The sequence below is a fragment of the Cervus canadensis genome, chromosome 18 (assembly GCF_019320065.1).
Source record: "Cervus canadensis isolate Bull #8, Minnesota chromosome 18, ASM1932006v1, whole genome shotgun sequence".
In the NCBI taxonomy this organism is placed as follows: domain Eukaryota; kingdom Metazoa; phylum Chordata; class Mammalia; order Artiodactyla; family Cervidae; genus Cervus; species Cervus canadensis.
Genome location: NC_057403.1, coordinates 52102888 through 52217296, shown reverse-complemented (window position 1 = coordinate 52217296; position 114409 = coordinate 52102888). Strand labels below are relative to the sequence as shown.

At 47.2% G+C, this 114409-nt stretch overlaps 2 protein-coding genes across 2 annotated transcripts; one reads left to right on the top strand and one right to left on the bottom strand.

Annotated features, from left to right (window-relative positions):
• The first annotated feature begins 9064 nt into the window (after nucleotides 1–9064).
• On the top strand, nucleotides 9065–22308 carry MAP1LC3B (microtubule associated protein 1 light chain 3 beta). The gene is made up of 4 exons (XM_043434886.1): nucleotides 9065–9245; nucleotides 18918–18973; nucleotides 21340–21446; nucleotides 22057–22308. Exons 1-4 carry the CDS (start codon nucleotides 9206–9208, stop codon nucleotides 22229–22231), a joined length of 378 nt encoding a protein of 125 aa, XP_043290821.1. The 5' UTR covers nucleotides 9065–9205; the 3' UTR covers nucleotides 22232–22308.
• A 653-nt stretch (nucleotides 22309–22961) lies between these two features.
• On the bottom strand, nucleotides 22962–73029 carry ZCCHC14 (zinc finger CCHC-type containing 14). Its single transcript, XM_043434885.1, has 13 exons — nucleotides 72338–73029; nucleotides 55526–55649; nucleotides 48556–48629; nucleotides 39662–39733; nucleotides 37190–37299; nucleotides 36353–36447; nucleotides 36217–36271; nucleotides 34698–34977; nucleotides 33145–33236; nucleotides 32567–32694; nucleotides 31592–31732; nucleotides 30042–31502; nucleotides 22962–29025 (listed from the first exon to the last, which is right to left on the bottom strand). The coding sequence occupies exons 1-13, from the start codon at nucleotides 72890–72892 to the stop codon at nucleotides 28970–28972; spliced, it is 3243 nt and encodes a 1080-aa protein (XP_043290820.1). The 5' UTR covers nucleotides 72893–73029; the 3' UTR covers nucleotides 22962–28969.
• Nucleotides 73030–114409: the final 41380 nt, after the last annotated feature.

The following is a 114409-nucleotide window of genomic DNA, read 5'->3' as shown; positions in this document are numbered from 1 at the left end:
CCAGGGTAGCCCAGAGGACACTCTTCTGAGAACCTCCCAGGAAGGCCTGGAAGAACTCCCCAGAGGACCCCAAGAACCCCACCAAAAGGTTCAAAACACCCCCAGTGTACACCTCAAGGAACCCCCCTCAGAGAACAATCCAGGATGTGCACAGGGACACCCCCACCACACTTCCCCATGACCCAGAAGGGTCATGTAAGATGTGATTAGGGGAACAGCACAAACTTATGGCACCTGGAACTACTTAAGCCAAGTCGGACCCTAAATTGGCTATCTTTTATCTAAAAACTGACATTCACTTATTTCTACCCTGATTGCAACAAAAAGGGGAAATCACTCTAGGTGTGTAGTCTATATGATCTTCAGTTCAGTTGCTCAGTCGTGTCCAACTCTTTGCTACCTCATGGACTGCAGCACACCAGGCCTCCCTGTCCATCACCAAATCCTGGAGTTTACTCAAACTCATGTCCATCCAGTCGGTGATGCCATCCAACCATCTCATCCTGTCACCCCCTTCTCCTCCCGCCTTCGATCTTTCCCAGCATTAGGGTCTTTTCCAATGAGTCAGTTCTTCACATCACGTAGCCGAAGAATTGGAGTTTCATCTTCAGCATCAGTCCCTCCAATGAATATTCAGGACTGATTTCCTTTAGGATGGACTGGTTGGATATCCTTGCAGTCCAAGGGACTCTAGAGAGTCTTTTCTGACACCGCAGTTCAAAAGTGTCAATTCTACAGTGCTTAGCTTTCTTTATAGTCCAACTCTCACATCCATACATGACTACTGGAAAAACCATAGCTTTGACTAGATGGACCTTTGTTGGCAAACTAATGTCTCTGCTTTTTAATATGCTGTCTAGGTTGGTCATAGCCTTTCTTCCAAAGAGCAAGTGTCTTTTAATTTCATGGTTGCAGTCACCATCTGCAGTGATTTTGGAGCCCCAAAAATGAGGTCTGTCACTGTTTCCACTGTTTCCCCATCTACTTGCCATGAAGTGATGGGACTGGATGCCATGATCTTAGTTTTCTGAATGTTGAGTTTTAAGCTAACTTTTGCACTCTCCTCTTTCACTTCCATCAAGAGGCTCTTTAGTTCTTCACTTTCTGCCATAAGGGTGGTGTTATCTGCATATCTGAGGTTATTGATATTTCTCCCGGCAATCTTGATTCCAGGTTGTGCTTCATTAAGCCCAGCGTTTCTCATGATGTACTCTGCGTATAAGTTAAATAAGCAGGGTGACAATATACAGCCTTGAAGTACTCCTTTTTCTATTTGGAACCAGTCTGTTCCATGTCCAGTTCTAAGTGTTGCTTCCTGACCTGCATACAGATTTCTCAAGAGGCAGGTCAGGTGGTCTGGTATTCACATCTCTTGAAGAATTTCCCACAGTTTATTGTGATCCACACAGTCAAAAGCTTTGGCATAGTCAATAAAGCAGAAATAGCTGTTTTTCTGGAACTCTCGCTTTTTCGATGATCCAATGGATGTTGGCAATTTGATCTGTGGTTCCTCTGCCTTTTTTAAATCCAGCTTGAACATCTGAAAGTTCACAGTTCACATACTGCTGAAGCCTGGCTTGGAGAATTTTAAGCATTACTTTGCTAGCGTGTGAGATGAATGCAATTGTGCGGTAGTTTGAGCATTCTTTGGCATTGCCTTTCTTTGGGATTGGAATGAAGACTGACCTTTTCCAGTCCTGTGGCCACTGCTGAGTTTTCCAAATTTGTTGGCATATTGAGTGCAGCACTTTCACAGCATAAGCTTTTAGGCTTTTAAATAGCTCACCTGGAATTCCATCACCTCCACTAGCTTTGTTTGTAGTGATGCTTCCTAAGGCCCACTTGACTTTGCATCCCAGGATGTCTGGCTCTAGGTGAATGATCACACCATCATGGTTATCTGGGTTGTGAAGGTCTTTTTTGTATAGTTCTTCTGTGTATTCTTGTCACCTCTTCTTAATATCTTCTGCTTCTGTTAGGTCCATACCATTTCTGTCCTTTATTGTGCCCATCTTTGCATGAAAATTTCCCTTGGTATCTCTAATTTTCTTGAAGAGATCTCTAGTCTTTCCCATTCTATTGTTTTCCTCTATTTCTTTGCATTGATTGCTGAGGAAGGCTTTCTTATCTCTCCTTGATATTCTTTGAAACTCTGCATTCAAATGGGTATTTCTTTCCTTTCCTCCTTTGCTTTTCGCTTCTCTTCTATTCACAGCTATTTGTAAGGCCTCCTCAGACAACCATTTTGCCTTTTTACATTTCTTTTTCTTGATCACTGCCTCCTGTACAATGTCATGAACCTCTGTCCATAGTTCTTCAGGCACTCTGTCTATCAGATCTATATGATCTTGCCGTGCCCTAATTACCTTGTTTACTGTGCTCGAGGGTAATGTGGGTTCTAGAGGGCAAGCCAGCTGGGGACTGGGGCAGGGGTGAAAGACACAAAGCCTTCCTGTGACAGTGGCTTCCCCTTAAGCAGCACTAATAACAAGAAACTGTCATTTCCAGAGAGGAGGATGCTATTATGAGATTATGGGAGCAGACCTCTGCCTGGGTGGGCCCAACTCCTTTCTGGTCCAGACTGACCACTGGTCCTGAAGTGCTGGAGCAACTGCCCAGAGCCCATATGGAAGCTAAGAATCCACAGACCACCCCAGTGTTTCTGGTCAGTGTTGCTATTTCTACTCAGATTAAAAAATAATGACCCTACCAGTTCCCTGGGCCCAGCCTCCACAAGGTCCTGGCTCTTCACTACCTCCCTAAGGCGGTCTCCAAGCGGAAAAGACGGCTGCCTACCTCAGTCCACAGAATCCCATAAACAGGGAAGTGCATCTTTTGACAAAAGGAACAATGCTGGACTTCAAACCTTGACCATCTCAGCTGGGGGCAATTGAAAAACAACTTGTGACTGCCTTCCCTGTATCTGGGTGTTTTTTAGAACTGTCCTCCAGCCTGTTACCAGAACTCTCTTCCTGCAAATGGTAACACAGAAACAAAAGAAGAGTCATGCTTCACTCACCTATTTAATATTAGTATCTAATGGTCACGTCACACAGAGTACTTCACAATCCAGGCCTAACCTCCAGGTCTGGCAGCATCTCCTGTCTCCAAACATCTCTCAGTGGGAGCCACCCAGTTCCTTAGTGGAAACGCACCATGCCTTGTCACATCCCTGCCCCTTGTTCAAGCTGTCTCCTCTGCCAGGAAAACCCTCTTCCCAGTCTGTGCCAGTACACATTCACCCCTTCCACCTTGTCCTCAAATGGTACCGCTTCCTGGAATGTCCCTTTATAACTGCACCATCGTTTGTTTTATTACAAACATTTGCTTCCTTTGGTAGCTAGCTGTATCCTCTGTTACATGACAGACATGCTAGCGTACATCATGTAATAGGCAAACGTATACTGACTAAATGCTGGTTGAGTGAAGAACAAACAACTGGCTAGATGGCTACAAAGGGAGGAATGTGAACCAAACAGATTTAAAGAAGCCTTGTGGATCATCACCATCCCCATCCAAGCTAGGAAGTCTCTCAACAAACAGAAATGCGTCAACTCATGTGATAAGTATTTACAGAATGCCTGACTAACCTACATGCTATGTTCTGCGTGGATCCACAGATTATAAAGCATGCACTTTGCTGCTGTATATTTCAATGTTTTTTTTTAATCTGTCTACTCACTACTAGGTCCTATTAATAAAATATTCTAGAAGAGTTTTAGGGTATATTAAAATGTACAAAATAATTTGGTTAAGTTTCCATCTTTCAAAGAATGGTTAAACAATGTTCATGATTTGAATTATGTATAATTCAGTTAAAAGATACACCTAAATCTACGTTTTTGACAGCAGGAACAATAAAAGACTGTGTACAATAATGCACAAAGATGTTAAAGGTTTGAATTCGTGCTGACCATTAGAACAGAAAGAAATGGATGACCATGAGAACTGTGGTAATCCATAATGGAGGAGGAGAACCAGAGGGGAAGACTTATAGCAGAAAACAATTACACATTGAACCCTGAAAGTTTTGTGTCCTTGAAGCTTTTACAGCCCATTATGTAGAACCGGATCCTTTACAAAAAAGGCCAAAGAGGATACATTCATGCTAAAGTGAGGGAAGATTAGATAGATCTTTTTTAATGGAAATTTTAAAAAATTGTATACAATTTTAAAGGTTACTTTTTCTTACAGTTATTACAAAATATTGGCTATTCCCTGTGTTGTACAGTACACCTTTGAGCCTATCTCACACCCAAAAGTTTGTGCCTCTCTCTCCCACTCCTGTGTTGCCACCTTCCATGGTAACCACTAGTTCGTTCTCTGTATCTTTGAGTCTTCTTCTTTTTGTTATATTCACTAGTTTGTTGTAGTTTTATTTTTTTTCCAAGAAAGCAAAGTGAGGATTTATTAAGTGAAAGTATGCTCACGGTGGGAGAGCAGGCAGACTCAGGTGAGTAGCTGCCTCACTTGCTGTATTTTTTAGATTCCACATATAAGTTTGTGCCTCCCACTCCCCACCCCTCTTGTGCCCCTCCCTCACTTTCTCCACTGATAACCACTAGTGTTTATTCTCCGTGTTTGTAAAGTCTGCTTCTTTTTTTGTATTTTGTTTATATTTTTTTGTATTTGTTCTATTTTTTTGGATTCCACATATTAGTGATATCATACAGTATTTGTCTTTCTCTCTCTGGTTTATTCCACTAAGCATAATGTCCTCCAAGTCCATCCATGTTGCTGCAAATGGCAAAAATTTTGTTCATTTTTATGGCTGACTGTATGTGCGTATGTACATCACATTTTTACCCATTCATCTGTTGATGAATGTTGTTGACACTTAAGTTGCTTTTATATCTCAGCGATGGTAAATAATGCTGATATGAGCATTGGGGTATGTGTATCAATATCTTTTTTAATTAGTGGTGTTTTTTCAGATATATATCCAGGAGAGGAATTTCTGGGTCATATGGTAGTTCTGAATATTCACTGGAAGGACTGATGCTGAAGCTGAAGCTCCAATAGTTTGGCCACCTGATTCAAAGAACTGACTCATTGGAAAAGACCCTGATGCTGGGAAAGATTGAAGTTAGGAAGAAAAGGGGATGACAGAGGATGAGATGGTTGGATGGCATTACCAGCTTGATGGATATGAGTTTGAGCAGGCTCTAGGAGTTGGTGATGAGCAGGGAAGCCTGGCATGCTTCAGTCCGTGGACTGGCAAAGAGTCAGATACGACTGAGCAACTGAACTGATGGTAGTTCTGTTTTTAATCTTTTGAGAAACTTCCATACCATTTTCCACAGCAGTTGCACCAGGAGATCATTTGTTTTACCAAATGACTACATGCTCCCAACACAGTCCCTCATGGGACTACAAGAGCGAACTCTTTGTTAGTGAGAACTGTTACCTAAGGAAATTAGTAGTGTACAGGGCAAGGCATTTTTCAACTGATTGCTTCAAAAGTCATGGAAAATAGTAGTTCTTGGACTTAAGAAAGCCTTGTTAACTTCCTCTTGCTGGTTCTCAGAATCCAGATTTGAAAATGGCATCTGCTCAGAAGAAATAATCAAGGTGAATGGAGAGAAGAGAAAATAGTCAAAGGCTAAACAAGAGATTTGGTGTGTAAAATAAGAGTCTCAACAGCAGCATTTATGGGCAAAAGCTGGAAAAAGAGCAGTCCTTCAGAATTTGTTTACAATTAAAGGAACAAACGACTATAACAAAGAAAAAGGCCTGTGAAAGGCCAGCCGGTTCCATGAACTGTTACACGCTCACTTAAGAGATAGCATTAGGTTGTAGGAGTGATTTGAGATCGCTTTCCTGCAGTCACCAGGGTGCTGATTTCAGAAGTTGTACAGGAGAGCCAGGGCATCATGGGAGAGGAAGTTCTCCTCGGCCATGCCTCTTTTGCTCTGGACAATCCCTCCTGGACCTGGTGAAGACATTCCGAAAGACTGCCAGCTATGGAGCGTCATCTGCAACACCCTCCTGGCTGAATCCTTTCTGAGAATAGCCAGGACACTGCTCTTGAGCAATACTTGTTTGTTTACTTGTGCTAAAGAGCAGGGATGACACAAGACTGATTGGGTCAACAGCCAATAGTAGCCCAGACAACAAGGAGGGTGGACTATCTCTCCCAATCAGAAAGAGAAGAGGCGGGACAGGCCAGGCAGGCCTGAAGAGCTGAGCTTAAAGCTCAGTGTGACTTGCCCTCCATACTGAGTGTGGCAAAATAACCCTAACCTGTTCTGTACTGCCGGTTAACGTTTTATGCCTTATTTACAGATTCGCAGAAATAGCAGTAGCATGATTTACAGCATTACTTCACTAATGCTGGGACATCATATTCTAGCAGATACCTTATATCCCCCACAACTATGGTCATTTCATGTTAAGAAAAAAGGAACAGGGTGAGAGCTATTTAAAACTGACCCTGCTTGGCTTTCTAGAATAATTATGTGATAGTTTAAAAGTACCATGAGGTTTCTGGAGAAAGTACTGAATAAATTCACATGACAGATTTGTTCTTCTGTATATTATGTAGATTATTTAAAAGATGAGTCATATTTGCTATTTGTTTAAAAATAAATCTTGCTATGCTTATATTAACTAACTTAAAATAATTCATGAGTGATATTAACTGACCACTCAGAATATCATTTACTACACTGAATGTCTATTGAACTGCAATCAGAGGGCACAGGAAATTTTTCACATTCAAGCACATTTGTTTTCAAAATTTATGTGAAGTTACAGTACTTCTTAGTTGATATTTGTTTGCATATAACATATTAGTCAACTTTAAATATAATTTATTTCAATATGCTTTTCTTTCAGGCTCATGAGGTAACTTTACACACCAACTGCTTTAAATGATTTTCTGAGATACCTATGGGGTTGTGTGCTTTTAAATTCAAGTAGGAATTTAAGATAAGACCATACCAATCATTGTTAATATGGACTTCAGTACTTGAAAAATCATAGAGTAATCCTGTCCCATCACTGTAATAGCCCTTGTGGTAATCCCTGGGGCAGTGAACCCAAGGCTTCAGGTAATTTGGTAAAGCTTTATGGATGCCTAAGGGACTAGAAAATATGAAACCCTTCTTACCCTCCCCCCAGTTCCATATGCCTGATATCGATTTTTTTTTTTTTCACTCTTCTTGCACTGGGAGCAGTTGTCCAGCAAGGGAACAAAAAGTCCATTTCTTACAAGGTAGCAATTAAGCCAAAAAAGTACTCACCAGTCAATACTCAATATCATAAAAACCCAGAAAAGAAAGCAATACACTGTCCACACTCTCATGGAGACTTCGAAACTGATCATTTTGTGTTTGGCAGAAGGTGGGTACTCTTACTGAATTCCCCCCATCCCAATCTTTGCAGAATAAATACAAAAATACTAAGAATGCTCATGGAACTTAAAACCTCCCTTTGGAAACCAGATAGAATGTTTAAGTCCTCTTTATTTTTTAACGGGATTCTATATAGTCTTGTTTTTTAAAACTTTATTTGCTAATTTTATTTGGCTATGCCAGTTCTTAGTTGTAGCGGGCAGGATCTTTGAGTCATGATCTTGCAACATTTGAACCCTTAGTTGCAGCATGTGGGATCTTGCTCCCCAGCCAGGAATAGAACCCAGGCCTCCTGTATTGAGAGCATGGAGTCTTAGCCACTGGACCACCAAGGAAGTCCCTAAGTCCTCTTTATTAACTGTACCTTATCAGAGATTTTTCAAGGTAAAGAATTCGGACAGAAAGGGGCGGGGGGAACCTGGGAAAGTAACGTATGCACAATACAGTGTTCTTTTGTGAAGTGACACAGTACAGAGCCACAACTAACATAGTTGTTCTGGCAGTGGGGGGTAATTATACAACAGACTTGGCTTCTCTGTAAAGGAAGAAATTCCAGCTGCACTGGAACCTTTTTGAGAGCTATGTTTTAGTAGGTTCTGTAAGTTTGTATAATAAATGTTCATTAGTACAATCCAATTACTTTATCCAACAGATATTATAAGAAAGGCTTTTTCCAAACTCAAAAAAGGGGAGAAGTCCAAGATATTAAAAAGATATTAAAAAATATTAAAAAGCAAAAACAGTCAAAGAATCAAGTACTGTTCATTCACATACCTGTTTATTAGATGTTTGAACTGGGCAATAACTGACTTGCTCACTAAACGCTTCATAGAGATCTATATTCTACCAGGTCACTTCCATCTGCTCCTCAGAAAACACCTGGAGTTCTAAAATATAGTACAAATGAGTCTGAGACTGAGAAAAATGGTTAGGTATTCAAGGTAGTTGCGCTAGTTAGTTATTGAAAGACTGTGAGGACTGAATATGGGTAAGGCTCGCTATTTGAGAGAAGAGCGGAGATCAGTGAAAGGTAGTGAACTCTGCCAGGTGCGGACAGGCCGGCGCCCTGCCATCGCAGGTGATGCCCAGGGCCCCCTCCACTCCAGAAGTCACCTAAGGCCGGATGTCAAGCCCAGGGCACGGACTTTCTCCAAAGCCAGACTCGACTGACCATAACCTGAAATAATGCAGTTTTGGCTCTTTTCCCAGTTGGGACAATGTGTGCTGGAAGTTACCAGTTGACAGTTTCCTTAGAAAAGAAAACTGAGATGTCCTTGACGTGGAAAGCCAACGGAAACAAAGACACAAAAACCCGCCGACGGAAAAGAACCAGCAGCTTCCAGCTGTGAGCTCTCAGGAGGCAGGGGCACAACAGGCCTTTATTTTCCTGTGGAAACATCGCTGGCCACCGTAACTGGCACGGGGAACAGGAGCGAGGCCGCGCCCCTGCAGCTCAGCCAGGGAAACAGCACCGCGCGCGTCCGCCGGGCACAAGCCCGCGAGGGACGGCCAAGTTCCGGGCTCGCTCTCCCCCGGCCCGAGGCCGGTAGCCGCGCGCCCATTCGCTCCCGCGAGCCCTGGCGTTGCGCATGCGCGCGACGCGCTCCTCGCCACCCACGCGCTTCGAGCCCGCCCCGGCCGCTGCGCGCGGCCCGCTTCCGCCACGCCCGCCATGGCGGCCACTGAGGCCCGCCCCTAGCCCCGCCTCCCAGGACGCCGCGCAGGTCACCTGACGCGTCTGCGGGCTGAGGAGACACAAGAGAAGTCGCTGTCGCCACCGTCGGAGCTGTCGCCGTCTCCGCCGCCGCCTGGACCCTCCAACTCGCTGCCCCCACCCAGCCTGCAGCGCTATGCCGTCCGAGAAAACCTTCAAACAGCGCCGAACCTTCGGTGGGTGCCGCGGGCCGGACGCTGTCTGAGGGCCGGCGGGGGCTCAGGGGCCGAGGCAGCGGGGCCGAGCCGGGCTGAGGGGCTCCGGAGAGGGCGGGTGGGCGGAGGGCTACGGGGCTGAGGGGCCGAGGCTAGCTGAGGTGGGGGCTGCGGGAAGGCCGGGCCCGGGCGGCTGAGGGAGTCGAGGCAGGGAACCTGTCGGGCCGAGGGCCGCCGGGCCCGGGGGCCTGAGGGGCCGAGGGCGCGCTGGCTGGGAGCTGCTGAATCACCTTTCGGCCCGGGCGGCCGCCGGGTTGTGAGCCTGGGGCCGTCAGCGCCCAGCCCCGGGGTGTTCGGGCCCTCCGACGAGACGAGCGCGAGCGTGCTGTCCTTGTGGGGGAGTCTGACCCGGGGCCAGGCCGGGTTCTCAGAGGTGGTGGCACCGTGGGTGCACGTCTAGGTCACACATGGTCCCTTCAGATGTCAGGACCTCCACGGAGAGGGGTCCTCACGCCCGCCCCTTCCCCTGCAGCCCTGCGTGGCTGCGACGTCTTGGTCCTATTTGTGGTACAAGCGCGAGGGTGGGTGGCTCTTCTCACTGGCTAGCGACAGCATTCTTTGACACCAGCGGCAAATCCGTTCTCTCCCAGTTCGGGCTGGAGTCCCTACTTAGCATGCTAGTGTTTGGTGGAAACCGAAAGTAACACCATCACAATACTTACTCCTGCACAAAACCGATGGGAAGGAGGTGATTGGTGCTCCTTTTAAAGCAAAACTGCTGCAATACCAGCGTGGCCTCCTTGTAGATCCTTGTGTAAGGCTTGTTTGTTTATCTCAGGCCAGGTGGAGTAGGGCGGGACCAGCGTTCCTTCCTGTCCTAATCTTTACGATCTTCAGCAGTATCTCTGCTGTCTACTTTGGTCTAGTTTCCCGGAGTCTGGAAAAGAGGCAAGCATTCATTTGAACCTGGATATGGTTTTGTAGATCTCATTATCGATAATTATTTCCTGTGCCTGAGAAACTACAAAAAATGAAATTCATGTTGATCTGAAGAGGATATCTTTTTCAGCCTCTTGAAGCAGTTGGCTGGTTTGCAAGACTTAGAGGTGTCTTTATTCTTTTCTTTTTTTTTAAAGAAATTTTGTATATAATGACCTTTGTGAACTAAGATATTCGTGAATATTAGTTTTTGTGCAGCCCTGGGAGCTGTATTTGGAGCAGATTGGCCATTGTACCTGGCTACTCTCCTTACTGACTGGCATTAAAAGTTAACTGGGGACGTTTGTATGGGAAAGATGCCCATTTTCTCAGGACCCAATACCATAGTTAACTTTCCTTTTGCTTAGAGTACTTTTAGGTTTTCTAGAAAAATCCCTGAATGTAAAGTAATTAGCCTCCAACTAATAAAAATAAATGGAAAAAATATATATATCTTCTTCAGATCTCTGACACTGCCCTTGTGATTTCTCTTCGTGGATTAATGCTATGGTCCTCAATCTCATTCTCTCTAATCCATCTAATTATGAAATTATTTGGGATCAGACTCAAGTATTTCTCACTGTCTTTACAAATAATTTCAAAGCACTTAGGGCTGCATACATAGACACTTATTTTCTATCATAAAAAAAAAAAGAAAAATCCCTGAAGAAGAGTAGGTAGTAAGAGTAGGAAAAGTGAGGAATAATGAGATAAAGTGAAAATAAATGACAATAAAATAATGAATTAGAAGGAATTCACCTGGTGCCTGTGGCCCTGAGGGCAAACTAGTAGGAATGCCTTAGTTTTTCTCCATTTGTGTATGTTGCATATACTATATTTGTGGGCTTTCCTCTTTCTTCAGCTTTGTTTACTACCACTCCTTTTTTTTCTCCCTTGTCTCCTGACTTGATTCTTTTTTTTTTTTTGTACTTTTATTGAGAAATGACATTCATTACTATGTAAATTTAAGGTATTCAGCGTGATGACTTGGTTTACATATCTTGTGCAATGACAACTACAGTAGGTTCAGCTAACATCAATAAAAAAGGTAAATTTTCTCCTTGTTATAAGAATTAGTATTGCCCTCTCCTCATTTTTTTTAAAAAAGGGCTTAATAGTCATTTTGCAGAAGAATGTTTCATTTAATGGCTATTGCCTTTCCTTGCTATTGATCGTGATAATCTGCACTGATAATCTTTTTGTAGCACAGTAAATGAGGCAAATCTGTTCTTTGGAGATACCATTTTTGTGGAACCTAAGACCAGCCCCAGGTAGCTTGAGCAATAAATACTCTTCCCAAGTGAGTGAGTTTGGGTTAATTAAAAATTGAGTATAGCTCTGATACGATATAGTCTACCAGGGTTGATAGAATCTTAGAGCTCACCCAAAACAACCACTTCCTTTTGTAGCCAAAACTGGGTGGGGCCCTGAGAGGTGGAGATCATGGTCCACCTAGTGGCAAAGTCTGGACTTGCCCTTCAACCCTTCTGGTAAGAATTCTTCCCATCCTCCAGGAGGTAGCCAGTACATGAAGTGGACTAGCACTGAGTCAAGAGGCAGTGGTGTGTCCTTAAAAATATTTTGAATAATTTTGTGAACTTTAAATTTATACTTGAGCAAATATTTTTGGATTCAGTATTCTCAAATGTCATAATTTCACTCCATTTTCTTCTAGGGTTGCCCTAGTTTAATAACAGATCTGTCTCCTAGACATAATCTGCTGAGATTCAATGTTAAACCTAGATCTTAAGCTTCACCATCAATAATCAAATGGGTCTTCGTTGTCTCAGAAGTTGATGTGGTAATCTAGAATAAATAACTCCAATTACTCTAACAGGTAGACTGAAGAGTGAGGTTTATACCAACACCTAGATAACACTCCCTGAGCTTAAGCTATGTCACTCCTTGATGGGTGGGGTTTTACATTGTTTATTTATAGGCATATTGAGGGAAATATTTATTATGCTTCTATTTCATCTTTGTACAAGCCTGAGCCCTGGGGGAATACAGAAGTGACTGAAGCCAGGGGCAGTCTGTTGAGAAAGGCAAATGATAAACAGATCATAACAGCACTAAGAAAGTAACTGAGTGAAAGACTTTTATGCTGTTGAACAGTGGTGTTGGTAATAATGCTTTTGTTAAATATACTGCTGGCCTCTGAAAACAGCCTTCTACTCAAAGAGGCTTCGGCATATACCATCTTTATATTTAGTTATTCCAGGCTTACCACTGGATTTTCATTGCAGCTGGCTGGGACGCTAAAGATACTCCTCTAGGACTCTGGTACTACTCTTGTCATCTTAAGGAAGTCACTTGTCTTCCTCAGTTGTCCCACCTTTAATGAAAATGATCATTTTTGCCTTCCTTTCTGGACCATATTTTGGGGATGAATCAAAATAAAGCTTTTGACACTATAGTTTGAAGCCCCACATTTAGAGCCTATTTTGCTTTTCCGTTCTCCACTTAACCATAGTAAACCTTTTCTCCTTACATAAAAAATCTCTCATCCTTAAGCCTGAGTGATTCCTTTTTAGTTCAGTTCAGTCGTGACTGACTGTTTGCAAACCCATGAACTGTAGCACACCAGGCTTCCCTGTCCATCACTAACTCTCGAAGCTTGTTGAAACTCATGTCCGAGTTGGTGATGCCATGTGATTCCTTTTACCTTAAATTTATTTGGATAAGCTTTTAAATGTGAGATATTTCAGGGTATGTTAAACTTATTACATATTGGCTGCAGTGATTTAAATAAATTATGGTTTCCCTTTGCTTGTGAAATCTGCTCTGACAAGATGGAGATTTTTGTTATGAAGAGGGCTGGTAGTGGAGTATAGGTGGTTCAGCATCTTTTCTGGGATAGGACAGATATAAGGACAGAGCTGAGAGAAGTAATAACAGTATCAGTGACACCCCAGAAATAGAGAGGAGTTCAAAGGATGATGTAAAGAAAAACTCCACCTTTGTGTCTCTTCTACTTGACAGTGCTGTCCTGAACACTGTGGCTCACTTTTTATTTTTTTTGTGACTCACTTCTGACACCAGACATAAGTATTTTTCCACACACATCAAGCAGTTCAGCTCATTGTCCTGTGTTTAACTAATTCTGACACTATCTGGTGATAGCCTTAGATCCAAGAAGTTAAGGGCTCCATCCTGCCTGACCCCTCCCCCCACCAAAGGCTAATTGCAAGTGCTCTGATTAGTTATATAAATCAGTTTTCCAAGACCACTTTGTGTTTGACTAAATTACCAGAGTGGCTCACAGTGCTTTTAATTACTAGATTATCAGATTATGGTTAGGTTGGTACAAAAGTAATTGCAGGTTTGGACCCTGAATTTTAAATCATTATAGCTTGGCTTAAACACATCCTTATTAATCAAAATAGGAGGCATTACAATCAATGCATTTTTGCCAACGAGAAATAAGTTTATTCCTGTAGCATAAAAATCCATGCTTCAGGATTCTGGGAACTCTTGGAAAGCATTTTCTGCCTCCTGCTGGTTGTGGAAATGTTTTCCCTCCAAAAAGTTGTCAAGATGCTTGAAGAAGTGGTAGCTGGTTGGCGAGAGGTCAGGTGAATATGGCGGATGAGGCAAAACTTTGTAGCCCAATTCATTCAACTTTTGAAGCGTGGGTTGTGCAACTTGTGGTCGAGTGTTGTCATAGAGAATTGGGCCCATTCTGTTTACCAATACCTGCAGCAGGCATTGCAGTTTCCAGTGCATTTCATCAATTTGCTGAGCATACTTTTCAGATGTAGTGATTTCACTGGGATTCAGAACACTAGTGGATCAGACGGGCAGCAGGCCATCAAAGTGACTATGACCTTTTTGGGGTAGAAGTTTGGCTTTGGGAAGTGCTTTGGAACTTCTTCCCCCTGGAGAAGGAAATGGCAACCCACTCCAGTGGAAAATCTCATGGACAGAGGAACCTGGTGGGCTGCAGTCCATGGGGTCGCAAAGAGTCGGGCACAACTGAGCGACTAACACTTAGACTTGGAGCTTCTTCTCGGTCCAACCACTGAGCTGGTAGTCAGTCACTGGTTGTCATATAAAATCCACTTTTTGTCACACGTCACAATGCAATCGAGAAATGCTTCTTTGTTTTTGCATAGAATAAGAGAAGACAACACTTCAGAATGATGATTTTCAGTCTGCTAAGTCAACATTCAAAAAACTAAGATCATAGCATCCAGTTCCATCACTTCATAGCAGATAGATGGGGGAAAAGTGGAAACAGTGACAGATTTTCTTTTCCTGGACTCCAAAATCACTGTGGATGCTCACTGCAGCCATGAAATTAAAAGACACTTGCTCCTTGGAAGAAAAATCTGTGATCAACCTAGACAGCATATTAAAAATCAGATATCACTTTGCTGGTAAAGGTCCATATAGTCAAAGCTATGGTTTTCCAGTAGTCATGTGTGGATGTGAGAGTTGGACCATAAAAAAAGGCTGAGCATGGAAGAATTAATGCTTTTGAACTGTGGTGCTGGAGAAGACTCTTGAGAGTCCCTTGGACAGCAAGGAGATCAAACCAGTCAGTCCTAAAGGAAATCAATCCTGAATATTATTCACTGGAAGGACTGATGCTGAAGTTTCAATACTTTGGCCATGATGCGAAGAGCTGACTCATTGGAAAAGACCCTGATGCTGGGAAGGATTGTGAGGGCAGCAGGAGAAGGGAATGACAGGATGAGATGGTTGGATGGCATCACCAACTCAATGGACATGAGTTTGAGCAAACTCCCGCAGAAGGGAAGGACAGGAAAGCCTGGTATGCTAAAGTCCATGGGGTCAGAAAGAGTCAGACATGACTTAGTGACTAAACAACAACATGAGGCACCCACTTATTGAGCTTTTCACCTTTACAATTTGCTTCAAATGCTGAAGGACCGTAGAATGATCGACGTTGAGTTCTTTGGCAACTTCTCTTGCAACTTCAATGATCCTCTCAATTGGTCATCGTCAACTTCTGATGCCTGGCCACTACAATCCTCATCTTCAAGGCTTTTGTCTCCTTTGCAGAACTTCTTTGAACCACCAAAGCACTGTACATTTGTTAGCAATTGGGCCAAATGTGTTGTTGATGCTGCAAGTTGTCTCTGATGTTTTATGATGCATTTTGAACTCGTAAGTTGCTCAGATTTGCTTTTTGTACATCATTTCTGTAGTCTAAAATAGATATAAACAGCAAGTAATGTTATTAGCAAAAAAAAACATAAAGTGAAAAACACACATTAAAATGATGTATAGCATAACCACATTTATTTCAGAATGTATTCTAATATCAAATGGTGAAGTTTAACAGTGCAAAACCGCAATTACTTTTGCACCAACCTAATATGGCGGAGAAGGAAATGGCAACCCACTGCAGTATTCTTGCCTGGAGAATCCCATGGACGGAGCAGCCTGGTGGGCTACAGTCCACAGGGTCACAAAGAGTCGGACACGACTGAGCGACTTAACTAACTAAATATGACAGCTATGAAAGCCTTCCAGGGAACAGCTAAAGGAAGAGATGCATGGAGTGAGGAAGAATGCTGAATACAGGAGCTTCTGTCTCCTTGGAGCTTGGTAATTGCACTCTCCTGCCACCCAGAAGCTCTCCAAACCCTTATTAATAAATAAGTTCATTTGTATCACTTTTTAGATTGTACATGTAAGTGATATCATATGATATTTGTTTTTCTCTGACTTAATATGATAATCTCTAGGTCCATCCATGTTGTTGCAAATGACATTATTTCATGTTGAATAACAGGGAGCATTTATTAACCATCTACTATGTGCAGATATTTGCAAGGGGTGTACCAATGATCTCATTGAATCTTTTTTTAATTTTTCATTGACTTCTTATAGGATATTGAATATAGTTCCCTTATTATAAAATAATGCTCGGCTGGAAGAAGCACAAGCTGGAATCAAGATTGCCGGGAGAAATATCAATAACCTCAGATATGCACAGATATGCAGATGACACCACCCTTATGGCAGAAAGTGAAGAGGAACAAGCCTCTTGATGAAAGTGAAAGAGGAGAGTGAAAAAGTTGGCTTAAAGCTGAACATTCAGAAAACTAAGATCATGGCATCTGGTCCCATCACCTCATGGGAAATAGATGGGGAGACAGTGGAAACAGTGTCAGACTTTATTTTTTGGGGCTCCAAAATCACTGCAGATGGTGACTGCAGCCCATGAAATTAAAAGACGCTTACTCCTTGGAAGGAAAATTATGACCAACCTAGATAGCATATTAAAAAGCAGAGACATTACTTTGCCAACAAAGATCCGTCTAGTCAAGGCTATGGTTTTTCCAGTGGTCATGTATGGATGTGAGAGTTGGACTGTGAAGAAAGCTGAGCTCCGAAGAATTGATGCTTTTGAACTGTGGTGTTGGAGAAGACTCTTGAGAGTCCCTTGGACTGCAAGGAGATCCAACCAGTCCATCCTAAAGGAGTTAAGTCCTGAGTGTTCATTGGAAGGACTGACACTGAAGCTGAAACTCTAATACTTTGGCCACCTCATGCGAGGAGTTGACTCATTGGAAAAGACCCTGATGCTGGGAGGGATTGGGGGCAGGAGGAGAAGGGGACGACAGAGGATGAGATGGCTGGATGGCATCACTGACTCAATGGGCATGAGTTTGAGTAAACTCCGGGAGTTTGTGATGGATAGGGAGGCCTGGTGTGCTGCGATTCTCAGGGTCGCAAAGAGTCGGACCCGACTGAGCAACTGAACTGAACTGAACTGAATTGTAAAATAGGACCTTATTTATGCATTCTGTATATAATAGTTTGCATCTGCTGATACCAACCTCCCAATCTAACCCTCCCCCTCTCCCTCTCCTTTGGCAACCACAAGTCCATTCTATATGTATTTGAGTCTATTTCTGTTTCATAGATAAGTTCATTTGTGTCATATTTTAGGTTCCACATATTAGTGATATCATATATTTGTCCTTCTCTTACTTTGCTTAGTATGATAATCTCTAGGTCTATCCATGTAGCTGTAGATGGCATTATTTCATTCTTCTTTTTGGCTGAATAATACTCCATTGTATGTATGTACCACATCTTTATCCATTCCTCTGTTGATAGACACTGAGGTTGCTTTTCTGTCTGGTCTGTCATGAATAGTGTTGCTGTGAACATTGGGGTGCATATATCTTTTCATATTAGTTTTCTTTAGATCCATATATGCCCAGGAGTGGGATTGCAGGGTCATATGGTAGTTCTGTTTTTTGTTTTTTGAGGCACTCATTATTGTTCTCCATAGTGGCTTCACCAGCTTACATTCCTACCAACAGTAGCAGGGTTCCCTTTTCTCCACACCATCTCCAGCATTTATTTGTAGGCTTTTTAATGATGGCCATTCTGATCAGTGTATACGATAAACAACTCATTGTAGTTTTGATATATTGTAATCAGTTATTAGTTATGTTGAGCATCTTTTTATGTGCCTGTTGGATGTCTTTGTAGAAATGTCTATTTAGGTCTTCTCCTTATTTTTTAATTGGATTGTTTGTTTTGTTGTTGAGTTGTATTAACTGTTTATATGTTTTGGAAATTAAGCTCTTGTCAGCTGCATCATTTGCAAATATTCTTCTCCCCCTCTGTAGGTTATCTTTTTGTTCCTTTGAATGTTTCCTTTGCTGTGCAAAAGCTTGTAAGTTTGATTAGGTCCTGTTTGTTTATTTTTGCTTTTATTTCTATTGCCTTGGGAGACTAAGAAAACACTGTGAAGATTTATGTCAGGGAATGTTTTACCTATACTGTTTTCTAGGAGTTTTATGGTGTCCTCTCTTACATTTAGGTCTTTAAACCATTTTGAGTTTATTTTTGTGAATAGTAAGCATGTGTTCTAACTTCACTGATACACATGTAGCTGTCCAAATTTTCCAGTACAACTTGCTGAAGAGACATTTTTCCATTGTATGTTCTTACCTTTTTTGTCAAACATTAATTGACTATAGGTGTGTGGATTTATTTCTGGGCGCTCTGTTCTGTTCCACTGATCCATGTGTCTGTTTCTGTGCGACTAACACAGTTTTGATTACCATAGGTTTGTAATATTGTCTGAAGTCTGGAAGGTTATTCCTCTTTCTTTGTTCTTTTTCTTCAGGATTGCTTTGGCAATTCTGGGTCTTCTATGGTTCTATATAGATTTTAGGATTATTTGGTCTAGTTCTGTGCAAGGGTAATTTGATAGGGATTACATTAAATCTGTAGATTGCTTTGTGTAGTTTGGCCACTTTAACAGTATTCTTCCACTCCAAGAGCATGGGATATATTTCCATTTCTTTGAATGAACATTAATTTTATTAATGTTTTATAGCTGTCAGTGTTCAAGTGATTCACCTCTTTGGTCAGGTTTATTCCCAAGTTTCATTTTGTTTTTGATGCAACTTTGAAAGATATACATATATATATATATATATATATATATTTTTTTTTTTTTTTTACATTACCTTTCTGATATTTCATTGTTAATATAGAGAAATGCAACCAATCTCTGTATGTTAATCTTGCATATTAACCTTTGTGAGGTATGAGGTGTTAGTGTTTGGTTTCTCTCAGTTCTAGGGAAGATGTTTTTACTGCTTTGCTCTACCACAGCTAAGGATAGGTGGGGTCAGATAGGGAAGTCTACCAGTGCAGAAAATAAGTTGGATTTTTGGCCCTTAATAATGCCAGTGTTTCTTCCTTTCTTTGCAGAACAAAGAGTAGAAGATGTCCGACTTATCCGAGAGCAGCATCCTACCAAAATCCCGGTAGGTCATCTCTGTTTCAGTTATTGTTAATGTACACAGAAGAGAGCACTGCTTCAGTAGTGTTTCTTCATGTGACTGCCTGACGGGCTTCTGCAGGAATCTACAACCATGCAACCAGTGTGTTCATTTAGTGACCTGGAATGGAGGCATCTTCATCTGCAGTGTAATCTGATCACTGTTTCCTCCCAAGTCTGAGTCTGCTGCCTTAATGTTACACATTTCACAAGCCATGTAAATTTTACTTGGTAAAGAATTGATAAGGGGGCTAGATCTGTTGATAAAGGGGGCTAAATCTGTTTATCAAAGAAGAGTGAAGTCCACCCTCTTCTGAAGGAAGCAGAGACTACAACTGTGGGAGAATCAATAGCTCTCAAGACGTAACTGTGACTGTACAGCCCAGGCTGCCCGACTGGGCCCCAGAGAAAGACGACGTCTTATGATCGGTTTCTTTGCAGAAGGTGGGGGGAAAGATGCTGCTCCTGTAGAATAAGGGCCTACATGTGCCGTGCCCTGGGTCCTTTGGTGGTGGACCTTAATTAGGTTTCTGTTGTGAAACTAGGTGAAACTAGGTCTAGAGAGAAATGGTCAAGGAGCTTTTGGCTTCAGACAGAGACTGAATTGTGGCCCTAGGTTCAGGGTTACTAAGTGATCTTGGGCTAATTACTAAAATTCTGAGAGGAGCTGCTGTATCTTCATCTATAAAATAGGAAGAGAATCCCATTCCATGTGGCTGGGAGGTGATTGTCACCTCTTAAAGATTGCACCCACTGCTAACTTCTGCAGAAGCTTCCATGGTTGACTTTCTGATTGATCATTTCATACCAAAGTGAGGGAAGAGAAGAAGGGAAGATCTGGGATTAGGGTTGTGAAGTAGACAGAAGAGACAATAGGAAGGGTCTGCTCAGCAGGGTCAGGACTGTAGGGTTCTGTACTTAAGGTATGTTTGCTGTGTTTCTTAGACTGGTTGGAAATTTCAGTTTGTCTTCACGCTTAGGCCTACATATGACCTGGGCATGAGGTTTCTGGGTAATTTCGCTAATTTTAAGGTTTTTCTTCACTTTTGAGTACCTGCTGTGTGTATTTGCTAGCAGGTACTTGTCAGTCATTGGAATCAAAATAACCAGCCCAACAGTCCACCAGTATTCCATAACCTCCTTTTGAAATATGAATGTTTACATACATTTTCGGTCATCTTTTTGCTAGTAGTTTCAGGTTTTTTGCAGAAGTCATATTCATACTTGCAGATACCATGTTTTGAACTTCCCTGGTGGCTCAGACAGTAAAGCGTCTACCTACAATGTGGGAGACCCGGGTTCAGTCCCTGGGTTGGGAAGATCTCTTGGAGGAGGACATGGCAACCCACTCCAGTGTTCTTGCCTGGAAAATCCCATGGACGGAGGAGCCTGGTAGGCTATAGTCCATGGGGTCCCAGAATCGGACATGACTGAGAGATTTCGCTTTCACTTTCAAGCTATTGATCTTGCCAGGGAAGGTGACGACAGCTTGGCTTGCCTTACAGAACCTCATGTAGGCCCCATACGGTGGAACAGCATATATATAAGCATTTAAACTCTCAAGATTTTCCATTCCTGCCTTACAACTTCTTCTTTAGCCTGTTAACAGCAGGCTAAAGAATTGCTCTACATGGGGAAGGATATCCATGGTACTCAGTAAATAGGTAATACTAAGGCTCAAGGGCAGTCACTAGTCTGCAGTCATAGCTTATATAATGTGGCTTACCACTAAAACACAATTTTTTTTCCTTTATAGGAAGGAAGTATGGCAAGAAGCTAATGGATTTAAGTCATAATGTGGAACTATTTTTGATCACTGCATAGTTCAAGATTGTTTTAAAACTCATTTTTTAAAAAAGCAAAGCTATCTTATAAAATGACAGAATCTCTGAGAAGTCTGCAAAAAAAAAAAAAAAAATTGTCTCCAGATCAGCTAATCATGGTCTCTACTTGTCAGATAGTTACTTAGCATTTGAGTCTATTACCATAGTTAAGATCTTAAAGTTTTATTAAAACTCTCGTCATGTCACAGGTAGTGGAATTGGTGTAGATTGAGATTAAAGCTGGTACTCAGCATCTCTGTTCTTTTAAGGCTTGGGGTCTTTTTCTGACTAGGTAGTATATTTTCATGGTTCCAAATAACAGAAGTCATAGCAGACTTTGCCCACCTGGTGGCTACCTTGCCCTTCTCTGAAGGCAGCCATGTTGTCTTGTGCACCTTATTTCACAAGGAACAAGTGTGCTGTTGTAAACCCTGTTTTGGCATGTGCCAGTTACAACAAAGGAAGTAGTTTTACTATTTTTCACTGTTAATGGCTATGTTAAAAACCACTTTTGTGGCTTCTTTTCTAGGTAATAATAGAACGATACAAAGGTGAGAAACAGCTTCCTGTCCTGGATAAAACAAAGTTCCTGGTGCCTGATCATGTCAACATGAGTGAGCTCATCAAGATAATAAGGTATTTAATCATCTTTTAAACTTACTTCTTTGGGTAACTTCTCATTCTTTAACAGGCTTACAGATAAATCTACCATCTAGTTCTGATAAAAATCTATGCAACTTAATAAAACTATAAGGTGTTTCGTTTCTGAGTTTTTAGGTTTCTTAACCTGCTGAATCTCAAGTCCCTTCTGATTCTTTCATCCTGACATCTATGTAGATACCACGAGGGCTCAGTAGTTTGGTGCATGGGCTTAATTAGTTGCTACCACAAAGCATGTGGAATCTTCCCGGAGCAAGGATTGAACCTGTGTCCCCTGCATTAACAGATTCTTATCCACTGCGCCACCAGGAAAGTCCAGCATACTTAGGCCAGTTTAAAACTGGCCTAAGGAATGTAGTAAAAATGATCTATCAAGGATTATCGTTAATACTTATCTTGCATATAGTCATAGAAAACATTCTGTGCTTTGTGAGAAATTCAAATCATCAGTTAAGTCATATTTCATTTTGCCAGAAGCAACATTAGCAAAATCTTTATACTTTAATACTATCCAATATGGGTGATATTTTGTACATTCTCCCTGTGTATTGATGTATCTATTTCTTCACGTGTTTTCTTTCAACAGAAGGCGCTTACAGCTCAATGCTAATCAAGCCTTCTTCCTGTTAGTGAATGGACATAGCATGGTGAGTGTGTCCACTCCGATTTGTGAAGTGTATGAAAGCGAGAAGGATGAAGATGGATTCCTGTATATGGTATACGCCTCTCAGGAGACTTTTGGAATGAAATTATCTGTGTAAGACTAAAAGAAAAATGCGTCTGTTACAGAATTTTTTAAACCCTTACCAAGGAATAAAAAAGGGATGTTACCAACTGAGGTTGATCAGTTCATCTAATCACCGATCATCAAAACAGTAGTTTGCTGCCTAGGAGTTTTAGGAAGTTTTTTTTTGTACTTCAAGCAGAAAAACTGAGCTCCAAATGAGCACATTCAGCTTGGGGAAACTTTATTATTTAACCTAGGCTATCTTGTTTTTAAATTTAATGTTTAAAAATAAAATACTTTGCATTATAAGTTGCCAATAATATAGACCTTCAAGTTAATGTTTTTTCCCCCCAAAAGAAAACTTGCAGTTTTGAGCATTCAGAGAGACATTGTCTTCTCTAGGTTCACAGAAGCTGCCAGCTTTTTATAGAAGGGTTTGCAGTCAACTGGAGGAATCTCCTTGAGAGGATCTTTTAAGTGTATGTTGTCAGGTATAGCCACCCACCCCCAATGCATTTGCCATAATAGTGGGCAAAAAGCAGGGTGAATGGGGGTGTATAGGAAATAAGGAAACCATGCTGCTGTCCAGGGTCACCACTTGCTAATAAGTGTGTTTCAAGTTAGCACTCTCATTCCGGAGTTCTCATTTGGTTTGTTCTCTAGACAGTAACAACACCACTGCTCAACAGGAACCTTGAATAATTTATAATTTTGGTCAAGTTTTTCAGAAGGCCTAGAGAAAGAGAATGACATTTTTTGTTTTGAATATTCTCTTAAGAGCTCAAAATGGTGCCTGCTTTGGTAAATAAACAAGCAGTTACATGGGTTTCATTCTTTGGGACAAAGGTAGAAAACTGCAGGATACTGAAACTAAAAGCAAACAAAATTCAGATACACTTCTGCCTTTTGGCTTGTAGCTGTAGATGATCCATGTTTTATGTTGTGTTGTGACTAAAATACGTTATTAAAACATTTTTAAGAGTATTTCAGTTATCACTGTTAGGTCAGGCAGTCATCAAAGTACTCCCGCTCCATGTGCATGTCAATTTTGAAAATGGCAAAAGCAAACGTTCTTCACAGATATTGTCAAACGTTAAACATTTTTGAAGTCCAACTAGAATAAATAACGAGTGCTTCCTACTACCTGCATGGAGTTCACTATGTACTATTTTTTGTGAGAGCTACCACAGAAGGATCACAGACCCACTTGAGACTGTACACGTAGCAGGTCACCATTCATCCTTGTGTATCTAGATGTGTGTGGAAAACCTGTATCTGTTAGTGGCAGTTATTTACTGTAATTGAGGAAGAAAAAGCAATATTACTGCATACGGGCACTCAGCCCCAATCTGCTCTTCCTGCTGCATGCACCTGTCCACATGTAACTTTTAATATGTATATTTTTACATTATGTACATTCTTAATTAGCCTGTCTTGTTTAGATTGTATACATGATTATATCTGACATTATTGTAACTACTGTGTGATCAATAAGATTCCTACAAGAAACTCTGCTTTTTAAAGACAAAAATACCGTGCTGAGAGGGCTGACTTAACTTATATCCCACATTAATGGGTGGTCACTCTATTTATAGGATCTTTAAAACATTTTTAATGAACTAAGGTGAATAAAGGCACAACTAAAAACTCATCAAAGTTCAAGTTAATGGCTTAGTATTTGAGACTTGCATCTGTACTATCCAAAGCCAAGTGTATAATACCCTTCCCAGTGAGGAATGTTGAGGCTGGCCTCACTGTGGGTGTAGGGACACCCACCTCTGAAGGTCTCTGCCTTAGGAACAAGAGACCTTGCTCCACCTTGCTCACGTTGGTCAAAGTGTCCTGCCTTCAAAAAACTCAATTCTCTTAAAATTACAGATGTGCCACAAAGTGTGGGGGGGGGACGGGTCGGGGGGTAGGTGTTTTGTGGGAATAAGCACTTGAAAACCTGCTCTAGATGAACTAAAGTACAACACACAAAGTACTGACTGTGTGTGGGGTGTGGTCTGGAAGGCATTACGTGGTGGTAGTACATGGTACCTAACGTGGCCGGGTTGGGAGCTGTATACAGTAAACAGCAGGTGTGCACGTGATCTCCATCCTCGGAGGCCCTGGGTGTGACCAGAGGAAGGCCTTCCCTGAGGGGCTGCAACCTAGCAGGTCCCAGGAGTGGCCAGCTGTGTCTCCTGATGCTATTTACCTGACAGGAACCCTGACCAGTCCCGGAACCATGCATATGCACGTGTTTTTCTCCGGGTATCCACAAGTCGGAGAAGACCAAGCCAAACTGGAGATTTCCTGCTAGGGAGAAAGTCCCTGAATTCTCTCTCTGTGGCCTGCACTGCTCAGGGTAGCACCACGGACCAGGGCAAACACATGCTTGTTAGCCTGCCACCATCCCGAGTCCAGAGAGGACATGGCCACAGATGCCAGGGCACACTCACCATGAGTTTGGAAACATCCGAAGGACAGTTGATCTAGTAATGCTGACCCTGATTATAGAACTGGGAGTTGGAACACCTTAAAACCAATCCCAAATCAATTCACATTTCTATTCATAGAACATTTTTTAAAAACCCAGGAAACTAGACAGTGGATTTAAGACCAGGTATCCCTTTTTTAACACTGAGAAGGCGGCGGAAAGAACAGACTCCCTAGCTTGGAAATCAAGAATCGCGATTGGAAAGGATATGTGCCTCGTATTCTATGAGACAAAGACCTAATAAAAAGAACCTTTTTTTTTTTTTAATTTTTATTTTCAGTACATTAAATTTACTCATAAAAACATTCTAAAAATGTACAATTTTTCCTTTTTAACAAAGTATAATAAAACATAAAAACCCCAAAAACAGAATACTTGACATTTACAATTCAAAATCAAATTAGCAGAATATTAAATATTTACAAAACTATATCTTTTAAAAATATTTATAAAGTTACATGCAATTTTGTAGAATTGACATAAAAGAATGGCTCAAAAATGGGAGAATTTTCCTTCATTCCTAAAAAGAAATATGTCCAATAGAAGCTGTGAAGATTCTTGAGTACACGAGGTCTTCAGTTTCAGTACCAAAGCCTGTCTTTGTGCATCTAAGAACTTTACGCATGAGGGGCTCCTCACAGCACCGGGATGGACTGGCCGGCGCTCCCCTCCCTCCAATAACAGTGTAGTAACATTGACCTTTGGCCTCAACCAGCACAGTACGTAGTTTGCGAGTGTTGATTAAAGATACTCACTTTGATTCAGAACCTCCGGACTTTTCAGTAATTGAGCCTCTTCAGAACCCATGGATGTAAATGTCACCTGCCTCATTCTTTGGGAGTCATCTGCACTTTGGAAAGGACGGCCACCTCGCTCAGGATCCACAGGCCCATCCACTGGATGGGTGGTCGATCTGAGCAGGGTCACGGTTTCCCTTACAACCTTTAAGACTCTTGGACATGTAACACCATCAGTTACCAGTGTGTGAAACTAGCAAGGCATCTAGTAAGCCATCACGGAAGCAGGAAGAGTGACAATGACAAGGAGCGAGGAGGGTGCAACCCAGTTCCCGCTCAGAAAAGTGCTCACTAGCAACACTGGAGTGAGTGGACAGATGCAAGCCTCGGTCAGCCTGTGCTCAGACGGGAACGCGTTACAGCCATGTAACGTTAGGCAAAGTTACTACCCACTCTGCACCTCCATACAGCGTGCAGTATAAACTATGTGGGACTTCTTGCGATAAAGGACCTAGAATTCTAAATTGGTAAATTAAAATACTGAACCTACTGACTACTATATTAACAAGCGGAACTCGTGTAATTTTTTGGAGATTATAAATGATGCTGGTTTTTTAAAACATCCAATCACATACCTGCTTTCAAGAAAATAGTTTTGTCTTTATTATTCTAAGTGCTAGCTCCCATTTTCTCAGTGCTCTTTAGCAATTAGAAGGTTTTAACATTTATACACTTTCCAATTTTCAATATCATAAAATAAAAATTAGAAAATAAGGTAGAAAATCGAGTGTTCTGTTTTAAAAAACAAAACAAAGATTAGTGTTTTATCCCAACGTTGTATCTACTTCAATCTGTACATTCCACTTTCCCCATTCCTGGGGATAGAAACTTTAAAATATGACAGACTACACAGAGCAAAGTGGCTGGGGCCACACCTACCTGGGGCCACAGTGTTTGGAAACTGAGCCCACAACTTCAATGACTAGTTGAAAGGGTCAGTCTGATCTGTGTTTCTAGCTGATGAGGAAATGCCAAATGCTCTTTAGGCTCACTGACTGTGGTTGCTTCTGGAGAGAAATTTCATCAGAGAGAATACTGCTCGCAAATATTCCCAAGTTCGGGTATGGGACTCACTCACTCGAGAAGAGGTCTCACGGTTCGGCAGCTGAATGCTCTGTGCCTGTGTGTCCCGTGTTTACATTTTACCGTTAGCAACTCTGAGTGGCCACACATGCATTTTCAAAGACAGCTAGAAGTTTCTCTGAGACTTCTGATGACTGGAACACAGCCACACAATGTCTGAACCTATTTCTCTCAATTTGAATGTCATACTTCAAACTGAAGTTTGTTCTGATTTTTTGTTGTATTTAACGCTAACCTCTAATATTTATCAAAACAGTTAGAAGGGTAACAACAGACACTTTCATTCCCCAATACTGACGACTAAAACAAAAAAAAAACCTAAATATGATTTTTCTCTTTTGTTATGAGACGGTTTTCAACAATTTCACTGTGTTGAAATAGGATTTATTTAAAATAGTTCTTTGTTTAAAAAAAAAACCAAAAAATTTTAAAAGTTTGGCTTTCAGCACATATCCAGGCCACTGTAACGGCCTTCAGAAATATTAAAATCGTAAACATCAATGAACACTCCAAGTCTTCCTTAAACATAATATGACAAGTTCCAGTCTAGTACTCTTTAAGGCAAAGTTGTGTCAGTTCTCACAATTTTGACATTTTGTAGTGTTTATAATTTAAAGAGATCAATGTAACATTCCCCCAAAAAGCTGTTGTAAGCATCATCATTACTTCAAAACTGTAGGTAATACTGTGTGCCAAGAAGAGAGAGAATACAGAGGTCTGTCAATTCTGCATTGCATAGAAATAAAACTCTACTAAAATAAAACTCTAAAAAACTCTACTAAAAGCCTTTCATTAAAAAAAGTAACAACTTTCTGCTTTAGTTTCCAAGAAGTCAGGAAACTGATCTCAAAAATTTGAAGCCTTACAACACAATGCCTCAAATTCTAGGGTACTCTTGATTTACACCAATTTTGCATGAGGCTGATTGTCCCATTTTAAGAATGGTCTGAGTAGTATTATTTTCTTCTCTTTTAAATATTCAACTGGAAAATCCCTGGGCAAGGCCTTACCAATCAGTATTTTAACATTGAAGGCTGTAGCATTTAAAACAGTATTATTGAAGCACAAAATTCCCTTTAGCCATGAAGCTTTAAGTCCCTAACTTTCACAACAAAAGCTCTCATTGCAGTGGGGTAAAATTGAGAGCTGCGTGGTGGACTTTATTTCCCACCTTGATAAAACTAGACTTCTGCAGATCTTGTAGCTCTGTCCTGTCGGTGTAGTCTCTTTCAGAGTCTTAACCACTTTCTATCGTAGTTTTCCGGTAATTTTTTAATGGAATTAACTATTGATACAGAGCCTAATACAAAAGAAGTTGACAGGAGAAAATTTCAGTCGTTTGCTCAGAGATTGTAGGACTGTATTATTGTTGAAAGGTCTGTCTCAAGTGTGAATCCGTTAGCAGTGAGCCTTGGGGTCCTTGGGAAGTCCATGGGAGATAAAATAACTTGCAAACTTGGCTAAGGATACGCAGCCTCCCGTCAATGCCGCTCACGAGGCCATGCTGCTATCGCGTCTGCCAGGGTTCCTTCACGGGGAAGACGACAGGACTCAAAGCTCTGAAGGGCTGGGAAGGAAGGTGTCCTCAAAGCTTTGACAGCTAGGGATTCTCTGGGACTTGGACCCTTTTAGAAATTAAGTTGTTGCAAGTAACTATTTCTATTTAATAATGTAGTTTAAATGTATTTGCAGGAAGAAATAAAAATAAAAACCTGAAACTGCTACAAGTGCTTTTAAGGAGGGAAGGAATACTAAAATCTCTGTTGTGTACTAAGTCATGTAGCCTGCTGGTGCCGACTCTATAAAGACGGATTCTCTGAGTGTCTTGCACTGACTGGTCTCAGGGAGTCTGTCTCCCAGAACTGCAGAGATTGACATCAGTTTACATTCTTCTGTAGTGCAATCCTTAAAAAGCCCAGAGATTAGTGCCTAACCACTGTTAAGAACGAAACAGAACAAACAGAACAAAACAAAGGCGACCTTTTCCCTCACCAGGGGTGTCAAGAGTCCGACTGGTAGAACTCCACTTGGAGAACTCCGACCTTCAGTTCTCGATTCCAACCTCACGTAGCTGCCCTGGAATTACGTGTGAGCCTAGAAGGACCAATTATGGCAATGCTCTTCAGGAGACGGCAGGTCTCTGCATTGCGACCAAGGGTGGAGGTGGCCAGTTTTCACCCATAGTGGAGATACCCACTAGGCCAGTCCTGACATCAAGCTCCCGTCTAGGATTTTGGCAATAAAACTGAGTTTGATGCATTCCTACGCTAGGTTTTCTATCCAGTCTAGTAAAGTAAAGCACCTTTGGATTAAAAATATTAAGCTCAACAGCAACTAGACTTCTCAGTTTTGTATTTAATTTTCCTTAGGTCTCCATGGCTTAATAGTGTTCTGTTGCCAGAGAAAAATATCAATCTGTGGAGTCCAGACTTTCTGCTGGAGGGGCATATTTCAACCTAAAAGTACCTAGAGAAGGGGGAAAAAAAAAAAAAGAGATCAAATTTGAATCACCATAGAATTACTGCCATGATCTGTCCAAAGTTATTTCCGGAGTCACTGGTCAAGATTTGGGTGCTGGAAATCTAAACCACCTCTTCTAACCACTCCCAATTCCCCTGCTGCACCCCCAAACTCTTTGTAAAGTTTATCAAATCAGACAAAGGGTGCAGAGACTACCGAGTTCCCAGTCCTTTCCCTCAAACTTTGGGAGCTCAGACAGCAAGAATTGGCCCCTTCCCTGGGGCAGGGCCAGGGAGGCCCGACCCCACAGCGGGCTCTGGGCTCGCTGCCTCAGGAGACGCAGCACCATCTGTCAACGGGGGTGGCCACAGCCCACAGGCACCCCACCTGCCACCAGACCCGACTCCAGGCTGTCTGTGCAGTTCCCCTCAAAAGTCTCCAGAAAGCAAGTGGCTGACTGTCCAGCTTTCCCCATGCCCAGAAAAACAGCAAGAACAAACCTGGTGTGGTAACGACAGCAACACACACCTGACTAAAGGAGACAAAAAAATAGCGAGTGGAAGTAGGAAAGGGGGAGGAGGAAGATACAGCACAGGGAGCGAGGACACCACGGAGCCACACGGCGGCCACGGCCACGCCACTCGGGACCGGGGACACAAGCGGGGACAGAGTCCCATCGGCAGCGCCTGCGCTCACACGCCACGCCCTCGGTTCTCAGTTAACACTGGGGTGGCTCTCAATCACCCACGCTTGCTCCCCAGTCACGTGGCACAAAAGAACAGACCGCGGAGCCGTCGGGCCACGGCCAGCGAGCCACACTGGAGTGAGGAGCAGGCGGAAATCATAAAGACAGTCTCAGAACCAAAGCTGCCCTCGGGGCTGCACAGCCCATCAAGAGTTTGGTGCCTTTTCAGAGAGCACTTGAAAATCACTTCTTGCTTGCTTTAGAAAAAAGGAAGTTGATTATTATTTTCATAAAAAGGACACTCCTGTCTGGATCTCTCCACCTCGAGAGGCTTTACCTTGCCGATTGAAGTCCATGGACGGCTGCTTGCAGTCCTGAGCGCGGTGACCGGTGGCCCCACAGTTGTAACACGAGAGGTTCCCGCTCTTTTTGTGACTGGAACCATTGCTACTGCCCACCAAGCCCTGGGCCTGGTAGACGCCCGCCGCCCCCATGAAGTTCTGCACAGGCGGGACGGTGAAGGCGGACTGGCCGCCCAGCACGGGCTCTGGGCCCACGCCGCCGCCGTAGGGCGAGTGCACGACCGGGAAGGCGCCGCCGCCATACTGCTGGGCACCCACGTAGCCGCTGCCGCACACGGGGCTGAAGGGCAGGAACGGGAAGGGGAAGACTGAGGGCCCCGAGAACGGGTGCTGGAAGTAGCTGGCGTAGCTGACGGTCAGGCCGCTCGAGCCGCAGCTCCCGCTGCAGCCGCACGACGTGCACACCACACAGCCGGGCGGCGGGGCGGGCGCCGGCTGCGGGGGCGCCGGCTGCTGCTGATGGTGGTGGTGGTGGTGGTGGTTCTGGGCCGAGGCGGGGAGGTTCCCGGGGGAGCTGCCGCCGCCGCCGCTGCTGCTGTAGAAGCTGCTTTCGGGGACCGAGGAGAGCGCGGGGCTGGAGCTGGGGGCCGGGCAGCTGGGCACAGTGGCCATGTTTGCAAAGGACGGGGAAGGGTGGCTACTGGAGGCGGCAGTGTTGCTGTTCGCACAGAAGCTGCCCTGCAGGGGGCCCACGGGCACACTGCTCATCGCAGAGAAGGCAGCTTTGGTGTTGGCTGTGTACAGAGCAGTCCGGGGGTTTATTATTGCAGGGGGCACGCTTATTTGCACGTTGTTAGAACAGGAGGTTTGACCAGAGATGGCAGAATCCGCAGGGACAGACGAAGACACCAGGAGTTTGATGGGCGGCCGAGCCACGTGGAAGACGGTGCTGGGCGTCCCCGCGGCAGCAGTGCTGGCTTCCACCACCAGGGCCGGCTGCTGCGCCGGCTTCATCACCCTGTCCAGCGCGGACGCGTGGACGACTTTGGTGCGGGGACCAAAGGAGACAGTGGGCGACACGGAGCTGCTCTCGGCGAGTCCGGAGAGGACCTGCATGGGCTGATGGGGGGTGGACGAGGGGAGCGCGTCCATCATGGCATTGCCAAAGCTCTTGTCCACTTTGATGCTGCTTCTTGGTCCAGAGACTTTACTGCGCTCCTCGAGGGACAGCAGCGAGTGCACAGAGGACGAGAGGAGCTTCATGTCCGTGCCCCCCCTTTCCGCCTTGTGCACGGAGTTCAGCATCCGGATGGGTGCGATGTGCGAGGCCGCCGTCATCATCTGGGGGGGAAGTGAGTGGTGGCCCGACGGGGTGGAGCCCGCCTCGTTCTGCACGGGGAGGACCTGCGCCGTGGGCCGGGCGGAACTTGACGTGAAGTGGTTCAGCAGCATCACGGGCTTCTCCTTGTCAGGGCCCTCCAAGTGGATCTCCACACCTAGAGGTGGAAACAGCGTCAGCACAGCCTGCTTGGGCCGGGCGGGGGCCGTGCCTCGCGAACCACGCAGGAAGGAAGGGCATCCTTACGTCTGTCGTTCTCTTCCGCGCTGTCTGAGCTCTCTTCCCGGGCCTGCACGCCCATTGGGCTGGGCGAGGAGCTGGAGCACTCGGAGGAGCTGCCTTCCCGGGCCGTCTGGTGAGGGGGCTGCTCCACCTCCACCCGCAGCGCTGTGGAGAAGGCACAGGTGACAGTCCAAAGGTGGCACTGAGGTCCTCGAGCCACAGGACACGGCGCTGGCTGTGCCCGCCTCTCCCGCCCGCAGGCATGCCTGTCGCGCTTGTCTTTACATCAGCCCAGGGAGGCAGGTCCTACCCTGTCCCTACGCACACAGGGTTGAGGCTCCCATGCCCAGCAGGTGCACACGTGGCCGTGGCCTCGGCTCCCCAAGCACATGCCAGACCAGGCAAAGCACCAACCACCAGGTGCTCCCAGAGCAGCCCTCCAACAGAGACCTCTGTGTGCTGAGGCCCAGGGACACAAGACCTTTTCGGTCAAACAAGTATCAAAAAGATGCACTGGCAGTTTTTTCTTCCTGGTTCCTGTCACTCTTGATGTTTCTAGTGCATAAGGCAAACAGCAGAAGGGCTGTTACCGTGGTCCTCCACCGCCCCCTGAGGAGAGGAAGGCAGGGGGAAGGGGAGAAGGCTGGTGGTCTGGCATCAAGGACTGCAGGGTGGACCTGCAGGGCAGCAGCCTAGGGCCACCTCTCTGCACCCATGTGAAGGGGAGAGACTGGCATCTATTTTCACACTTCCTGTTCTTTCCCTCTCACCAGAGCAGTTTCTGGGTCTAAACCTTTTGCCCAAACAACTTCAGGCGAGTCACCCGTCTCCAGCTGTGAACCTAAGGTCCCTTCTATTTGTCTACTGCAGAAACTACAAGAGCTAAAATGATGAAAAGTAACTCTCTAAGTACTAAGAGAGGGAAATGGAAAAGCGGTGTGACCTAAGGTCTGATCCTCCCCAGAAGGGCCCTGGGTTGGGGCACACCCAGCCACCCACCTGCAGCATGGCTGCCTCGCACCGTCTGTACGGGCCCCACGTGGCTGGTGGGGGGCACGCGGGCCACCCCGCTGCTGCTGACCGGGGCAGGGGCCGAGGGGTTCAGGCACCGTTTCTCTGACTTCTCCCTGTGCGACAGGAAAGCACACCAACAGCCGAGTGTTAGTTCTGCTGAACAAACTTTCAGTGCTTCACGTGAGAGGTCGTGAAGTCGCTCAGTCGTGTCCGACTCTGCGAGCCCATGGACTGTAGCCTACAAGGCTTCTCCGTCCATGGGGTTTTCTAGGCAAGAATACTGGAGCGGGTTGCCATTTCCTTCTCCAATGCTTCACAGACGCTACTTAAGTACACATATTCCGCACAAGGGTGACTTCCATCAAAATAATCCCCAGGGTAGAAGATAACTGACTTGTCAGATTCACTCTAAAGGGTTGTTGCTAGCAAAAAAAAGCCACATTTGTAGAGTTTTAAGAGTATTAATTAAGGTTTGATAAGCCACCAGCAGTAACAAGTCCTAGTATCTGTTACTCATGTTAGAAACTAAAATGAACACATTTCATGAACAATCTCACACTCACTTCTCCAGCTCCAGTTGAGTCTTCAGTTTTTTCTTTGCTCCCATGGTGAGGGATTCAAATTTATTTAGATCTTCTTCCGTAAGGCTCAGAAACTTCCACAGAAGAAACAAATTACAAAGTTACTGAGAATTAACTAGGATTCTGAAAACAAAGAACTTGCAGTTTAACTTAATAAACATATTCGACCCCTCAGATACATAAACCCATAAACTTAAGCAGATAATAAAAGACAGGAAGACATTACAACATTTACTTGCTAAGTGACTTGGTGTCCAGAGTCCAAAACACAAGACACCCATTTTGCATCTGAGGGTCACAGGCTGTGTGTCCCGAGCCTTCGGCACAGGTGTCTGAACCACAGCCGGGAAGGCACGTGCTGTGCGGGCAGGTGACAAGGACAGTGTCCTGCAGTCTCAGCTGCTACTGGGATGCAGTTCACGGAAGTGTCTCCTGCTCCAGGGACCCGACTCCCACAGACAGGAGCATCGTCCTCTTTAGCAGCTCTTGTTTCTTAGAATCATGGGACACCAGCAACTCTGTTGAGTAGCAAGTGATCCAGAAAAGCAGATGCCATCCAAACTGAGTGGAAACCTAACCCACTGCCCTTACACTAAGAAAAATATCCTACTTGGTTCTTGTGACGGTCCATAATATGATCTGTGATTTTAGCCTTTTCAACTACATACGTAACACTACAACTTTTTAAACTGATCATGAACAAGGATAGTAAAGTCTGTTGTTTTTAAGACTTATGAATCATAAACTGAGAGTACTGAAAAGACACTTAAAATGTGTTTTTTATTAGCAGTAAAAGCTTGATTTCTAGTTCTTCAATTGCAGATTTTTGGACGCAAGAAATGTTTACAGAGATCAAAGCTACCACAGCACTTTATCCAGCAGGGGGCGCTCAGAGTTCAAACATTCCCTATAGGTCTAATTTATCTGAGACATTGAAACTTGAAATTTCAGAATTTAACAATGGGAAAAAAAATGCTTCTTGTCAAAATTCTATTATAAAAATACTTTCTATGTAGGACTGCTTGAAAAATACAAAATTCATCTATTCCTTTAGCTATATGCCCTTAAGGAAGCCAGGTCATCAGCCAGCGTTTACCTGGGTCAAAGTATGTGGGATCCTTTAAAAAGGCCTTCACTGAGGGGCATCTAAGAAAGGGGATGTGAGCACCAGAATCCACTACTTCTACCCACTGCAGGGTGGCTGGAGGCACAACACCCTTCACATCACACACAGCAAGTATCTACTTGGGAAGACCCCAAACTACCTTTAAAAAGCTGTTTGTTCACAAGCAATTTACGTTCCAGTTTTTGTTTCCAACTGCAGGCAGCTTCAAATTCAAATCCACGGCCCCTTCCAGTGAGCTCCCGGGAGCTGGGGGGCATGCATCTGGCAGTGTTAAGGACCAAGTGGCATGACCTCCACGACACATACACTGCCGAAACCCAGCTTGGTTCCTCTGGGAACAAGGTCCGAAGAAAGAAAGATCACCCGAGACAACAAGCGCGTTCCACCTGCCTGCCAGTAACCAACATACCTTCTCCATCGTGAGCTGTTTAAAGACAGGGTAATACTTGTGCAAACGCAGTTTCCGAAGCCAGTCTAAAATCCCGTTTTGCTCCTGGGTCTGAGGGGCCTGCAGGCTGGACGGCATCAGGATGGTGGGCGAGCTGTCCATCGGGGTCCGGTAGGCCAGAGCCGAGCCTGCGCCCCCTGAGTGCGAGCAGTGGGGCAAGGCGGCCGCGCTGGCCGAGTGCTGCACGTGGTGCTGGGCGCTGCCCTGAGAGGACGGGATGCCGGCCACTCCACACACAGGCCTGCGAGGACAGCAGACAGGTGGTTTTCAAACATTCACGGCCTCCACTCAAGACCAGGCTCCTCAGTCTGGCCTGAACCTGTGGCCGAGTCCACCACCAGCCTTCAAGCTGCTGCCTCTGCCGCTACACCACTGCCCCGGGTGGACCATGTGTGGACATGGACGTGTGCGTGCACCTGTCTAGACACGGTGCCTGAGCATGTGTACGCACACGTGTGTGTCACCGCCAGATTTCTGGTTGAGCTGCCTAGTTTCTGTCTGTTGTTTCTATCATAGGATGATACTGACAATCATACTAAAATCGACTCCAAACATTTTTTTTTAAAGTAAATTCCAGAAAGCTGGAAGGAGCAAAAGCATCTCTCTCTGTCCCAGCCCCTTCCACACTAAACTGCAGACCCACAGATTTATCATGTGCTCACATACTCCAGGTGAGGGGGTGAACAAGAAAGGCGGGACATCAAAGACCTCCTTGCCTGACTAGCATCCGTAGGACGGAGATAGAGAGAGAGAGAGAGAGAGTGTGTGTGTGTCTGTCTGTCTGTCTGTCTGTCTCCAGGTGAGGGGGTGAACAAGAAAGGCGGGATATCAAAGACCTCCTTGCCTGACTAGACGGAGTGTGTGTGTGTGTGTGTGTGTGTGTGTGTGTCTAGACGGAGTGTGTGTGTGTGTGTGTGTGTGTGTCTAGACGGAGTGTGTGTGTGTGTGTGTGTGTGTGTGTGTGTGTGTGACTAGACGGAGTGTGTGTGTGTGTGTGTGTGTGTGTGTACACACACCCACCACATGTGAGGTCAGCCCATTTTAGTGAAGGCTGTCAGTCCACACAGGTGACAGTCCACTTGTCACCTGGGCACCACCACAACCACTGTCGGGCCCCAGCTGGCAGAGAACCCCTAGAGCAGCAACTCTGGCCCTTCATGGGCTTAATCACTCCCTGAGAGCTTGTAAAAATGAAGATTCTCAGAAATTCTAGTTTCCTAGAATGTACAGGGCCCAGAAACTGGCATTTGCAATAAGGGTCTTTGGGAATTCTAACTCCAGTGGCTCAGAGAACCCCTTTTTTCCTATTTTTTGAGAAATCAAAAAGTGGATTATCTCTATCCAATTCTTATCCAATATTACTAGTTAAGACTAAGATCAAGAATGCCTCAACTCCAGAAACAACTACTGACACACAGTGAGAAGCAAGCTCTATAGCAAGCCTGACGGAAATGTGCTGGCTGCATGGTAGAAGTCTCACCTTCCAGACACGCCCATCATGGTGCCGACTTTAGAAAGGGAAGGGTTGCCAGGACCTACAAGTTAAAATGAAAATAATTCATTCACAGACCATAAAAATATTTCTACTTTTACTGAATTACATTTTACAAACTCACTTGGACTTTGAAGCTGTTGGGTGGGAGAAGAAGTGCTGAAAAATTTCTTAACATGGTCATTTTTTAACACATGAGAAGGTAATGAAGCCAAATACCTAAAAAAGAAACAGAGTCATCTTATCAGCATAAGAATGTATTATTACCAAAAAGTAACTGGGAGAGAGATTTTAATTTTCAATTAAGAGACATTTGTATCAGAGAAAAAGTAAACAGAAGTGTCTTAACCTCTAATCTTCCTGTTTTATTCAGTTTAGTTCTTGGCAGGATTCGTGCGTTTCCCGGAGCCCCTTCCCTCATTTACACTGTACTACACTGTATGAACAGAGCCTCTCAGGGCCCACAACATGGGGCCTGTGGTCTCCGCTGCCGGGGGGGCACTCCGATGGCGGGCCCAGTCCCCGGGCCCGGGCAGCAGGGCTCCCTCCACAAGCGTGTACAGGACAGCGTGCAGGACACCCTCAGTGTCCAGAGACACTGGGCCCAGGAGACGTTTTATTAGGTCTTCCTTTCATCCTTTCTACTACAGGACAGAAAAAATAACCAGATTTTATTTCGTAAGACTGTCAAAATTATAGCACATGGTGGCATATACTTTGGAATTCCTTCACTTGTATATCCTCAAAAGCATGCCCGGGTTGTTAAGATCCTTCAAATTCTCTGTAACTGAAAAGGAGACTGGAACCATCCAGACCATGTGTCACCTGAGCAGTCCCTCCGTGACCAGGTGGCCCAGCCCCACCCACACCACAGAGGGCTGTCGGTCCACCAGTCACACGGTGCTGCTGCAGGGGGCTCCTCTCCATGGCCTTGGAGGGGCGGACGGGAGAGGAGCATTACCTCAGGTCCGCTTCCAGATCCATGTGGTTTCGCTCTACATAAAAGGAATCTGGGCCAGCTAAGCAAGGAATGAATTTCTCCAAATTTTCTTCAGGATACAGCTGAGACAACTGAAAAGAGACAAAAAGGCCCAAGAAGTATTGCACGATCCACTTTACAGAACCAGGACTCAGTGTGAGAGACACCTGGGCAGGTCAAGGAGGTGGCGTCTGCTGGTGTGAGTCTGGGCTTCTGCATCCACTGGGACGTAGGAAGCCACAACCCACCACAACACAGGGAGCTGGGCGGCAAAGCCACCACATCGACCCAACTCCGAGAGGGACCTGCCCTCCAAGGAGACAGTGCACATGAGCCATCCAGTCGCAGCAGAACACGAGAAGGGGCGGCTGCCATACGAGCAGGCGGAGGAAATGGGCAGGGATAAACACGCCCCACAGGCTGAATGCGGGTCAGGCAGCAGCCGGCCAGGAGCCCAGGCACAGGGCAGGGAGACTGTGCCCTCACTTCTGAGCTCTCTTCTGTGGGCGGCAGGCCGCAGGGAGCCTCTGCAGGTGGCACAGGGTGCAACAGCTATCCTGGGGGCCAGGCGGGAAACCCCACACTCCCCCCTGGAGCCTGCTTCCCCATCCAAAGCAGAAAGCCCACAGGCCACTGGGGGAGGGATGAGATGGCGCCTGCTCCCAGAGCTCAAGCACAACCCCCAAGTTTCTGGGGATGAGGCAGAACACATTCCTGCCTCTGGGAGAAGAGGAAGAAGAGGAAGTCCTCCTTACACTGGTCATTTCTCAGGGAAGGTAAAAAGAAAACCCCTCCAGCCCCAGGGAAGGGCAGGAAGCCCTCCTGAGAGGAAGGGCCTGCAGGAGCACAGAGTGGACCAGGCCCGCTGCTGGGGAGGGAAGGGCAATGACGCTGAGAAACGGCCCCAACCCTGTGCCTGGAGCCCGGGCTGCACCAGGACGGGCAGCCCCCATGCCCACCACAAACCTATCACCAGCAACAAGTAGCAGCACCCTCCCTGGGAGTGGAATCAGCAGGGCAGGCAGACCCCCCCTGTCCCACAGGTGAGGCAAGACCACGCCACACTCCTCTCAAGGCTCCAGGGACCAGCAGGTCTCGCTGGGGGAGCCCAAACCCAGTTCTGCTCCTGACAAGACTAACCTGAAGCCGCACTAATGGTTTGATGGATTCCATTTCCCGGCTAGTTCTAGACATGATGTCTAACATTCAGTCAAAAATTATAAGATAAAAAAGAGGTGGGAATCGATTGTCAAGATACTCATCAGAACCAGACTCAGAAATAACCCAGATATCAGAGCTATTAGATTACTTGAAAATGAACAAAAAACCCCTAAAATTATGGTACCTGAGATGAAGAATTCAGCTCCTCAGCAACCTGGACAGAGCTGAGGAGAAACATCCCTCAACCTGAAGACAGGGCCAAGTGCACGTAACTCAAGGCCCAGGAGGAGAGAGTGGAGAAGAAATACTGAAGGAGGCAATGGACACGACAGTGAGGCAGAGGCCCAGAAGGGCAGAGGACCCGAAGCCAGGCGAGTGTCAGCTGCTGCAGATAGCCAGACAAGAGCAGCAGGGTCTGCCAGCATGAGCGGAGTCCAGAGAAGCGCCTTACCACAGAACGAGTGGGGAGGCCCAGAGGAGAGGAAACTCAGCGGTCTACATGCTGCAGAGGGACGGGAGAGCCCGGGGCAGGACCCACAGCCCTAGAAAGAAGGCCTGTGGCGCCCTTCAGGGCAGGGCAGGCCAAAACGAGAGATGTGATCGAGCAACTTCTGTCCAAGCTTTTCAGTTCGATTTTCTCCCATGGGATGTTTTCCCTCATCTTATAATCAAACTGCCAGCTGCACTTTGGAGACACCGCAGCCGTGCTGGCTCCACTCGACGAAGGTGACCACCTCAGATGCGCGACTGAGGCTGACGGTGGTTCACCGCCTGGCACAGGCCAGGCCGGGCAACTTTAAACATGCAGGCGTGTGTGGACGCACATGTGTGTATGTGCGTAAAGAGGTATTTACCAGTGCAGCTTGTTGTTGAGACGGTTTTCGTTGAATCAATTTGAAAACAAGCAGGATGTACAACATCTGCCTTTCAATTTTTTTAAATATTTGAAAAAATAAAAACAAACAGGAAGATTCAATATGTAAACACATGAAGGTGGAAGCAGGTGAAGTCTCTGCCCACTGCCGCCCTTGTGAGCCTCTCCCTCAGCCGCGGCTGGAAAGCAACAAACCTCCACCAGCCAAACAGCCCTCGGCACCCGCGGACTCACATCTTTCTGCTCCAGCTAGTTCTCAGCAATGGGAAGGAGTGTGGACCACATGCCCCGCCAGAGCGGGAATGCCCACCCTGCACTCACTGCCCTGGCTCAAGGTAGCATCCATGGACGTCAGGCTGCCTTTTGACCATGATGAATGGGACCCTGTAATTTTTATAAGAACCCTTAAATCACCTTACCTTTGAAATAAATTCAGTCACTTCAGAGGAAGATTTGGTTACTGATGTGATTGAAGAATCAGACCACAAGACCTTAAAAACAAACAAACAAACCTTAAAAACAGACACCACATACTCAATTCACAGCACAACCTTTCAGGGAGTCAGAGCCAGGACATGGCAGCAGTGGGACGAGACTTTTATATATATAAAAACCTCGTGCATTTATATACCCCTTTGCATGTTATAGAAAAGATGTTCACGTAACTCCAGTCCATTAAAGCTTAACTTCCTGTTTTGTGCAATTATTCAAACATCACTAAGTCACTCATGCATGGAGTCTAAGGTTGCCCCTTAAAGCGTCATAAAGTCCCTGATGACCCTGACTGCTTGTGTGCACAGCCCCCCATGCGGGAACCCCCTGCTCAGGTCAGTCTACATGGAGTCAAGACACGATGTGAGGTGAGCCTGTCCAACGGTGAGTGCTCCCGTTTAGGGCTGTGGCCATGCTGGCGGCCCTCAGGAGTCTGACACAAGCCAGGGCAGTCAGGACCAGGAGAGCAGGAACAGCTCCCACTGCAGGGGGCGGGGGAAGAACTCAGCAGAAAACACCAGAAAGGCCTTTCCGGAAGCTCTACAAAGCCTGGTGTGTGTGCTTTTACTCCATGTACCTGTGACAGTGGGCAGTTATAGTTCACAACCACAATGTCCATCCTCCCAAATGGACTGTGAGCTCCTGAGGGCAGGGGGCTGGCTTCCCAGCACTGTCTGCGGTATTTTCCACCTATGTCAGCACACATGCCTGTCAGAGGCTCTCCTGCACTGAGAAAGGCGTGAGCTGAACTCAGAAGGAGCGAGACAGGACAGAGGGAAGAAGGTGGGACCGGAGGGAAGCAGGGCCCAGAACAAGAAAGGTTAAACCGTGAAACCATGACATTCACCCTAAAGTCCAGAAGCACTGGAGGATTTCAAGTCAGGAAATAAAATGACTGAGAGTCTTCTGTCACCCAAAGGGAAGCGTTACATGCACACTGATGTAGAGAAACCAGGGCTTGGAGATAATCAAGCAACTCTCAAGCGCCCACTACCCGCCGGCCTCCTGCTTGTTTGCTGACAGTCTCCCAGGCTTGAACTCAGGGCTGACACCTCTCCTCCCTGCTGAAATTCACACGAGTCCCTTTCTACTCTGGAGCTGTCATAGCACAGAACAATTATTAAGGTGTGTTTTTCAAGCCCCAACAAAATACAGATCAATCAAGACAAGGAACTTTTCTCCTTTATCTCTGAATTATCGACGCCTCCTAGAATTCATCACAGCAAGTGCTAGCATTTTTTAATGAATGTGCTATGCACCATCCAAAATCTACCTACACTAAAATGAAAATACCAACACCATTTTTTTCTGTTTGAAATAATTAAATCTTTTAACAACACTAAAAACAAGATTGGGGGTAGTGAGCTGCTACCCACATAAAACACCAGTAACAGCCACGATTAAAGGTGAGAACTTTCTAGCTTTAGATGTATGACCCAAAGCACTGTTGACACTGTGGTTTTCAAAGTAAAATATGCTGCATGTCACGTGGCACAAACACACCCTAACTCAACTTAAAGCACCAAGTCCAACATCCAAATGGTGAGCATAGCACAAACATACCATTTTACATTGAAACAGACAATCTGCTTCCCTGACAATTTTACATTTAAAGAGGCACAACTATTCTAGGTTGCCTGCTCCTGATATGTTCTTCTTTGACTTCCAAAAGGAGTTGATGTTTCCACACAGGGCAGATAGAAAGCAAGGACTGGAAACCAGCTGACTTCAGCAACACACCTCTGCAGGAATCGCAGGCTGACCTGACCCAGCCCTGAGCCAGAGAGAGGCCGGCCAGCCCCCAGAGGGGTGTGGACCAGGAGAGCAGCCTGGCATCTTGCCACAAGCTAGAGACACGTGATCCAGCAAGTCCAGGATAGCATCAGTCATAAGCTAACCCACAGTTCCTGCACCAGCAAGAAAAAACACTGCCAATCAAATGCTGGAACAGTCGTTTCCTATCACCTGTACTCACTCAAAGAGCCACTGAGACCTACAGAGATGGATTTCAAAGCTATCTGAAACATACACAAAAAAGCATGGTATGCACAGAATAGGTAAGTATTTCTTCACGCTCAGAGTCTGACTCCTCTGACTCACTGTCTTGCTCTCAGCACCCACTGGTGCAGGGGCAGCAGCTCAGGAAGAGGCCCTGCTACTCAGGTCACAGCCCTCATATGGGCAGCCCTCATGTGCCCAGCACCACTAGACCTGCCATCAGGCCTCTGAGGAGCTCTGAAGCCAAACACAAGGACAGGCAGAACAGTCACAAAGAACAAGGCAGCCTGGAAGCAGCATGGACCACATGCTTTTAGAACTGTTTTTTAATGCTAAAACTATCAACAATATTTGCTGTGAACTACAAGGAGAAAGCATCGCCAAGAACAGGATGTTATGAAAAAAGAACTGTTGGGGAACAAGAGTTCTTCGAAGTTTAAAACAGGGCAGCAGAGGTGAGAAATTCAATTCAAGATACAGAAGATGAAGGACTCTTCCACAGAGTAAATCAAAGAAGTCAAAGGGAAAGAAAATAGAGGAAAAAAGAAATAAAAGAGAGGGCCAGTCTTAAGGTCCAACATGCCGACAGCAGGAGTTCCAAAATAAAACTGAGAAAAATGGGGCAGAGGAAATCAAAAGAATGATTCAAGAAAAGGTCCCCAAGTTAACAGACTTAAGTAAAAAGGGCTAATGCGTCCCAGCACACTGGATGGAAACCTACACCCAAGTCTGGCTCTGAGAAATGTGGGAGTGACTGGAACCAAGAAAGGTCCTAAAACTTCTAGAAACTGTAGAACAGAGCCATGCTTCTCAAGAGCAATACTGCAAGACAGGAAATAAGAAGTGCTTCCAAGCTCCTAAGGAAAAATGACAGCAGGTCTAGAGTTGTATTCCCAGTCATGTGTCAGGGCAGATGGATAAAGACACTGCCAAACGTGAAGGTCAGGACCTGTGCCTCCCCAGGACCTTCTTTAAGAAGCTACAAGAAGCAAAAATGACCTGCAGCAAGAGGTGATCTGTGAGCCAAGAGCAGGGAACCAGAGCTGGAAGCGAAGAGGGGATGAGGGGAGCCCAAGGTGAAGACACGGGAGCCTTCAATGAGACGGTGCCAGCCTGAGTCCAGGTGGGAGAAGGGAGGGCCACACTCCAGAGGGGAACCAACAGAATGTCGGACGCATTTGAACACAACCAGGGAAAACTTAGGGGGCAAGGCTATTTTCCAAGTATTTGTTCCCAAGCAACAACAGAGAGAGACAATTAACCCCAGGCAGAACAGAGCACTGGAAAGGAAAAGCACTAGGCACCCACCACACGGCCCGAGTACCACAACCTTCCCACGGTCAGGCTGTCACACAAGCACCGAGGTGTGAAGTGTGTCCCCTGGTGGCCCGAGCACGTTCACTGGAGTCTCTGCACAGATGGAGCTGATGGGAGCAAAAACTAAGCAAGAAACAGTTGTCAAGACTGACCCTCAGCTACCAGCGAGGAAGCATTCAAGGCAGTGAAGACTGTTTCAAGATGGAAAAGTAAACTTTTAAAGAAAAGACACAGCACTAAAATAAATGTACTGTCAACCCACTCCAGTATTCTTGCCTGAGAAACCCCATGGACAGAGGAGCCTGGTGGGCTACAGTCCGTGGGGTTGCAGAGAGTCAGACACAGCTGAGCGACTGGACAGTAACAACTGGGCTCCCAGCAGAGATGGGCATGAGAAGAGTGGGGTTTTTATTGGTACTGTGCCATAGTTCCTCTTAAGTCAATACAACTCTCCCGTCCACTAGGCATTTCAAGTGTTTGGGTCATCTTCTGGGGTTTTTTCCCACCCTGTCTTTCATGCGTAATAAGTAAAGAAAAATATACTTTAAAAAAAGTTTTAGTTATTCGGCAGTGAGTTTGGAGAAGCTAGTAAAATGTGGACATTTCTACATGGGTACAAAATCATTTTGTATTTTAAAAGATTCTGTCATCTGCTTCCTGGATTTGATTTCCACAGTAACTAGTAACTAGCAATTACAACTTCAGCAAATACAAAACCAACTCCATGGGAAAAAAAAAGAACAGGAAACTCAAACTCCTACTTGTAGTCTATTTGTTACTTACATCTTCCTATAAAAGAATAACCTTTCATTTGTATCCCGGAAAACAATGACACATAAAAATTAAAACTAGAGATAAACAAGGCTGAGAAAACGGGGCAGGGGAAGGGGAGCCCGGGCAGTGTCGCTGACTTTTCCCTTAATAAGTGAGAGTTTCCAAAAAAAACTGCTTCCTGAATCTTCCCACACTGAAAGCAACAGAGGGCACACCTCACCATGGTATGGCAGACACTCCTAATAAAGGTTTTTACTGTTCTGGCCATGTTACAATAGATATTCATTTCCAAGTTCAAAAGACAACCTATTTAAAGGACAATTTATCCTAATTATTTAGGGCTTTGTGGACAAAAATTAATACTCAGGTAATTTTTAGAAGTGTTTTATTGAAGTGTAACTGACACTGAAATGCACGTATTTAAAATGTACACTCTGATCAGTTTGGACGTACATATCCACCCATGAAACCATCCTTCTGGTCAATATAACGGACATAGCCATCACCCCTCCCCAGGAAGCTACTGACCTGCTTTCTGTCACTGCAGATTATTTACCATTTTCTAAATTTATCTAAATAAACCCGTACGGAGCATACTCTTTTTTCCCTGGCTTCTCTCACACACGTAATTATGGAGCTCTCTCTGTCCATACTGTATCAGGAACCCACTCCTCCATGCCCAACGGCCCACTGTGTGGTCACAGTACACAGTGTATGCCCAGTCTCCCAGCGATGGGTATTTGGGGCCTTACGAATAAAGCTGTTATAGACATTCATGGACAAACCTTTGTATGAACACATACTTTCATTTCCTTTGGGTACTGACCTAGAAGTGGGGCTGATGAGTCATATTTTAGGAGTATGTTTAACTTTTTAAAAAAACTGCAAAACAGTCTCCCCAAGTAGTTTCACGGTTTTATGCTCCCAGGGCAGTCCTTCCACATACCTGCCAGGAGTTGGTGTGATCAGTCCTGTGGATCTCAGCCATTCTGATGGGCAGGCACCATTAGCTCATAGTGGTTTTAACTGGTCTCTTCCTAACGGCTAATGATGCTGCACATCTGTTCACGTGTGCTCTCTGCCATCCACACATCTTTCTTGGTAAAATGTCTGTGCATTTTTAATTCGGTTATTTTCTCATCATTGAGTTCTTGAGAGTTCTTTTTATAGTTTGAATACAAATCCTCTAACAGACACGTAATTTACAAATATGTTTCTCCTAATTCTGTGGCTTGTCTTTGAATTTTCTCCACAGAGCCTTTCAAAGAGCAAGTTTTAAATTCTGATGAAGCCTAACTTGTTCATTTTGTCTAATATGGATCATGTTTTGGTATCCTACCTAAGAAATACTTTTGCCTGTTTAAGTCACAAATCTTTTTTCTGTGCTTTCTTCTAGAAGTTCTATTTTATGCTCTATGTTTAGGTCCAAAATTAGTTTTGAGTTAACTTCTATACAAGAGGTGAGGTTTGATCAAGATTCTTTTTTCTTTGCATATGGTTGTCTGCTCCAGAACCGTTTGTTGAAAAGACCAACCTTTCTTCAACTGAACTGCCTTTATACCTTTGTCAATAATCATTGGCCAGGGTGGTGTGGCATCCAGGGCCTTAGCCCAAAGCGGAGGAGGCCTGGCCCGCAGGGCGGAGCAGTCACCACTGCTGACCCCAAGCCCAGCCCAGGGCCACCCCGAGCGGAGCCACAAGCAGTGGGAGCCTGAGCTGCTCTGGCCTCATCAGGACGCTGCTGGTCCCAGAACACATATGGAGCACTTGGGGCAAGGCGGGAACTTAAGCCTGATTGATGGTGCCCAAGCAGCCTTTGTCCTTCTGAGGGTCACAGTTCCAGTTTTTGTTTTTTTGGCCACGTCGAGCAGCATGCAGCACCTTAGCTCCCCAACCAGGGATCAAACCCATGCCCCCTGCTTTGGGAACATGGAGACTTAACCACTGGCCTGCCAGGGAATTCCACAACAATCAAACTCTTATCAGAAAACTCAAGAATGACTCCTTATTACCTTGGCTTAGGCAAAGATTTCTTAAACACAAAAAGCACAAGTAACGAAAGAAAAAGTAGGTAAATGGGACTTCATCAAAAGTCAAAATGTGTGTGTGTCAAAGGACAGCATCAAGAACATGAAATAAATTCCCACACAGCGGAAGAAAACATCTGTAAGCCAAAAGGCCCGGTAATTTCAGTCCTAGGTATATATCCGAGAAAAATGAAAGCATTTGTCCACATGGAAACCTGTACACAAATGTTCACAGTAGCATTACCCGTAAGAGGCAAAAAGTGGGAACAACCCGGAAGTGTACCAGCCAGCTGCTGAGTGAGCAAACAGAACGTGTCCATCCACACAGTGAAGACTCACTCAGCCACCAAAAGGGAAGTACCGGTACACGACACAACGCAGATGAGCCACAGAAACGTGATTTGCAGGAAATAAACCAATCACCAGAGACCACATATTGTATGGACTGCACTCTGGAGAAACACGCAGCACAGGCAAACCCAGAGACAGACACGGGATCAGAACTGCCTGGGACTTGGGGAGGAGAAGAGGGCAATGACTGCCAACAGGTGTGTGGCTTCTTGGGGTGATAGAAATACTAAAATTAAATTGTGGCCATGGTTACTGAATTCTGAATAAACTGTAAAAACACTGAACTTTTTAAATTTTTTAGAAAATTTATTTGGCTGCACTGGGCCTTAGTTGTGCCATGGGGGATCTAGTTCCCTGACCAGGGATCGAACGCTGCCCCGGGTACTGGGAGCACAGATGTCTCAGCCACTGGATGACCAGGGAGGTCTCAACACTGAACACTTAAAATGGATGAATTTTATGGTATGTGATACCTGTCTCATCAGAGGTGTAAAAAAGAAAGTCGCTTAGAAAATTTTAAAAATGTTTCATCTTTAAAAACGCCAATGATATTCTCCCAAAGTCTTCCAATCAAATGACCATGTACATGTGAGAGCAGCTCTGGCCCCAGGGGTGGCCCCTACACCTCTCAGCAGCACCTCAGCATCAGGGCCCCTGCACTTCAACACAAGTGCCGAGATCAGGTAGTGAGGCTTCCAATTTGCTCATTTCAAAAGTGTTTTGACTGCTCTGTAGTTTTTTCCATATACATGCTATTTATTATTCATTCACTTATTTATGTAGGCTGAACCACACAGCATGCAGTATCTTAGCTCCTCAACCAGGGACTGAGCGCGGGCCACTGCGGTGAAAGTACCAAGTCCTAACCACTGGACTACCAGGGAGTTCTCTCCATGCAAATTTTAGCATCATCTTGTTGATTTCTAGAACAGAAAAATGCTCCTGGGACTTACTTTTACAGATGGTTGTCTGAGACAACAGAGAATTTAGAAGTTTACAGGTATGTGCAGAGATGTTCTCAACAGGGTCCACGGTCCTTCCTCTTTACAGAACTGTAGCTCTGACCACAGCCAGCTAGAGACTGGTTAAACCCTGGAAGCTAGGCAACCATAAGGCACCTCACCCGTCTAGCGTGATGGGATGCCCAAAGCAAAGCTCATGCATGTTACACACTCACACCCCACAGGCGGCCACTTAGCTGAGTCACAAGCAGGAGGGCACCTCGCTGCACAGAGCGCGCGCTCGGCTGAGGCTGCACGAAGGAGCAGCACGCCTCATAAATGAGCGCTGTGTGCTTCTAAATGTTCATTTCATCTTTCCTTAGTACCTCAAATCACCATCTGACAAACAGTCTGTAAATCCCCGAAGGCACATCAGGTTAGTAACCCCCAGCACCCGCCCCCAAAAAGACTAGCTGAACTGTTGGCTGGTGAAGGGTTATCACTGTCCTAAACACAAGAGTGTGCTTATCAGTTATCTCATCAGGAGAAGTAAGCTTCCAGATAACCAAAGTTTTCTTTAAACACTAAAACACTTCATTCAGCTCACGCATCTGGGTAGAAACTTCTAAAACTCAACAATAACCACACGAGACAGTAAGCTCAGAGCTGAGACAGGCCTCCAAGGAGCCTTCTGGAATTGTCTGCTGGGCCTCCAGAAGACTCGGAATGTCCCTGTCTGCCAGCCTGCTGCCCCAATCCTGGTCACAAGCCCCTCATCTGGGGAGAGGCCAAGGGTCCACCCTGCCCAAGCTCACTGCTTTATAGAGAGGCTGAGGATGGGGGCTGAATCTAAACCCAGTTTGAGCAGACTGGCTGTGAGTGGGGTTCCAAGGGCCTGATAAACAGTATGCCTCAATTTTCACAATTCTCCTCTGTAGCCAAATTAGGTGACCAACTACCTACCAGGAGCCGAGTGTGTCTCCAGAGTGCGTTCCCCCCCAGCCCACCAAGGAGGTTCTGTCATCCAGGAGGTGCAGAGGAACACGGCTCATCTCTGCAGGCACTGACTCCCCCAGACTCCAGCCTCCGACTGAACGGAGGTGCCGGGACACAGACAGGTTCAGCACCGTCCGTGGTCACACAGCTAACAGGGACACAACTGGGCTGTGAGCTCCAGGCTGCGCCCGAGCCCAGACCCTCCCCATCGATGGAGAGCAAGCAGCCCCAACAAGCTCATCCTGGGGCCCCGCCGCCCGCAGGGCCCAGCCCCCACTTCTATCTCCCACAGCATTGGTACCGAGCTTTGCAAAAAGACCTGTCTTTTATTTAGATAAATAAAAGTACTGCTTCGTAGTAAATATTCCCTTCCTAACCCTTAGAGCAGAAAAGGGGGAAAAAAAGTTAGTATCTTACCTCAAAGGAACATTCAACATTTCTTTCATTTTTTTTGTGTGATAATCCCTTCAGGTCTATCTTTTCAACACTCACTGTAAAGGTAAACAAAACAGAAAAACAACAAACAGAATTATAAAAATGAAATAAAAGCTTGAAGTATACATGATTAGTTTGCATTGATCGGTATGTTAGCGGCTTTTACAGGAAAGCTCCCAGCGCCCCACGCCATCTCCTCCACAGAGAGCTCGTCAGGAACGAGGGAGGCTGGAGGCCGAGCTCAGAATGAGGGCAAAGTTGATCGTGAGACAGAAAATACAGGGAAACTATAAAAACAAATCAATAAAAAGGGATAGATGCTTGAAAAGAACATACGTTTCTTTGCCTGCTAGAGGGCAATGGATGATAACTGTAACTGAAGGTTAGTTATGCTCTGTTATCCCTAGAAGACTAAAGCTCAACGTCTCCCACTCTGGTTGTTGAGAGACGCAGCTGCCCAGAGCCTTCGTCGGGCCAGGCTGCAGGTGCGAGGACTGCGCCTGTGGAGCAGGCTCCCAGACCCCTAGCGCCGGTCCTACAGAGCAGGGGCCACGGCTGCACGGGTGGACAGGACAGAAGACAGTCACGTCAGACAGCCCCAAAGCGATCACCTCCTCAGGCCTCCCCTTTCCCTCGCACAGGTGCTTTTTGTTCTCTCCTAAGAAAATGATACAATTAGCTTGTAAGCACCTAAGTTTTAAGATGCAAGTTAAGTTTGTAAAATGCAAATATTCAAGCACAAATATTTTTGAAAATAAAACAGCACTTAATAAACATGATCTAGTTCCCAAACCCCCAAGTCACACTCAGGTACGCACGCCCTGTTGCTGATTCAAACACAAACGCATCTCCAATACTCATTTAACGGCTTGCTTCTTCAAGCTTATGAACTTCTGCCAGGCGCAGCAGTCAGACAATCCACCTCTTCCGGAAAGACCCCAGCGAAAGACAGAGGCTTTCCTGCATGAACAGCATACACACCCTCCTCATTTTTCACCCATATTCCTGGAGGTCGCTTGGCTGTGTACTATGGGCGTATCTGCAGATCCTCAACACCTGTCTAATCTGATACACTCAGTGTAACTCACAAAACTACTCCTGTTACACTTTTTGCAGACGCCCAATCTCCTGGTCGGCCACACATCCTGAGTTTTCTCCAGCAAACACCACTCTGTAAGATGTTCAGGGCCAACCCCCAGAAAGTTTCGTGGTCAAAAGTTTGGGGGGAAAATCTAAGAAACTCTTTTCGTAGACTGCCCATGTACGTGATCATATTAAAGACTCTGAGAAGTCCTGTGACAAATAAATCTACTTTTATTAACCACATTTCCCCATTTTTTTTTTTTTTTTTGGCCACAGAACTCTCTCCTCCCATAATATGAGCAATTCTGGGCACCAGGCTTCAGGAAGGTTCTAACCCTGTACTTCCCACTACTGCAGCCACTGACCCCATGGGACCACTTACACTGGTATTAATTACAACTGAATAAAATTAAAAATCTCCTCAGTTGAACTAACCACATTTTAAGCACTCAGCAGTCATGCATGGCCAGTAGCTGCCACGCTGAGCAGACCCAGAACCCTGGTGGTCACAGGGAGTTCTACTGGGCAGCATTATAAAGTCAGGGGTGGGCGGGCTGCAGGCAGCCCTCGGCCGGTCGGTGTGACCGCCGCCAGGGTGCAGAGCCACACCGTGGGCTGAGGCTCCGCCAAAGGTGCTCTCCACCTGCCGACAGCAGAGCCCAGCAGTGGTGCCAGACTCCACACGCCTCCTCCCCAATCAAGAAACACAAACCATCTGGAGCTTCGCAGAAAACAACATGCCAATCCCTGCCCTAAACCAACAACTTGTTCACTCACCAACTCGTCTTATGAAGCACCTACTGTGTGCTGGGCCGTACTCCGGGGCTGGGCACAAGGCGGCCGGCACTGACCAGAGTCCTTGCCTTCACAAACCACTGCCTGAATTTTTGAGCCTCTATAAATTCATAAAGTTGTATCAGGGTTGATACACATCGTGGGAGACACTAGAACCCATTTGGTTTAGAGTATTTTAAACTTAAAATAGCATCTCACAGGAAGGAATTACTCTTTAAAAAAAACAAGAACGTTTGTTTCCTTTCTGGCAAAACAAAGAAAACACTACGTTTAGCAGTTGTGCACTGCCTGACCTCGCTCAGTGAAACTACCCACTGTTCCTGTCTGACTTCCCCAGGCAGACTGTCAGCAAATAAACAGCTCTTACACTCTCCCAATCACTATTTTTAAAAACTTACGCACAATGATCTCACTCTAATCCAGACCCTTCACTTCTTTAGACAATAGAATATACAAAGTCAACGAACCCAGAAAAACTATTTGGTGTTTTCCTGGGCCACAGAACAGCAACGTGTACCTACAAGTTCCAGGGCTGAATATTAGGATTTATGAAAAAAAGCAGAAAGAAAAAACCCTAACTGGACTGAAGGCGGGAAGTGACTCATATCTAGACACAGGAAAATGTGAAAAGCAGATGAATGTTACTCAGCTGTTTTCAAATCAAAGAGGCATTTCGGACCAGAGGTCTGAGATGTTAGCGAGACCTCTCTGGAGCCCCCAGCCCACCGGACACTGTGTTCTGTATCTGCATCACCAGCCCCGGTTCCGCCAGGATGCCTCTGGACCAAACACACGGACAAGACCTGCTGTCTTCTCTTGGTACCGCCCGCCCTGGAAGCAACACCTGTGGCCACACAGGGCTCTGAGGGTGGGAGGACGGCCCGATGAGGGCAGGGGGTTGGGGCAGGTGGATGCTCTGCAGCAGGTGAGGGCGGCAACGGCGGCCAGCACGAGCGCCGGGCTGGGGGGTGTTCAGCTGGGCTTCAAAGATGTGTAAGACACTCTCAACTCCAGAACTATTAAAGACCATGTTTATAACAATAAAAACATGAACAAGTGCTTATCCTGTTACCTGAAATATTATACATTGCATGTATAACATGATTATAGTTTTTTAAAATGCAAAAGGAAGAGAGACTAAAAATAAATGATCAAAAGTGACAGGGTTAACTTAACTGTGCCTGGTGGTGGAGTTATGGGTAGTTTTCCTGCCACATCCCTGCGGTGTGGTTTCATGGTTTTAGAGTGTTTACCTGTGTGCACGCATGTTTGCTGATGGCCCACTGAAAGCCCACTGGTAGACAAGGCCCCCCTTCCCTCCTGCCACCCTTGTGAGCCTGAAGACTGGGTCATGTCACACGCGAAGCCCCACTCCTTTCTGAAACGTGTAAGCAAAAAGCTTGTGTCAGTTTGAGGAGTTGGATACCTAACCATCACCTGAGGAAGAGAACACAGCCCAAGACAGCATTAGTGCCAACTGGGAAGACCCCCTAGACCCCCAGGGCTGGGCAGGAAGAGCACCCAGGACGAGCGCGCCTCCCCGGGGCCCAGACTGTGAAGGGGTTTGGGCAGGGCACGCAGTGAGACTCCGGCTTGAGGCCGCCAGCCTGCTCCCACGTGGAGAAACAGTATATGATAGTGTGCTATTTCCTTTCAACATTTCCTGGGTTCTAATTTTCTTCTTTTCTTATTCAAGTTGTACACCAGCCGTTCTTCTCAAATCTTACAAGTCAGAGCACATAGCCTTCAATAAGATGTGTAATTGCACTGAACTCCCATTTTTATAATTGGATCCATGCCTAATTAAAAAACCAGAGCACTACTGTCACTAAGAAAGGAGGGAGGCCGAGCTGCATGGATAAGACCGTAAAATGCACCGTGGTAAGAGTGCAGGCAGGTGCCCTGGAAGGCCCAAGAGGGGTCCGGCGGGGTCACCGACCCCCTCCAGCAGCCACACCGCCAGGTCCAGGAACACACTCCCGACTCCAGCTTGGGAGTGCCTGCTAAAACCTCCACAGCCTACAGCCACCTTCGCTGCCAAGTGCTGTCACGCAATCCCCAGGAGCTGAGGGCCACGTCGCAGGAGAGAACAGGACACCCCGAGATGATGGCTTTAATATGTCCCAAGAAGGAGGCTCTCCTCCGAAACACTTCCCTTTCTACCCTAAAGACTTCTGGAAAAAACCGAGTTGTCGTCAGTTTTCTGCTAATTATGTGTTTTACTTGATTTCAGTGTATCTTTACTAAATAGCTTAATTTGGTACAGTCAATAACAAGAAACCAATTTTATGCCAAACCCAAAGCTAAAAGAAAGCACAGTAAAAAGGGCTTTATTGATGAGTGAGGGAAAAGATGAAAAATGATCATTTTCTAGCACAACACCTTCTCTCAAGCTCCATACAACAGAATTCAGTGTCCTCATACTTAAAGAAATGGAACCAGAATAATATTTAAGATGCCTCCAGCTTTACAGTTATATTACTGAAACCTAATTTTCATCTAAGAATTTAAAAGCTGTATTCTTAAAAGTCTCAGCTGAATAATGTTCCTAAATATCAATTTACTTTCTCACTTTCATTTAGCATTCAGTCATCTGTGTTAATGGGAATAATTTTTTAAAACACTGTTTCTTTTAACTGTTGTTAAAATTTGAACATTCACTACTATGCTGATTAAACCGATCCTCTTTTCTACATCTTTTTAGGTCATGTTATATGAATTTAAGAACTCTATAAATTTACTTTTCTTTGATTTTTTTATCATCTAGCTCCCTTGCATTAATTTGATTTGTTAGTTCTCCAGAAAGATATAAACAAAAGTTGAACATGATCTAGAAAACATAAAGCTCATAAAAGATACATCTGAAGTAGAAAATTAGGAAATGAATGCATATTCCATTTGGATGGTTAGCGATACTGCACTTGAACTTAGGGACCTGAAGAATTCACTCATGTACGTTCATTATGTGTGTTAAGGCAAGCGTTTGTTCAGCCTTCGTACGCATGAGGCCCCACAGTGGCCATGAGTGGTGGAAGAATGACTCAGGCCACAGCAATACTGTGGGGCAAGACTTTAAAAGGGAAGGGAAGGGCCCGCTGAGCAGAGCCACACGCAGTCAAGGCCCAGGGGTGACAGCACCTGTGTTGGGAGGAAGTTAAAGTGGTGGTGGAGACGGGGAACAGGAGGCCAGGGCAGGCGGCTGGCCCAGGACCCATGCATCAGGGCAGGGGAGGCCAGGGGCTCTGCAGTCTCCGGCTGTGTGAACTGTGACACCCCAGCTGCTGCATGACCTTGGGCACAGTTATAATCCCTGAACAGAACAAGCACCAGCTTGCTCCGTGGGGCTGCGGCATCACCTGGCAGACTCCCGTGAACTGCCAGGTGGCTTCCCGAGGAAGTCTGAAAACCTTCAGTCAACAGTACAGAGAAAAAGGTAAGGCTTCTGCCTAATGCGTGCATGGCTTTCCTTTTCTAGTCACTTCTGTTTAACCAAGCGTTGGGATCTCAGGGTTGGAATCCCAGTGTATCTTAGGAACGCTGCTTAACCACAACTCAGTTCTCCTGTCTGAAATGGGGACTGCGGTTACAATGAACCAGGTTATTATACCTGAGTCCCACAGGGTCTTAGGAAGATCGAGTGGGTTAATGTATGTAACAAGCTAGGACCACCTTCTAAGACTAGTCAGGGTTTCAGACTGTCCTTACTGATGTCCCCTGAGCTGTAATCTGAAGAAACACAAAAGTCTGACCTATTTATAAGGTGAACTGTGTCTCTGAAGGCTTTTAAAAAGCACAGACAATCCAAAACTGAAGTGGGATACAGAAAAAACAACAAGAAAACTAGTAACGCTGGGAGTGGCTTCAGGCTTTCCGAAGAGCAGTAACAGGGTTCTGGGGAAAGCATGAACAATAAACCAATGACCAGTTACCTGCTGGGTCAGTTTCACGGTAGAGGAACTATGGTTACCTGTGACCACTGAACGGAGACCACTGTGGATAATCAGCAAGGTCTGGCTTACTGCATCTTCTAAGGGTCATGATGTCTGACAGCGGTCAGGTCTGGTCCTACCACAGTCCTGCCTTCCTGCACCAGGCACCCCAGCAAGAGACAGACACTGCTGTTCAACCAGCAATTACATTAAAACACAGGAACGAAGGGTCTTGATAATTGTGCCAACAGGAGAAAAGCATGATGGTGAAGAAGTGGCCGTCCCCCTTAGGACTGCGAGGGTACAAGATACAGGCTCCACTTGGACGGGCTGGGGACAGAGGAAGCAACGCCCACCGGGAGGCACCTCCCCCATAACAACACGCCGAAGGAAGACCCTCTGCTCAGCGAGTGACAACTACCCACCCAGAAACAGAGGCCCCGCTGCCTTCAGGACGACTGAGCCTCCAGCGGAACCCAGGAAACGAGCTGACTGCTGCTCCCAGGGCCATGAGGAGGGCAGCCATCCAGGCCCACAGCCACAGGTGTGAGGACTCGGCACCGCTGGCATCCTCGCCCAGCTCCAAACCGGGAAGTGAGAGCAGCCGGGAGCCCTGCGGGCTGTGCCCCATCCTGTCCTGTGAGCCCCCCAAGGGCCCACACCACTGGCCAGGGGGCCACTGGCCTGACGCTGTCCACTGTAGCCGCACGAAGCCAGACGGCCGAGAACCAGGGAGACCAGCCTCCCACTGCGGGAGGGAGAGCTGCCTTGTCCACACTGAGCCAGCGCAACTGCAACGCGATGAAATAAGACTACAAGTTCAGGCCCTCAGTCCTGGGGGCCCCGCGTGGGGCTGGTGGCAACCACGTCAGTGTGGAGACAACAGTGCGTCACTGCACAAAGCGCTGTTCTCAATTCAGGAGCCCTGGCGGGGCGGCACATGATAACATTCACTGATTTCCTCTTAACAAACATCAAGATGTGAGATTTCTACAGTCAAGACACATCCGCATATAACTTGCGGAATTCAGAAAGAATAATACATCTAAGACTAGCGTTTTCAAACCATCTGGAAGCAGCCAGCCAAACATCATGACCCTCAGCTCCTCCCCACACCCCGTCCTCCCTGCGGCCCCGCAGCTCACCTCTGGACAGTTTCCCTCCAGGCCTCTTGGGCAGCGACCCCTCAGTGGAATGTGTGGATGTGTGCAGGGCGTTCTCCAGGCTGTTGCCCACGCTGCTGACGGGGGGCTCCGTCCTGGGCGTGACCTGCGGGGACAGAGTCAGAATCAATTTATTTTCTTCCAAAATTTAGTTCTCGTGCGAGGATTTTCATTTTTATTTCAAAGTCACTTATGTTTACTGTAGCTTCCAATTTTTCTGTAAAACAGTCATCATTAGCGTGAGCACTTCTGGTGGAAGACGAAACTTTGAGCAATCCACCACTCACCACCGAAATGTAAAGCCATCCCAGTTAGAGCAAACACGGGGGCTAATGTCTTGTGCCAGCGGTTCACTAGCCGGGTAAACTGCTAACTGAGCCGTCACAAATCCTATCTGAGCCAAAACCCGATTCTTTCTTCAAATCAGTTTCTTATTAATTACAAAGCAGGACTTAACACTGTCGTATAAATCTTGAAAAGTAATAAAATGCTCTAACAAAAACAGGAGAGAACAGGATAGACCTGGATCTATTTGGGGGTGCATTTTTAAAAAGAATATGCTAGAAATACATTACAATCCCATCTCTGGATAGCTGTCATACAAAGTACTCAGACGTGAGAACGATGTGTGTCGGCAGGGGGAGGGCGGACACGCTCACTGTAACAGTGAAACACTGAAAACACCTTGAACAGCTACTGATAGAGACCCAGGAAAAAAAGGACCGCCGCCCACAGGCCCCCACTCTATGCTGGCCGTGCGGGTTCAGCCTGCACCAAGTTCCCGACAGGAGCCAGGAGGGCTGCCCCGTCTCCGCTCCCCTGTCTTAGGTTTACAGATAGCCAGGACCCCCGAAGGCTACCTCGGACTCTACAGTGACCTCAGGGGGAGAGGGGAGGGGAGGGGGTCCTTGGGAGCTGGTGGGGGAGGGGCAGCACCTTTACTTTTTCCCCCCAATGACGACCAGTATTTTTATAGCTAAATGCATTTATTACTTTTAGGATTTAGAGGAATGAAAATGACCAATGCTTTAATGTCTTCCTACTCACAATTTAAAAGGACAGTACAGAAAAGTTACGATTTTAAAGTTTACCAAAACCAGCAAGTTTTAAAAGAGGGAGAAACACGGTGCTTCACACACAGCCAAAGAGAAGGTTTGGGGAAAAGGGGCATGACTTCTGGTCCCAAACCTGACCCGGAGGGGACGCGAGATGCACACAGGAAGCTCTCAGGCCGCCACTGTCCTCGGTTCACCTTGTTACCTGGCTAGCGGGGGTCGGGGGTGGGGCGCGGTGGCACAGACCCTGCTGTTTGCAGGCCTGGCCGGGGCACCTGGCAGAGGGCAGATCACACCAGCCACTTCGGAAGACAGGACACCCAGCCCCTCCCCCAGACAGAGCTCAGGGAGGCCGCGGCAGGCACGACCCCGCCTGCTCCCAGGGGCCAGCCTCTGACCCAGGAAGGCCCCAGCTGTGCAGGTGTCCCCTCCCCACATGTGAGGACCCACAAAAGCTCAGTAACTCCACAGATCTGGCTAATCTGCAAGTTTACAGAACTCAAGGAAGAAAACCCTCCCCCTCCAGCACTCCTCTAAAAAGTCCATTCATTTGATAACATTTACCGAAACGCTGTAAGACAGTTACATTTTCCAATTACTTATACTTGTAGTTTAATCTGCATTACTTCCTTTAGGTAAAGCAAAGTTTTCTTTTATCATCCAATGATCAGAATATTCCAGAAATGAACTTCTCCTTTATTAAATAACATACAAGCACTGACAAGTACAACACAAAGGATATGAATCTGAGCAAACTCCAGGGGATAGTGGAGTCTGGCGTGCTGCAGTCCAGCACAGAGAGTCAGACACGACTTAGCGACTGAGCCACAAAAAAGTTACTCAAAGGGCAAGATTTAAATACCAAACAGTAAATACGACTTTAAGGAACAACTTTAGGGAACAAGGCTGACATTTCCAACAATACACTAAACACAATGGCAGCCGACTCCCCACATCTGGCCTGACCCCCGGGAACCCCCATGTTCTCTCAGCTGCCCTGGCGGGTAATTCTAAGTCCTGGTCCTAAGGAGAGGGAGACTGAGGGTCTCAGCAACCGCTAACAGAAGCGCAGGCCCTGCTGGCCCATGATGAACCTCTCCGCAGGGAGTAGACACACATACCCCTGCCCAGCCTCCAACAGCTCAACTGGCCTGAGTGGACGCCACCCTCCAGACTCACACCCTTTGGGGAGGAGGCTGCAAAAATGGACCATAGTGTCCTCGGCTCCTCTGGTGAACGCTGAGGTAGAGAACTCAGCCAGTAAAGCCTGGGGCGGGGGGTGGGGGCATGGAAATAACTCTGGTTCTCAGCCCTGACTGCACGTGGAACCCTGGAGTTACCCAGCAGGATGGATGCACTGCGTCCTACATAAATACAGGAAAGAAAACTAAAACTGAAACAAGAAAAAAAAAACAAAAAAAAACAGTTGTTTTCCTTGGCACTTCTGAAGCATTTCTTCCTAGTTTTCCAAACGTTCACTTCTTTCAATCCAGCCTCTATCTTCTCTCTGGTCCTTTGTTTACATTGAAAACTGTCTTCACTTGTGCTTCCCAGAAATGCTGTTTTTGGGGTTATTTTTGGTGAAGCTAATTTGCCCCATGTGACCCACGCAGCTCAGCCGAGCGCTGTCTGACTCACACTCACAAGCAGAGCCGTCAGCAGCCTGATGGACTCAGAACGGAGCTCTGCTCAGTGCCGGGGTCGCTTCTGCTGATGCCGGGAGGCTCTGGGAAGACGCGCTCCAGCCGCCAGCCCAGCGCAGCCCTGACGGATGTTTTCCATTAGGCTCACAGTCCTGCTTCCTGCCAGTGCCCGCCAACTGACGCCCTCTGGGCCAGTCAGCTCCTTTTCCATCTTCACAGCCGCCCCTCCTACGACCCACGGGGTCTGACTCCTGACATCTCCCACGGCCCTCCGCTCCGTCCACTGGGCCTCGGGGCAGGAAGATGGTCAGGATAAACTGGAGGCCTCTGTCCTGGCTGCGCCCTCGGCCAGGGCCCCCTCGACCCCGTCTCATACACAGCTCGGGCTCTGCAGCTGTGGCCCTGCCGACCGAGCCACCAAGGCCAAGACCTCGTCCGGCACACGTTCAGCTTCCTCCACTGCACCCACCTCACAGGGTTTTTGTGAGAATTAAATGGAAAGCATTTGAAGAAGCGTGCTGGAAAGACAGGACTCAGCGAAATGGCAGTTGCTGCGACAACCAGGGCACGTGCAGGCCAGCCGGGAAGGCAATTACACAGGGTCATGTGCTGACACACGGCGCAGCGGGGACACCTGGAGGGGACGCACACTCACAGGGTCCCGCAGAGAAGCTCCCCGGGCGGCTGGTCAACCGCACCCTGAGCACAGCACGCAAAGCTAACCTCGCCCAGGGACGCAGTCCAGGCAGCCGCCCGGATTCTGCATCCCCATCCTGGGAACCTGGGGGCTGCCATCTCCTCTAAATAGACACTCCACCCACAGGCAACTCTTCTGTGACGAGCAAGTGCCACCCTGCAACAGCGTGGACGGTGACCTGATTATCTGGACCACAGGCTGACAAGTGCCCCCCGAGTCAGTGCTCGTGATGTCACAGGGGAGCAAGCTCGTCCTCAGCCAGCAAGTGCAAGCTGCTCCAGCTGTGTGTCTAACAAATTTCACTGCCTCTAGACCTCTGGGCCCACTCATGCACTGGGAGGAATCTGTCCTAAGAAGACAATCAGTGATACAAGGGTTTGTGTGCAACAAGGTTCATCTAAGTTTCAAAAGAAGAAAAACAGGCAAGTCTCTGGTGGTCTAGTGGTTGGGACTCCGAGCTTTCACCACTGAGGACACGGGTTTGATCTCTGATCAGGGAACTGAGATCCCACAAGCCATGCAGTGTGGCCAAAAGAGGAAAAAAAGAAACAAATATCCAGCAAGATTAATACTTAAATACATAAATGTACATCCATATGATTAAATATTATGCAGCCTTTAAAAAACTTCAGAAAATGAAAAAAAAAAAAAAAACTTCAGAAAGTGAAAGGCATGGGGAACACTCACATTTAGGTATGTGAATCTATAACATATAAATTCTATAGATACATACATTATAGGCACTGGAAAAAGAAGAAAATATGCTATAATTTTAATAGTATTTTTATCTGAGTGATTAAAATGTATTTTTTTGTTTTCTAATTTTTTAGAAAGGAATAATCACTATTCAGTTCAGTTCAGTCGTGTCCGACTCTTTGCGACCCCATGAATCACAGCACGCCAGGCCTCCCTGTCCATCACAAACTCCCGGAGTTTACTCAAACTCATGTCCATTGAATTGGTGATGCCAGCCAGCCATCTCATCCTCTGTCGTCCCCTTCTCCCCCTGCCCCCAATCCCTCCCAGCATCAGGGCTTTTCCAATGAGTCAACTCTTCGCATGAGGTGGCCAAAGTATTGGAGTTTCAGCTTCAGCATCAGTCCTTCCAGTGAACACCCAGGACTGATCTCCTTTAGGATGGACTGGTTGGACCTCCTTGCAGTCCAAGGGACTCTCAAGAGTCTTCTCCAACGCCACAGTTCAAAAGCATCAATTCTTCGGACTTCAGCTTTCTTATTAGGATTAGGAAAAAAGTTAAAGATACCAAGTGTAAAGGAGAGCACCTTCCTACAAGATCCAAACAACATGAAAAGGTCAAACAGAAGCAACTTCTAAAAAACGGCAGCTGCTCATCTCGGCAGCTGCCCTGTCTCCTGGCCGGCCAGCGCTGTCACGGAGCTGTCAGAGGTGCTGAGAAGCCTGGACAGGAAACCCCGCCACTGGGGGCAGGCCGGTGGAGCTGAAGCCTGGTGGGAGAGGAGCCAGTCAAGCAAACACCTGTGGGAGGGGCTTCCAGGAGCCGGAATGGACCCTCAGCTCCAGCATCTACCAACAGAGTCCCTGATTTCCAACTTGTTCTCCAAGTGCCGCCTCTATAGTGGGAAGAACAACGTGCTGAATGTTGATACTTGTAAGTCAATGGGAAAAAACACATAAAATCAGAACGAAAAGTGATTTGTAAGCATTTTACTAAAGCAGTGATTACGTGTCTCTAAGAAACCAGAACAAGAAAATAGATAGTTTAATAGTGAAAGCTATTTGCTGACTTAGGACAAGTGAAAGCCAGAGCTAACCAAAAACCGTTTTCCACATAAAAACATTCCTTTTAATATTCCTTACCCTAGAGCTCTGCTCATTAAAAAGAGAGAAAAGATGGGAGAAAAAAATGATTACTGCTCAAAAATCTCAGCACGAGGTACCAAGTACATAACTAGATGAGTTCTAGCAAAGCAAATCTAGAGCCAGGTTCTTCACAAGCAGCCCTGAGAGGTACAGCCCCATGGCACGCCCAGCCTCACTGTGTGCCCCAGGAAGCTCAGAACTTCAGCTCCAGGCCACCCCGCAGCCAGTGATTAAACCAGAGTCCGGTGGTAGGGGAGGGCAGTGGGGGAGCGCCCAGAGCCTGTCACCTTGGAGGAAGCCACCACAGTCCAGGTTGGCAACATGGCCGAGGTACAGAGCAGGCAAGGCTTCGTCTGAACAGTGCACTACCAGCTCTCACTGAGAGCTTTATTTTAAACGACCAAACAGCTCAGGTGTATTCTCCTGGAACTGAGCAGGTAATAGGCAGGAAATTTAAGGTGGGGCTGGGGAGTATTCAAAACAAGTGTTTTGGAGAGAAAGGCACAATGTTAGTGGTGAGGAACACAGTGATGCACGGGGTCACAGAGAAAAGTTATTAAATGCACAAGTTCAAAAGGCACAGCCAGGTGGGAACAAACCCCCCTCTCTATAAACTCTGAAATCGACTCTGAAATGTGAAATACATTCAGGAAGACAGCCCTCCCCCTTCAGGAAAAACCTAAGTCACGTGACCGGTGTCCTGGTGGAAGCTGCTCCCCTTAGCCTGCAAGGTCCATTCCAGTAGTTTCTTTCCAGAATGTCACAGCCAAAGACACAGACGGGGTATCCACTGCAGACTATTTTCACCCTCAGCACTTTCGACGAGAAGGGCACAGTACGCACAACACTGGTATCGTGCACATCCTGGACAGAAGGATGCGTCAGTATTGGGGTATTCTCTGAGAACCTGGCTCAGTGTTTAGTCACAATAAGTGAAGTGGGCTCTAACGCCCACCTTGGCCCTTGACGTAACATTCCAGCACCTGACAGGAACCTCGCAGAGCAGCACGCATTCCCAGGGGTGCTGCACGATGCCCCGGGGCGCGAGCCACGACACAGAATCAGCCCAGAACACTGGGGCATCCACGATGGGCAGAACAGGCAACCAAAGACACTGGGGGTGAGCCGGATCCCAGCTGGAAAAGAGGACGTGAGGATGTATCAAAGGTTCAGAAGCACCAGTGAAGCAGGCCCCGGGGGTGTGTATCGGTAGGAGCCCTGGGAGCAGACACCTATTCTCGAAGGAAAAAAATCACTGCGATTGGTAACCCAGTCTCCCCAATACGAGTGTTAACAGCACATGGCTCCTGAGCTTCGTAACTAGTCAAGGAAAAGACCCACACAAACAAGACTTTTCAGAAAATTCCCACCTGCAAATTCAGCACGCCGGAACAGAGGCCAGGAAGCTGGTGACAGGAGAAGCGCGGTCCTCCCCGGGGAAGCAGGGGCCCAGAGAGCGCTGTGTCCAGTGGGGTCACAGCCCAGAACACAGATGGGGCACCCACTGTAGCTTATTTTCACCACACATTTTCCCACATGGCCCCAACAACCCACATCAAAGTATCTCATTCACTTAATTAACTGTTACAGGTATAGGTTGTTACCATTATTCCCAAGCTTTTAATTTTTATTAAAATGACCAAATGTGATGGGAGGAGGGGCTGTTTTTCTTCCCCACAAATTAATTCTCTTTCCTTTTCAGTTATTCTTTTTTCTAGTCTAGACTATAATATTTCTAGAAGTAGTTCCTACATAATACATGTTTTAATTAGATTCACTGTGAATCAGTAAGAAAACTGAGGATACAATTTCTTTCTAGTAATTCTATTGAGGTTCTTATGTAAAAGTCCTAAATAATCAGAAGTGATGCTACAATGCTCCTTTCTCATAATGAATTCAACATCAATGTTTAAAGTATAACAGAAATATAAACTAACAACTGGGATGGTAACAGTCGTTTGGTTTACTGCCATCCTACAGCACACTAAAATATCTAGGCTTACCACAATCTACAATTTTTCAAATATTAAAGGAATACAATCAAACAGTCTTACTTTCAGAGCTACAGACTCCTCTCTGAGACGTGACCCACGTGCATAGTTCTACAGGTGACAAGCCCATCAGAGTACTGGAAGAACACACTCTGCTCCCAGCTCCCAGTGTACCGGTCCATAAACTCAGTTTTGTCATGGCGTATACAAAGCCAAACCATCAAGTTCAGAGAGTTTCTCCCAACAGAAGCTTTCGCACGTCAGCCTTTGAAAAATAAAAAAGCAGGATACAGAAGTTAAAATCCACTAGACTCTGCAGCTATATAGTACATAAGAGAAACAGCCGTTGGATGTCACTAATAGGCCCACGGGAAAGAAAAGCACTGAGGAAGACAATGTTTTCACTCGGGTGGCCTTTCAAAAACACCCGGCATGTCCCTCCACTGCTCAGGACACAGCCCCCCTACCAGGAGGCAGGGACCGCAGCCTCTGGGACTGACAGACGATGACACAGTCTCTGCCTGCAATAACCAAAGTTTGGGAATGAACATGTGAAGAAACCTATTACAACCCATTATGGTAAGGGCTAGAACAGAAGGAGCCAAAGAAGGCTTTACAGATTATGTGAGCTAAGAAGTAGGGCCAGGTGCCCCCTCTGAGAGAAGAGCATCTGGGAGGGGCTCAGGGGAAAAGGGGCACATGAACACGAGGAACTGAGTACAGACAGAGCTGAAGACACACAGCCAGGCCAACGGCAGATGGTCACACTGGGACACAGTGCACCACGCTAGGAACTCAGGCCGGAGACCAGCCCTACGGGCATCTTCCCAGGACCACTGCTGCAACACCCGGGGTCTGCGGTCAGCGGCTAAGAGTGGGCCGGGGAGGTGGCAGGGCACCATCGCACACTAGACCCAGGTCGGGGATCCTAGACCAGAGCCCGCTTAAGAGCAGCACCCAAACATGTTACAGTTATTTCTAAAAAGAGATAAGGCACCAAAGTTTCTGTTTTAAATTTAATCACAAAACAAGGGAGGGAAGCTCTAAAGTTGTCTCTTGTGAACTTAAGGACAGCAGTTAGTTCTAACAGGAGGCCGTCACTCTCTTGCTTCCTGATGAAGTGGAGCTGCCCGTGGCTAGGGCTGTGCTTGCTCCCATTAGACTACTGCGATCTGTGCCCTGACTCCCTCATAAATCACCCAAATCCACTTACAAAGAAGCGTCCCGCATATGTAACCATCATGCCAAGTGTGTCAGGGAGAGGTGGGGAGCAAGGGATAGACAGACAGGAAGGAAGAACACAACTCAGCTGCCGTGGCAGTGTCAGTGGAGATCAGTGACTGTGGAGATGAGAAAGCAGGCAGACTTGCCAACGGCGTGGGATCCCGGCCGGCAGGTCAGGACAGGGGCTCAGCGGTCAGAGACGAAGACAGGACCTCGCCTCTGGACAGCCCGAGCTCCCTGGAACGTCCGGCCACAGCTCAGTCGCAGCTGGTTAGAGCTGGGGGAGTAAGAGAGCGGGCAGACCACAGCCGAAATGTCATGAATTATCAAGTAACCAGAGAGGAGGAGAGAAGTCTGAGAAATACCATCATCAAGAGGGCAGGAAAGCAGGAGAAACAGAAACGAACGCTCATACAAGTGGAGGAAGTTGGGTGGGGGGGGTTGCCAGAAAATAAGGGGGGGCAGGGCTCCCAGGCTGCTCCAACCAAGCCCTGTCCAGACCCTTTAACTGGGCATCTCAGCAGCCACAGTTGTTTAAAAAACAAAACAAAACACCATCCCCCAGAGAATTTCACAGTGCAGAGAGCCCACAGAACAAATGAGAGATGAGAAAGATAAGGGAAATCACAGGTCATCAGGACAGAGACATCAGTGAGACCCAACAGACAGTCCAGAAGAAAACTGAAACATACCCAGAAATACGCCACATTTCAAATCTGAGAGGGAGGGTGCGTTCTTCAACAAATGGCACCGGGACAGCTAGGCTATCATCTGGAAAATATAAAACTAGCTTTGTACCTTAGACCAAATAAATTCCAGATGGATTGGTTAAATGCAAAATGAGAAACCACACAAGTTCTATATAAGCATACCACAGGGAATGGTTGTTGTGTACAACGCATTACGTTTATATGAGCACAATCTATGCACATGTAATGTGTACAATGCACAGTGTACACTGCATTTCTAATTACGACACAACACCCCGAAGCCAGGCGAGACTGACCAAGACAGCATTAACTCTGCCAAACTGTATGGCAGAGTCTTCTGGAAAAAAAACCCAAACCTGGAAAATAAATTCCTGAAACTTTCACTAGAGACAAAAGGACAATTTCCTTGAAACTTACATAGCGCCTAAAAAAGAATAAAGACAAGATCAGTAACCCAACAGAGAGGGGATAAAGGATATAGAGAGCTCAACAAAAATAAATAAAATGGATCACCTGAACGTGTGCCCCCACACTGAGCAGTATTCCTCACCTCCTCACATTCTGTGGGGATCCCACAAGCAAACTGGGCAACATCCCAGTAATCACAGGAGCACAGACCATGTGACCCACAGCCAACCCCACGTCCAGGCTTCTCCTCCGCAGACATGCTTACAACACATAAAAGGCTACACATGCTGTCTGCCACATGCAGGTGGTGCGCACACGATAGGGAAGTGACGGCGTGGTCTGTAGTAGTGAAATGGGAACAGAGCCCATCAACAGAGACACAGGGCAGCAGCTCTGCAGGTGACACGATGCTCATCAAGAAAGACGCCAAGAGGCACAAGCGACGGACAGACCTGTGCATGCGGTAAGGCACCAGTCACCTATCTATAAATAGAGTTTTTCTGGAAGGTTCTACAAGAAACAAAGAGGGAAGAGAACTGCATGGGTTCCTGGGTAAAAATAAACCTGTTTTTAAAATGTGAAATAAAAAGTATCTACACCCAGGTAAGGGAACGGAAGCTTGAAATGTCCTGTGTATCCTTCCCCGAGTGCATGGGGGACAAGAGATCAAGGAGAAGTTCATTGAATATTCTTTTGTAGCTTTTCAATTTATTTTTACCTCTCATTATTAAAGTATTTTTAATTTAAAAGATTACTGGTACCCTTTAATTAAAACTGTTTTCATTGAAGAGGCTGGAGGCAGAAGGCAGGTTACAGGAGGCTGAGGAATAGCTGACAGTCAGGCCCAGAGCAGCAGTACTGATTCCAAGGAGGCTGCTGTGTCCTGTATCACTGAGGGGGGGGGGGGGGTGCACGTGTGTGTGTGTGCACACTCAGTCACACTCAGGAAGAATGGCGCAGATGGGAGATCCGTTTGTACTGAATTATGTATACACGATGTTTTCAAAGAATACCTAAGTATATATTTAGATAGGCATTAGAACCTTGGAAGACTTCACACCAGACTGTTAAAAATGGGCTCCCCCTGCAAAGCAAGACCTGGCCACGGAAGAACAAGACCACAGTGGACGGCCGAGGGTTCACGGGCAAGGAAGGGTTCTGCTGCCTCCAGCAAAATGCTGATGCGCCAAGTGGGAAAACAGTGGAGGCCAAAGGTTGGCGTGGGGAGGAGGCGAGGACAGGAAGTGGCAAAGTGCAGCACGTGACCCAGGAGTGTCCCTGAAGAAACAGAAAGATGTGACCAGGACGGAGGCAGAGGGGCTTCCTGGGACAGAAAGGAAAGCTCTGCCCCTGAAAGGAGCAATTAAGGACAGGACAGGGACAGGGAAGACATTTTGAGGGCTGGTGTTTTTTTCTACAAACCTGCACAACATCCACCCCAAGCCCTGACCCCTCACAGGCGAGTCCGCGGGTCCCAATGCCAGCCTTGCCTCCTACACGCGACATTCTGCACCAGCGAGAGCCGTCAGGGCGGCGATTACTGGAAAGAGGGCCTGTCCTGCCTCTGTCTTCTCTTCACTCGAAATGACTTCAGGCCTTCTGACCCGGAACAAAACAAGCTGCTTCAGGACTAATCAAATATTTTATTACTTCTCAATAACTGCTTTTGCCTTTGATAGAAGTGTTTCTATAATGTTTGGGTCTTGCAGGGCAGCTGTAAAACAGAGAGGCTGCTACACAGAGCGAGGCACATACAAAACAGCTATGGAGACTGGATGAAACTCTCTTGTGGAAACTAATTTCTAAACCATGTATGTCCAGGGTAAGAGTAAAAAACCAGAAACCCCTCAATAAGCTGTAGACTATCAATAATAGTGAACCTGCAGCAACAGTTCTTACTTAAACTAGAGAGAAGTAGTATTCTGAGTGGGGGTTTCTCAAAAAAAAAAAAAAAGAAAAGATACTCAAGGGATCTCTTCTAAAATTTAATCCACTGAAGGCAGGGAAAAAGAATACTTAAGTAGAAACTGCTTTTCCTAGATGTAATAAAAATTTTCTTTTACAGTCACTAATTCCGCCAACAAACAGAAGCTGGACCAGCTCAGGTCCCTTCTCACTTCCTCTGAAGCTGTAAAATGCACACATGAATTTGTTGGGAAAATACATTCATCCAAAACGTCCTCAATCCAAAAGAAGGGAAATAAAGTCTACAGGACTGAGGAGAAAATGGGTAAAATAAAGCCTAAATAAAAATAATGAACTTCAAAAACTGCAGAAACAAGGCTAATGTTGATGTTTATCTACACTTACGTCCTAACTTGCTTCAGTGATGCCACCCCATTGCTCGTCACGTCCTAACAGGATAGGAAACTTCCAGCTTCCACAACTACACCCCAGAACACGTGTGGAATAGGAAACAAATGTTTGTTGAGCTGAACAACACACATGTAAACTAGCTCATGTCAAAGCAAGTGGCCTGAATTTAACCTGAGGGCAAAGGACAGTAATTCAAGTGCCACATAGTCTGAGCCATTGTGCAGCAGGAAAGCAGCAGGACGCAGCTACAGAAGAGGTGAGGGGTTTTCATCTGCAATGAATACATCAGCAGCAAGAAAGCAGTTAGAACTGCACCCCCAGGATGTCTCAATTCCTATACCATGGACTTCACTATAAAAAGAGGACAGTCTTTAGGACCTACAAAAGCTGGTCAAAAAAAAAAAAAAAAATCCAATCAATCTATCTCAGGACACCCTCTCCTGCAGCGCACTGAAGGAAGTTGGACTTGCTGGGAGTGGCCTTGACGGGTGGCCTTGGACGTGGGCTGCCCGGAACAAGCGTGACTGCGGAGCGCAGTGGCCTCCCAGACAGTGCTTCCCTTAACCTGAGCAGGAAGCACAGCGGCTCCAAGCAAAGTCCCTCCTTGTGGTTTCAGACGACTTCCAGCTCCAACAGGCCAGGGTTGAGGGTTAAAGGAGAAACCAGAGGAAGCTACTTCTAGCTCACATGACAAACTACCCGGTGTCTCCCTTTTGGAACTGCAGTGATTTCCAAAAACTTTTGGAAAATCAATGACACAAAGTAAGCTCTTGCTCACCTTGGGCGAGGGATTGTTAGCAGGTGTGTTCACCGCACCTGTGTGGACCCCGAGCCTCTCTGATGCTCATCCCACAGCGGAGGGCTCCAGAGCTGGACCAGGGCACATGGCCAGAAGACCACCACCACCCACCACACTCCTGCACTGAGCACTTTAAAAACAGTTTCTACACCCTCTCGTAATAGGTCTGTGAGGCTCCTGACCCAAGGATTCCAGAGACAAGGGCAGGAGGGGCTCACAGTGTGCCCCTGGAGCTGACCATCAGTCCCAAGAGCAGAGTGGCCTCTGCCACTTTCAGCGCAGCTCCTCTGGGAGCCCAGGGTCAGACCTGCAGGGCACTGCGCTGAGCGCTACACAGCCATCCGCCAGGTGGACTCCGGTCTTGAGGGTCAGGTCCCTCAGGACGGACAGATGTTGGCGACACTCCAAAGATGACCAGGTGAGTGTTAGGTGTAAGGGATTAAGACAAGAGTCTACTAGCCACAAAGGAAAAATAGTCTAGAAACAAGCACCGGAAACAATCCACCTGTCTACCAACTGATGGATAAACAAAATGGGGTATATCCATCCACATAATGGGACAGCACTCAACCTAAAAGAAGCGCTAACACAGGCCCCACACAACATGAGTGAACCTTGAGAACAGTGCGCTGAGGGAAGGCAGTCAGCCACAGAGATCACACACCATAACCCCGCTGACATGAAGTGTCCACAACAGGCAAGCCCACAGACACAACGTAGTGCCGTTCTCAGGACCAGGGGAGGGGGGATGGGAAGTGACACAAATCGGCACAGATTTCTTTTACAGGTGATGAAAATGTTCTGGAATCAGACAGCAGTGATGGTTGCACAACTCTATGAATACACGAAAAAACACTGCATCACACACCTTCAAGGGGTGAATTTCATAATACAGGAATTAAATCTCAATGAAGCTGTTATTTAAAAAAATAAGCACACACCACAGCACCTTATCACTTATACAGAGAAAAGACAGCAAAGGATAACTGTAAACACTTTCCAAAACGATGACTTTATAATTAAATAAAATGAAAGACAGAGGCAGTGTCAAGTGGAAACCAGCCACCATCACCAGTTTGCACTACACGCCTACAGTGCCATCAGCTACTGAGCACCATAAAGCCACCCTACTCTCCCTCCAGGTTTTCTGCTATGAACACCTTCCTTTCTGAAAGTTAAAATGTCTGGTTTACATTCTTCACACTTTTAAACTTCTTCTACAAGTCCTTGGAGAAAGAAGAATTTTTTTTTTCATTTATTTTTATTAGTTGGAGGCTAATTACTTTACAATATTGTAGTGTTTTTTGCCATACAGGAGAAAGAAGAATTTTAAAATAACACAGTGAGACTTTGGAGAAGCAGCTGGAAATAATCACTGTATCAGAAAATTTAATTACTAGAAGTCTCTCTTTAAACAGGATAAAGAATAAAAACCCACCAACATCTTTATCTCCAAAAGAAACAAAGTCTCTAAACTCAGAGAGCTCAAAACAAAACACAACATCTTAAAAAAGAAATGCAAACAGAGATTTAACTAGACTGCTCTTTCAGGACTGCCCTAAATGTCAGACTTAAGAGATACCAAGAAGGCAAAGGTTTACATGGTAGATTTCACGTAAGTTTTGCATCAATGTCAGGCATACACTTGACATCAGCAAAGGAACAGAAAGTTAAATGAATGTGAGTGAGCTTAGTTTGTCCAGATAAAACTAGACACCATGACTGTTTCTGAAAAGTGGAAGCAAGAGCCCCCAAAGTTACTCACTATAACCTCATTATTAAGGGTCAGCCAGATCTCTCCAATTTCCCACAGATGAACAAGAAAAATGCCAACTCCAAGTAACTACATATTCAAAAATCAACTTAGAAAACACCAACAATCTGAAACATAAATATTTCACTCCCTAACAACATACCTTACTTAAGCTAGTGCTCCTAGAGAATTCCCTGGCAGTCCAGTGGTTATGACTGGGCATTCTCATGGCCAGGGGCCTGGGTTCAATCCCTGGCCAGGAAAATAAGATCTTGCAAGCCCTGTGTTGCAACCGAAAACATTAAAAATAAATAAATAAAATTCAGTGCTCCTCTAAAGAAAGCCAAAGATGACAAGGCAGCAAAGGAAGCTCACAGCATATCTACTAGGCACTTCACAGGGGACCTCATGGAACCCCCAAACAAGCCCACAAGGCCATCCACTCCAAAACACCAGGAAAAGGGGAGTCTGGTCAAGGTCACACAGCTGGTCAATTCTGAGCCCATGCCAGACCAGCAGAGTAAGGAGGAAGGAGGGATTGGGGAGGGGAATCAGCCCCCGAAACTCATCCAAGAGGTAGTTCTGGTTTGACAAAAAGTCTCTCTCATCAAAGATATTTTTTTCTAGCTTTAGCTCACTGCCCATTTTTTTCCAGCGTTAGCTCACTGCCCCATTAAAATCACCACCACCTTCTGCTTTTATAAGGCGATGCATCTGTACACACTAAAGAATCCCCTTCAAGAGCTGACTACGAATGGTGTAACAGCCACGGACATCAGCAGTGCTGAGGAACAGAAGCAGAGGACTAACTGGTGAAACTGGCCACTGGGGACTGAACCCCCATGAGCAGCAGCACCCCAAAGCCTACTGAGCTCCCTGGGGACAACCACATTTCACAGGACCCTGCGTTCCCTCTCTTGTAACTGCAAGAACATTTTTAGGGTGGGATTTGAACACACACTTTCAAAAGGAGACTACAGTCTCAGAGGTGGTACCTATCTCAAAAGAGATATGACAGATTAAAAACCAATGTAGGTACCACAACCACATCTCAAAGGAAGTCATTAAAAGCCACAATTCACCAGTGAAAGACAGCTTAAAAACCACCACTAGCAAACCAGAGAATCAAAGTTTTAGTTTAGGACACTCAGCCTTGATCAAAAAGCACTTAAGACTACTGGTGTGACTGCAATCTTCCACTTCCAAAGTAAAGTCAGTTTCAATACAAAAACACACACCACACATGGTCACAGATAAATCCTTTTGCTTGGAGCACAATCTTAGCACAGGGTCCCAGGGGCTGCTAAAAATAAGTTTGAGCTCCAAACACTTTGTGTTTACATAGTTTTGAAACATTTAGACAGAAGTTCACATTTCTAAGTGAACGACCACTCTGCCTTTCCTGTTTAATTTGAAGACACCAGATCTTTTAACTAGTCCTAGTCGGCTCCCCATCAGTCTGAGATCCGTTCCTACAAAGGAAGGCGGGTCACCGAGAACCAACTATTTCACGGGTGTTCAAGGCTCCAAACCTGTTTTTCCTTCTGTTATGGTAGCTTGATTCTTACAAGCAATATAAACACAGACATAGGAACACATTCAGAAATACACATATGCACTCCATACACACGCATACATACACACACTCACGTGTGTACTCACGTACACGCACACACGGACACGTGCCCACGGCGGCCTGCGGCCCGCGCCGACCCTAACCTCCTCGGGGCGACTTGGGCCCCGCCGCTCCGGGTATACCGGCACCTAGGCCTCGGGCCCCGCACGGCACCCCGCAAACGTCTTCTACCCTTCCAGCACCTTCTAATCTCCACCTCCCACCTCACTAGCGGCTTCCTTTTCTGATAATAAACACGAGATTTGGAGGAACCAAGAGGACACAATGTGTAGCGGTTATCTGTCTCCCAAGAGCCTGATTAAGGGGACAAAGGCCTTATCACGCTTCCAGCGGAAGACGTGGACCGAAGGCCTGGCCGGCGCAAACTCAGCTCAGGGCGCTCTTCCCAATCCCGGAGCCCCCTCCCCCGGGCCCCCAAAGGGCGTGCAGGGCCGGGGGGTGGGGGGGGGGTGTCCTGGGGTGCGGGTTCGGAGTTCGAGGTGGGGATGGCAAGTTGAGGTGAGGGTGGGGTTGGAGGTGCCGGGTGGAGAGGCGTGGGACACGAGTGAAGTGCGGAGCGGACGCTTGGGGTTCGAGTGGGAGGTTGGGGTGGGGGGTCGGTGAGGACACGGTTAGGGCTGAAGCTCCGGGCACGGGTAGGGGTTTGCGGTAATGTGGCAGCCTGGGGAGGAAGGCGTGAGGTCTGGGATTCCTGTGGGGGTTTGGGGTGGGGGCACGCACCTTGTGGCAGGCCGGGCAGGTGGGCAGCGCGCTCTTGCCCCCGGGGCCGCCGCCGCCGCCGCTCAGGCTGCTCTGGATCTGCGTGAGCTCCTGGCGCAGCACCTGCTTCTGGTGGAAGCTGAAGGCCGGGTGGTTGGAGGCCATGGTGAAGAGCAGCAGAAACTCATCGCCCGTGCGGCCCTCGTTGAGCTGAAGCCCGTAGTTGTGGATGATGGAGTCGATGTGCGTGAGCGTGCGGTACAGCACGCCCGCCGCCTCGCGCTGCTCCGAGCCCAGCAGCGCCAGCGACACCAGCAGCTTGCTGCGCACCACCTCGTCCGTCAGGTTGGTGAGGCTGCCCAAGTCGGCCGGGTTGTTGGCCTTGATCTCCGAGTCGCGCAGCGAGTGGTAGTCCTTGCGGGCCAGGTCCTCCAGGCACGAGCCGAGGAAGCGCAGCTCGAGCGGGATGCACAGGTCCAGCAGGCCGCACAGGAACTCCACGCGCTGCGGCGACGGCAGCTCCGAGAACCAGCGGTACACGCCGTCCCTCTGCAGCGGGCAGCGCTTCTCCACCATGCTGCCGCCCGCGCCGCGCCGCCACGCGGGGCCGGGGGCCGCTGCCCGGGGCCGGGGCCGGGGGCGCTGGCGGGCGCGGGCGCGGGCGCGGGCGGGGGTGCGGCCGGGGCCGGGCGAGGGCGAAGGCGGTCGGGCGCCGCGGGCCGCGCTGGGGCCGGGGGCGCGCGGCGCGGGCGAGACCCCCGCCAGGGGCCGGCGGGCGGGCGCGCGCGGGGCGCCGGGGGGGCCCGGGGCGGCCGGGGCGGCCGGGGGCGGCGATCGGCCTCGGGCCCCCCGCTCACGGGCGGGCTCCTGGCCCGCGCCCGTCCCCGGCGGCGGCCGGTGCGCGGCGGCGGCGGCGGCTGCTCCTCGTCGTCGTCGTCGTCGTCGTCGCCCGGGAGGCGGCCGCCCCCATCTCCCCCCGCGCCGCAGGGTCTGTCACTGCGGGCCGCCCCCCGACGGAGCCGCCCGGGCCATGCCGCCGCGCTGGGCCGACAGCCGTTACCCGGGACAGAGGCCGCGGCAGCTCGGAAGCGGCGCTCAGAGAGGGCTCGGGAGCGGGCGGCGGAGGGATCTGTGCCGGCACTCGCCACGGCCTCGCGCCTCTGCTTCCAGCGCCGCGGACGAATCCGGGCCGAGCGCCGCGTTCGCAGCTGACGGGCGCCGAGACGAGGCGCAAGTGGGCGGGGAGGCGGCCTCTCACGAAAGCCGGGCGGCCGAGCCCGCCCCTCCCTCTGATTGGTCCGCGCTGCGCCTTCTCGGCCTGCGATTGTTCCGGATCCCCAATCCTATTCGCCCTTGCCGCGGCCACTCCTCCCCGGGGCTGTCGATCACATTGGAACCTCCCTGGCCCGCCCCGCGGCGGCCTGTGAAGTCAATTGGCCGGCGGGGGCCGGGTGGGCCGAAAACCCGAGGCGGATTTATGGTTGCTTTTGTTCGCGCAGATTTGCGTGGAGCATTGTCTTAGGTGAAAGCTGGGCGTCCGGCCTTCCTGTTTTATTCCTGAGCGTCACAATAGGGAGGTAGCGGGTGTCTTCGAAAAGCCGCTGGGAGAGGGCCTCCGGAGACCCCCCCGCATCGCCATTCCCGCTCTGCTTCTGCGAAGCTTTGTGACCTTGGGCGAGTGGCTTGGCCTCTCTGAGCCCCGGGTGCTTCCCCCGAAAGTGAGGGTGACCACAGGCCGCCTCCGGGGGCCCATGAGAAGGTCGTGAGCTCACAAAGGCCCGGCGCCCGCATCCCTCGGGCTGCCGGCCTGCCCTGGGATGTAACGGGAACAAGCTTTGTGAGAAAACCTCGCCCAAATGGAGCCGTTAGGCCGGCCTCCTTTCACGAGTCACTTCCTCAGCTCCGGGAGCCCAGACGATGCAAGCACACCGGCCAGGGTCAGAAAGCATTTCCACTGGCCCGGAGTGCGGGTTGGGGACAGGCGGGGGAGAAGGTGGTGGCCCAGCCATAACTGCAGGCAGCGGTCTGCCATCTCCAATAAGGAAACCTAGGCCCTGGGAGCAAAAAAGTCATTCTTCCCGGCCCTTCCTGTCGATCCCTCCATCTGGCCTGCTTTTGCATTCGTTCAGCAGCCCTCCGGGGTGGGGGGCTGGTGGGGGGGCTTGCGAGCCAAGCCTGCCTCTGCGCCTGTGGAGCCAACAGTCTGGTGCCGGGTACTAGGCAATAGAGGTTGATTGAATAAATGAATGCATTTCTTCAGGACATGGTCCAAGATACTAGAAACCTCCTAACAAGACGTTCTCCAGCCTGGGGACTTCAAAGTTGCACAGACATTGCAGAGCCATGGGTGAGGGGTGAGGGGTTGGGGGACACAGTTACTTCCCAGTCTTCCACCCCCTCCACTCTTTGGGCAACTTGTCCTGGAACTGCCTACTGTTCTTGGGAAGGAGCAGGCATCCAGGTGAAGGTCAGCACAGCTTCCCAAGTGTATCACATCCTCACAGGCAGCAGGGGCAAGGCTGGGCCCAGCTGGGTCCCCACTTCCTTCCCCAGTACAGACTGATTCCTATGAGTAATTGAGTTAATCCTTGTTCTCCCCCACTGCATTTTATCAAGTAATTCCAGGGAAGTAGCCACATTCCCAAATCTACAATATGAGGAAGTGAAGGAACAGGAAAACCAAAACAGTTCACCTTTGCTTTCTGTTGACAAATTAAGTTCCTTGGAGTGGAAAGATCTTGGGACCTTATGGGTGCTGAGGGCTTCCTCAAATCCAGCCAGACCTGACTGTGAAACCCTTAAGCTCTAGTGCCAGTCAACCTGGATTCCAGGCCCAGCTCTAGCTGGCCATGTGACCTTGGCCATTCATTTGATCCCTCTGAGCCTCAGTTTCTTCATCTGTAAAAAGGAATCAGGAACCCCACCTCCCAGCTGGCATGGAGGTCGGAGATGCTAGTGGAGCTCCTTGGCAACTGGGGCAACTGAGCCACAAGCAACCAGATCGACGGCTCCCAGCTCCCAGCCACCTTCTTGTCACTTCAGCCCGTGCTGTTTGCTACTCAGAGCATGCACTAAGATGAAACGTGTCCTCCCCAAAGGTCCTGTTCACCCAGAAGCTCATAATGTGGCTTTATTTGGAAAAGGGGTCTTTGTAGATATAATTCAGTTAAGAATCAAGATGAGATTGGGGACTAGAGTCAGCTCTGAAGGACAGCGTCCTTATAAGAGACAGGGGGGAAAACCAACAACAACAACAGACTGGGTAAGAAAAAGGCCCTATGAAGACAGAGGCAGAGCTTTGGAGCCAAGGGTCACCTGGGGTCACCAGGAGCTGGAATAGGCAGGAAGGACTCTCCCCTGAAGCCTTCAGCGGGAGCACAGCCCTGCCCACACCTTGACTTTGAACTTCTGGCCTCAAGAACATAAGAGAACGCGTTTCTGTTGTGTTAAGCCACCAGGTTTGTGGTTGCTTGTCACCGCAGCCCCAGGAGACTCCTACAGTATTATTTCCTTGTCAGCTTCAGTCTAGCTCAAGTTAAATCTCTTCCCTGCAAGACCAGACCCCACTAAGGGTTTGGGGCTTCTAAGGAGAATGGAACCCAGCCCCCGCCCCCCACCCCTTACTCTAAGGAACTGACAGCCTGGACTTCTTCCTCTGAAGCAGATGGGTGCCAGTCTGCGAGGGAGTGCTCCCTTCCGCACACTGTCCCCTTCCCCAAGGGCCTCTGGGGAGGGGGTAGGGTGGGCGCTGACCCCCTGTCCAGTCCTGAGGTTGAGGTTTTCTTTGCTTTACCAGCTGCCCAGGGATCCTGCCCGAAAACAGCCTGTAGCCCTGGGCTGCTAGCAGCTCCTCACTTTCCCTTGCTCTCCAGGAGGTGATGCCTGGCTTCCCCTGCGTTTGAGTGTTTCTCCAGCTCCTACAAGTTGGAGGGGCTTGGGACCCATGGAAGGAGATTGAGAGGCCACCCCTCCCTGTGAGCATAAGGGGGCTACAGGTAACAGGGAGGTGGGCCATGTGTTCAGCAGGGAGATTTCCACACAGTACAGAGCAGGAACAAGTTCACTTGTTCTTTCAGGCTATTCCTGCCACATGCCTAACTCATGGGGGCCCAGGGATGACAGTGCGGTGGGCCCTTCCCTAAGGGGTAGGACAGTATGTCTGTCTGCATTTTCCATAGAGCTGGGATGGAGCAGAAATTGTTTTAATACTACTTTTGAGAAAGAGAAAGATTTGGCATTCACCCCAAATTCTCTGAACGATTTTGTAGTGACGTGCTTGGGATGACCTCTTGTGTCTGAGTTAGCAACACTGATGAATTACTGCCTACGATGTAGGCAGGGACCAGGCTGAGGCGAGAGACTAGCCACCTAGACTTCGAGTTCAGCGCTCCTCCCCGACCCCAGCTCCTCTACCAGGGCCTTGCTTCTCCTCTCATTTAGGATCAGCCAGAGAGGAAGAGCCTGGAGGCCAGGTTGTGGTTAGGAAAAAGAAAACAGAAGTAAGATTGAGACTCCGATTAAGATGAGGGTGCCTTAAGCAGTTAGGGCTGGAGGTGCACGCACACACAGGCTTCGTGTCTGGAGCCACCACTTATTTTCCCGTGGGGTATGTGGCCAGGATGTGTGTGGTTTCCTTGTAGATGTTTTCATGTTCCCTAGGCCCTGCCTTCCTGTGACTGAGTCAGCAAATGACCCCTAACGTGCCGGCCCTAAGAAGTGGATCCCTAACCCCTCTGTGGGATCCTTGCCGGGTGTAGCCTCAAGCTGGGGGTGGGAGGGGGGGGGACTAATCCTGATAATGCTATCTTTGTTCCCATTTTACAGATGCAGAGCAGTCAGCTGTGAGCCCGGGGGACTGATGGAACTAGATCCTGACCTAAGGCAATTGCTAGGACTCTGTCCCTCAGTGGTACAAGTCATTATTCACTATCTCTGCAAACCAGAGATTCCAAAGGTGTCTGTGGCATGGCGGTTCTTTCTAGCCATGAGACTAACAAAGTCCACCTGAGGTCATAAACGGGCAATTGTCCCCAGCCGCACCCGGCCCCATTCTGTTTGTCCACATGTTCTCCTTCAGGGCAGACCTGCTTTCCAGGGTGTCTTTAAACTTGGTCTAGATGCAGTGTTTCCCCAGGGGGAGTTCGTTACCTGGGCTGTCACCTAAAATGCAGATTCCTCAGCCAGACCCCAGGTGTGGAGTCAGACTCCATGGGGCACAGGGCCTTCAGATCTGCATGAGACATGCTCCCTAGGGCACACAAGTTGGGCAACTCCCCCTGGGCAAGTAGTTCTCACTTTCAGGTTTCTAGTGTGCTTCCCTGGGTTGACAGCCAGTCATAATCAGAGTCAAGTTCATGTTACAGGCCTACCATTCCATAAGGATCTCCCTATTTTATTTACTTTTTTGGCCACACCGGGTGGCATGAGGGATCTTAGTTCCCCAACCAGGGATTTAACCCACGTGCTCTTTGTTGGGAGCTTGGAGTTTTAACCACCAGACTGCCACAAAGTCCTGGATCTCCCTGTTTTACAAGTAAGGAAACTGAGGCTTAAACAGACCACCCAGTTGGTGAATAGTGAATTCACATCATTAAGTTCTGCAGCTTTATTTCTGTTGTATATTTGCTTGTTATTCATATTTCTATGTTTCTTATGCCACAGTAGTGATATCCTCTGAAAACTAACAGTTCATTGCTGCCTTTGGTTTTGTGTGCTTTGGGTTTCTTTTGTTTATCTTTTTACTAGAAGTTTTCAAATGTCCTAGAAAATCAAGAGCATAGTATAGTCATTCTCCACATCCCTACAGCCTACCTTCAACAGAGATGACATTTCACTGTTCTTATTTCATCTATTTCCCACTAGAGTGAGAGAAATACATATACTTTCTTTCTGGCATATTTTAAAGCAAATAAATTGGGGATTTATACACATATATAATTGTATATGTACTACATATATGAAAATGAAAGTCGCTCAGTCATGTCTGACTCTTCTGTGACCCAATGTACTATACAGTCCATGGAATTCTCCAGGCCAGAATACTGGAGTGGGTAGCCTTTCCCTTCTCCAGGTGGAGCAGCGTTGGTGGTATAGTGGTGAGCATAGCTGCCTTCCCTTCTCCAGGTGATCTTCCCAACCTAGGAATTGAACCCAAGTCTCCCACATTATAGGCGGATTCTTTACCAGGTGAGCTATCAGGGAAGCCCGTACTACATGTTTAAAACTGTTACTTTGTCTGATTGTGAGATAATACATGTTCCTTGTAAAGAGATTATACCTCAGTGAAAAACAACCTTAAAGTCAAATAATGTTGCTTCACGGTCGTAACCAACATTGACATTTTAAAATATATTTTTCTAGACACTTTCATATTCATATATACACATGCAAATCTATTTTTACAAAAATGGTATATTCCTCAACAATAGGACTGTGCTCCCCATTTTACCATCCATTTTTTTTCCCACCTAACAGCATACCCCAGATATCTATCCTTGCCATGGAATCTCTTCCAAATCGTGATTGTCAAGGATAGCCCAGAATCTTATTTGGATGTATCGTGATTTGTTCAACTAATCTCCTATTATCGGGCATTCAGGTTGTGTCTGTGCTCAGCTGACTGAGTGTCAAAAGGCAGTTCCGCCTGCCCTGGACTTTGCACTAGGCTGAAGGCTGACCCACCTCTTCTAGACCCCAAGTGGTTTTCTGAGAAGGATCAGGCAGTGGACAAAGACAGACGCACTGTGGAGCTTCCAGTGCCTCCCCAATCAAATCTCAAGACATAAGACACCCAGACTTGAGTGTGGATGAGAATCACATTCCAGAGGCAGGGAGCGTATTGTCTGGGTGACAAGATATAACTCTAAAATACAGAAGGTTTCGTTTCTGGTGGTCATACCAGAGCTCACCCAACCCAGTAACTCACTGTCCTTTCAAAGTAGTCACCCGGAAGGCAGTCCTCTCCTTGCAATAAAACTGTGCTTGCGTGAAAATACATCCGAGAAGTCTTAAAACTATCTCCAGGGCCTGGTGTAAGTGGTGTTTGGATGTCTTATAGGCTGGAAAGTCTTTATGCTTCTAGGTATGTTGAGATCTGGAAATAGCCTGTGTTCACCAACTACATTGCAAACACAGAATCTATGTCTAGTTTGACCAGAAACAGATTTATTCAGTTATAACAGAGAGATGAGAGTCTGCGGCAGGATTGGAGAACTGGTATGGAGGCCATTTTTGTTTCTTTTTGTAAATGAATTGCCTGTTCATGTTTTTTGCCTTTTTTTCTATGAGGTTTTGGGTCTCTGTTTCTGTCAATTTTTACGTTTTTTAAAAAATAGTTTAGGGATATTAGCCCTTTATCTGTGATTTATGTTGGAAATACTCTCTCTCAATTTGTCAATTGCCTTTGACTTCGTTTATAGTATTTTTATCCTGAAAAGCTATCTTTTATTTTTATATAGTTAAATGTATTTACCTTTTCTTTTATTGCGTCTGGATTTGGAATTGTGGTTAGAAAATTTTTCCTTACACCCAGGTTATATAGGAATTAACACGTATTTTCATCTACTGTGTATATGGTTTCATTTTGTTATATTTAGATCCTTGATCTGTTGGGGCTTTACTCTTACATGAAACAGGTATTTGCTTTTGAAACCCAGTTTTATTAGATGTATTCATTAAACCTCGGGTTGCAAATTAAAATGCTTTCAAGAGCCAGGCAGAAAGTTAATGAGCAAAGCTAGATGGTATAATAAAACAGAGTGGTAAGGTCCATGGCCAACCAGAGATTACATTTAAAAAACACACCCACACATTGGGACTTCCCTTGTGGTCCAGTGGTTAGGACTCTGTGCTTCCACTGCAGGGGCCACAGGTTTGATCCCTGATCAGGGAATTAAGATTACATAGGTGGTGGTCAGATAACACCCCTCACAGTGGGTATATTAGCTTCTTAGGGCTGCCAGAAACAAATGATCACCAACTTGGTGGCTTAGAACAACAGAAATTTATTCTCTCACAGTTCTGCAGGCAAGAAATCTGAGGTCAAGGTGTCAGCAGGTTAGCCCATTCTCAGGGGGAGTCTGTTGCAGGATGTCCTCCCAGCTTCTGTAAGTGTCAGCAGTCCCTGCATTCCTGGGCCCACAGCCACACCACTCCAGTCTCTGCCTGTCTTCACGTGGCCTCGTCCCTGCATTTCTGTGTCCAGACGTCCCTCTTCTCACAAGGACGCCAATCCTTGGATTCAGGGTTCACTCATATCCAAGACAACCTCATCTAACTTGATTACATCTCCAAAGATCATATTTCCAAGTAAGGTCACCCTCATAGGTTCCAGGTAGACACATGTTCTGGGAGGATGGTGAGGTGAAATCAGAACTGTCCAGAGCACCTAGAGCCTGTGTGCCGAGAGCTTGCAGATCTCCATGGACGTCTTCTGCTGCTGTTGGCTCCATCCGTGCCTAGTGACTAAGGGTCTGTTAAATTGGGAAACTCATCAGACCTCAGGGGCTTCCCTGATAGCTCAGTTGGTAAAGAATCCGCCTGCAATGCAGGAGACCCCAGTTCGATTCCCAGGTCAGGAAGATCCACTGGAGAAAGGATAGGCTACCCACTCTAGTATTCTTGGGCTTCCCTTGTGGCTCAGCTGGTAAAGAATCCGCCCGCAATGAAGGAGACCTGGGTTCGATCCCTGGGTTGGGAAGACTCCCTGGAGAAGGGAAAGACTACACCCTCCAGTATTCTGGCCTAGAGAATTCCATCGACTAAATGGACACAACTGAGTGACTTTCACTTCGCTTCACTTCATCAGACCTCTCCAAATCGGTTTTGAGAAACACTGACAGCTGGTCACTTTAAAACGTCCTGAGAAAAGGAAGAAGAAACTAGAGAGAGACCAACTCTCCTGAGTCTGAACGAAGAGCTGGCCTGCCCTGCAGCCTCACAGCAGACAGGCTTGTTCTAGATAAATATTTGGGTTTCCCCCTGGAAGCCAGGTCTCTGTTATGCTTCTTCTTTCAGTGTAAGGGGTGAATTCATACAAACCTCTCTGTGCCAAAGGACGTCCCCTTTCGTACCAGAGAAGGAGAGGGGTGGTGCTTGCCCCGCCTGGAGGTCCGGGGAAGAGCTCTCTGAGGATGCCCCCAGGCCCTGCCCCAGAGTCCCCAGCCCCTGGTTAGCCAAACACTAGCCCAGGTGCTGCTGTGAGGCAGTTCTGCAGATTAAAGTCCTAGGTCTGGTGATCTTAAGACACGAAGATTAGCTGGATGGACCTGACCCATTCAGGTGAAACTTGTAAAAGCAGGGTGTTTTCCCTGGCTAGGAGTAGGTAGGGGCCCTCAGAGGTGTTAGAAGGGTCAGAGGGACATGACACGCCGTTTCTGCTCTGAAGGCAGATGCGGCACTTGGGAAAGAATGTGGGTGGCCTCCCGGACTGAGTGTGGCCCAGCCCACGGCCAGAAAGGACATGGAACATCAGACCTACAGCCTCTGGGAGACAGATTCTCCCGCAGATGAGAGCCCAGCTGGGGGACACCTGGCTTTTTGCCTGTAAGACCTGCGCAGAGAACCCAGTCAAGCCTGGATGCAGATTTCCGGCCCACGGAACTGTCAGGTGATGAGTGGGTGTTATTTTAAGCTGCTAAGTGTGTGGTGACTTGATGTGCAGCAGGAGACAGGAACCGGCCTCTGCTCTGGATGAGGTCTGGGAGGCTGCTGAGAGAGGGGTCGGGCGACTCCGTCTCTTCCGCCGGAACATTTCCGTCCTGTGTTCACCCATGCCATCTACCAGAGCTCCTGGTCCCTGCCCATGACATAAAGACACCACAATGAGCTGGCTGTGGGGGCCACCGGCTCCAGAGGCTGATGGAGAGGACCTGTGCCGCTCTGTGGTTAACCAGTTCACTGAAGACCCGGCAACCAGGTGAGTCTAACCACCTTCTACCTGGGTGTTTTATAGCGTCCTAGAACCAAGGAATCTTCACATAATCAATTCCTCCTTTAGGGTAAGGTCCCAGAAAATTGCATCCCTTGGAAGTGAAAAAAACAAAAACGAGAACTAGCAACTCTGGGTACCTGCGTCTTGATACCCTCCTCCTTGCAGAGTGGAGGTGGACGCCGGGCACATGGTATCCACCAGGTACTCAGTAAACCTTGGCATTTGGGACGATGACTCAAAGGCGGAAGGCTTATTCACCACCCCCTCCCTGGTCTCAGTGTTGTGACCCAGGTGTCCTTGTCCCATCATGGAAGTGAGACCAGAGTGGGGACCTGCAACCTTGGCTGCGCAGCAGCGGCACCCGGGACAGGAAGGCGCTGAGCCTGTGCCCGGGAGGACCACCAGAGCCCCGAGCATCCTTGGGCCACAGTGCCCTGTGTGGGTAGGAGGAGAGGCAGTCAGGGCTTTGAAAACAGGTTTCAGGACTCACGTGTTGGAGAACACCCTCCCGCAGAGGGAGGAGCAGTCAGAGAAACACCAGAGGGCTTCTTAAGCAGGGGGTGTGAGGCAGGCGGAGGGATGAGAAGCCCCGTTCAGGCAAGAAAGACCGAAGGCCGTGGGAGCAGGGGTCAGGGTCTGATCTTGGAGGAAGTTGGCCTAAGCGTGGCCCCTACCTCCCCTCCGGCCGACAGGGTCTCTGTTCTGGGCTGCATTGCGCCCTGCCCCCCGCCCCCGCTGCCCCCGCCGCCCCCGCCGCCCCCAGATGTGTTGAAGTCCTGACCCGCATCACCTGCGAGCCTGGCCTTTTTTGGAAACAGGGCCTTTGTGGATGTAATCAGGTTGAGGCAAGGTCGTTAGGGTGGATCCTAATCCAGTAGGACTTGTGTCCGTATACAAAGAGAAGCATAAAGGGGAGGGGCCAGGTGAAGATGGAGGCCAAGCTTGGGGTGATGTGGCCACAATCCAAGGACACTTGGCCACCCCACCCCCGGCTCTGAAAAAGGCAGAGGGACCCTCCCCAGAGCCTCCCAAGAGGTAGCACAGCCATGCCCACACCTGGACTTCAGACTCAAGTACTCCATACGGTGAGAGAAGCCATTTCTGTTGTTTGAAGCCCCTGTGGTTTGTGGTTCTTGGTTATGGTGGCCCCAGAATGCTGACCCAGCCTCCAAGACCCAGGCAGGGATGGCCGCTTGGTGAACGTGCAGTGCTGCCCAGGAACTGCCTATTCACAGTAGTTCACAGGCCCTCCCCACCTGTTCTCTCTCATCATCTCAGGCTACAGAGGCAGGAAAACACATTTTATGTGCCCATCTTCCCTCACATCCAGGAGTCACTGTGTGGTCCCGTTCTGGCCAGTGAGACCCAAGTAAGTCTGCCAAGAAGTTTCTAAAACACTTCTGCTTCTCAAATCAAAGGACAAGTGTGTCAGGCGCCCCTCTTTCCTCTCCCCATCCGAGCTTGCTTGAGTACAACATGGCCACAGTGTTGGGGGCCACGGCATCGGGGAACCAGACTGCCATCTTCTTACCTTGTACCTGACCTCACCCAGCTCAACTCAGCTTGTCCCATGAGAAAAATAAAACCACTTTGTTCAGCTTACTTGGGCTTTCTGCTCCCTGCCGCTGACACCTTCCTGGGTACCATGCTCTGCCCACATGAGCCTTTCCAAGCCCGTCTTCCCTCCAGGTGACCAGAGAGGTTAAGGGCCGGTGCTCTGTGAATCAGACCAAGCCGACTCCTACCCTGGCTCCCTCACCTCCAGCTTGCAGTTCGCCCCTCCTCCCAGTGCCTCACTCCCCTAGAAATGGAGATAAAGATACCTACTTGGAAAGATGGCAGGAGAGTCAGATGAGATACTGCCGGCTCTTAGCAGATGCTGGAGAAATAGTGCTGCCACCATTTTCAGGAGCGTCTCCAGCCCTGGATCCTGATGTACGCTGCTGCTGCTGCTGCTAAGTCGCTTCAGTCGTGTCCGACTCTGTGCGACCCCATAGACGGCAGCCCACCAGGCTCCGCCATCCCTGGGATTCTCCAGGCAAGAACACTGGAATGGGTTGCCATTTCCTTCTCCGCTTGATGTATGCAGGGCTCCACAAAATCCTAAGCACAGGAAATGTGGTGCACTCGGGGTCAGGGCAAGGAAACTGGCCCATCTCACCTGGTCTCTCGAACCAGCAGTTGACACCCCGTCAGTTCCCGAGCCTCAGAGCTCACCACCCTAACTTTGGCTCAAGCCAGTCCCGTGTCAGAGAACAAGAATGGCCCTATATCATCATCATGGTTGTTGCCACCGTGGGAGCTGACTTGGTGCATGGGACACGGTGCAGGACATCACTTGTCGGAGGACAGACAGCGAGTGACAGAGCAAGGCCTCGAGACTGGTAGCTCCCCGTGCCTCCCGCCAAGCCCGACCGAGCTGAGGCTTTGGCACCAAGAGCAGGAAGGGCAGAAATGCCAAGGGACAAGGCACTTTCATGCCTCATTTAACCCTATGACATGCTTTGACATCAATAGATCATTATCCCCACCTGGCAAGGAGGCGATCAGGCCTCGGGGAAGGAGAGCAGATGCTGGCAGAGCTCACACAAGAAAAAATGCTTCCTGACCCCAAATGCTACTGCCCTGTGCCCTCCAGAAAGGCTGAAAACCAAGCCCGGGTCAGGATGATGGCTCTGTGGGCAAGGAGGGTCACTGGAGCTCAGGTGAGCCTGGTATCAAGGAGCTAGCCCCTATGGAGACCTGCAAGAAGCTGGGTGCTCTGAATCATCATCTTAGTCAGCCCTCTTTGGACAGAAGAAGAGACTGAGGCTCAAGGTGGCCACTTGCCCACATAGACAGCCAGGAAGGACAGACCCCACTTCCTACCCACTCTGTGACTCTAATCACTGAGAATTTCCTCACCAAGCAGAGGCCTTTGCCCTGCATTTTAATGATATATATGTAGGATATATGCTTATATATTAATATGTGTTTGGCTTCAGCTTAAGGTTTTGTGAAGAGGGAATCATGTGGCTCACATTTGCAACCACTGGTCCATAGGTCACACGGGTGATTCTTGGTGATGGGCTTATTTTCTTTCCTACAGGGATAATATTCCTCAAGAACTTCTAGATGGAACCATCAGAACCATACCTGGATAGTTTATGGCAAGGCCATGCTGGCATGTCCCAGATGGAGGTTAATACTGTCAAAACATGTGCCGGTGGCTTAATGGAATTCCAGTTCCCCAAGAGCAGGGGCCAGGTCTGGTACTTATCTTCCACCTTGGGTTTCCAGCTCTAGACAGATGCCTTATGGGCACTTATTAAATATTTTGAGGTGGTCATTCTGAATTCCCAAATAAGTTTTTGTGACACTTCTCCCAAGCAGAAACTTTTTCTTCTGTAAAGATCATGGTACTGGGCTAATTTCTCCAATTAGCAGGATATTTGTCTACCAATTATGATTTGTTATGTATAATTATGGTTCTACCCAAGTGCTTGAAAAGTGAAATGTTTTCCAAAATATTGTTGATATTTCTTTATAGCATAGCCTCAATCCGAGGATAGGAAAGACTTGAGGTGGAAGAGCATTTAGCCATTGAGCATTTAGCCATTAGGCAGGTTAAGTTCCTAACTAGTAGATGAGGAAAACAGGTTAAGGGCCACCAGGGATCACCTAGCCAACTCACTCATCACTCAAGTAGGGAAGTGGTTGCTGGTGCAGAAAATAATTGATGTCATTTACAGCCTCTTCAGGTTTTTAATCAATTACATTTGACCAAATTTCTCTGTATCACCTATGTGATAACAGTTTGCAATAATATGTGCCAGTCACTGTTCATCTGTGGTTCTGACATCAGGTATGAATTTACCCGGGTAACCTGCTGATTAGCAGCTCCCAAGGGCAGCTCCGCTTGCTTGTGGTGTCTAGTACATGTAAGGTAATCAATACATATTTGTTGACTGAATAATTGATGAAATCTGGATTGAAATGCTGCCTGTGACTTTCTCATTGAATGTGAAGGCCCACTTAACAGGCATCCTAGACCCTTCTAACTGATGCTGGGCTTTAATGAGAAATACCTTTGGTTGCAAAGAATGGTGATGTTGAACATTTAGGGTTTATTTTTTTCACATGACAAGAAATCCAAAGATGGGTAGTTGGTGGTGCTGCCTCAGCAATGATGCTCATTGATGTCAGGGACAGCATTTGTATGATTTGTGATTTGGTCCTTCCTAATGGTCAGGGCTATGATTTTTCCAGTGGTCATGTATGGATGTGAGAGTTGGACTGTGAAGAAAGCTGAGTGCCGAAAAATTGATGCTTTTGAACTGTGGTGTTGGAGAAGACTCTTGAGAGTCCCTTGGACTGCAAGGAGATCCAACCAGTCCATCCTAAAGGAGATCAGTCCTGGGTGTTCATTGGAAGGACTGATGCTGATGCTGAAACTGCAATACTTTGGCCATCTCATGTGAAGAGTTGACTCATTGGAAAAGACCCTGATGCTGGGAGGGATTGGGGGCAGGAAAAGAAGGAGATGACAGAGGATGAGATGGCTGGCTGGCATCACCGACTCAATGGACATGAGTTTGAGTAAACTCCTGGAGTTGGTGATGGACAGGGAGGCCTGGCATGCTGCAATTCATGGGGTTGCAAAGAGTCGGACACAACTGAGTGATTGAACTGAACTGAACTGAATGGTATCAATATGGCTGCCACAACTCCAGACATCACCTCCTGCACCAAATGCAGGAAAAAGGGAGGAAGGGAAGAAGCCAGCAGTGTTCAGTTCAGTCGCTCAGTCGTGTCTGACTCTTTGTGACCCCATGGACTGCAGCCCGCCAGGCCTCCCTGTCCATCACCAACTCCCAGAGATTACTCACACTCATGTCCATTGAGTCGGTGATGTCATCAAACCATCTCATCCTCTGCTGCCCCCTTCTCCTCCTGCCTTCAATCTTTCCCAGCATCAGGGTCTTTTCAGATGAGTCATTTCTTCGCATCAGGTGGCCAAAGTATTGGAGTTTCAGCTTCAGCATCAGTCCTTCCAATGAATATTCAGGACTGATCTGCTTTAGGATGGACTGGTTGATCTCCTTGCAGTCCAAGGGACTCTCAAGAGTCTTCTCCAACACCACAGTTCAAAAGCATCAATTCTTTGGCACTCAGCTTTCTTTATAGTCCAACTCTTACATGCATACATGACTACTGGACAAACCATAGCTTGACTAGATGGACCTTTGTTGGTAAAGTAATGTTTCTGCTTTTTAACATGCTATCTAGGTTGGTTATAGCTTTTCTTTCAAGGAGCAAGCGTCTTTTAATTTCATGGCTGCAGTCACCACCTGCAGTGATTTTGAAGCCCCCTAAATAAATTCTGTCACTGTTTCCATTGTTTCCCCATCTATTTGCCATGAAGTGATGGGACCAGATGCCATGATCTTAGTTTTCTGAATGTTGAGTTTTAAGCCAACTTTTTCACTCTCCTCTGTCACTTTCATCAAGAGGCTCTTTAGTTGTTCTTCACTTTCTGCCATAAGTGTGGTGTCATCTACATATCTGAGGTTATTGATATTTCTCCAGGCAATCTTGGTTCCAGCTTGAGCTTCGTCCAGTCCAATATTTCTCATGATGTACTCTGCATATGTTAAATAAGCAGGGTGACAATATACAGCCTTGACGTACTCCTTTCCCAATTTGGAACCAGTTCATTCCATGTCCAGTTCTAACTGTTGCTTCTTGACCTGCATACAGATTTCTCAGAAGGCAGGTCAGGTGGTCTGGTATTCCCATCTTTTAAAGAATTTTCCAGTTTATTGTGATCCACACAGTCACAGGCTTTGGCATAGTCAATAAAGCAGAAGTAGATACAATTCAATATTTTTAGTGAATTAAAAGAGTACAACATGCACCAACCATCACTACAAGTTTAGAAGTTTTAATTACCTCAAAAGAAACCTTGTACCTGTTACGGTCACTCCTCAGTTATCCAGAACAACCTCAGCCCTGGCAACCACTGATCTGTTTTCCATCTCTTTGGATTTGCCTCTTCTGGATGTTTCATAGAGACACAATTGTACAAAATGTAGCCTTTGCCACTGACTGCTATAACTTAGCGTGATATTTACAAGGTTCATCCTTGCTATAGCATGTGTCAGTTTTCCCTACCTTTATTGAGGTATAATTGGGAAATAAAATTGAATATATTTAAGGTATACAACCTGATGATTTTATACACTTAATTGTGATTACCACAATCAAGCAAATTAACATTTCCATCAATTCACATAGGTTACCTACATTTTTTATTAGTTGAAGTATAATTGACCTACAATACTATGTTGGTTCCAGGTGCACAATATGGTGATTTGATACTTTTATATGTAACAAAATGGCCCCCCAGGATAAGTCTAGTTATCATCAGCCACCATACAAAGTTACTACAATATTATTGGCTATATTCCCCATGCTCTACATTTCATCCCCATTTATTTTGTAACTGGAAGTTTGCCCCTCCCCTCAATCCCTTTCAGCTATTTCACTCATTCCTCCCACCCCCATTCCCTCTGGCAACTATCTATGAGTCTGTTTCTGTTTTGTTATGCTTGTTCATTTGTTTTAGTTTTTAGATTCTACATATAAGTGAAATCATATGATATTTGTCTTTGATAGCCTGACTTATTTCACTTAGCATACTGCCCTCCAGGTCCATCAGTATTGTGACAAGTGGCAAGATTTCATTCTTTATTATGGCTGAGTAATAGTCCTCGACTATGTATATCACATTTTATTTGTCCATTTATCCATCCATGAACAATTGGGCTGCTTCAGTATCATGGCTGTATGAACATAAGGGTGCATGTATATTTTCAAATCTGTGTTTTTGTGTTCTTCGGAAAAATACCCAGAAGTAGGATTGCTGGATCATATGGTAATTCTATTTTTTCATTTTTAAAGGAAGCTCCATGTAGTTTTCGTAGTGGCTGCATCAATTTACGTTCCCACCAACAGTGTATGAGGGTTCCTTTTTTCCACATCCTTTCCAATACATGTTATTTGTTGTCTTTTTGATACCGCCATTCTGACGGGTGTGAAATGATACCTCATTGTGGTTTAGATTTGCATTTCTCTGACGACTCATGATCTGGACCATCTTTTCATATACATATTGGCCATCTGTATGTCTCTCTGGAAAAATGTCTATTCAGATCCTCTACTCATTTTTCAATTGGATTATTTTTTTATATTGAGTTGTATGAGTGCTTTGTATATTTTGGATATTAACCCCTTATCAGATATCTTATTTGCAAATATCTTTTCCCATTCAGTAGACTGCCTTTTCATTTTGTTGATAGTTTCCTTTGATTTACAAAAGCTTTTTAGTTTGATATAGTATCATCTGTTTATTTTTTCTCTTGCTTAAAGAGACAGATCCTCCCAAAATACTGCTAAGACCTCTGTCAAGGAGTGTATTGCCTATATTTTATTCTAGGAGTTCTATGGTTTCAGGTCTTACTTTGAAGTCTTTAATCTATTTTGTTTATTTTTGTATGAAGTTTGGGAAAATAGTCCAGTTTGATTATTTTGTGGCCATCCAGTTTTCTCAACACCATTTATTGAAGAGGTTGTCTTTTCCCCATTGTATATTCTTGCCTCCTTTGTCATAGATTAATTGACCCTAAGTGTGTGGGTTTACTTCTGAGCCCTCTGTTCCATTAATCTCTGCATCTGGTTTTGTGCCAATTTCATACTGTTCTGGTTACTGTAGCTTTGTGTAGTCTAAAGTCAGGGAGTGTGACACCTCCAGCTTTGTTCTTTTTTCTCAAGATTGTTTTACCTATTGGGGTCTTATGTGTTTACATACAAATTTCAGAATTTTTTGTCCTAGTTCTGTGAAAAATGCCATTGGTAACTTGATAGAGATTGCATTGAATCTGTAGATTGCTTTGGGGAGTATGGTCACTTTAACAGTATTAATTCTTCCTATCCATAAGTACTGTATATTTTTCCATTTGTTTATATTGTCTTCAATTTGTTTCATCAGTGTATTATAGTTACCTTTTTTTGTCTGTGGTGAGAACACTTACAATCTACTCTCTTAGCAAATTTCAGGGGCACAGTATGGTATTAACTCTAGCCACCACACTGTACATTAGATCCCCAGAACTTATCCATCTTGTAACTGAATGTTTGTAACCTTTAATCAACATTAATTGCTATTTATGATGATGTCTTACTCAGCATTATTGGGGCTATCATGACCTAATAGATTAGGCAACCCTCACTGTTTACCCCTGGGTTAGTAGCAGGGCATTTATGAAGCAGACATTGGAGCAGAGCACAGACTCCAAGGCACTGTCTGTCAGGAAGGTTATGTCTCTGGCTGGGGAGCATAATGTACACACATGAATGAATACAGCCCTTGGAATAATGGAGGTTTGTTACACTTGCTCCTTATATCATCACATCACAAGGGAACACAAGCTTCCAAGCATTATAGTGGGCACCGTATATATTTAATCCTCAGCATGACTCTGCAATAGATAGGATGCTCTTGACTACTTATACCAGAAAATCCAACTCAAAGGGGCTTAAATAGAAAAAGAAATTCACTGTCAGAAAGTCCTGAGGTGTGAAAGCTTTAGAGTTGGTGAATGTATTGGGTCAAGTGTACCGTTGAGGACTCAGTCTTCTTCTGTCTATACATTCTGCCCTCCTCAGAATGTCAGCCCTGACCTTAGTCTGGCTCTCCTCATGCTCACAAGTGGCTGCAACTGTTCCAGGAATCACATCTAGCATCCAGAAGAAGAAGGAAGATTATCTTTCTATGTATAACAATTTAAGGGCAAAGATAAACAAAACAAACAAAAACAAAAAACTTTGACTGAAGCCCCTTAGTTCAGGTTGTAGCACATGCCCATGCTTAGACTAACTTCAGACAAGAAGAATAGAGTCATCATTAGAGTCATAGAGTCATCGTTGACCAATAAGGATGCACCTTCTGGGCCTGGAGCCAGCCTCTCCTGAAGCCCATGGTTGTGGAACAGAGTGTGGAAGCCAGAGTAATATCAGGATTCTGTTTACAAACGAGGACACTGAGGCTCACAGAGGTCATATAACTTGCAGGAGGTCACATCTGACATCCTTTATGCCAGGTTTCTAACACAGATCTGTCGGACCCAAAATCTCTCTCCACTGGAGCACCCTGCTGCTTTATATGAGGTGGCAAGGGAGAAGGAGAGGGAAGGGCTTATATTATTACAGAGCTGATAACTTCAGAGCTGATATTTGCCCTTTTACCGTCATAATCACAGTGGCCATTGTACTCCATTAGAGGCAGCTTTTGAGAGTGTAGGTACTCCATAATCAGTAATTTTATAGCTGGGCAGATACAGTCTAGCTTCAGATAACCACATAGCTCGTTCCAGCATTGTGCGAGGGTCAAGTCTGCCAGGGTAATTACCTCCTCCTCTGTGGGAAATGTACTCCACAGCCTGTAGTGCTTTCTTCCTTCTTGTCCACCCCTTAGCTAGTTCTTAGCACCACACCAGGACTGGAAGGTGTTGGGTCTGCCTGGGTCGCTCAGTAGCATCCCTGGGAAACTGATGAGGGTGGAGGTTCCAGGGGCTGACTGTAATGAGGCTGGAACTTCCCCAGACTTGCTGTCTCACCTATCACTGCTCCACCGCCACAGATGAGGGAGAAGTAGCTGTCTCAGCAACAGTCTCCTCAAGCTGGTTGCTCACTCGACACTCACACGGCACTGCACATCACTAGCGTGGAAACAGGGTGTGCCTTGCCTTTATCCTGAGATGATCGGGCTGAAACCTTCTTCGTGTCGCCTGGGTTCATGAACAGTTAACAACGTCAGAGGGCACAGCTGGGAAAGCCCAGGGCTTTGGAAGCCCGGCTTCTGTCTTTCCCACTTTGGCGTTGGACATGCAACTTATTCCCTCTGCACCCCAGTTTTCTTATCTATGTGCCACTTTGGCCAGGCTGCTCTATGCCTCAGGGACCACGGATACGGGAACCTGACGAGTGGCTGGCACCCAGGAGCAGCGGCCATGTTATCCTCACTGGACTTGGGCCAATAAAGTTGGGACCAAGTCAAGGCTCCTCCGTGGAACTTTTTACAAGTTACGGGCCAGTTTCTTACCACTCATGGAGCATGGCCGAGGTGGATTTGGATGGAGCGATTTGATTCAGTAGTCATCTGACATCTTGGCATGCTCTGAAAGGAGAATTTAAATTTTCCTGTGAGGGCCGGCTTCAAAATCTTGTGAGCTTCCTTGCTTGGTCCAGGGAGCTGGGAAAGAAACACTCTTGGATTTATGTCTCCTCCTGGGTGAGTGTGTTAGCTCCCTCTGGCTGCTCAGTAGCTTAACACATATTTATTATCTCTCAGTTCTGGAGACCGGAAGTCTGAAATTAGTCTCACAAGTTTAAAAATCAGCGTCAGCAGGGTTGCTCTTTCTGGAGGCTCCAGGGGAGAATGTTTCTTGCCTTTTCCAGCTTCTAGAGGCGCCGCATACCTGGGCTCGCAGTCCCCCTCCTCCATTTGCGAATTTCAGTCTCTGCTTGCATCCTCCCATCCTGTTCTTCTGACTCAGACCCTTCTGCCTCCTTCCCTCCCTCTTATAAGGACTCTGTGAGGATATTGGGCCCCAGATAATCCACGGTAATCTTTGTCTCAAAATCTTTATCTCAATCCCATTGGTGAAGTCCCTTTGCCCGGTAAGGTCACATATTCACGGAATTAGGACGTGGGTGTCTTTGGGGCCTTTATTCACCTGCTACAGCGCGTGTACAGCAAGCCTGTGGTAGAGGGGACCTCGCAGGCATTAGAAGTGTGCTGTGCTTAATGCTCCAGGCAGCAACCACACTCCTGGGGTGACACCACCTGCTGAGGACCAGGAAGGGGTCCTAGGTTATTTCTGATGACCGAGAGAGAGCTGGATTTACAAATGCTGGACTGACGCCTGCCTTCTTTTCCCACAAGAGTCCAGACAGGAAAACAGACCACACCAGCTATTTGGGCAGGAGAATTCAATACAGGGCATTGGTTCAACAGATTTGGAAGTGCAGAGAGGCAGGGAGGGAACCTGTGATAGTAAAGAGCAGCAAATGTGCATCCTTCAGGCAGAGAAAAGATTCCCCCACAAAGTCCAGTTGTCAACTGGTTTGCTAGCTCTTAACCTGTTACAACACAGAGCTGTGACATGTTGGCTTAGCAAAGTGGATTTGCAGGCTATATACCACCTCATCTAGTCCTGAATAAGTTAAACACGTGCGTTAGAAAGGTGCTTGCACAGAACCTGAGGATCGAAGCAAATGCTACACAACTGGAACACGAGTAAGAGCAAGAAAGCAGCAGAGGCAACTGTCTGGTTTCTGCCCAAGTCCTCATCAGATCCATCCACGTAGGAAACAGAGATGGTCATCCAGTCAGACCTCAAAGACAGTGCCAGAATCCAAGTCAGGAAGTGTATTGGAAACACACATTCCGAAACCCAGGACCATTAGCAAAAATCCTCACCTAAAGGCATCTTTCTGCCTTGAGGTATCGTATTACTGATGATGGAAGCTGACAGAATAGCAAAACATTAAAAAACATCATTTCATCTTTTACTCAGCACTTTAAAATTTCCACGTTGGGGGAATTCCCTGGCAGTCCAGTGATTAGGGCTCACCTGTGTTCCATCCCTGGTCAATCTCACAAGCCTCACAGCATAACTGCCCCCTCCCCAATTTTCCCTGTTAATGTGGCTCTTATGACTTTGCATAAAAGATGAGAACAAAGGTGCATGTGTTTAATTCATAAATTTTTAAATGCACATATATTGTGCTGAAAAGTTTTTGCACTAAAGAATTCACGTTTACTAGCTGTCAAAACAAAAACAAAAATCAAAACCCCAAACCAGTGACTGTAGGAAACATTTTAGCTTCCTGTACTGTGTAATTGAGAATTCCGAGAGTTTCATGGGTGGGGAGCGCCTGTTGTATAGAGAAGGTGTTCGGAGAGTGTTTGCCTGTTGGTTTGTTTTCTGACTTGCTGGAACCAGGCAGAGGGGCCCTTCCACCTCCGGGTGGCCCCCACTTCTCAGCAGAGGGAGGGTTGGGTGCTGGGGAGAGGAGAGCTCTTACAGCCAGAAATAGGGGCACAGGTGTGGCTCTCAGACCATACATGGGGTGCCAGTCCTAATCACACAGGACTTTACAGGGGAAACACAGTTCTGATCCTTCCGCCCTTCAAGGCTGGGGCAGGAAGTGGAAACCACTGTCCCACCCCCCTTTACCCAGAGCCCCAGGCCTGGCTTGGAGATGGAGTGTGGGGGTGCATTGGTATGGACTGTTGGTTGGGATTCTGATAGAAGGCTCTTGAGGAGAATGATCCCCCTGAATTATACAGGACATTGGCTTGTAAATACCTTTTTTTTTTTTTAAGCAGAGGGTCCATGACTTTCACCATATTCCCAGATTCACCATATTCCCAGCCTTCCCAAGGAAGGCTGACAAGAGTTGGGAAAGCATATTCTGAGCTCAGGCTAAGTTCTGGCCATGGGACCGTCTCATCTCTGAGCCTCTGCTTTCCTCATCTGGATGAGGGGACAGTCCTGCCCACCACCACCACCCACGCCCACCCCCAGAGTTGTTACCATGGACACGCAGAGCAGTGATGCCCGGTAGCAATAACACTAGCCTTTGCTGACCCCACTCTTCTCCCCAGGGCCTCCCCGGGTTCTCAGCTGCCAGGCTCCTCAGTGGCCTTTTTGTTTGTTTGGAGTGAGTTCCGGAGAAAAGATTGTCAGCAGAGTTCCAGAAAACACACACACTCCTCCACGCTTGGAAGTCTCCCAGCTGCTCCCATGGCCACCTAGCTGAGAAAAAGTGGTGTTAGGAATGTTTATCTCTGGAGGAAGCTGAAGAGCTCCTTTCAGCAGAACAAGGAGAAACCACAGGAGGGGGCAGGGGGCCTTGCTGGAGCATCTCAGCATGGCACTGTGGGAATATCCATGTCCTTTGTTCTGCCTCAGCCAACAACACCTCCGAGAGAGGCTGTCAGCCAAGTCCTGGTGGTTTCATGTCACAGGCCACACTGATGGCTCAGACCAAAGAGATTGGTCCTCGACTCCAGCGTTCAGCTTCCAGGCAATGTGGGGACCACCTCTGTGGTCCACATCTCTGCATCCTTCTTGTTCCCAGCTGCCATCTTGTGTGAAGAAGCAGGGCTCTTGGCGAGGTTCAAGCCAATCACATAATGGTTAAGGACCTCTGTTCTGGAATCACATTGACCAGGGTTTGAATCCTGGCTCTGTGTGCCCTTGGGAAAATTACTCAGTCTGCCTGAGCCTCGGTTTTTTAATCTGCAAAATGGCAGTAGCAAGTACTCTCACCACAATGGGTGGTGCTGAGACCCGAATGAGGTTATTATAATAAAGCATTCAGCATAGGTAAGTGCGGACACATGGAAAGGTGATCACAAGGGGTAGCTGGTGTTTTTTTCAGTTGTCTGAATATAAAATCGAAAAGTGGTAAAACACAAAAATTTCCAAGAAGAAAAGCAAAAGCCCTGGTGACCCCAGGCTCTGGAGGTACACACTGCTGGCCTGTGGTTAGGTTGCTGTTCAGTCTCTCTTCTTTTTAAAAAAAAATTTTATTGAAATATAGTTGATTTTCAGTCTATTTTCTTTTTAATTTTCAAAAAATTTTAAATTGGAGGTTAATTGTTTTACAATGTTAGGTTGATTTCTGCCATACCAGTCTGTTTTCTTTTTTAAAAAATTGTTTTTATTTGAAGGATAATTCTTTACAATATTGTGTTGGTTTCTACCATACATCAACATGAATCAGCCAAAGGTATAGGTGGGTCCCCTCCCTCTTGAACCTCCCTCCCACCTCCCACCCCTTCCCACCCCTCTAGGTTGTCACAGAGCCCGGTTTGAGTTCCCAGAGTCATAGAGCAGGTCCCACTGGCTGGCTGTTTTACGTATAACGGTGTATATGTGTCTGTGCTACTCTGTTTATCCCCCCCTCCTTCCCGCACTGTGTCCTTAAGTCTGTTCTCTATGTCTGTCTCCATTGCTCCCCTGCACATAGCTTCATCAGTAACATCTTTCCAGATTCCACACATATGCACTAGTACATGATATATGCTTCTCTCTTTCTGACTTACTTCACTCCATACCAGTCTATTCTCTATGCATGTTTTTCATAGATTCTGCTCCCTGGTGAATGAGTACAGCTTACATGCATATATACATGCTAACTGTCCTTAATTCCAAGCATGATCTTTTTTAACCCACTTTTTTTAAACTTAAAAATATATGGAGAGCATCTTCTCCAAATCATTACATTTTTACCATATTGCATATTTCCCCACATTTTGATATTTCTGAGATAAAGATGTGTTTTAGAATCAATGTCAAAAGAAACATGCCAGCTATTTTCTTCTCTTTCTCTTTCTCCCCTGAAAAGGGGGCTATGAAATGGTATGTTGCATGTAAGATATGGTAACAATGGAGCTTTCGAAAAAGAACTTCTTAGAAACCACATCATATTCTTGAGTGCCTTTGCCATAATTAGTGTAACTGACTTCTACTTTTGGACATTTCAACTCCTTCCTTTTTTTTTTTTTTTTTCTCTTTCTTTACTATAATCAACAGTGCTGCCAAAGAAAGCATATGGCAGGAAGTACAATCTGGTGGGTCACTGACCCAGCGAGACGGAGGTGTGGGTAGTGGTCAAGGTCACAGCCAGCCTGTGGTGACCTTGAAGAGAGGAGGGTGGGAGATCAGTGCCGACTCCCTTCTTCCCCTCTCTGTCCAGCCTCATGCCAGGGCTGCCTGCTGGTGAGGAAGGGGGCACAGTTCTTCAGGACAGCATGCAGCGGAGCCCCAGATGTGCATACGTGGTGCCCAGCATGCACACACCAGTCCCAGTGAGTCGAGGCACCGGCTTCAGGCTGGGAGCTTACTGCTCGGGCTTTCCCCTCCCGTGGAACAGAAGGCACGGAGAGCGGCCGCCAGCACCAGGCACAGACGGGAGCCACGTGCTCCAGGCAAGAGCACAGACGCTGTCTCCTTTCCTGGAGTTCCGTCTCATGCCTGCATCTCGGGGAGGATGCTATTCTTAAGTGCCTGGCTCTGCTGACTTGTGCACACGACGGGAGGAGAGGGGATTGACAGGGTGCAGGGGTGGGCAGGGGGCGCTGCCCATGCCCTCGCTAACAATGGGCTGGGGCTGGTGGCTGTCACACCCACTGCCGACAGTAATCACATCCTGCCTTGCCTTTCCTACCAGCTCTGACACAGGCGGCCACACCCCGCTTCTGGAAAGCACCGCTCATACTCCAAGGGTGCTTCTTGGCCACCCCTTCCACCTCCCCCCCCGGGGCCCTCCCCCTCCGCAGATCCCGCTACCAGCTCTGGGGGCTGTGTGGTCCCTGGGCCACCATGAGAAGCACTTGATACCGCAGGCTCTTTGAGGGGAGGGCACCGGTCCGCTTTGGAATGTTGGCGGTTATGTGGGACAGGCTCTGGGGTAGGGTGTGAGGCCCAGCCCGGCCACTTTCAGCCAGGGCTGGGGGCTGGCAAGCAACAGAGGGGTTGCGGGAGGGGGTTGCTGGAAGGACAGGGTCTAGTTTACAGAACAGAAAGGAAAGATGGACAACAGATGACTGGACAGAGAGGAGAGGCACAGTACTGGGATGTGGGAGGCCACTTAGACGCAGGGGCGGGGTGCTGCTGGGATCCGCTTGCTGCATTTTACACTCAAAGCCACAGAAAGCCAAAGGGGAGAGGACTTGCCCAGTCACGTGGCCCGTTGGAGGCACAGCCAGCCCTGAACTCAGGCCTCTGACGTGGGCAGTGGGGCCAGCCCACGTGTCCAGAGAAACCCCAAACCACAGGGTCCTTCCTGGAAAGGGGGTGCTTTTTCCAGGGCTGCCTCCCCTCCCAACTCCTGACCCCTGACCCCAGGCATGGCACGTTTGGGATTGGCTGGCGGGCTGGGCCCCAGGCAGGACCAGGGTGTGACTCAATTCTGCCTACTCCACGAGCCCCAGAGGAGGAGGCTGGTGAGCAGGAGCCAGTGCACAGCCACCAACCAGCTGCCCAAGTCTCGCTCAAAATGGCCAGGCCTCAATTTGCAGAGGCCATAGAAGCACAGCCTTGGCAGGACGCCAGGCCTTGCCTCTCTGACCACCAGCAAGCCCACCCTGTTGGCATCCACTCACATGACGCATCCCACCCTCCGTGCCCTGGCCACACCAGACATCTCACCCGTCCCTCCTCACTTTCCATACATTGTCACTTCACCTGGAACGCCCTTCCCCACCCCACTAGCATGAAAGTATTCAGGTTCTGCAGTCAGAAAACCACGCAGCATTCACAACTTCCTGGTGTGGACCTTGGGCGAGTTGCAGGGCTCTTCTCCATCTCAGTTCCTCCTTGGTAGCGTGGAGATAAGATGTCTCCTGCAAGGTTGCTGTAAAGTTGAGGGCTGAGGTGTGCAGACGCAGACGTTTGGCACACAGGAGATGCTCGGGATGATGGCTGTTCATTCCAGGGCCCAGCTTCTCCCTTGGGCACCCAGCATGCAGGAATGTTCCAGGCCACAGGGTCGCCCTTCCTGGACCCACCTCTAGCCTTGATCTGGGTCATTTTTTGTAGCGCTTCCCAAATGCTGCCCTGCACTGTCCTTGTGGCAGAAGGGAATGTTTCGCCTGCTTACAATCAAGCCACACACACACGAAAAACTGACTGTCGCCAATTCTTGCCTTCAAAAGTGGCAGATCATAGTGGAGATGCTGGCCTCAGGGTTCTAGTTAGCCAAGAGCAGAGGAGAACTTGTCATTTCAGAGCCCCAGCTAGTGCCTCATGCTGCTAACTGCTGGAATCTTGGCTTACCTGAGCAAGTTAGTGAGCTTCTGTGTTACTCAGGATTCTCTTCACTGCAAATGACAGATTTTCAACCCAAATCTCTAAAGTAAGAATAATATTTATTGGTTCAGAATCTATAGTTGTCCTTATCTTCAGGTACAGCAGTATCCAGGGGCTCAGTGGTATGTCTCCTCTGCTTTCCTCTGTGGATAATCTCATCTGTTTAACAGAGGGTGATGGTAGCTCTAGGTTTCTATGTCAGGCTGTATATTTCAAATTTAGCCACATCTATATATGTCCCATCCCACATACTCTCCTAAAATGTAATGCTGACAGGGGACTTCCCTGATGGTCCAGTAGCTAAGACTCCACCCTCCCAATGCAGGAGGCCTGGGTTTGACCCCTGGTCAAGGAACTAGATCCTGCATGCCACAACAAAGATCAAAGATCCCCCATGCCACAGTTAATACCCGGTGCAGCCAAGCAAACAAGTACGTAATGGTAGTTGAGGAGATAGCTCTTCATTCTCCCAACATCCACATATCACTTCTTAGTAAAGATGATTGATTCACTGGGGTGAGTCTCATCTTTAACCAATCATTGTGGCCAGAGGGATGGAAAATTCTGGCTGGTTAGGCTGGAGCATGAGTCATGTTCTGGCCTGGTGAAGAATGGGGACAGAGATGATCAGCTTGATCAGGACCCCAGCAAGGAAAAGGGGGATGGGGCTATTAGCTAAAGGGTGAGTCATTCTAGCATGTGAAGGCAGGTCCACAGCTTATTTGTGAGTTGTTCTACCAGTCAAGAAAGTGTTTTATTTGTTAAGGCATAGATGATGGGGAGTTGGGAAAAGGAACCCAGAAAAACAACTTTCACACTGTTTGTCCTACCATGCATGGATAGGATTCAGAGAAAATAGGAGAATGTCAAGATATGCACGAGGGACCTCCCTGGTGGTCCAGTGGCTAAGACTCCGAGCTCCCAATACAGGGAGCCTGGGTTTGATCCCTGGTCAGGGAACTAGATCCCAGATGCTGCAACTAACAGATTCCATGTGCTGCAACAACTAAGACCCAGCTTGTGCATACATGCTAAGCCACTTCAGTTGTTTCTGGCTCTTTGTAACTCCATGGACTGTAGCCTTCTAGGTCTCTCTGTCCATGGAATGCTCCAAGTAAACATACTAGAGTGGGTTGCCATGTCCTTTTCCAGGGGATCTTCCTGATCCAGGGATCAAACTGGAGTTTCTTATGTCTCCTGCATTGGCAGGCAGGTTCTTTACCACTAGTGCCACCTGGGAAGACCCAGCACAACCAATAATTTTATTATTGGTTTTTAAAATTTATTTAAAAAAAAAAGATAACACAAGCAGCCAATAATGCCTGAGTTACCCATGTCTGTGTGAGGAACTAATATTCTGTGCTCAGTATTGCACTGGGTGTTCTATATACATTCTCACTTAATGAACCTGCACTCTTGGAGGGAAAGGACTGAGCCCCTGGGGCAGTATCTGGAATGTAATAGTATGTTTTAATTAGGATTGCATCTTGGCTACTATAATAAAGGCCAAAATAACAGTGGTTTAAATAAGATAGGACTTTCTTTCTCTCACAATTGCCCAAGATTAAATAATTCAGGCCCATGTGGCAATTCTAGCTTCTCTTATACATATAAGATCATGTTGCTCTGCCAATCCCAATATGTGGCCTCCATCTTCAGACCTAAAAGGGCTGCTCCAGCCCCTGCCAGCATGTCTACATTCCATCCAGGGCAACAAGATAAGAGGGAATGAAGGATGCCCTTTCCTCCTTTTAAGGACTGGCCCAGAACTCTCACCACTCTCTATTGCTGACATCCCATTCCCAGAATTTAGTCACATGACCACATCTAGCTGTAAAGGATGCTGGGAAATGTAGTTTCTAGCCAGCAACTATGTGCCCTCTGAAACTCAAGGGTCATATTACTAAATAAAGAACAGGAGATTGGGTATTGGGTGATGAACAGTAGTCCTGGCCTGAGACACTCAGAAGCAGTATCCCTAACGAGAGAGGCTGTGTGTACCCTGAATAAGAGCACAGGCCCTGGAGCAAGCTTTCGGACAGTTTTATATGGGCTCTGCCCTTAATGTGAGCTCTACACTGTGTGATCTCAGCCTCAGTTTTCTTACCCATAAAAGAGAAGTGGTGGTGATGCTACATTTCACTGAGTCTAAGATTCACATGTTGAATGTTTTTACAAGTAATGACATGTTTAATTGACAGTAGTTTTCATTTTTAGTAGTATCCAACATAATGGTGTGTCTTATAACTAATGGTGTCAACAAAATATATAATTTTTTTGAGAACAGTATATTAATAGTATATGAATAAATAGAATATACACATTCTACTTATTAATACAAATAACTCCAGTGTTCTTGCCTGGAGAATCCCAGGGATGGAAGAGCCTGGTGGGCTGCTGTCTATGAGGTCACACAGAGTTGGACATGACTGAAGTGACTTAGCAGCAGCATGGATAGAATATATAGAATAGTGATTGACCACTCTCATATTTTCCACCTGAATAGTGTCAGGATCATAGCAAGAGCTCAGTAAATGCCAGAATCGTCAGAGGGTAAGAGGAAGTGGCTTGTTCAGTTGGGGCTAAAATAATACCCAGGGCTCAGAAAATATAAACCACCCTGCTATTGTCAAGGCAGAAAACGGACAGGTCCTTCCTTCATCTGACACAACACTGATTTTAAAATCAGTTTTGCAGGGACTTCCCTAGTGGTCCAGTGGCTAAGACTTCCTTTTCCAATGCATGCAGGAGGCGTGGGTTTGATCCCTGGTCAGGAAGCTAAGATCCTACATGCCTCATGGCCAAAGAAACAGAACATAAAACATAAAACAGAACATAAAAACATTAAAAATATCATAACAAGTTCAATAAAGACTTTAAAAATGGTCCACATCAAAACATCTTAAAATCAGTTTTGCAACTGATGACAGAACGGAGTGGATAGGGGTTATGTGGAAGGGGTGGGGACCAGCTCACATACTGTCTTAGCTCAGGATGCTGTAACGAAATAGCACAAACTAGGGGGTGGGGCTTATAAACAGCAGACATATATTTCTCATAGCTCTGGAGACTAGAAATCTGAGATCAGGGTGCAGCAAGGTCAGACTCTGGTGACAGTCCTCTTTCGGGTATGGACTGCTGACTTCTGATTGTATCCTCAGATGGCAGAGAGCAGAGCAGAGCCGTGGCAGCCAGCCCCCTAGAAGGGCCCTAATTCCATTCATGAGGGCTCTACCCTTTAGGCTTCATTTAATCTAATCACCTCCCAAAGGTTCTACCTCCAAATACCATCATATTATGCGTAGAGCTTCACCATAGGAATTTTGGGCAGGACACAAACATCTGGTCCCTAACACTTAACTTCTCAGTTTTCCTCCATAAGCCATGGGGCTGCCGTAACAAACTACCACAGGTTGGAGGGCTTAAGACAATAGAAATTTATTCTCTCGCCGTTCTGGAAGCCGCAAGTCCGAAATCAAGGTGCGGGCAGGGCTGGGCTCCCACTAAAGGCTCAAGGAGAGGATCCTTCCTACCTCTTCTGGTGGCTCAACACCCTTTCATGACCTCCTCATGAAAGTGAAAGTGAAAGTTGCTCAGTGGTGTCCTACTCCTTGTGACCCCATGGATTTAGTCCATGGAATTCTCCAGGCCAGAATACTGGAGTGGGTAGCCTTTCCCTTCTCCAGGGGATCTTCCCAATCCAGGGATTGAACCCAGGGCTCCCACATTGCAGGCAGATTCTTTACCAGCTGAACTATGAGGGAAGCCCTGATACCCTAATCATATACCTGCAAAAATCTGTTCTCTGCGGGTAAGTGTGCGTTCTGAGATGTGAGGGGATATGACTATTTAGGGGGCGCTCTTCACGGCAGAACGTCCCTCACTGCAGTGTGTTCCCTGCCTGGCTTTGCTCGGTTCTGCTTTCTCTCTCTCTCTTTTTTTTTTCTGCCGTCTTTCACTCACTAGCACATCTGCTGGTTCCGAGCGGCATCCGTGATTCCAACGTCTTGAACATTCTGTTCCACGCAGATGGGGAAGGAGGCACCCAGCCGTTCTACTAGCTGCCGTTAAAATATAATAAGTTAGAGAAGAGATGAGGGAAGATAAGCCCGGGAGGAATAATTAACAGGAGGGAATGTCACGTGGCATGAACTCACTCAAGCACACCAAAATTTGTTACTGAGGCTTCCTCAGAGCTCCATTTATTTTTTTCTCTTCAGTAAAATGTTCTAGGTAAGCACTGAACTTGTCAAAATGCAAAGAGATGGCATAAAGATTTTTAGTTTGGGGTATCAGCTTTTCTCTCTTTTTTTTGAGGTAAAAAGGAAATTAGGCAAGTGTCGTGTTACAAGCCGAGGTGGTTTTTCTACTAGGTCAGGAGGCAGCCTCTTAAGAGTCCACAGGGCCAGCTCATTGAGATCAGCCTCTGCCCGCACTTGGGCCACGGTGGGGCAATGATGCTTTGGGACTGTTTAAAAGTCACCGTGTACAGGGTTTTGTTAGGATTATGGGAAAAGTTTTCTGAGGTCAGGATTAATTATTTTAAATCTGGAAGGGATCTGAAGAAACGATGTTGCTCAGTGGTTCTCAGGCCTATGTCAGCCCTAATTAACACCTTTTAAAGAATACAACAGGGCTTTCCTGGTTGCTCAGGTGGTAAAGTGGCTCAGAGGGTAATCTGCCTGCAATGCAGGAGACCCAGGTTCAATCCCTAGGTCAGGAAGTTCCCCTGAAGAAGGGAATGCCTACCCACTGCAGTATTTGTGCATGGAGAATTGCATCAACAGAGCCTGGTGAGTTACAGTCCATGGAGTTGGACATGACAGAGCAATTGACACACACAAAGAATATAGTGAATATTCTATAATGCTCTTCTTCATCTGAAATGAAATTCATAGAAATAATAGCCTACCTACACACTAACTGGAAAATAAAAGCACAACAACATAATGCCCTAACTGTAACATGAAGAAAAAGTCATTTAAAATAATACAGCGTAGATCTCAAAACATCAAGGTTGAGGTCTGAGCATGATGGATGACACAGTGAAGGGGTACATGCTTGCCCAGAAGGGGGAATCACGGTGACACAGGTGCATCACATGAAGGCATCGCCGCTGGTGATGGGATTTTCCAAAATGGTGAGCAACTCATAGTCAAGCTCTGAACAGAAGAAGTGACCATCTGCCCTTGACCACATGATAGCTACTCTCCCAGACTATCCAGTGTCTATGCTGGCTCATGACTCATTGGAAAAGACCCTGATGCTAGGAAAAATTGAGGGCAAGAGGAGATGGGGATGACAGAGGATGAGGTTGTTGGATGACATCACTGACTCAGTGGACATGATTTTGAGGAAACTCAGGGAGTTAGTGATAGGCAGAGAAACCTAGCATGTTATACAGTTCATGGGGTCCCAAAGAGTCGGACACGACTTGGCCACTGAACAACATGCTGGTGCTGCAGAGGACAGACAGACAGAAGACGGAGCGAGTTCTAGACCTGTAAACTACGAGAGGGCTTATCTTTTACATAAGCTCTGGTGAAACATTGCAAAGAGGAGAGGTTGGGGAATTCTTCATTTGGGGGACAGTCTCTGCCATGGAGTGCCTACAAATTTCACATGCCCTAGGGGCAGCGCTGCCCCTATTGAGGACCGCTAATGTTCGGTGACCCAGTTTTAAGGTAAACTGAGTGAGGCTGGGGCTTCCCAGGTGACTCTGTGGTGAAGAATCTGACTGCCAACATAGGAGATGAGGATTCGATCCCTGAGTCAGGCAGACCCCCTGGAGAAGGAAATGGCAACCTGCTCTAGTGTTCTTGCCTGGGAAATCCCATGGACAGAGGAGCCTGGCAGGTTACAGTCCATGGGGTCCCAACAAGTCAGATACCACTGACCATGCACACACCACAAGTGAGTTTTACACATGAGTTCTTCCAAACATTTAAAGTCTATCATTCTGGTCTCACACAAACTCTTCCAAGGAATACACAAAGAAGGAATATTTCCAAATTCATTCTGTAGGGCCAGTGTAATCTTGATGCCAAAACCTGACAAGAATAGTGTGAGAACAGAAAGTTACAGGTCAAAACCACCCATAAAAAAGTCACAAAAATCTTACACACAATATTAGCAAGCCCAATCTTTTCTATATGTATGTCATGATATGTTACATAACATATCATGACAAATGCTAATTTATGCTAGGAATACAGAAGTGGTGTATTGATAACATTAGAAAAATCTGTAAATGTCATTCACTACATTAACAGATTAAAGAAGAAAAAGCACTTGATCATTTACACAGATGCAAAAAGAGCAATAGCTAAAACTCAACATTTTTTTATTATAAAAAAAGTCCTAAAAGATTAAGAACAAAATTGTTGTTATTGTTTAGCCTTTAAGTCTTGTCCAACTCTTGGCGACCCCATGGATTGCAGCACACCAGACTTCCCTGTCCTTCACTGTCTCTCAGAGTTTGCTTAAACTCATGTCCATTGAGTTAGGGATGATATCTAACCATCTCCTCCTCTGCTGCACTTTTCTCCTTTTGCCCTCATTCTTTCCCAGCTTAAGGATCTTTTCCGATGAGTCAGTTCTTTGTATCAGATGGCCAAACTATTGAACCTTCAGCTTCAGCATCAGTCCTTCCAATGAATATTCAGGGTTGATTTCCTTTAGGATTGACTGGTTTGATCTCCTTGTAGTCCAAGGGACTCTCAAGAGTCTTCTCTAGCACCACAATTTGAAAACATCAATTCTTCAGTGCTCAACCTTCTTTATGGTCCAACTCTCACATCCGTACATGACTACTGAAAAAACCATAGCTTTGACCTTATGGACCTTTGTTGGCAAAGTGATGTCTCTGCTTTTTAACATGCTGTCTAGATTTGTCATAACTTTTCTTCCAAGGAGAAAATGTCTTTTAATTTCATGGCAACAGTCACTGTCCACAGTGATTTTGGTAGATAGGACCCCCCAAAATAAAATCTGTCCCTGCTTCCACTTTTTCCCCATTTATTTGCCATGAAGTGACAAGACTGGATGCCATGATCTTCATTTTTTGAATGTTGAGTTTCAAGCCAACTTTTTCACTCTCCTCTTTCACCTTTCATCAAGAGGTTCTTTAGTTCCTCTTAACTTTCTGCCACTAGGGTGGTATCATTTGTATATCTGAGGTTGTTGATATTTCTCTTGGCAATCTTGATTCCAGCTTGTGATTCATCTAGCCTGCCATTTTGCATGATATACTCTGCATATAAGTTAAATAAAGGGAAAGAAAGTAAAAGTGTTAGTTGCTCAGTCATGTCCGACTCTTTGCAACCCCATGGCCTGTAGGCCACCAGGTTCCTCTGTCTGTGGAATTCTCTAGGCAAGTATACTGGAATGGGTAGACATTCCCTTCTCCAGGGGATCTTCCTGACCCAGGGATAGAACCTGGATCTCCTGCATTGCAGGCAGATTCTTTACCATCTGAGCCACCAGGGAAGCCCCGAGTTAAATAAGCAAGGGGACAGTTTATAGCCTTGATGCACTCTTTTCCCAATTTTGCACCAGTCAGTTGTTCCATGTCCAGTTAGATTTTCTTAATATCTTAAGCCTATCTACCAAAAATTCTATAGTAAATATAATTCTTAAGGTACACATTCGAAGCAGTGCCTTTATAGTCAGAAACAAGGCAAGGATGACTCTCTCTCTCTGCTTCTCTGTAACGTTGTACTGGAGGAGCCACCAGCACAGGAAAATAGGGAAAGTATTGTTTGTCAGGGTTGGACAGGGAGGAACGAAACCATCATCGCCTCTTGTGCGACATGACTGTGTTAAAAACTACAGTCTACGGGAAAATCATTAGATATGAGAAGAGTTTAGCAAGGTGACGTCCAATCATTAAACATTTAAATCTAATAAGCCCAAACAGAGTAGCTGGGAGCATGCCAAATGAGAGGTGCAGGTTCTATCTGGGCAGCAAGAGCTGAGCCCAGAAAAGGTTCTGCCCAAGGTCAGTGCTGGTTCAGGAATGTGGGTGGGTCTGAGCCTCGGCACAGTGCTGTGATTCCAGCCGGTCGGAGAGCAGGCTGGGGAGGGTGGGGAGAGAGCTGTTCCGAGTTCGCCTCGTGAATCAGTCACTCGCTCTCCATCAACCCTGGCAGGCCTCTCTCTGGGTCTCTTTGGATTCATCTAACGTGTGACGAGATGGTTGGGTTAGGTTCTCTTGGGTTGGCAAGAAGCAGACACCTTCCCATCCTGTGACCTCACTCTGGTGCCAGCACGTCAGGTGTCTCTGGACCTCTCCTGCTGTCTCAGTCTGTCTCTTACTCTTTCTCACCTCTCGCCACCGCCTCCCACTCAGAAGAAAGGATCTGATTGAACAATGCCCATTCTAATCACTTATGCTCATTACCTCTTATTTTAGTTATCTGCCACTTTCTAACCACCCCAAACCTCACGTATTAATCATGCATTATGTAAAATCATGTATCATGGTGAAAGGGAAAGTGTTAGTCACTCAGTCGGGTCTGACTCTTCTCGACCCCGTGGACTGGAGCCCGCCAAGCTTCTCTGTTCGCGGAATTCTCCAGGCAAGAATACTGGAGTGGGTAGCCGTCCCCTTCTCCAGGGGATCTTCCCAGCCCAGGATTGAACCCGGGTCCTCTGCATTGCAGGCGGATTCTTTACCAGCTGAGCCCCCAGGGAAGCCCATGAGATGGTGACACAGCTGTAGTTTGAGAGGGCTTGGGGGGACAGGTCACCTCTGCTCCATGTGGACGCAACTGGGGCAGCTTGAAGCCTGACGGTGGTTCCATGGCGGGGGCTGAGGTCGGCTGAAGGTCCTGCACTCACAGATCTGGTGGAACCTTGGCTCAGACACCTAAATGTGACTCCTCTGTGGTGGCTGGCTGCCAAGAGGAAGCATCCCGAGAGAAGTGGGTGAAAAGTACGTCACCATTTAGGACCAAACATCCGGGTTCATGTGGAATCACTCTGGCCATGGTCACAAGCCCACTCCATTCCGGGAAGGAGACCCAGACCCCACTGCTTTGGGGAGGAGGGGTAAAATCGTACCGTGAGAAGAGCCTGTGATCTGGGAGGTGTTGCAGCCACTTGGGAAATAGTCTGTCCTCCTGCCTCCTCTTCTGGCCTCCCCCATTGTCTGAAAGCAGACCCATCCCGTGTCCACACAGGAGCCCATGACCCGGCTGGGCTGTCAGTGACACACCATCTCTCCAGCCACAGGGATTGGTGTGGAGGGTGGGACACGTAGGTATGTGACCCCAAACCAGCCCAACTGAAGCCCAGCCCCTCCTTGCCCATAGTCCCAAAGCCCACAGCAGGGGGACGGCACACACCAAGGACAGCACTGCTGACTACAGACAACGCCACATGGACGCTGCACCAACCCCAACCTTGTCTCCAGACTCCTACTCCTTAGCTGAATGAGCTTTCACTCACAGTCCTGACACTTGGACCAAGTGACCACTTTCACATTATCTGCTAAATTCATCACAGAGTAAGCACAAAGCCCAGTAACCATCATGGTTGATTTTTTTTTTTTTTTTTTTGGCTGCCTGGTGCAGCTTCCGGGATCTTAGTTACCTGACCAGGGATTGAACCTAGACTCAAGGCAGTGGAAGTGCTGAGTCTTATCCACTGGACCGCCAGGGAATTCCATGCTTGGTGATTCTTTGTTTGAATAGGGTCCACAAAGTGTCCCTATCTCTTTTGTTCATTTTCCCAAGCTTGTCCATCACCTGCATTGGACAGAAAGGCTCTCAGTTAATTTATCTTGAATGAATGAATGAGTGGAGCAGGCTAGCAAAAGCCACAGTAGCTCTTATGTCAGATAAAACCAGGTTTGAATCCCACTCCCCACCACTCACCCACTACGTAATCTTTTTTCTCCCCTAAGTTGGCTCCTTTTTTAAAAAGAAGATTAATTTATTTGGCTGCATTGGGTCTTAATTGTGACATGCAGTAACTTTTATCTTTGTTGTGGCATGTGGGATCCAGGGATCGAACCCAGGCCCCTGCATTGGGAGCATGGAGACTTAGCCACTGGACCACCAGGGAGTCCTGTGGAGGGTCTTGCAGCAGGGTCATCAATCTCTTGGGGCCCCCTTTCCCTCATCTGTAAAATGGGGATGACAAGATTAACTAGCTCAGAGGCTTCTTGTGAGGATTAACAGGTTGAACTCTACTGCTATTATGGAAACTGGTTCAGCTCAGTTCAGTCGCTCAATCGTGTCCGACTCTTTGCGACCCCATGGACTACAGCATGCCAGGCCTCCCCGTCCATCACCAACTCCCAGAGTCCACCCAAACCCATGTCCATTGTGTCAGTGATGCCATCCAACCATCTCATCCTCTGTCGTCCCCTTCTCTTCCTGCCCTCAATCTTTCCCAGCATCAGGGTCTTTTCAAATGAGTCAGCTCTCCGCATCAGGTGGCCAAAGTATTGGAGTTTCAGCTTCAACATCAGTCCCTCCAATGAACACCCAGGACTGATCTCTTTTAAGATGGACTGGTTGGATCTCCTTCCAGTCCAAGGGAATCTCAAGAGTCTTCTCCAACACCACAGTTCAAAAGCATCAGTTCTTCTGTGCTCAGCTTTCTTTATTTCTCTCACATTCATACATGACTACTGGAAAAACCATAGCCTTGACTAGACGGACCCTTTGTTGGCAAAGTAATGTCTCTGCTTTTTAATATGCTGTCTAGGTTGGTCATAACTTTCCTTCCAAGGAGCAAGCATCTTTTAATTTCATGGCTACAATCACCATCTGCAGTGATTTTGGAGCCCAGAAAAATAAAGTCAGCCACTGTTTCCACTGTTTCCCCATCTATTTGCCATGAAGTGATGGGACTGGATGCCATGATCTTAGTTTTCTGAATGTTGAGCTTTAAGCCAACTTTTTCACTCTCTTCTTTCATCAAGAGGCTCTTTAGTTCTTCTTTACTTTCTGCCATAAAAGTGCTGTCATCTACATATCTGAGGTTATTGATATTTCTCCCGGCAATCTTGATTCCAGCTTGTGCTTCATCCAGCCCAGCATTTCTCATGATGTACTCCGCATGTAAGTTAAATAAGCAGGGTGACAATATACAGCCTTGACGTACTCCTTTTCCTATTTGGAACCAGTCTGTTGTTCCATGTCCAGTTCTAACTTTTGCTTCCTGACCTGTGTACAGGTTTCTCAAGAGGTAAATCAGGTGATCTGGTATGCCTATCTCTCTCAGAATTTTCCACAGTTTATTGTGATCCACACAGTCAAAGTCTTTGGTGTAGTCAATAAAGCAGAAATAGATGTTTTTCTGGAACTCTCTTGCTTTTTTGATGATCCAGTGGATGTTGGCAATTTGATCTCTGGCTCCTCTGCCTTTTCTAAATCCAGCTTGAACATCTGGAAGTTCACAGTTCATGTATTGCTGAAGCCTGGCCTGGAGAATTTTGAGCATTACTTTACTAGCGTATGAGATGGAAACTGGTAGGAGGTGTGAATAGGAATGAGAGGAGACCGGGTGGAAGACAACTGTGAGGTTAACCCACCTCTGCTCCAGAAGGGATGGGTCTGACTGCCATGGACAAATTACACACCCTCAGCTGGGCAGCACTTCTGTGGCCTCATGTGGGACTGCTCACGTGGCTGTGGTTGTCAGGCGGCTTGTGGGGGCTGCGTGGTCTAAGACCATTTCTCTTACGTGCTGGCGGTTGGTGCCAACTGTGGGTGCAGCTGACGTGGCTCTTCTCTGCTTCACGCGGCCTCACCCTCCGTGGACAGGTTGGGCATCTTCCCGGCATCCAGAGGGTGAGCATGCGGACAGCGGGGTTCTCGGGACTGAAGTCAGAAGTCAACACAGCATCATTTCCACTTCCTCCCCAACCATGTCATCTCCTTTGATAATTTACCCCCTCACGTCTGCAGTTTTTTTTTTCCCCTCTGTGTAGTTGCCTGCTGCTGTTGTCACAAATTACCACAAACTCGATGACTTGAAACAACACAGATTTATCATCTGAGGTCAGAACTCTAAGATGACTGGCAGACGTATTCCTTCCGGAGGCCCTAGAATCAAATCCATCCTCTGGCTTTTCCACCCTCCGGAGCCACCACATCCCCTGGCTTGTGCCTCCTCCCCCCCATCTTCATCTTCAAGGCTGGGAGCCCAACATCTTCTCTGTGACCTCCTCCCTCCTGCAAAGACACTGGGACTGCACGCAGGCCCCCTGGATACTCCAGGGTCATCTCCTCCTCTCAGCATCCTTCCCTTCATCACAGCTGCAAAGTGTCTTTTGCCAAGTAAGGTAAACACTCACAGCTTCCGAGGACTAGGTCATGGAGATGGTGGGGGATCTTGTCCCATTTACCACACACTGTTACCCTGATTTCTAATCTGGTGGTTTCCAGACTTTCAAACATATTACAATTTTTTTTTTTTTTTTTTTTTAAGGCATGATCCAACATACGTAATTAAAGGTCTGGGCTCTGCAGCCAAGATGCCTGGATCCGAGCCCTGGCCACGCCTCCAGTCTGTGCTTCCTTGTCCAGACGCCTGACTCCCCACACCTCTACCCACTCTGGGCACCGAGGGGGTGGTCATTTCCTGTGGCTGCATCCACAGACAGACAGGTTGTTTGAACCACAGATGCTGATTGCCTTATGGCCCTGGAGGCCAGAGGTACCAGTTTGAGGTCCTGGTGATTGCGGTCTGGAGAGGACCCTCATCCTGGCTTCCAGACAGCCACTTTCTGGCTGCGTCCTCACATGGAGGGGAAGGAGGAGTACTAATCCTTTGGGGTCTCAGTAACCAAGTGGGATCAGGGCCTACTCTTAAGGACCTGACTTCCTGTTTGTTTCTTCCTTGCTCCTAGTGCAGCCCTGGTTGGGGTCAGGACTCCAACTCGTGAATTTGGTGGCGGGGGTAGGGGGATACAGTTCAGTCTGTAGCAGGAGGTGATGGTACCGTGCAGAGCCGTGGGGAGTAAATGAATGAATAGCTATGGAGGGCTTGGAGCAGGGCTGTGGCACATTGGCAGGATGAGGGCGCAGTATTCTTGTGGTTATTTGTAAAGCCTGCCTCCATACTGTTCTGCGCCATTTAATACCCGTTGTCAAACATAAAAGAGAAAAAGCATGCGATGACGTTGAAGTGATAGCAGTTTCTTCCTGCACTTGCAGTGGATCCCCTTGCATGTCTGTCTCTTGGGGTGCACAATGTCTGTGTTTTCCAAACATCGTCTTGGCGTTTGAGAAACCGCTCTAGTCAGCCATGGGAAAACCCTAGGGACTTGCTTACAGCCCCCCTCACACAGGCTCCCAGGTCAAGGTCACCCCACCTGCTGAGCCTGACATCGTGGCTGAGACATTGAGTTCTCGTATTCACAAGGTCATAGTTACCACCCTCACACCCACACTTGCCACCCCGCAATTCTTGTCTTCCTCCCTTGAGATAAAAAGCCAATTTTTTGTTTGTTTGAGACTCTCGGTCATACCACGGCCACCGCTCTGTTTAAGGGGGACACCCTGTGACCTTCCCCTCCAGCACCAGCCTTCCCACAGTCAGCACAGTGACCGTCTACAGATACAAGTCTTCAGGCCCAGGTGCCTGAGATCTGGATTCATTCAGAAATATGAAAAGCATACTCTCCAGTTGGTTCTCAAGCATTTCCCCTCCCTTTCTGCCCTTGCCCGCGAAGTGGACAGCAGCTGGGCTGAGGGTCAAAGAAGTTGCCCTCTGAGGGCTGCTTCTCAGGGAATCCGGGACCCCAGCTGTTCCCTGGGTTGGGAAAGCAAACTGCCGGGTTTCCCAGGAACTGGTGCATCATCAGAAGAAAACCGTCCCATAATTGGTTTGTGTTTCCGTTGCCTCTGCGGTCCCAGTGTCCTCTGACCTTGGCAGTGCCAGGATTAGAAGAGGGGGTCCCGCCTCCCTTCTCAGCGCCTTCCCTCCTGACCAATTCCTCCTTCTCCACTTATCTGTTTCTAACTGAAAAAATGAACATCTGCTGGTGATGAAACGAAACCCCTCAGAAAAGTGCGTGATGAAAGCAGGTCTCCTCCAGCCCAGCTCTTCAGAGCACCAGACCCGCCTTCGCAGAGTTAAGCGGGTTTGTCTGCTTCTGTGTCAGTTTTCAAAGAGTCTCTATCCACCTCCGTGTGCTGAGGCATAGATATGTGTGTGTAGCCCATGTACACGTGTGCCCGTGTGTGTGTGCACGTCTGCAGGACATCATACATTTCTCACAGAAGCAGAAGCGTCCATGCGTCTTGCTCTTTTTTGTTCATTTATCCTGGAGACTGTTGCAAGTCAGCTCAGACCACCCAGCCCTCCTTGTGGTCTGTGCGCTTGTTGCCGGTGTGTGGGTGCCGGGCTGTATGTGCCAGCCTCCCTCCTGGGAGACGTCAGTCCTCTGTAGTAAGCACAGCTTCACAGAACGGGGCTCCTTGCACGCCTGCTCAAGCCTCAGCACACACAAGCCGGGCATTGGTCGGAAAGAACCCCTAGAGGCAGGAGGGCTGCACAGAGGGACCCGCCCTGCCAGGCTTGAGAACTGCCAGCTCACTGCCTTCCAAAGAGTCTGCCCCACTCCCACCCCACCTACTGTGTCAGAGCAGCACCCTGCCCTTCTCCTGACACCAGGGGCTCTGCGGGCATCCCACCAGGGAACACACTCTCATCAGAGAACCAGGGCATCCATTGGCTTGATTTTCATATGACTTCACCACACATCACCTCCTTCACCCTGGGCTGAGGTGTGTGAGCCTACTCTGGAAACATTGATAGTAAAATACACTAAAAGGTATCCTTAGGACACAGACAGACTCACTGTCAGACTCTCCAGGGGGGCTGGAGAGACTTGGATCCAGTCCTCAGACCACAGTCCTTGTGTCCTGCCAGAGCTCACCCAGCAAGATGGAGATATGAAGTAGGAGCGTCCTTCTTGTTGTTCAGTCACTAAATCATGTCCGACTCTTTGCTACCTCATGGACTGCAACACTCCAGGCTCCAGCAATCTCCCAGAGTTTGCTCACATTCATGTCCATTGAATCGGTCTTTGTCAACCCTGAAACAACCCTCTGCACCCTCTTCAGTCTCCACAACACCAGAAGGGACTTCAACCCCCTCCAGCCCACCCACCTGCCCACCCACTCCCAGCACAACATAGCCAGCTCAGGTCCCCACATCTCAGATTCCCAGAGATGAACACTCCCAGGTGTATTCTTCAAAGCAGAAACAGCTGCA

What these genes read in the sequence shown, in the direction of transcription:
- MAP1LC3B (XM_043434886.1), top strand. Translation starts at nt 9,206, where the DNA reads ATGCCGTCCGAGAAAACCTTCAAACAGCGCCGAACCTTCG. An exon ending in AGCATCCTACCAAAATCCCG is followed by an intron (nt 18,974 to 21,339) that starts GTAGGTCATCTC and finishes CTTCTTTTCTAG; the next exon opens with GTAATAATAGAACGATACAA. An exon ending in GAGCTCATCAAGATAATAAG is followed by an intron (nt 21,447 to 22,056) that starts GTATTTAATCAT and finishes TTCTTTCAACAG; the next exon opens with AAGGCGCTTACAGCTCAATG.
- ZCCHC14 (XM_043434885.1), bottom strand. Translation starts at nt 72,892, where the DNA reads ATGGTGGAGAAGCGCTGCCCGCTGCAGAGGGACGGCGTGTACCGCTGG. An exon ending in ATGTTGAATGTTCCTTTGAG is followed by an intron (nt 39,734 to 48,555) that starts GTAAGATACTAA and finishes TTTGTTTTTAAG; the next exon opens with GTCTTGTGGTCTGATTCTTC. An exon ending in GATCTGGAAGCGGACCTGAG is followed by an intron (nt 36,448 to 37,189) that starts GTAATGCTCCTC and finishes TTTCTTTTTTAG; the next exon opens with GTATTTGGCTTCATTACCTT.